Source organism: Gorilla gorilla, chromosome 22 (assembly GCF_029281585.2).
Source record: "Gorilla gorilla gorilla isolate KB3781 chromosome 22, NHGRI_mGorGor1-v2.1_pri, whole genome shotgun sequence".
NCBI classification, from domain to species: Eukaryota; Metazoa; Chordata; class Mammalia; order Primates; family Hominidae; genus Gorilla; species Gorilla gorilla.
Window position 1 is genome coordinate 27,302,273 of NC_073246.2, and position 121,896 is coordinate 27,424,168.

Genomic DNA, 121,896 nt, shown 5'->3' on the forward strand with positions numbered 1-121,896 from the left:
ACTCAATCCTCCCATATTTTTAGTTTTGTTGGCTTGATTTACCTATCTTTATGTTACCTACCTTTTAACAGGTTGCCGTAGCTATTATTGTTTTTGACAGATTTGTCTTTTGGGCTTCATACTAAAGTTATGAGTGAATTGCACACCACAATTACGATATTTGATGATCCTGGGTTTGTCTGTGGACTAGTTTAACCAGTGGGTTTTATACTTTTTGAAAAGTTTTCTTCTGCACATTAGTGTATTTTTCTTTCAGATCGAAGAACACCTTTTACCATTTCTTGTAAGATGGGTATGCTGGTGACACATTCTCTCAGCTTTTGTTTGTCTGGGAAAGACTTTATCTCTCCTTTATATTTGAAGGATAGTTTTGTGGATACAGTATTCTTGGGTGACAGGATGTTTTTCTTTCAGCACTTTGTAAATGTTGTTCTATTAACATTCTTCACAGAACTAGAAAAAAATTACTTTAAAATTCATATGGAACAAAAAAAAATAGCCTGAATAGCCAAGGCAATCCTAAGCAAGAAGAACAAAGCTAGAGGTATCACATTACCCAATTCAAACTATACCACAGGGCTACAGTAACCAAAACAGCATAGTACTGGTACAAAAACAGACACATGGATGAATGAAACATAATAGAGAGCCCAGAAATAGGGATACATACCTATGGCCATCTGATCTTTGACAAAGCTGACAAAAACAAGGCAATGGGGAAAAGACTCCTTATTCAATAAATAATTCTGGGATAACTGGCTAGCCATATACAGAAGATTGAAACCAGACCCCTTCCTTATACCATATACAAAAATCAACGAAAGATAAATTAAAGACTTAAGTTAAAACCCAAAACTATATGAACCCTGGAAGACAACCTAGGCAATACCATTCTGGACATAGGAATGAGCAAAGATTTTATGACAAAGGTGCAAAAAGTAATTGCAACAAAAGCAAAAATTGACAAATGGGACCTAATTAAACTTCAGAGCTTCTGCACAGCAAAAGAAACTATCAACAGAGTAACCTACAGAATGGGAGATAATTTTTGCAAACTATACATTTGACAAAGGTCTAGTATCCAGCATCTATAAGAAACTTAAACACATTTACAAGAGAAAAACAACCCTATTAAAAAGTAGGCAAAGGACAGGAACAGACACTTTTCAATAGAAGACATATATGCAGCCAACAAGCATATGAAGAAAATCTCAATATCCCTGATCATTACAGAAATATAAATCAAAACCACAATGAGATATCACCTCACACCAGTCAGAATGGCTATTATTAAAAAGTCAAAAAACTATAGATGCTGTCAAGGATGTGGACAAAAAGGAACACTTATACACTATTGGTAGGAGTGTAAATTAGTTCAACTATTGTGGAAAGCAGTATGGAGAGTCCTCAAAGAGCTAAAAGCAGAACCACCACTGGACGCAGCAATTCCATTACTGGGTTTATACCCAGAGGCATATACATCATTCTACCATAAAGACACATACATGTGAATGTTCATTGCAGCACTATTCACAATAGCAAAGATGTGGAATCAACCTAAATGCCCAACCACAACAGTTTGGATAAAGAAAATGTGGTACATGTACACCACAGAATACTATGCAGCCGTAAAAAAGAATGAGTTAATGTCTTTTGTGTGAACACTGAAGGAGCTGGAGGCTATTATCCTAGGCAAACTAATGCAGAAACAGGAAACCAAATACTCCATGTTCTCACTTGTAAGTGGGAGCTAAATGATGAGAACTCATGAACACAAAGAAAGGAATAACAGACACCGGGGTCTACTTGAGGATGGAGGGCGGGAGAAGGGAGAGGAGCAGAAAAGAAGACTATTGAGCACTGGGCTTAGCACCTGGGTGATGAAATAATCTGCACAACAAACCCTTGTCACATGAGTTTACCTATGTAACAAACCTTCAGATGTACCCCAAAACCTAAAATAAAAGTTATTTTAAAAATATTGTTCCACTCCCTCACAGCCTGTATGATTTTCACTGACAGGTTTGTTAAGCAAATTGGAGCTCCTTTATACGTTATTTGCTTCTCTGCTTTCAGGATTCTCTCTGTCCTTGACATTTGAAAGTTTGATCATAATATGACTTTTGGTAGTCTTATTTAGGTCACACACCTATTTGGTGTTCTCTGACCTTCCTGTACTTAGATATTTTCCTCTTTATTTAGTTTTGGAAGGTTTTCTGTTATTGTGTATTTAAATAAGCTTTCCACTCTTTGCTCTTGCTCAACTCCCTCTTGAACACCAATAATTCTTAGGTTTAGTCTTTTAAGTTAAATTTCTATTTCTTTTTGGTGATTATTTCTTTATATCCTTTTTCTTTTTTCTCGTCTGTGTATTTTCAAATAGCCTATCTTTGAACTCACTGATTCTTTCCTCTGCTTAAGCCATTCTGCTGCTTCTAATGAATTTTTGATTCAGCAAATGTATTTCCCAGTTCCAAGATTTCTGTCTGTTTGTTTTTATTAGTTCAATCTCATTATTAAATCTCTCTGGTAAATTTCTGAATTGTTTTTCTGTGTTATCCTGGAGATTACTGAGTTTCCCTAAAACTGCTATTTTGAATTCTTGGTCAGAGTGATCACATATCAGCATCTAGTTAGAGTCAGTTGCTGGATCCTGGCTTTGTTCCTTTGGAGAAATGATGGTTCCCTATTTGCTATTGTTTCTTGTGGATATATGTGTATGCCTTTGCATTGAAGGATTTATTATTTATTCTAGTCTTTTTGTCTAAGTTGTTCGGGTTTTTATTGGATATGTTTGCTTAGAGATGCTTTGTAATTTCTCTGTTGATTTTCTTTTTCCTCTGCTTGGTCACTGCTTCTTTTCAGTACTAGATGGTGTCTTACACCCAAGTCTCCCTTGATTCTAGGAAACAATCAGAGTGCTGCCATCTCAAACGAGAGAGGTCACAAAGGAGATACTTAATAGTATTAGAAGGGTGCGTGTGCCTAAAGATTCACGCCCTGTGACCTGTGGAACAAACCTTTTACAGTTTCATGCTGCTGAACAGCCACTCTGATTTGCCATCTCTTTGACCAAGTTGCAGAGCAGAGCTTCCTGGGCTAAGAACAGTAGTCCAGCCTCTCCTCTTTGTCTCTAACTGTCTTCGAGGATATTTCTCCCTTCAGGTACTCCCAATGCTTCCTGTGGGTTGAGGCAGGGACAGTTACCCTGCCAAAGAACCCAGGATTATGGAGAAGCTTGTTATCACGTTGATCTCACTTTTTCCAGTATAGAAACTGTGAGTTGGGAAAATTTTCCACATGCTTGGTGTTGGGCAGATGGGAGGATGGATGTCATGAATATGAAGGTCCAATTCTCTTACTGTTTTCTTAGAGTTTTTTCACTTCTCTGTGGCCCCAGGAACATCTCAGCCTCATATTTGAGTTCTGAGATATGGCTGGTGATAATCTTCGTACTGCATATTGGTTTTTGGTATTCTATGGGGAAAAGTAAGGCCAGTTTGCTTCTATGTTGCCATTTTGGAACCAGAAGTCTCCTCCAAAGATTGTTTTTTTCATCAAAATTAGCTCATATGATGGTTCTGCTGTGTCTTAACCTGTGATCCCTAAAAAAAGATCCTGAGACAAAGTCTTAGGTGGAGCATTCTATTTGGGAAGTGATTATCCTAGAGAGCAGGAATGAAAGAAAGTAGAACAAGGTACGAGACAAATTCAATATGAGAATGATTTTTCAAATTGGTGATTGGTTTTTGATCTCCTGGACTCTTTGAAGGACTCTTATGGAATATATCTCAAAACTATCTGCCTGGGGAAAGAAAGAAGAAGCCATTTATCAACTGGTTTTTATCCTTCACAGGGCATTATCTCCTCCAGTGCTCAGATTGCACACTCATGAGAGGTGAGCAAGCTTCCAAGAACATCCAATGCCGATGCTCCAGAAAAGCCTTTAACAAAAGTCAGAGGTTCATGGTAAGGTACCAGGTGAAAACTCCATCAGATGGTATCTGTACAGAGCTAGTCAAATCCTGCATAGACCTGGTTGTCACAGAAGTATATGGAATAAAAGGTGGTACTGTGTCCAATACAGTCCTCCTCTAGTATTACACAGTCTGTGGCATGCCTTCTCTCTCGCTCTTTTTTTTATATCTTAGCATTTAATATCTGCAAAAAAAGTGAATTATTTGACAAACACGCTAAAACATGTTAATCATATTTAGATTTAAAAATGTGGCATCAGTGTGAAATAGTGCATTCAGCCCTCTGTATGAGGAGACAAACAGTGATGCCTGCCCAAGAATGCAGAGAGCAGAGACACAGCTGCACTCTCTCAGCACACTCCGCAACCTTCAGGAAGAAAGATTCCAATCACAGCATATTATTTAAAAGTATTCTAACATAATATTTAGACATATCACATGCAAGCTTTTTCCCCCTTTAAACTATTCTCTAAATTTGGCCAAACAAAGTATTTGATACAAAAATCCTGGCAAAGTGCAGGGGTCCCTGCAGGACTGTGTGGCAAACCCTCTGACATTCTTTTGCCTTGGCAGATAAGTCAAAACAAGGACAATCTAAAAAGAGGCCATTCCCTCCCCCAATTAGCAATTCAAGGGTTAGAACTGAAATAGAGCAAAGGAAACAGACACATACATACTCAAACATGCCCTACCCCTGCAACTCTCATAGCTGACAATGGCTGGATTTCATAACAAGCAATGATTTAATGATAACTTTGCTATTTTTTAAAAAATCAAGTAGAATACTCAAGCGCGGATATTTCCCTTCAATGTAAGACGAACAGCAGCAGTCTGGCATGGCTTCTCTTAAGTCCCAAGTGTTACAGAGGCCTCTTCAATCCCCAGCCAACCCCGGTGTCTACAAGGGCATAGCATAAAGGATTGATGGACCAGTCCCTGCTGCTGTCATCAACCTGAGGCCATAACTAATATCCACCATCAATCTTCTTCATCATCTATTTTCAGTTTGCCTTGACCAGTATTTTGGCAGCTCGAGGCTTTTCTGGTTGGATAACCCAGACCTTCATCCTTGAGAAACCTTAGTTTTTATTTGTCTCGTCTTGGTTGGGCCAAGGTTGCTCAATTTCTCATTTATAGTTGTCAATGAACATGGAGGCATCCAAAGATAACCCAGTGAATTTCCAAATTCCAGAGCTACTCCTACCAGATACTATGATGCAACATCAGTCCTCATGCAATAATCAGACTCAATTATCCTACCAACATAGAACACCCCCTTTTTGCCTACTGATCCTCTGATTTGGAGATTCAAGAGTGACCAGGGGTAGAGTAGCTTCAATTCACTGGAACTCTTACTGTGTCCTCCCATAGGTGTGTTATACCCGTGAGAAACCAGACATTTTATTCTGGAAGATCCTAAGGCTGTGAAGATGAATATTCTCCCAAAGTGTATCGCTGGAAGTGATAGTGAAAAAGGCCAATCCCACTTCCATCCCTTGGTTCCCAGACCCCAGTTTTCTAGCCATGAGCAAAACAAAAGCAGCATATATTGGCCATTTTTCTCTGAAATCAGAACCTAAGACAAAAGCTCATATTCCATGCCCAAAATGTTTTCATCAACACAAACTGAAACTGTACCCGTTAAACCATAACTCTCATTACCCCTCTCCGAAGCCCTTCGTAGACTATTCTACTTCCTAGCTCTATGAATTTGACTTCTAGGTGCTTCATAGAAGTATAACCATACATTTTTTTTCTGACTTCTATTCAACATAATATTAGAAGTTCTAAAAAAGGAAATAAAATTGGAAATGAAGAATTAAATTTATCTCTGTTCACAGATGATAGGATTATATATTTAGAAAACCCTGAAAAATCCACACAAAAAACTGTTGAGTAGTGATAATTACATAATAATGTGAGTGTACTTAATGCCACTGAATTGTACACTTAAAAATGGTTAGAATAGTAGATTTTACATGATGTCTATTTTACCACTACTTAAAAAGAAAACCAAACTGGTTTTGGTTTTTCTTAAGAATTGAGAAAAATGCCAGCCCAGTAGTCATTAGCCAATGTCAGAGGTTGTATGTAAAGAGCACACGTGGCCTAGCAGCTCTGTTTGAGGATGTAACACCTGATAAACTAATGGCTACGTGAGTGCAGGCAAGGGAAGGAACGTTTTAACTCCAGGAGTCAGGAAATCCATCATGAAGGTATCATATGCTCGAGACCTTGAGGACAGAAGGGATTTCCACAGTGGAAGGAGATTACTCCAGGCTTTCCAACTGCAGATGCAAAGACATTGTCTCTTCCACCTTGAGAATATTGAAATCTTCTTTATCTGATTATCTTTTGGACCTACTCTGAATAGCTGCTAAGGTAATTTTCATTCTTTTTTTTTTTTTTTTTTTTTTTTTTTTTGAGACAGAGTCTCGCTCTGTCGCCCAGGCTGGAGTGCAGTCACTGCAACGTAAGCCTCCCGGATTCACGCCATTCTCCTGCCTCAGCCTCCTGAGTAGCTGGGACTACAGGCACCCGCCACCATGCCCGGCTGATTTTTTGTATTTTTTAGTAGAGACGGGGTTTCACCGTGTTAGCCAGGATGGTCTCGATCTGACCTCGTGATCCCCCCCACCTCGGCCTCCCAAAGGGCTGGGATTACAGGCGTGAGCCATTGCGCCCGGCTGGTAATTTTCATTCTTATAATTGCTGACTAGTTGAGAAGAAGAGGTCCCAAACTACAGAGAAGAAAGGAAGAAAGAGGTGTCCAGTGAAATCCAGGGTCCCCCCGCTCCCATTCAAGGCCATCTGAAAGTATCTCCCCCTGCTTTTCAAGTTCATCGAATATGTTTGAGAAACCTGGAATTTCCAAGTCCATCAGCCTATTGAAACAAAACAGCTATAACTAAAAAATTGAGATCCTTTTAAGATTTTCAATCCTTAGAAGAATTAAAGATATTTATTACAAAATATAGTTGTATTAAATCATATATGTCAAAATATTACAAACGTATATTACATATTAGATAACTGTTAGTCAACAACACAAAATTTCCTATCATTTTTCCTAGTGCTCCATTTTTTCAGACCTTTTCTTAATCTATTTTCTTGTCTGAGACCAAATACAAATGAATCAAAAGCCATTTCAGTGTTACATATTCGGCTTCCACGCATCCCTGTAGCATCTTTATCAGTAGCCTTGCGCAGAGTACACACTTTTGTACCTCCTTCTTATAAGCAACTTCATTTTTTCATAGTACAGAAAAGAATTCATATAACCCCATCAGGTTCCTTACATGGACCCAAGTTAAAACGCATCGTCTCAATGTCAGTCTCTTGGCTGTCTGCAGGGTAATATGGTGAATTGCTGCCTGTGCTGTAATTTTGTCAGCTCTTTAGTAAATTACAGTCAAGGATAAAGAGGACAGAGCTGCCTACTGACAAACAACATTCTTTATTCTCCTTTTTCTACAATGTACTGAATAACACCTTAGAGCGTAAGTCATCATATACCCTATATAACAAATGTATAATTACAACACATGAAGCCCAAAAAATGAGCTTCAAAGAATATCATGTTTTTTTTTTTTAAACAGGAAGTGGAAAGATGTTTCAGAACAGTGAGCACAGGTTTTAGACTCTGAAATCTTTTAGCAGCATGATGCTTTTGAACATCTGATCTAGGTTTTGATTCTGCACGCTACATGTATATTTTAGCCTTTGGTCTTGCATTAAAACACCAGTGGCAAATAATGTTAGAAAAATTGGGAATAGAGGAAGGAATATTTTTATTTACTTTATTTTTAAAATTCTGCATATATAAAGAACGTTGCTTGTGGCATCCCTGACTCTTTGCAACAACCTTATAAAGTCGTCATTATTAGCCTCATGTTACAGCAGAAGCTGTGAGTTGCTGCCAAAGTTGCTTACTATCAACCTCTGAAGAGATGAAACAGAGAGTCATACAAGATCTGTTTAAATCCAACAGCCTTTGACACTTTAAACTTCAGAACACATTGGATTTACACGTGTAAAATTGCCTTAGAGTTTGTAATTTCATGAAAGCAAAAATTCAACTTTTCCTTAAGAACAAATTTAGCATGTATGCCTTGAAACTGGCTTATTAAATAATATGAAAATGTTCGTTGTGGCTATTTGACCTCCTAATGCTTAGTTTTATTTAGCAAACATCAAAACAAAATATGTATTAATCCAAAGCAAATATATTTTATTTAATTGGATTAATTATTAATAGTTCACTAACATCATATTGTAGGTATTTTTCTGTTCTATAAATGTTTTATATTCCAGTCTATTCAAAACCTTACGAACCAAATCCTTTAAAAGACGTAAGTCACACATATCTTCAAACCAACAAAATAGTAAAATTCAGGGAACATTAGATGGAATAGGGAAGATGAAATAAAGAAGCAACTAAGAGATTTACAAGAATGGAGTTCTTCTGCCACCTTGTGGTTGTGCTGTGTTATAACCTAGAGCTACATTAAAATATTCAGGGAATTCTTCAGCCAGAGTCTCCTTAGCCAGGTGTGGCGCGTGGCTGAGCTCTGGCCAATGGAATCTGGCCTTGGTCTTTATTGAATGTGGTTATCGTGTTTCCATTTTTTTCTTCCTGAATATCGTACCTAATTTTGGTATTGGCGACGACCGCTTTCTTAAACTTTCTCTTCTGCTGGGTTTAGATTTTTCTCTCCTCGTTTTTCTCCTATGAAACAAATAAGCATTATTAGATTTCATCAAAGATCATCACTTCATCACATCAAAGATTTCACTTCACTCTAGCCAAACTGGCCTCCCTGATTCTCCTGCAACACCTCACACATGGTCCCCTTAGGGTCTTCTACAACTTAACATCCCTGGCTGCAACACTTTCCTCTGATACCATATGGGACCTACTCCACCTCTTTCAAGTCTTTGTTCAAATATTTGTTTCTCAATGACCACCATATTTAGAAATGCAACTTCTGCTAACAAACTCCTTATTATTTTTATCTTACTTTATTTTTTACAGCAGTTATTCTAACATACTACATAATTTTAATACTTACTGTGTTTATAGTCTTTTTTACCATAGAATATAAAATCCATGAGGGCAAGGGAGTTTGTTTACTTCACTGCTGTGTGCTCTGAAACAAACAAACAAAAAAAACTGCCTGGCACATTGTAGGCGCTCAAAAAATATTTGTCCAATGACCGAATGAAGGAATTATGACTCCTTCTGTTGGCTAAAGCAACCTATGGGACAGTGTTTAGCCTCACAAGTATTCAGACACACAAATTAACACAAAGTATCATTTTTTTCTACAATATTAATTAGTCAATTTATATGACCTTTAAATATAATTTCTAAAGCAAGTGAGAATTCAGTGGATTACATACCCACGTTTTTGTTAAGTTAGTAGTTATTTTTAAGTCAGTTTGCATAGTCATTAAAATTTCATAATCTTTGACCCAGTAATCCCAATTTAGGACATGTATTGCAATGAAAAGAATCCAAAACAAAGAAACACGTAGGTTCCATGTGGCCATTTACTGCAGTATTGTTAATAATGATAATAAGCTGAAAGAAACTACATGTTTAATAATAAAAATAATAAATTAAATTATGTTAACTCTATGCAGTGAACTATTTCGCCACCATTATAATCATAAGGACTGTACTAGAGCCTGAAAAATTGTTTATGGAACATGCTATATTACAGTGAAATTTTAAACTATGTAATTACACAGTTTTCACATGTATATAGGAAAAGATTATAAGGAATGTACAAAACTTAGAATTCTTATACATGGGCAATAAATTAAATCTTATTGTTGCCTTCATTTCCCAAATGTTCCAATTTGTCACCAGAGTTTTTGCAACTCTTTAGTATTTGAAAGGAAAAATAATTGTCTTATTCTCAAGTGCTTAACCTTCACCTGAAGTGAATTTGTTCTAAGTTCCAAAAAAGCGATTATTACTTGCTTTTACTGTATTCATCAAGAACAATTTACATCTCTGTGGAAATAGCTTTAGTTAGAGTCATTAGTTAGATTTAGTTAAAGTCTTTAGTTAGATTTACTTACATGAAATGAGACATTTATCCAATAAATTCAGGCTGAATTTAACATTAATTCAAGAATTAAAGTACTCTTCGTTTTTAAATGTGTCTGTTCTACCTAACTACCTGCATGGGTTTAGCTTATAATTGGTTCTGTGGATATGACTAGGTCCATCATCCTGTCACATCTGAATAAATAGGACTTTCTATAACCGTCTCTGTTTTACACACATCTGTGCCCATCAGTTCATAGCACATTCCCCAAAAATTAATGGGAAACAGCCAGGAGAACAGGGGGTTAGACAAAGGAACTCAAGGCTTGAAGTGACCTCCTCAAAAACTGGCGTCCCCCCGCCCTTGATAGCTGAACTGACCTTCAGCCCTAACTGGATCTTGTTTCCTATCACCTTGCTTCATCTCTCGTTCCCTACCAGCTCTCACTCAGGCCAGCCTTTAGCTTCTGTCTGATGTGGCCTGACTTACCGTTGAGACAGGTTTTTTTCCCAGGTGCCTTGCTTAGCAAAGATTTTGGTTGTGTGGATTTTGCTGTGTTTGGATTTTGGCTATGCCCTAGTCCACTGTTGTAGGATTTTCTCCTTAGTTCACCTAAAAGCCAGGTCCTTTGTCACACAGCCATGAAATATTAGGCTCACAGACACTTTAAAGGGTGAGAAAAATGGAATTTATGGAGCAAAAAGGAAAAAATGGGAAACAGACTCAGCAGAGAGAGAGTCCTGCTATACATGCTTCCCTCCTCACCGATTGAATCCCAGTTTCCACCTGGGAAGAGGAGGGGTCAGCCTCCTCCCCACTGCAAACGGTGCAAACTTCTGTGGCTCCACCTCATTGCTCACTCTTCCCAGTGTGCAGGCTGCCTGAAGTTTCTCTGCGGACCCCTTTCCACTTGGCTGTCTCACTACCCTTACTGATCACTATGAGAGGTAGCGCCCTCCCTTGCATTGTCTCCCGTGTGCGTAACTCTGCCACCTGCCACTCCCAAACTGACAGTGTAGGGATTAACTTTTTGGGTCATACTATTAACTCCTCAGTGTGAAATGAAGTCAGACCAACCATTCATTGATTCTCTTCCTTGTAAAGCTAAAGATTCACACGATAAAAACAAACAAAAACAAAAGACAACCTAAACTCTCTGTATGGGCCCTCTAAAGACCCCCCCAGTGGGAACATTTCACTCCTCACCCCACTGTCAGGCTTGCCGCATGGCTTACTTTGGATTAAAAAAGGTGAGCAAACTTTACATTCTACATCCAACAGAAGCTTTCGGAGCCATCACATCACCCTTCCATTGCTTTGTATTCCCTCTGCCAAAGACTAACAATATCCTAGATAAGGGCTGCTTCTTCCACTGAAGTCCAGAAACGAATCAGAGCAAGTGTCCTGCAATGAAATTTAAAAAGAAAACAAAAAACAAAAAAAACCAGAAAACCAAAACCAAAACCAAACCAAACAAAAAAACTGTGTTATTATAGATTACTAAAATTTTTGGAGTCATGTGTTACCACACATAACTCAGCCAACACTGCCTAATAAATCATATTTCTCCCTAACAACACTTAAGGAGACAGCGTGATATAGTGGGCTCACTGGCTACCTGTGTGACCTTGGACAAGTTACCTAATCTCACTGCACCATCTGTAGCATTGAGATAATACCTACTTCGTCAGGCTGTTGTAATAAATAAATGAGTACATAATAAATGCTTCATAAATGTTAGCTGCTGCATATTACAGTTATTCTTCAACAGCATTGATTTTATCCTAATCCTGTGCATTCAGTATCCAGCAGAGTGTCCAAATCCTATAGTACTCCATCTAGGTAAATTTTCCAAATGCCTTTAATTGACTATTTCCTTTTGGTTTAGTCTCCTCACATGGCCCCTTTCATCGGCTTCCTTTTGCCATCATTTTTTTCTCTTTTCCCTTTAAACTAGCAAAGACTTTATAACATATATTTAAACAGGATCCAAATACCTTTGATATGGTTTGGCTGTGTCCCCATCCAAATCTTATCTTGAATTGTAACTTCCATAATCCCCACATGTCAAGGGAGGGACCCAGTGGGAGGTAATTTAATCATGGGCGTGGGTTTTTCCCGTGCTGTTCTCCTGATAATGAATACATCTCACGAGATCCGATGGTTTTATAAAAGGCAGTTCCGCTGCACACGCTCTGTTGCCTGCCACCACGTAAGATGTGCCTTTGCTCCTCCTTCGCTTTCCGCCATGATCGTGAGGCATTACAGTTCCACAGCCACGTGGAATTGTGAGTCCATTAAACCTCTTTTTTTTAAGAAAATTACCCAGTCTCAGGTATTTCTTCATAGCAGTATGAAAATGGACTAATACAACCTTCAGAATATTCAGCTCATCTTCACTTAATTCTCTGAATTTTGTACTTTCATATATTTCAACCTGTTATTTGCCTTAAACCAAACTCCAAATAAATAATTTTATGTACCAAAATTTCTGCTCAAAGAACATTCTAGGACATAGTATGTTCAATTTGTAAATACTTAGAAATACCTTAAATGGTCACAAGTTATGGTGGCAGAGTCTCAAGGAAAACCCTTTTTAGAAACCATTCTTTTCTACTTTCATGTTCTTAAGGGTGGGGAATAATGTTCTTTTCTGTTTTCTCTACATGAGACAATTATACAAAAAGACAACCTTTGTTTCTTAGAAATCCTATAACTTTTGTGTCTTTAGATTCTTTATAGCCTTCTATTTTTCCCACACAAAACATCTTTAATCATCTGTGACAGTGATTTTTATGGCAACCCATTTCCCTGGATTCTATAAACAGAGACACAGGCTTTAAATTACCAAAATCACACTGTTCAAAAACACCTCATTTTTCAAGGCAAGAAAATAAAATAAAAAGTTCTTTCTCAAAGTCAAAACAATTCTTTTCTGCTCAGCTTTCTAGATGCCTAAGGGCTTTTTGGTTGTTATTATTCCCTGACTTTCTAGCTATCCACCTGAACTTCAGCTTCTCTGTCAATCCAATTGGTTCATTATTTTCTTGCCAAAATCATCTTCTTAAAATTTAAATTTGATCATTTTACTTTCTGGGGAAAAAACCTCCATATGCTCTCCAATAGCAATAGAACAAAGGCCAAATTACTTTGCATAATCCTGATCACTATCCATTTCTTTCCTAATGCCCCTTCTTCACCACATTCCTGTGATGTCACCTACTTCCCCTTCTCTGGCCTTATCCCACAGCTCCTTTCCAGTCTCCTCCTCCGCATTCTAGACCTATGAATGTAGACATGCTCCACAAGTACATTTTCAACCTTCTGCTTTTCTCTCTGTATATCCTCTTCCCAGAGAGCTCAAATGTTCCCAAGTTGTTCCTGATAATACCTCCAAACACCACCTTCAGCAGTGCTACCCAACAGAAATACGTCAGCTGCAAACAAAAACTACACATTTTTAAATTTTCCAGTAGCCACATTTAAAAAGTAAGGAGAAGCTGATGAACTTATTTTAATCATATATTTTATTTAACTGAATATATTCAAAATATTATGATTTCAACATGTAGCTAATATTCTTAAATTGACATATTTTACATTTTTAACTGTCTTGGAAATGGATGTACATTACACTTACAGTATATCCCAGTTAGGATTAACCACATTTTGTTAGCCACAGTCTTCAATGGCCACATGTGCCCAATGGCTACCATATTCAACAGTGCAGATCTAATGCTCTAAACACTTTCTCAAAGTATGCCTTTGGTAACCCACTCAACATCTACCCAAGAATGCCCTCCCAGCACTTCAACCTCCAGGTCTAAAACAAAATACATTTCCCTCCTACATTTCCTAGTGCCTCACAAAAGCACCAGCTCCCCTTCCTGACTTCCTTGTAGCTACCAGTAGGCCCAAAAATATACCGATATTTGGGTTCTATAACTATTGAAATATTGAGGAAGCAGAAGGAATCTTTCAGGTCATCCTATCCAACCTCTAGGATTTTCCTCTACAGAGTGGTTTCTAACATTTGGCTAAAGCTTCTGTGAGCCTCCTGATATTGTAGGCAAAATGTCCCTACCTGGATTTTTCTGGCAAAAATGTATCTTTAGCTTTAAACAAGAGTTTAAACACCATGACCCAGGCTCAGCTCTGCTTCTTCTCTCTTCTGTAATGGCCACACCCAATTTATTACCAAATCCTGATCATTCAACTTTCCAGATCTCTCTAATGCAAACCTACTTCTCCCTTCCCACTGCCACTGACTTAAAATTATGTGCATATTTCTTGGAGTGCTTTAGCTACGAGAGCAAGAGACTCTGCCAGGGATCAACAGGGCCAGTCTGCTATTAGCAAAAGAGCAGCTATAGCTTAATCACACATGAATACCCATAATAGATTCAGCTAGGCCGAAAAGATTAGAAAACAGAATCAAAACCAGGGCAGCGGGAAGATGAACTCTGACTAGTGCTGCAGCCAGACTGTACCAAGGGATGTCTCAGCCATTGAAGAGGTCATGTCTGACACACCACTGGGGTCCTTGGTTTGTAGATCTCAGTGCTCTGAGAAGAGGATGGCTGAGTTGTTTTGTTTTGTTGTTTTCAGGAACCCTCAGTATTTCCCTGTTCAGGTACCTGGGGCAAACTTGGCCTTCCTCTCCTGTGCTTGCACCCATGCCAAACAGATTGTTTCTCATTTGCACAAGATATTTTCTGGTATCCTCAGGTTACCAGAATGGGGGGGTGCATTTTAGGGGAACATTCTCTGTGTCTGAGTAGAGATTGCTTCCCTCCAGAGTCTGGTAATTCCTCCAAGTCTCTACCTTTTCCAGATCTGATAACAGATTTCTGGAAGTTGGACTTTGGACTACAGCCTCAACAAATGATATTATCTCATTTATTTATTTATTTATTTATTTTATTTTTTGAGACGGAGTTTTGGTCTGTCACCCAGGCTGGAGTGCAACGGCATGATCTCGGCTCACTGCAGCCTCCACCTCCCAAGTTCAAGCTATTCTGCTTCAGCCTCCCAAGTAGCTGGGACTACAGGTGCATGCCACCACTCCCAGCTAGTTTTTGTATTTTTAGTAGAGACGGGGTTTCACCACGTTGGCCAGGCTAGTCTAGAACTCCTGACCTCAAATGATCCACCCAACTTGGCCTCCCAAAGGGCTGGGATTACAGGTGTGAGCCACTGTGCACAGCCTGGAATGCACTTATTTTAAAACAATTTATTCAAAAGAAATACACTTATTTGAATCTGGGCTAAATATGATAGAAGAAATGGTAATTTAGAATGTCCAAGCTCTTCTCAATAATGTAAGAAATCTCTCTTATAGCACACATTAATATTATGACTTAAAGGTCCTTTTCAAAAAACTAAACAACAAAATAAAAAAGGAAGAAATTGAGGGGAAAAGGAAGGGAAGGAGAGGAAAAAGGCAGAAGAGAAGATGGGAGGGAGAGAAGGTAGGAGGACAGAAGGGAAATAAGAAGCAAGAAGAGAAAGGAAGGAGACAGGGATAAAGAGAAAATGGGGTTTAAAAAAAGGAGAGAAGAAAAGTAAGAAAGAAGAAACGGAGAAAGGAGAGAAGGAAGGAAAGAAAGAGGTAGAGAGAAAAAGGAGGGAAAAACACATCTCAAATCACGTTAATACAGTAAATGTAATGCTTTATTAATCGTGTAGAAAATTAGATCAATTCATCATTACTTTTCCAAGTGTAATTAAAATACTAAATTATTTTGCTTGCATTAATCATGGTTAGTGAAAAGCTACTAACACCACTTTTTCTGTAAATTTTTGTTAATAAATCTAGGGAAAATGCAGACTTATTTGGAAAAATTAAACAAAAGCTTTTAAGCTGAAGGATTATAATTTGAAATTCTTTGCACCTGTGATTCTTCCAAAACAGCTGGAAGATGGGATCTTTGTTGCCCTCATCTTATTCTGTGTGTGCTGTAGGATGCAATGATGAGGTTCTCTAGATTCTGAAGTCAAATCTGGACTCCAGAGGGGAATCTGGAATTTTCAATGTTTGCTAATAGATAACATAAATACAACTCACTCACTCAGTCTTATTGCTTAGCAACTGCAGAAAATGCATCTGGTATGTGCCTTGCCCTTAGTAGTTCCTCAATACTCATATGTGAAAAATTATTATTTTTTGTGTTTTGGAATATTGCTAATGAACTACAGATAAGGCAGAGAGTGTAATGAAAACAAAAATAAAATAGAAGTATATAAATAAAAAAACGCAAATTACCATTTCTTTCTGTAAATCTTTGTACATTTGGGGGAAATCTATATTTGCAGGAATTTGGAGGAAAAATCAACATGAAACAAAGGTTTTTCAGGTGTTCATTAGAGTGTCACAGGTAGGGCTCTCCGGAAGAAACAGGGACGTGGGGTTTGAGGTCACAGCCTATGAAGGGAAGGGAGGGGAAGCAGGATTATGCAGAAGCCACTCTGGGATGCAGGTTCCTCCAAGATGATCCATGTGCTTTGTTTCCTCAGAAAATAATACACTGGAAACACTTTGGGGCCTTTTTTTTTTTTTTGAGACCGAGTCTTGCTCTGTTACCCAGGCTAGAGTGCAATGGCGCAATCTTGGCTCACTGCAACCTCCACCTCCTGGGTTCAAGCAGTTCTCCTGCCTCAGTCTCCCAAGTAGCAGTGATTACAGGCTCACGCCACTATGCCTGGCTAATTTTTTTTTTTTATTATTTGTTGGCTAGGCTGGTCTCGAACTCCTGATCTCAGATGATCCACCCGCCTCGGCCTCCCAAAGTAGGGGACATTGTTTTTAAAAAGTTAAAGGATACAAAATTAAAAAGCTAGACAGGAGGAATAGGTTCTAGTGCTCTACACTACTGTAGGATGATTATATTGAATAATAATAAACAATAGAGTTTCAAATAACTAAAAGAAGGATATTGAATGTTCCCAATATGAAGCAATGATAAATGCTTGATGACAGATATGCTAATTACCCTGATCTAAGCACCATATATTATATGTATCAAAATATCAATATGTACCCCACAAACATGTACAGTTATTGTGTGTCAATGTTAAAAAGAAAAAAGAAAAATAGTTTGGATGGATTCTCAAAATGTTCTATCTCATTCAGCTTCCATAAGTGACATTTATTAAAAGTTTTTGATGAAAAAGGAAACTTTTTATGAATTATGATTGTGACAAAGATTCTGTGCTTGACCAAACTTTGGTCCAGCTTGTGAATGTTCTCCGAGGCCTATCTGTGCACTTTCTTATAAAACACGGTTTTAGAAGAACCCTGCTAACTTTAGCAAGAACCCTCCATCCTTGATATCTGATCAGGTTCCTAACCCTCCACCATCCCCCAGATGATATCTGATCATCCTGATCTATCCTCAGCAAGAATCTAATTAGTTCAGTTTGGCCAGAATCCTGCTTACTCCTGGTGTTATTTCTTAGTAATTTTTCGTGCATGACTCCCGCCTTGCACCTTGGCTATAAATTCCCTCTTGCCAGTACTGTATTTGGAATTAAGCCCAATCTTTCTCCCCATGGCAAAATCCCACTGCAATGGTCCCCATATTATAATGGTCCTGGATAAACTGCCTGTTTATTCGAAGTATGGTAGTACTTTAAAGTGTCATTGAGTTTTTTTTCTTTAACCATTATTAGGGAAATACACCAAAATGTTAACATTGGTTGTATTTTTTCTGCTTCTATGTACTTGTCTTCATTTACCTGTTATCAAGAGTGAACATGTGTAACTCTTAAGGAAGTTATAATTATACAATAAAACCCAACACCAAAAGGGGTGAGACAAGTGTTTATGGGGCAAAGAGTGTGAAATGAGAAAGTTTGTATCTAAAAAATTAAAAATTAACAATGATTTATTTTGATTGACTGGAATTATAAATAATTTTATTTCCAAATTTCTTTCTTTTCTTTTTTTTTAACAGAGTCTTACTCTGTCTCCCAGCCTGGAGTGCAGTGGTGCAATTTTGGCTCACTGCAGCCTCCACCTCCCGGATTCAAGCGATTCTCCTGCCTCAGTCTCCCGAGTAGCTGGGATTACAGGCAACTGCCACCACGCCCAGCTAATTTTTGTATTTTTAGTAGAGACAGAGTTTCACCATGTTGGCCAGGCTGGTCTCAAACTCCTCACCTCAAGTGATCCGCCCTCCTCAGCCTCCCAAAGTGCTGGGGTTACAGGCATAAGCCACCGCGCCCAGCCTACTTTCCCAAATTTCTTATAGAGAGGAGTTATTACCTTTATCATGGGAAAAAAAGCAAGTCCTTCAAACACTTTTGATTTTAAAATATATTTAAAATATAAAATAATGAACCTGGTGGACACGTTAACCTTGGGTAGCTGACACAGGTACTTCTCCAAGGAGAGAAATAATTACAGTTGACATAGCTTTAAGTCTTCCTAAACTCAGGTTGCAATAGGAGCAGTACAGTTTGCTGAGAGGGACAGTGAACAGCAGTATTCGGAATAGAGGAGCGGCCTCCAGTACAATGACTAGTTAGAGGTTCTTTCGGGGATTCTCAGGGTTTCTGAAAGCGGAAATGCCTCTTCATCTGGAGCACTTTTGAAAGGGACCCCGATCTATCTTTCCTCCATGCAGGGGGCTTTCCAAACACATCATATGAAAATTACAGCAAGTGGCATCTGTCCTGTTAACACCTCTCTCCCCATGAGTCATTCAGGTGTTCATCACACCCACAGACCCTCCACTCACACCACCATCTCCCACCATCAAAATTATTCGTACCAGTGTGACTAGAGGCCTGCTGGATTCTCCCCTCATCCACTCAGAGGATGTCTCTTAGAAACCATACCAAGCAGGGTGCGAACCATCCAACTCCAAGCAAAGCCTGTGCTGCCGCAACTCTGCCTCACGGACTCAAAGACTGTCACTGGTGGTCACAGAATTAGTCAACAGGAACTTGACTGTACTGGGGGAAGTTTTCCAGGCCTCATCTCATCTCTCAGTTCCAAAGAGCTAATCTGAGAAATAAATTAAACCTTTTACAGTATTGCTGCTGTAAAATCAAAAGGAAAATCATAAATGTTGTAGAAAGTGCAATCTTGATGCCATTTAAAATGCCATATCTTTTCAGTCAACGCAATGCCTAGGTTATATTTTTCTCCTTTAAATCAAGTAGTCCACTTAAAGAGATAATCTGAATATGAATACATTCTACATTATAACACAGAAGAGATAGAGATTAAATGGATTTTTAAAACTTTAGAAACTTGGAATGAATTGATTCCATAATATATATATATCTCCTTCAGAGAATTATTTTACTTTAAAATCTCCAGTGAAAGATATTTGAAAGCCATCTTTGTTTTTATGTATATTTGAAATTTCTGATTGATTTTGCAATGCAATCTTTTAATAGTCTTACTTAGAATATATTCCATTTTTTAAAAAATCATTTCTTTTATTTCTGAATTTAAGATGTATAATCATCTTATAATTGTATAAAATATTCTAAAAAGCATTGCAATCTAATATCCGATTTTACGGAATTAATTTTTTATTCTATACAAACAGAGTCTTAACTAATTTCAGGGAGAATGATCTGTTTGTAATTTAACCTTCAAATTAAAATCCAACTAGCTATAAGCTTTTAGATGCCTGCCTCATAGGGAATGAGATATTTATGAGGGAAGTCTAATGGTTAAGTCCTAAAGTCTTTCCCTGCAAGAAGGATACAAGGTTTCTAATCATTGAATTTTTGAAAAATCATTAATGAAGGTATTAACTGGACTAAGGCATAAGGGGTGAAGAGTGGCCTTTAATGAGATTTGAAGACTTGTTCTAGAATATATGTTTTGCCAGAATAAAACATGTATCTTCTGATGGGATTTGGAAAGGTAGCTACCAAACCAGGGAAAAGAGTCCATTGGAGAGGGGAGAATGGAAACACTTCTACCTGGCGCATGTAGGGTACAGGTGGGTATGGAAGGCACGATATGCGAATACAGGGTTTATCCCCAGGCGTCAAGGTACAGGAGAGGTGGGGAACAGTGCTCAGCACAAGTGAGTGCCATATACTGTTTATTGTTAACAGGTCAAAAGACAACAAGAATGTATTAGGCAGCAAAGGGGTATTACATCACTCTGAGTAACACCATGTGTGTTAGAGCTGACTATTCTGGGTATATTTGTAGCCACCCTTGGTGTAAAAGATTTTTTTTAATTTATTTATTTAGGTATGGTTCATTGCCCATTTAAACTTAAAGCAAATGTAATTTTTGGCAATCTATTTCCCTAGTTTAAATTTGTCGCTGTTGATTTGGTGAGAGCCACTCACAACACAGATGAAAAGGCATATGGCCAGGCACAGAAAGACAAACACTGCATGATCTTCCTGAAATGTAGAACTAAAAAAGTCAAACTTATGGAAGCAGAGATTAGAATGATGGTTACCCAGGGTTGAGGGCAGAGGGGAGAATTGGGCAAAGGATACAATATTTCAGTTACACAGAGGGAATACGTTCAAGAGATCTACTGTACAGCACGATGACTAGTTAAAAACAATGTATTGAATACTTGAAAATAGCAAAGAGAGTGGATTTTAAATTTTCTTACCACAAAAAAAGTTTACTATCAGTATGCTAATTAGCTTGATTTAGCCATTCTACAATGCATACATATTTTGAAACATCATATTTTATACCATAAATACATACAAATTTATTTTCAACTAGAAAACTAAAATAGCATATGGGTTAACACAAATTATCATTTAAGGCGCTATTTAATTGAAGCAGTTATTTCATCTAGGCTGGAGGTATCACTGTATTCTAAAAATGAATGGTTTCAAGTTCTAGAGCCACACACTGCTGGCTTAAAGTAAAAGTCTGCATGGGGACCTTGAGTGTAACAGAAGAGCAGCAGATACAGAGGGCCTGAGGGTAAGATACAGATAGTGGGAGAGAATAAGCAGGCTGGGCCAAGGATTAGCTTTTATCCGTGACCTCTAATTACAACTGATTATCTGCGTTGTGACCACAGAAGAATGAAAATTATTTGCAGTTAGAATCAGGACGCATGAAGTTACACTTTATGTTCATATTTCTGAGTATAACATTAAATATATTTATTACTCTTTTCTCCTACAAAAGGGGAAGTGACCCTCTTTTTAAGGACCTGCTTAAAAACATACAAAAATCCAGGGCAACTTTCTTGGTGTAGGAATTGCTTTATAGTAGTCGAACAGAAGTGATTATTCCATTGGTAATTCTGCACCCAGACAAGCTTGATATATCTATTGAGGACATATGTAAAGTAAAAAAAAAAAAAAAGTTCTCATATATTATAGTCCTCAAAAATGCTAATTGAAATAAATCTGTACTTTCCTTGGGCTGGATTTATATTAGAACATTTAATTTCAATTAAACAGACAACCTTTAAGGCATGAGATAGCTGAATAGAACCCTCCAGCAATTATTCCCAAACAGGAGCACCAAATTGAAAAACTACTCAAGCAAAAAAGCACCTTCATAAAAGCCAAAATCAGGTGAACGATCACAGTACCTGATTCTGACATCATATCAAGGAAAGAGGCACCGATGGGGTTAGGAAAGGCAGGCCTGCCCTGTATACAGCACTTCTCCCTTACCCTCCAGCAGCAGCAAGTGGAGGGAGAATCTGTGTGCCTGGGGGAGGGAGAACAGAGTGACTGTGGAACTTTGCATTGGAACTCAGTGCTGCCTTGTCACAATGGAACACAACACAAGCCAGTGCTCACTTAGCTGAATTCTGAAGGAAACACCAACCCCAGCCAGAGAGGAACGCTGTGTCCCAGCGGTAGGAGTTTGAGACCCAGCTAGCTCTGCTACCAGCTGACTACAGGGGCCTGGGGCCCAGGATAAATTTAAAAGGCAATCAGGGCCGGGCGCGGTGGCTCACGCCTGTAATCCCAGCACTTTGGGAGGCCGAGGCGGGCGGATCACGAGGTCAGGAGATCGAGACCATCCTGGCTAACATGGTGAAACCCCGTCTCTACTAAAAATACAAAAAATCAGCCGGGCGTGGTGGCGGGCGCCTGTAGTCCCAGCTACTCCGGAGGCTGAGGCAGGAGAATGGCGTGAATCCGGGAGGCGGAGCTGGCAGTGAGCTGAGATCGCGCCACTGCACTCCAGCCTGGGTAACAGAGAGAGGCTCCATCTCAAAAAAAAAAAAAAAAGGCAATCAGGCCACAAGGGTTTCACAAGGACATTCCTGGTGCTGTGCTGAGCTCGAAGCCACTAGGCTTGATTTACCTACAACCCAGTGAAACACCAGCTGTGGTGGCTAAGGGATGGTTTGTGTCAACCCCTCCCCCAACTCCAGGCAGCGCAGCTTTCAGCTCCAGGAAAAACTTTTTCCACTTGCAGAAAGGAGAGGGAAGAATACAGAGGACTTTGTCTTCCAACTTGGGTGCCAGCTCAGTCACAGTAAAATAAACCACAAAGCAGATTCTTAAAGCCCCTGATTCTAGGGCCCGGCTCCTGGACAGCATTTCTAAACCTGCTTGGGCCAGAAGGGAACCTGCTACTCTGAAGGTAAGGACCCGGTACTGGCAGGATTCCCCACTTGCTGATCAATCGTCCCTTAAGCCTTAAATCAGCATCCGCTGTAGCTCGGCAGTAGATGCCACAAGCTTTGGGTGAGACCCAGTGCTGTGCTGGCCTCAGGTGTGAGCCAGCATAGTCCCCGCTATGATATCCAAGGGACTGCTCACATCACCTCTCCCCCAGCTCCAGTCAGCCCAGCACAGAGGGAGAGACTCTTTCTGTGTGGGGAAAGTGAGGAAAGATAATGACAGACTTTGCCTGGTAATCCAGGGAATTTTTCCAGATCTTATTCAAGCCCACCAAGGCAGCACCTCTAGGAGTCTGTAAGAATTACTAAGATACTGGGCTTGGAGCAACCCCTAGTGTGGATGTGGATGCAGTGACCAAAGACTTAGATCACAACACTCAATTCTCTTTGAATACATGAAAAGCCTTCTCAACAAGGACAAGTCCAAACAAGCCCAGAATGTGATGATTAGAATAAATCCTCAGTTCCCAAATATCAATGAACATGCACAAGTATTTCCATAAAACACATGGAAATTAAATAATATGGTCCTGAATGACCAGTGAGTTAATGAAAAAATTAACAAGATAATTCTTAAAAATCTCCTAAAACAAATGAAAGTATCACATACACCTGTGGAATACAGCAAAAGCAGTCCTAAGAAGAAAGTTTATAGCAAGAAGCACCTACATCAAGAAAGCAGAAAAACTTAATGTGCACCTAATGATGAATCTTAAAGAACTGGAAAAACGAGCAAACTGAACTCAATATTAGTAGAAGAAAAGAAATAAGAAAGATCAGGGCAAATACAACTGAGATTGAAATTTTTAAAAACACAAGAGATTAATAAAACAAAAAGTTGGTTTTTTGAAAAGATAAACAAAATCAACAAACCTTGTGATGTTTAATACTGAATGTCAACTTGATTGGATTGAAGGATGCAAAGTATTGATCCTGGGTGTGTCTGTGAGGGTGTTTCTAAAGGAGATTAACATTTGAGTCAGTGGACTGGGTAAGGCAGACCCCCCCCCCCCCCCCCTTAATCTGGGTGGGCACTATCTAATCAGCTACCAGCATGGCCAGAAAAAAAGCAGGCAGAACATGAAAACACTAAACTGGCTTAGCCTCCCAGCCTACATCTTTCTCCTGTGCTGGATGCTTCTTACCCTCAAACATCAGACTCCAAGTTCTTCAGATTTGGGACTCAGACTGGCTTCCTTGCTCCTCAGCTTGCAGATGGTCCATTGTGGGACCTTGTGATTGTGTGAGTTTCTTAATAAACTCCATAGATATATATATATGTCCTGCTGGTTCTGTTCCTCTAGAGAACCCTGACTAATACAGATATTGGTACCAGTAGACTGGGGCACTGCTGAAAAGATACCCAAAATTGTGGCAGTAAGTTTGGGATTGGGAAATAGGCAAGGGTTGGAACAGTTTGGAGGACTCAGAAGAAGACAGGAAAATGTGGGAATGTTTGGAACTTTCTAGAGACTTGCTGAATGTCTTTGCCCAAAATGCTGATAGCGATATGGACAGTAGGGTCTGGGTTGAGGTGGTCTCAGATGGAGATGAGAAACTTTTGGGGAACTTGAGCAAAGGTAACTCTTGTTATGTTTTAGCAAAGAGAATAACAGCATTTCGCCCCTGCCCTAGAGATTTGTGGAACTTTGAACTTGAGAGAAATTAGTTAGGGTATCTGGCAGAAGAAATTTCTAAGTAGCAAAGCATTCAAAAGGTGACTTGGGTGCTGTTAAAGGTATTCAGTTTTATAAGGGAAGCAGAGCATAAAAGCTGAGAAAATTTGCAGCTTGACAATGCAATAGAAAAGAAAATCCCATTTTCTGAGGAGAAATACAAGCCAACTGCAGAAATTTGCATAAGTAACAAGAAGCTGAATGTTCCCCAAGATAATGTGGAAAATGTCTCCAGGGCATGTCAGAGGTCTTCACAGCAGCCCCTCCCATCACAGACCTGGAGGCCTAGGAAGAAAAAGTGGTTATGTGGACCGAGCCCAGGGTCCCCCTGCTGTGTGTAGCCTAGGGACTTGCTGCCCTGGTTCCCAGCTGCTCCACCTGTGGCTTAACGGGGACAATGTAGAGCTCAGGCTGTGGCTTCAGAGGGTGCAAGCTGCAAGCCTTGGCAGCTTCCACGTGGTGTCGAGCCTGCCAGTGCACAGAAGTCAAGAATTGCGGTTTGGGAACCTCTGCCCAGATTTCAGACAATATATGGAAATGCCTAGATGTCAGGCAGAAGTTTTCTGAAGAAGCAGGACTCTCATGAAGAACCTCTGCTAAGGCAGTGCAGAAGGAAAATGTGGGGTTGGAGTTCCCACACAGTATCCCTACTGGGGCACTGCCTAGCAGAGTTGTGAGACGAGTTGTCCTCCAGACCCCAGAATGGGAGATCCATTGATAGTTTGCACTGTGTGCCTGGAAAAGCCATAGACACTCAACACCAGCCCATGAAAGCAGCCAGGAGGGAGACTACCCACAAAGCCACAGGAGCAGAGCTGCCCAAAACCACAGTAACCCACCTCTTGCATCAGCATGATGCAGATGTGAGACATGGAGTTAAAGGAGATCATTTTGCAGTTTTTAGATTTGACCGTCCTGCTAGATTTCAGACTTGCATGAGGCCTGTAGCCCCTTTGTTTTGGCCAACTTCCCCCAGTTTGGGACAGGTATATTTACCCATTGCCTGTACCCCCATTGTACCTAGGAGGTAACTAACTTACTTTTACAGGCTCATAGGCAGAAGGGACTTGCCTTGTCTCAGATGAGACTTTGGACTGTGGACTTTTGAGTTAATGTTGAAATGAGTTAAGACTTTGGGGGACTGTTGGGAAGGCATGATTGATTTTGAAATGTGAGGACATGAGATTTGGCAGGGGACAAGGGTGGAATGATATGGTTTGGCTTTGTTTCCCCACCCAAATCTCATCTTAAATTGTATTCCCATAATTCCCACATGTTGTGAGAGGGTCCTGGTGGGAGATAATTGAATCATGGAGCCAGTTTCCCCCATACTGTTCTCATGATAGTGAATAAGTCTCACAAGATCTGACAGTTTTATAAGGAGTTTCCACTTTTGCTTCATTCTCATTCTCTCTTTGCCTGCTGCCATCCATGCAAGACTTGACTTGCTCCTCCTTGCCTTCTGCCATGATTGTGAGGCCTCCCCAGCCATGTGGGACTGTGAGTCCATTAGACCTCTTTTTCTTCCCAGTCTCACATATGTCTTTATCAGCAGTGTGAAAATGGACTAATACAAACCTTTAGCCAGACTATGGGGAAAAAAGGGAGAAAAGTCAAATAAATAAAATTGAGATGAAAAAGAAGACATTACAACTAAAACCCCAGACATTCAAAGAATCATTAGAGACTACTATGAGAAAATGTATGCCAAAAAATTTGAAAACCTAGAAAAAAAATGGATATATTCCTAGATACATACAACCTGCAAAGATTGAACCATGAAAAAATCCAAAATCTGAATAGACAAATAACAAGTAATGAGATCAAAGCTGTAATAAAGTCTCCAATCAAAGAAAAGCCCAACACCTGATGGATTCACTGCTGAATTCTACCAAACATTTGAAAAACTAATACCAGTCTTACTCAATCTATTCCAAAAAATTCAAGGAGGTGGGAATACTTCCAAACTCCTTCTATAAGGCCAGTATTATCCTGATACCAAAACCAGAGAAAGGCACATCAAAAAAAGAAAACTGCAAGCCAATATCTCTGATGAATATTGTTGCAAAAATTCTCAACAAAATACTAGCAAACATTTTCAACAACACATTTAAAAGATCATTCATCACAACCAGGTGAAATTTATCCCAGGGATTCAAGGATGGTTCAACAGATACAAATCAACTGATATGATTCATCATATCAGCAGAACAAAGGACAAAAAGTATATGATCATTTCAATCGATGCTGAAAAACCATTTGATAAAATTTGACATCCCTTCATTCATGATAAAAAAAACTTGGTATAGAAGGAACATATCTCAACATAATAAAAGTTATATAAGACAGACCCACAGCTAGTACCATACTGAATGGGGAAAAACTGAACACCTTTCCTGTAAGGTCTGGAAGACAACAAGGATGGCCACTTTCACCGCTGTTATTCAACATAGTACTGGAAGTCCTAGCTAGAGCAATCAGACAAGAGAAAAAAATAAAGGCCATCAAAATTGAAAAGAAATAAGTCAAATTATCCATGTTTGCAGATTATATGATCTTATATAGAGAAAAACCAAAACCCCTAAAGACCACAAGAAAACTGTTAGAACTGATAAACAAGTTCAGTAATGTTTCAAGATACAAAGTTCAACATACAAAAATCAGTAGCATTTCTTTTTTTATATATTTTTTAAGACAGAGTCTCACTCTTGTTGTCCAGGCTGGAGTACAATGGTGCAATCTCGGCTCACTGCAACCTCTGCCTCCCAAGTCGCTGGGATTACAAGCATGTGCCACCACACCTGTCTAATTTTGTATTTTTAGTAGAGACACAGTTTCACCATGTTGGTCAGGCTGGTCTCAAACTCCTGATCTCAGGTGATCACCCTGCTGGCCTCCCAAAGTGCTGAGATTACAGGTGTGAGCCACTGCACCTGGCCAAAAATCAGTAGCATTTCTATATATCAACAATGAGCAATCTGAATAAGAGATAAAGAAAATATCTCATTTATAATAGCTACAAATAAAATAAAATACCTAGGAATTTACCAAAGAAGTAAGAGATCTCCACAATGAAAACTATAAAATATTGATTGAAGAAGTTGTTTATAGTTCTTCATGACTTTTAAAAATAATAATAAATGTAGAAATTGAAGAGGACGCACAAAAAATGGAAAGATGCTCATGCTCATGGATTGGAAAATTTGATATTGTTAAAATGCCCATACTACCCAAAGCTATCTACAGTTTAAATGCAGTCACTACCAAAACACCAATTCTATTCTTCACAAGGAAAAAATAATTCTAAAATTTATATGGAGCCCTAATAGAGCCTGAACAGGTGCTATCCTGAGCAAAAAGAACAAAACTAGAGAAATCATATTATCTAACTTCAAATTATACTGGAGAGCTATGGTAACCAAAACAGCATTGTAATGCCATAAAAACAGATCCATAGGTCAAGGCAACAGAATAAGGACCCTAAAAATAAATCTATCCATTAACAGTGAACTCATTTTTGACGAAAGTTCCACGAACATGCATTGGGAAAGCATAGTCTCTTTAGTCTCTTTAATAAATGGTGCTGAGCAAACTGGACAGCCATATGCAGAAGCATGAAACTAGACCTCTATTTCTCACCATACATAAAAATCAAATCAAAATGGATTGAAGTCTTAAATCCAAGACCTGAAACTTTGAATCTACTAGAAAACTTCGCAGAAAATCTCCAACTCATTGGTCTGAGCAAAGATTTCTTGAGTAAGGCCTCAAAAGCACAGACAACCAAAGCAAAAATAAATAAATAATAAATGATAATAGGTAAAACAAGTTAAAAAGCTTCTGCACAGCAAAGGAAACACCAACGAAATGAAGAGACAACCTGCAGAATGGGAGGAAATATTTGCAAACTACCCACCCGACAAGCAATTAATAACCAGAATATATAAGGAGCTTAAACAACTTGATAGAAAAAAATCAAATAATCTTATTTAAAAATGGGTGAAGAATCTAAATGGACATTTCTCGAAAGAAGACGTACACATGACCAACAGGTATTGAAAAAAAGGCCAAATATCACTAATCATCAGGCAAATGCAAGTCAAACCTTCAATGAGATACCACCTTACCCCAGTTAAAATGGCTTTTATATAGGCAATAACAAATGCTGGTGAGGATGTGGAAATAGGGGAAGCCTCATACACCACTGGTGGAAGTGTAAATTAGTACAGCCACAGTGAAGAATAATCTGGAGGTTCCTTCCAAAACTGAAAAAGGAACTACCATATGATGCAGCAATATCAATGTTATTATAGTCTGTGTTTTTCTGGGTACTTACTATTACCAGTAAGTTTTGTACCTTAAGGTGATTATTTATTGCTCATTAATGTCCTTTTGTTCTCATTGAAGTACTCTTTAGTATTTCTTGTAGGATGAGTCTGATATTAATGAAACCCCTCAGCTTTTGTTTGTCTGGGAAAGTCTTTATTTCTCTTTCATGTTTGAAGGATATTTTTACCAGATATACTACTACAGGATAAAAGTTATTTTCCTTAAGCACTTCAAACATGTCATAACACTCTTCCCTTCAGGGCAGCAAGGTTCCCCAGGCCCTGGATGGGTCCTGAAGTGCAGTCCAAGAGTCAAAGACTAGAGTCAAAAAACATAGAAGTCTACAGGTAGAAGTCTACCTGGTATTCTATTGTGACTGAGCTGACACTCAAACCACAAGATGCAGTCCTTCCCACTTTTCCCTCCCCTTTCCAAAGGCAGAGGAGCCTCACTCTGTAGCAACCACCACCATCACTCCTGGCCATAAGGAGTACTGCCAGACTACCACTGATGTTCCCTTAAGGCCCAAGGTCTCTTAAATCAGCTTGCAGTAAATGCTGCATGGCCTGGGACTCACACTTCAGGGCAGTAGGCTCCGCTCTGGCTCAGGGCAGGTCCAGAAATGCCATTTAAGAGTCAAGTTCTGGAATCAGGGACCCCAAGAACCCACTTGGTGCTCTACCCTGCTGTGGTAGTATAAGTACCTGAAGCCAGCAAGTCTCAGACATTTGCCAAGTCCCTTGATTTAGAATCTGGGTATCACTGCTTGTTATTCAGAGCCCAAGGGCTCTCCAGTTAGCAGGAGATACAAGCTGCCAGGACAGGGTCCTTCCTTTCAAGGCAGCAGCTTCCCTTCTGGCCCAGGGTGTGTCTAGAAATGTCTTCCGGGAGCTAGGGCCTGAAACAGGGAGGGGCCTCTTGATTCTGACCAGTGCCCTATCCTGCTGTAACTGACCTGGTATGCAAAATGAAAGACAAAGTCCTCCCCACTCTTCCCTCTCCTCTCCTCAAGCAGAAGGAAGGCGTGTCTTTCGGAGCTGTGAGTTGTGCCACCTCTGGGCTAGAGGAGGAATAATGCCAGCACTCCCTTGGCTGCCCCAGCTGGTGTCTCAGTATGTCACATGCCCCTCACAATCCACTGTCTCTGGGCTTAGTTTAGCCCTAGGACTTGCCTATGAGTCGCACTCCTTAAGGCCTAGACTCCCTTTCAAGTTTACTTACGGACTAAGAGCACTTTGGCCCTTGATGGGAGGTTTGCAGGCACTCAAGTTTGGGATCAGCACTTTGGAATCAAATTAAAATGGATTAAAGTCTTAAATCTAAGACCTCGAACTATGAAACTAATAAAAGAAAACATTGAGAATCTCTCCAGGACACTGGGCGGGGCAAAGATTTCATGAGCAATACCCCATAACACAGGCACCAAAGCAAACATGAACAAATGGGACTGCATCAAGTTAAAAAGCATCTGTAAAGAAAAGGATACAATCAACAAAGTGAAGAGACAACCCAAAGAATGGGAGAAAATATTTGCAAGCTATTCCTCTGACAAGGGATTAATCACTAGAATATATAAGGAACTCAAACAACTCTGCAGAAAAAAAAATCTAATAATCTGATTTTTAAAATAGGCAAAATATTTAAATAGATGGTTCTCAAAAGAAGACATACAAATGGTAAACACGCACATGAAAAGGTGCTCAGCATCACTGATCACCAGAGGAATGCAAATAAAAACTACAAGGAGAGATTATCTCACCCCAATTCAAATGGCTTATATCCAAAAGACAGGCAATAACAAATGCTGGCTAAGATGTGGAGAAAAGGGAATCAATCCTTGTACACTGTTAGTGGAAATGTAAATTAATACAACCACTATGGTGAACTGTTTGGAGGGTTCCCAAAAAAAACTAAAAATTGAGCTACTATATACTCCAGCAATCCCACTGCTGGGTATATACCTAAAAGAAAGAAAATCAGTATACCAAAGAGATACCTGCACTTCTATATTTCTTGCAGCACTGTTTACAATACCTAAAATTTGGAAGCAACCTGAGTGTCCATCAACAGATGAATAGATAAAGAAAATGTGGTACATATACACAATGGAGTACTTTTCAACCATAAAAAAGAATGAGATCCAGTCATTTGCAACAGAATGGATGGAACTGGAGATCATTATGTTAAGTGAAATAAGCCAGGTACAGAAAGACAAACATCACATGGTGGGATCTAAAAATCAAATCAATTGAACTCATTGACATAGAGAGTTGAAGGATGGTTTATGAGAGGGTGGAAATGGTAGTGAGGGGTTGGGGGGCAGGTTGGGGTGGTTAGTGGGTACCAAAAATTTAGAAAGAATGAATAAGACCTACTATTTGATAGGACAGTAGGGAGACTATAGTCAATGATAACTTAATTGTATATTTTAAATAAACTTAAATAATGTAATTAGATTGTTTGTAACTCAAAGGATAAACGCTTGAGGGGATGGATACCCCAATTCTCCATGATGTGCTTATTTCACATTGAATGCCTGAATCAAAACATCTCGTGAACCTCACAAATACATACGCCTACTATGTACCCACAGAGGGTTGAGGAGGATGTGAAACCCTTATACACTGTTGGTAGTATTGTAAGTTAGCACAGCTATTTTGGAAAAGAATAAGGAGGTTCCTCAAAAAACTAAAAATAAAATTACCATATCATCTAGCAAACCCACCTTATATGTATATGCCTTTTTTAAAAAATAAAATTATGTTATTTGTGACAACACGGATGGACCTAAAGGACATTATGTTACATGAAATAAGCCGGACACAGGGAAGCAAATACCATATGATCTCACTCACGTGGAATCTCAGATAGTTGAACTCATAGAAGCAGGGAGTAGAATGGTGGTTTTACAGGCAGGGGATGAAGGGATGGTGTGGATGCGGAGAGTTAATAGGTACAATCTTTCAGTTATATAGGAGGAATCAGTTCTGGTGTTCTACTGCACAGTACAGTAACTATAGTGAATATTAATAACTTAATATTAATATTAAGATATTTTAGATTTCAAAAAGCTAGAAAAGAGGATTTTCATGACAAGGAAATGATAAATACTTGTGATCAATATGCCAATTATCCTGATTTGATCATTCCACTATGTATGCATGGAACATCACATTGTATCCCTCCCATAAATATACACAATTATTGTCAATTTAAAATAATATAACACTTAAAAAGAAAAAGAAATTTAAAATAAATACAATAACATGGTAAGACCTGTATTTAAAGTTCTGGTCCAAATATATGGCAATGATTTTGATCATTACAGATGTTACTACAAACATTCAAACTGATACCTACTGAGAAGCACTCTAGGCTAAGTGGTTTGGAAATTCTGCATCCCCCAGAGTGCTTCAATGCTTCTGATGAAAGCCCTGATATATGGGATTCCTGTTGTGAGATCCTAGGTGAATAATCCTAACTGCAGGACTAATATTGGACATACTCAGAGACAGACTTCATAAGGCCACCCTCACTTTTCCACATCAGGTGGAAAGAGAAAAATGAAATTATTACCTTTCAAAATATTTGTCTGCTTGAATTATTTCACTCTTACCCCTAATAGTAACACCAACTATAATTTACTTGCTCCAGAGACAAAATCAGGTCTTCACATATCCTTGAGGCAACTCTATGTGTTGCACGCACACATACACACACACACACACACACACACACACACATACATTCTTTGCTCAGCCTGTTCATTATTTTATTGTCTAACCCTTTCATTATTTCATTGCTCTCCAACTTGGGGACACTTTCAAGACTGTCAAGAAGTTACTGACTTCTGAGTCTTTATTATCAAAGCAAATGAAATAAACCACGGTTTCCTGCCCCTGACACTTCACCATATGGTATTGATGCAGTGACTAGCCACAAAATGCCAGATGGCCCCAAGATATCAGTTATTCAAGAATAACATCATACCCACTCAGAATACATGTATAACTCCTCCCAAAGGGTAGTACTACTCTTAATTATAAATTCCTTTATCCAGTACTGAAGATTTATGTCCAAAGCCTAGGACATATTTGTCTAAATATTTGGACATTTAGGAAAGCAATATTAAATTCTCATCATATTGTGTTGTGTCACTGAAAATACTGGTGTTAGAACATATCCTACAGGTGTCTCGGGGGTTGGTAAATTATCTTAAGGCTCATGTGGAGAGGATATCTAGTAGAGAAACTCCCTGGAGAATAAAAGCACTTATAAATAGAAAATCTCCTTCCAAATGGAACTCATCCATGTTGTTCGTTTTACATAGCTAGATCAGGAATGTATTTGTATGAAGGCACTGACTGAAAGTGGAAATCTACCAACCCGTTAATTGATTTTTATATTGAATAAAATTTTTTACCATAACTATTTTTTATTACAATAATTAGGAGCAGTACAGTTCATGACAAAAATATTACAGATCTCAGATCAGTTCACAGCATGAAGTTATTTTAAATGCTTATACTCTTATAAACACTTAAAAGTTAATTTTAATTTAAAAATGGTCATTTTTAATGTTTGATATGACCAACATTCCTAATTTAGCACAACGAAATGATGGAAAACAACTGGGTCACACTGTGTATGTCCCACCAAAAAAAAAAAAAAAAAACAAAGCACAACATACAAAATGTCCATGTTTCTATTGACAGTATATGAAAATAGTTAAAATACATGTTACAGGTAAACATATAATATTAAGAAATAGTACTAGTAAAAAGTTGGCATGCAAAAGAAAATGCAAAAAAAAATTCAACATGGCAACACAAGACAGTAGAATCGGTAACTTTTGGATAAAATATTTATATTGAATAAAATATTAACATAGTATATGCTACACAACTTTGCACAAACCTTCCAAAAGTGATTTTATGTCACTGAGAAGTGACCGAGAACCTTGGACAAGAATCAATATTGATTTTCCAGGAATATTCCAGGAGAAAAAAGTCTGGGTTGAAGTAATTTCCTTTGTACGATGAACGGCAAGACCCATACGACCATATTAAAATGTTGCCACTACAATCTCAGAATTGTGATTGCCAGACACTAACATTTCTGCCAAATAATCTAAAGTTTGGTTAGTTAAGCTAAAGGAATTTGTACAGAAATTTTTTTTCCAAGACATGAAAATGAAGAATGCAAATGAATAAAAATGTACTGAGGTGCATTGCTGGAGGAAAATAGCCAAAGTGAAATGACCGATATAGGGTCTTTATCAATTTACAATTGTATAGCAAGTTGTAAAGTAATGCAAAGTATTGTCATTGTCACCAGTTGTTGAATTATAAATTATTTTTCCCTAAAGTTCCCACTTTCCCTTTCCTATCTATTCAGCCAATTCAGGCAAATAGTCCATTCTGAGTTCTTTCCTGAGGATGCAGGTGTGACAGGGTAGAGTGCAAAAAGGAAACTTCCTCTAAGTCTCTGATTTATATGTTTCCAAAATCTTAAAGCTAAAAGGGGTTTATTTTTAGGGGCAAAAATGAATTTGGGAGGAACCTATCAAGATGTGAACAGGAAGGGATTTCCCCAGAAGGCTAAAAGCATAGGGAATAGCAGAAGAAAAACAAATTAAGGTGGTTTAGAGACAGAACATTGACTCCACTCTCCAAATTAGAATTTCAGTGAAGGAGCAAGATACCAATTTAGTATTAAAGCCAGAGAATAAATTTGGATATTTGCCCCTCTTCTTAGATAATAAACCCCGAGAAGTGATAAAGCCCCACATTCCATATCAAGGCAAATAGGGTCATAGATAAGTCCCAGGATAAATCCTTTGCCAGAGAATAGCATGGAAGAAATGGAATGATGCCCCAGTTTTCAAGCATAGCATGAAAGTACCAGAGTGATCCATTAGACCTGAAGTCCAAGGTAGACAAGAATGAGAATTGTCTTGACAGTTTACTGCATGGATTGGTGAGCAAGGACCAAGTGGCACCATGGAATGGTCAGCAGATATCTGTGTGGACAGATGGCTCAAGGACAAGATGAGTCATGCAATACCTCACACTTACATAAGTCTCCCTTGAACTTAAACACAGCCCAGGGAAAAGAGAAAGAGTTTTAGTGTCTGATATCCTAGGGAAATGGAGGATTCAAAGAAAAATTCCATTGATACATAGAAAAATAATGTTTCTTACACACCTGGTTTAGTTTGGACTGAGATTTGTACCTGTTATGACAGAAAATATAATTACCATTTATATCGTGAATTACAGGGTATGAGTTAGCTTCCACATATCTGATGCCCAGATTTTCCTAATATGAACACAGTTAAACTTTCCTACATGATATGTGGACCCAACATATCTTCCCTCACATATGTTCTGTAGCTTCATATATTTTATTCACAGTGTGCATTTCACTTCTCTTTTATTCCTGATTCTCAGAACAACTGTTCTGTGCAAAGCATGACAGCATAAAACCTCTCTGTCCTTCAAGGCCTGTGTTCTATTAAGTCTTTTATATGAACTATCATTTATTGTACATCAACCATACCAGGAACTTTACAAGGACTACCTCTTCTTTCACAAACATAAAAACATTCAAATTCAGCATCATAATCCCCTTTTTACAGGCAGAAAGCATGGGCTTGGAAAGGCTAAGTAACTCCCTTACTTTGGTAAGGCAGGCAAGCTTCAAAATCTTTTCTATTTCTAAACCTCCAGCCCAAGTTGATTTTTAGATGGTAACCTTTTGAATGTATTGTCCATTCTACCCAAGTGTCTCTATAATACGTACTACTTAATTTTCTTTTTTTACTTTTTTAAAATCATACAACTAGGCTCTTGTCCTAGTCATTACTTGTATATTAAATTTAACTTTTAAGCCAAATTGGAAATCATCAAAATTCACAGATGAGGCATCATTTAGGAAAAACTTTTTCTCTATTTTTAACTTTTTGCAAAATACTATTGCTCTTCCAGAAATATTTAAGCTTGCCATGGTCTCGAGTGGGAGTTGAAAAATGAAAACACATGGACACAGGGAGGGGAACATCACACGTGGGGGCCTGTCAGGGGGTGAGGGGCTAGGGGAGAGATAGCATTAGAAGAAATACTTAATGTAGGTGACGGGTTGATGGGTGCTGCAAACCACCATGGCACGTATATACCTATGTAACAAAACTGCACGTTCCGCACATGTACCCCAGAACTTTAAGTATAATAATAAAAAAGACATTTTTTTTCCTCTTTTCTTCTAGATGCTTACACCATCTCTCTTCTTGCCCCGACAACTAAGATTTTTAAGAGTGGCTGCATTCCCTGTAGTCTCTAGCTCGCCTCCTATTCACTCCCCACCCCGCTGCAATCTGGTTTTCTCTCACTAAGCCACTAAGGGCTCTTTGTGATGTTACCAGTGAGCTACTTGCTGCTAAACCCAATGGACACTGATTGGTCTTTATCTAATTGATTATTGTGACACAAAAATATAACTAACGAGGAAGAAGAGAGATTATCTGCCTTGAGCACTTTTTCCATAAGTGAAACATTTAAAGCTTTATTATTGAAGTAATATGTTCACATAACCAAGATAGTTGTCAACACCATGGTGCAAGGAAATAAAAGGAAACAGTGTAAAAGCTAAATAGCAAGACCCAGAAAGAAGAGAGTGGAGGTATTACTCCTTTTTGAACAGCGAGTTCCCCATTACCTAATAATGGCCACGCAGGACCTGGTGCATTGATAGAGGAACTTGGAATCCTCTTCTTAAACACTGTGTCCCTTGGCTCTCAGGCACCTCTCAGCCCCACATCTTCCCCATGTACCACTTCCATTGCCTGGACCTCTGTTATCCCAGAAAATTTCTATTAGAAATCCTTCTAATTTCTACTCATGTTTCAAGTCTTCACTTCATATCTCCTCATCATAGAGGGCTTCCATGATTCTCCAGGATTAAATTCCCCTTGCTTTAGACAACTTTACAACCTCTTTTGCAATGCTCATCACAGTTGTTACCACTAATGAATTATTCAATAATATTGAATATCTGTCTTGGCTGACTGTGATCTTCAGGAAGACAAATGGAGATCATCTTTCATGTTCACTGATATAGCCCTAGGGCCTAATAGAGTGCCTGGCAAATTATAAATGCTTGATAATTGTTCCCTGCATTGTTGAATTGAATTGTGCTGAATTGAAATTTTCTTAAACCAATATTTCTATCACATTTTAGAAGGTGCATTTGCAACATAGGGAGTGTCTTGATCAGTTTGGGCTACTGTAACAAAATACCATAGACTAGTACTTAAACAACAAACATTCTTGAGGCTGGAAGTCTGAGATCAGGGTCCAATCATTGTGGGATTCTAACAAAGATCCCCTTCTGGGTTGCAGACTTCCAACTCCTCATTGTATCCTCCCATGGTGGAAAGAGAGCAAGAGCTCTCTGTCCTCTTCTTATAAGGGCACTAATCCCATTCGTGAGGGCTCCATCCTCATGACCTAATTACCTCCTGAAGACTCCACCTTCAAATACCATCTGTGTTAGGCCATTCTTGCTTTGCTATAAAGAAATGTCTGAGACTGGATACTTTATAAGGAACAGAGGCTTAATTGGCTTGGAGTTCTACACGCTGTACAGGAAGCATGGCCCTGGCATCTGCTGGGCTTCTGGGGAAGCCTCAGGGAGCTTTTACTCATGGCAGGAGGCAAAGCGGGAGCAGGCTTCTCACATGGCCAGAGCGGGAGCAAGAGTAACAGTGGGGAGTGGGGGAAGGTGCTGCACACTTGTAAACCACCAGATCTCACGTGAACTCAGTGCGAGGGCTCACTTATCATGAAGGGGATGGCCCAAGACATTCCTGACGGATCCACCTCAATGATCCAAACACCTCTACCAGGCCCCACCTGGCCCCATGTAATTGGGAATTATAGTTCAGTATGAGATTTGGGTGGGGACAAATATTCAAACTATATCACCATCACATTCTGGGTTAGATTTTGAAATACAAATGTTAGACACAAACATTCTATCCATAACAGGGAACATTGAAGGAAGGAGATTATTATGATGGTAAATGTCTACAAGTGCTGTCAATAATGAATAGTCTACTGAAGAGATCTTACAGAAGAAAAAAGCATTTAAAGTCTATCATATGTGTTTAGTAAAGGGCAAAAAATTTCTGTTAGATAGGAGGAATAAGCTTTAGTGATCTATTGCACAGAATGGTGATTATAAAAAAACAATTAAAGAGTAGATTTTAAATGTTCCCACCACAAGAAAATAATGAGTATGTGAGGGGATGAATTTGTTAATTAGCTTGATTTAATCATTCCACAATGTAAACAAATATCAAAACATCACATCAAGACCCCATAAATATATAATATATACCAATTATTTATAGTATTTGTTAATTAAAAATAAAGTTAAAAAACATTTTAAAGACTGCATAGAGACAATTGAAGAACTTTTTTAAAAGCCTATATATTAGATAATGGTATTATATCAATTTTAAATGTCTTGAGTGTGATCATTGCATTGTGGGTATGAGGAGAATCTTCTTGTTCTTCTGAGATACTCATTTAAGTATGTAGGAGTGAAGTGTCATGAATAAGGAGTGAAGTGTCAGGCAAAGCTAAAGCAACTAATTCTCAAATAATTGAATTTAAAACATGTGCATGTAAAATAGTAAATAAAGCCCATCATACAGAAGAGATATTGGAAGAGATTTGCTGCATAAGACAAAACTAGAACACAGAGGAAAAGTTCAGCTCAATATAAGCAATGACTTTAACAATCAGAAGCTAACAAAAAAGTGGCATCCATTTTAATAAATAAGCCCCGCCCCACTCTGCTGTAGTGGAGACAAGCATGATCTTGAGAAGGTATTTTCTCACTGAACAGGCAGTTGTAGAGTATGAATCCTATGGTCTTTCCACCAGGTTAGATTTCCTTTATAAGTGAAGGAATAGTAGAAACTCATATTCACCCTTCTTTCCTTTAAGCTATCTCAAGCATAAAAAGTTGCATAGAGAAAAGTTGAACATGAACTCCTTAGAAAAGAACTGTGTTTAACACACACTGTTGTCATGTTTTTTTGTTCTAATAGAGAATAAACTTGTCTTATGTTCATTGTGTTTTCAGTTAAGGTTCGTTTGGTTGATTGATTGGTTTATTTGTTTTTTATTATCTATAGATGTATAATCCATGCAAACAACTTAGCATACTTTGCTCTTTCTTCTGAATTCTCTAACCCAAATTTGTACTTCAACTAGGAACAGTTGCTCAACACACATGAAAATGTGCTTGCTTATTGTTTGGTGGATAACCTTATTATTCAAAAATTCAATAAACATTTCTACGGGTGTCCAAAGTTTCCAGTCAGTTCATATCCATTGAGACATGGCTGGTAGCAAAAACTAGCTTGTCAAACACTTTAGAGAGGGAAAATTAATTTTTAAACAAAATCATGAAGCCATAATATTAGTTTAACTGATATTAGGATTCTGGGGTTAAACACACTTTCTGCATTAGTAATCATTCTATTTCACTTTCTTTCTGTCTGGCCTTTCTTAATTCTCATTACCAGGGGAAAAAACAGTAATTATTGTGAATACTGCGGCATTTGGAATTAAAAATAATTACACAAAGAGTTTTCCAACAGCACAGAGACAGTATTTGTACTGAGACCTTTTTTCTGCATGTATTACTTCCAACATTACTTTGTCTTTCTCTACCATTCAGCAATATAACACACACACACTTTTTTTATGAAGAGAATCAAAACGTTTTCTTTTAAGAAAAGTTATTTTTCTGTTTTTAGAAAAGTTTAAAAAGCCCACTTAAAGGGGGAAATTACTAAATGATAAACTTAAATTTGATATGAACAAACATGCCAAATAATAGCATAATTATAATTATTTTCTCCCTTTTGGTACTCATTCTTTAGACTACAGAGTATTTTTATTCAATTTTTCAATGTAGTACAGAGATAGACCAGACATTGGGAAATACATAGGGAAAGTAAGTGAAAAGACACATATCTAACAATAAAGGGTAGAGAGATGGAAGTATGGGTTGGGATGTGGTAGAAATCAGGGCAGGAGAAGGCACCACCCCTTCTACAGCCAGACACTTTGTGGTTCATGGGTAGCCTAGATCAAGTAACCAGACAGTGAGAGTCTGGTCAGAGCCCAGTGATCTTCTACAGCTCTGAAGACTGGTTAGATGAGTGGCACACTTCAAAGGCTCTAATCCCACTCTATCTTAGAGTTCTCTATCTTAAATACATCAGACATTCTCACTGCTGGAAAAATGAAGTAGATGTATTTTTCCCCATTCCTCCTGCTCTTCTCCCAACTACGAGTTAAAGAAAAAAAAAGACACTAGGACATGATATAAAAAACAGACATAAGAAGACTTTGAAATGTGGAAAGAAGAATGCAGGCTCCCTAGGGACCTCGGGACCCAAGGAAAGACATAGTAGTGAGTTTTCTGGGCTTCTGTTTCTTTGGGTTTTCTATGCCTCATCTATCCCAAGTCAACAATCCAGAAATACCAATATGTATGGGCAAAAAAAAAAAAAAAAGCCCAAAGAAAGCTTGCTCTTATTATCCAAAAAAGAGCATCCCGGAAAGATAGAAAATTTTTAGAAAATAAGCATTCTACTCTAGCCAGGCACTATAGAAAATAACTGTATGCTCCCAAACAAAGGCCAAGTTGGGCACCTTTGCTAACTCTAATGAGGCACCCCAAGCCTCCCACCAGAGTGATATCAAAGAAAGCCCAGATGGAAGCAGAGATTTTTATGATGCCAGGCAATGAGAAGACCTCACCTTCATCCCTGAGGTGTTGGCAGGGAGGCTGGACTTCCAACCTCACTCCTCGAGTCCCCACTAGCTTATCAACAGAGGAGGTCCAGAGGAAACTTAGAACAAGCTCAGTGGTAAAAAAGACATCCTTGTCTCATAGTGACAGTGGAGCCACTCCTGCCTCTCCATGCCAGGGTGATGTCACAGAGAACCAGGGAAAAGCCTGAAGTCTCCTGCCCATTCAGCAGTAATAAGAATTGCCTATCTTCAGGAGTCAACAGAGGCTGACTTGGGAACCAGGACTTCAATACTTGTAGCCCCACCTGGAAATAAGGAGACAGTGCCCCTTTCACCCACCAAAGCATTACCAGAAGAAGACTGTTATACCAGATAAATAAGATCCAGAGTCTGATAATACCCTAAATGTCCAGGTTTCTATCAAAAATCTCTTATACTAGGAACTGGGAAAATCTCAACATAAATGAGAAAAGATAATCAACAAACACCAACACCAAAATGACACAAAGGCCAGAAATATCTAACAATAATTTTAAAACAGCAATTATAAAAAAGCTTCAATAAACACTTATGAATGTGTTTGAGACAAACGAAAAACAGAAAGTCTCAGTGAAGAGATAGAAGATATAAAGAAGACCCAAATGGAAATTTTAGAATTGAAAAATACTATACCTTAAAAAAAATTAATGGATAGTCTCAACAGCAGAATGGAGAGGAAAAAAGGATCAGTGAAGTTGTAGAATAGGACTTTTCCAATTTGAACAACAAAGAGCAAATCGACTGGGAAAAAACTGAACAGAGCCTCAGGGACCTATGGGACAATCACCAAATATCTAATATCTGTGTCACTGATTAGTCTCAGAAAGGAGGGAGAAAGAGATTGGGTCTAGGAAAAGTATTCAGAGAAAGAGTCTGAAGATCTCAGCAATACTAGCTCCCTGCATTTCCCACCCCACACATCCTCAGAAGCTAGAGCCTGGATTGCTGAATTTTAGAAAAGCTCTATTAGCCTCGTGATGCAGCAGTCCAACAGCAGTCAGTGCCACACCTTAAGCCCAACTCAAGAAAAGAGATTTTGGCCGGGCACGATGGCTCATGCCTGTAATCCCAGCACTTTGGGAGGCTGAGGCGGGTGGATCACTTGAGGTCAGGAGTTCCAGATCAGCCTGGCCAACATGGTGAAACCCCATCTCTACTAAAAATACAAAAATTAGCCAGGTGTGGTGGCACATGCCTGTAGTTCCAGCTACTCAGGAGCCTGAGGCAGGAGAATCACTCGAACCCAGGAGGCGGAGCTTGCAGTGAGCCAAGATCGTGCCACTGCACTCCTGCCTGGGCGACAGAGTGAGACTCTGTCTCAAAAAAAAAAGATTTTGATAAAGTGTGTATGAGTTTAAAACTCCTTTTCTGACCCTAAAAATTTCCCAGTTCACTTTCTTTTATTCTGGTCCCTGACCATGATGCAAACCTGAGAAATCCACCAGAGACATAAAGTGGAGCTGTCAGTAGGACTGCACCCCAAATCAGGCAGTCTAGGCTGTGTTTGACTGTGGAGGAGAGGGAGGCAGGTGGGGCCACTCTGACCCGCAGATTTTATGTCCCGAGAAGGAGCAAAGAACTCTGCCACCATCCTGCTTCCTCTAACAAAGCCCCTGACAGAGCAGTCATGAGTAATGCTTCGACCTGGAGACCACCTAAGAATTTTATCTTTAAACAGTTAAAGAAGAGCTGTGATTTTTAAAGTTTCTGCCAATCCTTGTATTGTTAAGTGTGCATTGCCAACTGGCAGTTTGTTTGAGAGAACATTTTATTGGGACTTTTTGTTACAAAAGGCAATGTCTAGGGCAGAGTCTGGAATGAGAAGGTTGACACAAAGGAAGCTAAATAGCTAAATTGTTCCATTTAACAAATGATCAGTAAGTTCCACATGCAGTAATAATGTGTGTTGTAAAAAGGTTTTGTCTGAAATGGGTGGGAGGTGAATTTAAGGACTTGAAGAAAAGGGGAAAAAGACTGTGGCACAAGAGAGCTGACCCACAAAAATAGTCGCAGGCCAGGAGCCAAAAAAAAAAAAAAAAAGCATAAAAAATATGAGTCCCCTAGAGCAGAAATCGCTAATGAACTTAGGAAAGGTGATTCACTTATTCTATTTGAGGTCGTTTCCTTATTTGTGCTATATGACCAAACCTTCAGATAAAGTAAATTCTCTGTAACAGCCCTGAGTTAATGATACAGAAGGTTTTGAAGGAAAGGTACTCCTTTCTGGCTTGGAATGAATTGGTATAGGCAGGAGACAGGTACCAGGAGGATAATAGCTCCAGAGCTAAAGAAAGTGATATAGGAAATGGATACTAGGAAGTTTGTCAAATGGGAGAATATATAAGCCAAGAGCATCTTGTACCCACTTCTTTTCACTCATTGACTCAGGGAAATACGAGAAAGGGTATTAGCCAACTGCATCACTTATTGAATTTGTGGAGGAAGGGCTCATTTATTGAATTTGTATTTGAAAGGACAGCATAACCTCAGAAGGCTGAATGACTTGGAGCTACTTGGCTCACAAATTTCTTCTTCCTGAATATTTTCGAAATCTTGCAACTTACAGTACTTACCATTAAGCATCCCGAAGATTTCCAAGTAGATGTGGGGAACCTTGTCCCTTAGGGTGTGGCATGAGTTTGTGCATGTATTCTGCTCAGGGTTCCCTGTCAACAAATGAGACAAATACAAAAATTACATAAATCTTGCCTAGTAAATAGAGAGAAGATATTCTAAGACAATGACAATTAAAAAAAAAAAATAGTCCGTCAAGTTGTCCTTGGCTGGACCTAACCATCAATGAGAAAATGCATGCACAGGCTGGAAGGAAAATCATATTACATGTTATGTGGAAACAAAACAGAAAAGTACTGGCCTTATTAGGTTACCACTTAAGAACCCTGCCGCTTAGGCTGGTGTCTTGGTTTGAGTCTTCCCGATAGCAGAGCCTAAGACAAGGACTTAGACTTGGGGGCAAGTGGTTTATTTGGAAGGAGATATCAGGAAGCTGAAATAAATGAGCAGAAGAGTGAGAAGAAGGAAAGGAAACATAAGGCTGTGTTATAAATGTGGGTTTTTTTCTGCCAGGCCCTCTGAGAAGCAAACCAAACGCCCTGCAGTCATCCCCTTCCACCTCTCCCACTTCTGGCCAAAGACAAGAGGCTGAAAATTTTCTCCAACAGCTTCCCATTGTCCTTGGTTAATGATTGCCCAAGGACAAAAATCCCTGCCTCTTCCAGTGTCCTCTTTCCTGAGCCAAATCCCAGGAAAACAGGAGATAGCTGCCAGCAAGAGATGAGTCTCTGAACTCTGAGAGATTGTCCACTGACACAGTGGCTGAAATCAGTAAGGGGCCGAGAGGAAGAGATGCAAAGTACCAAAAGCATCTGCCACGGCTCAGCGTTGAAAGTGGCCACACAAGTTCACATGGTGTCCTTGTTTTCAGTTCCTATGTACTTGTAAGTGGCAGCCACAGAGTAGAATTCAGACTTCCTGTCTCCAGAGAAGTGAAGCTTTTCTTCTTCATCATGCCTCCTGCCAAGAATTCAACCTTCAGCAAATCAACTCATCCACTTTTCAATTGCATCATGATGAGTAGGTTTGAAAGATAATATCTGTCACCACCCTCAAGAAGTGTGTAATTCACTGACAGAAACAGACATATAAAGAGATCGATTTTAATAGCATAGTGAGGATAATGAGAGAGGTACATACACAGACACAAGGCACTAGAAAAAGGCAGAGATGGCTCCCTGAGCCCAGCCTAGAAAGTGGAACACGAATGCCTGAAGGGGGCGTTACAGGTGCATAGAAGAACATGAAAAAGACCATAGTAAAAAGCAAACCACCATGCTGTGTGCTTCTGTTTTTCTCGTTTGTTTCTTCCAACTGTTTTTGAATTGACAAATAAAAATTTTATATATTTATGGTCTACAACGTGGTTTAATTTTATGTGTAGATTGTGAAATGGCTAAATCAAACAAATTAACATATGCATTACCTCACACTCAGTAATTTTCAAGTATACAGTATATTGTTATTAATTATAGTCATCATGATATACAATAGATCTCTTGAACTTATTCTTCCTGTCTAACTGAAATGTTCCTCCAACTTTTGGAACTGATGATAGCTTTTTCTTCACAGTTTTTAGGTGTAATAACCTTCACGTTTCATCCCATGAAGACAGGCTATTTCTGTCTTTCTTATTTCTCTACTCCCACTACAAACTTAAGAGACTCTCCATATTTGGTAAATGATTTAAAGAATGAAGGAAGGAGTGATTTTTATAATCTCTTTAAATTCTATAACCTACAAGAATATTAGGATCATTTCTTATTAGAAAAGACAGATTCATCAATTGGTGGCAAACATGAAACCCAGGAGGTTTCACACTGTATCTCTAAGACACTTAATATTTATCTCCCCTGAAACCATAGGGAATTGATGTTCCAGAAAAAAAAATCATTTTACATGTGTTTTTGTCATCTAAAAAGTATGTTTTGAGTAGTTTATTAGAATTATTTGGATATTTATGAATGTTAAGGCTTTATTCATCACAAACAATATGGAAATAAGGGGAAATATGAGAGTCCCTTTGCTTCTAAGTTTTTAGCCTCTTCTTGAATATGTGCCCATGGTGCCTGGTGCCTGCAAGTGTTTTTTGTGAAGGTGGGTGGTTTTGATGCCCTGCTCATGGCATTGGCCGTTAATTGAACCTGACCTTGGCAAGTACTGTCAACAGTAACAGTAGCTTGTCTACATTCCCAATTCAACAACAGCCATGTGCTTTAAGGTTACATTTTTTATTTTTACTTTTAATTTTGTATACTTTGGTAGCATTCAATTTATATGTCTGAATTATTTTTTAATTTAAATATAAACTAGTATATCAGTTACTTATCCAAAGGAATAATTCTTGGTCTATTTTTAAAGCATTTTTGTTGAATTGGTGATAGATTGGTTCAGACACATCTATAGTTAAGAGGCTTTGGTTTAGTTCTGAATTACAGCAGGAAGTTGCAAAATACTATATAAGCTCAGAAAAGTAGTCTATTTTCATGGAGCAAATTTCAGCTAGCCAATTTTTCTAGAACAGTCAACTTGAAGATTTCATCCTTTCCACAAAAACTAATTGATTATCTACTATGGGTCAAACATTGTGCTACATGTTTATTCCAAATATCAATAGGTTCAAAATTAAATTTGCTATTTATATTATATTGGAAAACATTTTGAAGCTTCATAATGTATGCTAGGTCTATAAATATACTAGAATGAAGGACAGCAATCAGTCAGCATGAAACCATTCTTTTTGTATTCTACAGCTAACTGAACAAGGAAGGAAGAAAAGTGATGTCTGAGTTTGCTAATATGTTACATATCTATGAGCACCAGAAATGAGGTCTAATAGTTAACAATTTATAAATCAAAGAAAGATTTATCCTGGGAAATTGATTTCTATTTGAACACAAATGTATTAGTAAAAATTCTGATATAAGTAGAATAGTTTCATATTTACCAGTATCTTGGCATGGTCCCTTTAACCACTCTATTTTTGATTATTTAAATTAAAATGATAAAGAGAAAGGGAAAAGAGATAGAATATTAAGAAAAGTACCATTGGAATAAAGACGATTGAATAGATTTAATTTAAAGGACTTTAAACCATTTTAGAGAATTATTCTGGTCTGATTCATTAATCTAATATTATTATAAATGATTACATTAATTTTACTAAATCCTTTTTATCAACAATGTGATCAACTTGGTAGATAGATGAAGAAAAACACAAAAATCAAATCTAACTAAGTTCAAAGTTGTGACCAGAACCTAGTCATGTCAGTTATTTATAATCATAGAGCTTTGAGCTTAGGAAATAAAAATATAGTTATGACCTTTAAAAATTGTTATGGAAAATATCCTATCTCACCAATTTCTCTCTTCTTAGTATTCCCTTATAGCCATTATTTTCTACTTTGCATTATTTTAAGCTTTTATGTTTTAAGTATAGATGAGCCTTTTTTATTTACCAAAAACTCTCCTTTCTGCCTCAAACACCTTTTTCTCTGTGTCTCTTTCTCTCGTTCACTTTTACATACACACATACCACACATGCAGTCTTCTTATTTTCGGTCCTATAATCAATGAACCGTGAAACATTTGTTCTTTGTCACTTCCCTTTTTCACTTTTTAGAAAAGGAATATTATATCTGTTTCTACATAAGAAAGTCAGTGGAAATCTGAAGTAAACTTCTAGATGACTATCCATAGTATACATTTTTTTAATATCAAGAAAACCAAAGCACATGTCAATTTTATGCCCTTAATTATTCAAAGTTTGCCTTCACTATACTTATTCCAAATGACAATTGTGAAGAAAAAGCAGCATTTGTAGCCTTTCTTCTCAATGATATTGAACATACCTTTTATCGTGGAGCTGCTGGAGAAAAACAGTAGAATTCTCCTGTTTTTGAATCAAAATCAAATTCCATTTTCCAGAGATTGTTTCATATTTGTTCCTAAAATAATAATGACAGCTCCTCACATCCAAATAACATACAGAAAAAAATATACATGCAATTGCCAGGAAGAACTAAAAATTTTTTCAAAACCTTTCTGGGTTCTCTAATTTCTATTTAGAAAGTCACTGAAGTGGCAAGACTTCAAATAAGGAAATTCCCCACTGATTGTAAGTTTTGTAACTTATACTGGATCAGAGAAGCCTGAAGAAGCTGGGATCCCTGGGGACGCACCCTAGGAGGTTATCTCTTCTGCAGTAGTGACTTTCCTCTCTACATAGAGAATGTTCTGTAGGACTGACAAGCCCTTATGAAAATAACTTGGATTTTAGATATCATAAAAAAGTGCCATGCAAATCCTCTTCCCTTCTATTCTGTCTATTCCTAACTTCATGGAATCAACCTATTTCCAATCATTTTTCTCTACAATCTTATAACTTTAACTATAAAAGGAGACACCATCCCATTGTTTATTTTGTGTTTATTTAGAAACTTCTATGATTTCTAATTATTTACAAGGAAAAGGAATCACTCTTTTAAAATATGCAGAGTGTAAACATAAAGGACAATAAGAGAGAGAAAGGAGACACAATATCAAGAAACGCACAGCTGGAATAAAAATATCTTGAAAAGAATGAACCTATCTATAATTATGCCCACTTCTTCTGTAGTTATTTAAAGATTACCCCATGAATTGAAAGAGGAAGCTTAGGTGATTCATTACAGTAAGAAAAAGAATAAAAAAACAGAGTTATGCTAACTTTCTTTTGGGTCTCCCACCTTCTACATCTCAACTACTACCTAAATGTATATCACAGCATCATTAGCCTAGTCTTGTAATTCACAGTGGCCATCTTCCCCCACTCCGGGAGGACTTGATCTATTTAAAATGGGCTTCAGCCTTTCCAAGTTCTACCTCTTTTTACTGAATTCCTTGGTGTTTCCAGTACAGAGACAACAGAGGAAATATGATGGGTTCAAAAGCCAGATACATATTTTCCCAACTGTAACTTCCATGAATCCCACAATCCCCAAAGTATAAAACCCACATTCACATCTTGTGATTCTTGCAAGTGACTCCCATCTGGGAATAAGGTGTTGGTAAAGATGAATGAGAAGAACTTAGCAAGAGTCAGGGCTGTAACTTCACTTGCTTTAGAGGCAATGCCAATCATTGGTATCTGGTCACATATTTGGTATTTAATACACTTATTTTTGTTTTTTGGTTTTGGGGTTTTTTATGATTAATTCATTTTATTTTATTTTTTTAATTTGTCAATTTTTTATTTAAATAGGTTTTTGGGGAACATGGGGTGTTTGGTTACGTGAATAAGTTCTTTAATGGTGATTTCCAAGATTTTGGTGCACCCATCACCCAAGCAGGATACACTGTACCCAACATGTAGCCATTTATCCCTTGCCATCCCCTACCTTCTCCCCTAAGTCCCCAAAGTCCAATGTATCATTCTTATGCCTTTGCATCCTTATAGTTTAGCTCCCACATATGAGTGAAAACAATGATGTTTGGTTTTCCATCCCTGAGTTACTTTACTTAGAATAATAGTCTCCAGTTCCATCCAGGCTGCTTCAAATGCTATTATTTCATTCCTTTTCATTGCTGAGTAGTATTCCATGGTAAATCATTCAGGCTGGTTCCAAATTTTTACAATTGCAAATTGTAATACACATATTTTTGATAGAATAAAGAAGTGAAGAAATGAAAGTACAGTAGCAACATATCAAATAAAACAGATACCTGGAGACAGAAATATGGCATCTTGGAGATATTTTTTTTTGGATAGACTAGGATAAAACATTGATGCTGTTGACTTGTCTCAGCTGTAAGTCAGCCACATCCGGCCCTCATCTCTCTCTTGGCAAAATTTCTGCTAAACTTTATTAGTTTTCAACTTTTCTCTTGTTAATGACTTCAAATTTTTCTCATTATTAAATAATTTAGTATAGTGTCTGATCAAAATCCTTCTTTGAATTGTGATAGAGAAATCAAAGCGAAAAAATAAAAGTCATTTGCAAAAATCACTGTGGTGACTCAGCTGTCGAAAATAATTCAAACTGGACTTTCGATATACTAACATATAGCCCCAAATAGTATCAAAATTATTATTTGACCACCGGAAGAGGCCTACTAAGTATCCCTATCCATAACAGAATTTAAGTCATTTCTTAACCAGAAAATACACAAAACAAGTCTATGTACTGAGATTGACCTGTATACTAAGTAGGAATAAGGGAAATTTAGTCCTTTTGTTCAAATCTATGAAAAATTGCTTCCTTTTTGTGCGGATCTGTTCCAAAAAGTGTTTTGTTTTACTTTACCAAATCTACCATTTGTTTGAGATTTAGTCTGGATCTTTTCAAATGAAAAACATGAAACTTTAAGAAAGCTTTGCTCAATACCACACAAAGCAAAATATTTCTTCAACATAGAATTTACTACTCAAGTATTTTTTTCTAGTTAACTGCACAAATCAGATTTACTGGCTTTTAATGAAAGTAATTATATTGAGAATTAACAACATTCTTCAAATTGTGGCTCATAAAATCTTTGCTAAATACCCTATTTAATACTTCCATTGAAAATTTCCTATTCATTTCTTAACCAGAGTTATGGAGAAACACATTAAATTATATTAAGTTCAAGTGCCAAGTAATCAACAAAAAATAAATAAATAGTTGTTTAGTATGTCTGTTTTATATGACCCTCAATATTTAATCACTTAAATCTCACTTCTAATTATGTCTATTAATATTATTAAACAAACTTTAGCCTGACAATAAATACAAATTCCCAAGTAAGTATTAGACCACTCTAGGGTATAATAGTATTTCTAATCTGATGTTTACCTATGTTTTGTTTTTCATCTACAACACTGACTTTTTTTTTAAGTGGACACAGTAGTTAATTGTGAAGTATTTGAATTTCACACAAGAAATATAAATGTGGGTGCTGACCTCAAAGCACACAGAAGCTAGGGATGATAGGGTTTTCACATAGTTTAAGGCAGATTCTAATCTGAATGGTACAGCCAAAAAATAATTTTTTTAAGTGTAGAAGTCTTTGTTGACTGAAAAATAGTTAAGCTCAAAAAAAGGGTGAAAGTCAAGCTTATCTACTGAAGACAATGAGACAATGACAGGAATTCTAGGGGTCCCATATTTGCAGATACGGAGGTTGGGTACGAGTTAAAAGGTCACAACACAGATGTAGATGCGATGCTTTTCATCATCAAAAGCATGGTAAAAACTCTAAGTAGATAAAACTCTGTGAAGGGATTGGTGTAAAAAGGAGAAGAGAAAGCTAAGGACCAATCCTTGAGACACTCCAATGACTGTGATGTGGGAGGGAAAAGGGGGACCCGTGAAGAAAAGATTGAGGATGCTGTGGTGACACATAATAGAAGAGTAAGAAGTTTTTCAAAGACGAGGTTCTCAAGAAAATCACATGCAGCTGAATGACCCAAGAGGTGGAAGATTTTAAAAGGCCATTTATTTTCACTAGCAATATGTCACCAATGAGCCATTTCAGGAGTCTATGTTCCAGTAGGCTAAGATTCAATTTCAAAGTTTACAAATAAAACGAAATGAAAAAAATGAGAGTAAGTGTAGACTACTCATTATAAGAGTTGATCATGAAAAGAAATAAATTTTAAGTTTATTAAATAGGTATCAATATCCAAAGAAAAACGTTGATTTCTGTAAGGCAAGTGATCCCTGGGCATGACTGGTAACAAGAAAGAATTTAAAAAGGAAAGACTGAGGACCCTAAGAAGAGTGGAGTGTGGCAAGGTGTGGGAGCAATGTCTGAAAAGCCACAATCAAGGATGTGTCCCAAAGCAGAGAAGAAAGGTTGACTTTTAAAATTAGAATAAAAATAATACTGGTTAACATTTATTGAGCAGTGATTATTTGCAAAGAACTGTTTAAATGCTGAATGTACATTATCTCCTTAACTACTTATGAAATCTTACAAGGTAGATATCATCATTCCCACTTCCCCTACAAAGAAAGTGAAACCAAAATAAATTAATTCCCCATGATGTCCTAGAAAGTGTGAGGTGGTGTCCAAACACAGACCTATCTGACTCAAGCTCATGCACTGAAAATTTGTTTCTGATTCATTGCTCAGTGTCACAAGGTGTAAGAACACAATTCTAACTTTGTTTGAGTGGTAGAAGTTATGTTCTTAAAGCTAATATACTAACATATAATTTGAACACTCACAGCTTCTGATACTGAAAATACACATTCTTCATCCAATGTTTGCTGTATAGTGTATGCTCAGAGGGGGCTCTGAAAGTGGAAAGGGATAAATTCTTACTCCTAAGGCAATTCCTTCTAATGAGGAGAAACCCCTTGATTTCCTTGGGTGGGGTACACAAACAGAGAAAGATATTAAATAATGTTTATTTTTATAATTTTATTTCAAGGAGAAAAAAAATCTCTTCTACTATGCCACCTCTTTTGTGAATATTGGAGTGGTGTATAAACCCTGAACTTATGCCTCTCTCCTGAGCCAACTCTAACCACACTAAGCCCTATCACCATGAGGAGGTGATAGGGCTTTTTTAAATAACTTTTTGAGGAACAAAAGTTATTAAACTGAAGAGAAATGTTATCTCAATCATCATTCTGGTGCTAAATCCAAAAGATTCTTTTCAGACTTTTTCACTTCTCTGTAGAATATGAAGCTGCTCCTCATCCCTTCTAGTCGTTCTCACCTCCCTTTGTTTTATTGACTATAGTCATTTAATAAACCTACATGCTTTTCACATACTTTTCACAGGCTCCTCTCCTCCACCCACCCTCTAAATGTTGGAGCTTCTTTGCTCATCTTCTCCTTTCTGTTTCTTCACACTGTCCCTAAAAGGTCTCTTCCTCTCTACTGACTTGAACTACCACCTCTATGCTGATGAGTTCCAGAAGCATATCTTTAGCTTGGACCTCTCTGCAGAGCTCCAGATACATATGTACGATCCTAAACCTCCCTCTCTGGGTGTCCTGTAGAGGTACCCCACCATTTTTACAATAAACTGTTCCTCCTGTATAGCCATTCGTTTGATCAAACACTCAGTCGAGACAGAAAATTAGTTATTACCTTTGAGGGTGTTTTCTTCTTTATTCATCTCCTCTTCACATTCAATTCAACCAGTAAATTCAGTAAATTCTGTTCTAAGTATTCCTCAAATCTTCTCTTCCTCTTCATCCTAATGATCACTGTCTTATTTCAGGAGTCATCTTTTCTTGAATGGACCAGTTTTTAACAGAAAACTCTGGTGTCCCTGCCTCCAGTCTTGGTCACTTCCAAATCTGATCTGCACATGGCCTCCAAAGTGATATTTCTAAAATTCAGATTTAATCATATTACTCGTATTCATAAAATCATCAACATCTTCCCATTGATTTATAGAAAAATCCAATCTGTTAAGGGTGCTATAAATGATGCCATACAAGGCTCCTACCCTTTACTCTCATCCTCAATCACTCCCATATTTTCACTCTAGGTCCCAACTTTACAAAAATGATGTGTTGTTTCCAGAACGTGCACACTCCCTGCCCAATGACTGAAATATGGCTGCCCTCCATCACTGTGGGTTGCCTGTTACTCCCCCACCACAATTACCTTCTCCAGAATGCCTTGTGTTATCCTGTCAACCCAGCTTATGTGCCTTCTCTATAGCCTCTTAGAGTCTATACTTTCTTTCATCGTAACCTGCTCGGTTTATTACTAACAGGTTTACCAGTATCATTAGAATCTCAGTCACTTAAAGGTAAATAATGGTATCTGGAAGCAGTAGAATATATTAATTAAGAGAAGCAGATTTGGAACAAAATAAACTTGGATTTGACTCCCGAAACATCCACTTACTTAATAATTGTTTATGTGCAGAGGGGACCAGGTAGGTTCATGTCTCTGAACTCTAGCCTCTGTATCTATAAAATATACCCGATCATACCTTCTTTTGAGTGTTTTTTTTTTAGGATTAAAATGAAATAGTACATAGTAAGACCTTGACATAGTACTTGAAGCATGTTAAAATGATATTGTCTTATCCCATTTTGCCCAACATGTAGCCACCTAGCTACTACATCGTAAGTATTTAGAAAGTACATACATTTGTTACCAGTGCCCCATGATAGCAGTGCCTGATGAAGTCATAATGCAATGGAGAGCAAATAGAACAAGTGGAGTCTTCTGAATCCTAATGCACTTTACTGATTCTAGAAAGAATAAATGAGAGGCTATGCAAAATCTCAAGCTCAGCTAAGGAATACATTTTGTTGAAGGTTTGTGCTTCCATTTTACGATGATTGGAAAGGGACTGAGCTAGAAAGGAACTGAGCTAGAAAGGAGCTCAGTTCCTCTCCAATCATCACAAAAATTTACATTCCATAGTATGCAACATCTTGTCAGGAAAAAGAAACATAATCCTTCAAATGCAATCTTTGCTCACAATTATGAGATACTGTCTTTATGGGTCTAAATCAGAAATACTGTCTTCTTACAGACTCTTGATGTGATCTGTGCTCATCCTTAATCCTTGGTAAAGTTCCAAAATGGCTCTGGATCCTACTGACATCTGTTACTAAGGATAATGCATGAAGGAGATGAAGATATCTGTTCTCAATAAACAGAGAAAACATTACTAAAGGAAATGTAGATCAATTTCAGATCTCCTTATCCATAGATAAGGAAATGCAAGATATTAGAGACCTATGAAAAATTGCTGTTCGGACATAAAGATGAATCTTTTTATTTCAGATCTTTACCACTTAAGTTTAGCCTAGTATTTTTTAAGGGCAATGAAACAGTTGGTGAAAAAGAATAAATGCATTTGTGATCTCCAGTGTGTTCTCTCCATTCTAGCAAAAAAAAAAAAATTCCAAAAACACTTGTTCATACAGCTACAAGTTTGAGGCTTTTCATAGGAAATAAGATTTGAGGTCTAGACTAATTGATTTTATAGCTTCACAACTGAATTTTGTAATGTAGCCACAGGTCCATACACAGCAGAAGCTTAGATTAATGCTTTCCAAAAATAAAAGGAAAAAATCCATGTGAATCACTTCTAAATGCCTCTGTATTGCAAATGAATGATGTTTGGGTGTGCATTTATACTACTTGTCTAAGATAAGACCTATTTAACAAGATATAGTTTATACCTCATTAAAGCAACATCTACTTCTCTTGCTTGGTTACTGGTCTTTCACAGCCAGTCCAATTGGCCAATATAAAATACATTTCCATTCTGAAATCTAAGTTCCACAAGAGAAAGAACATTTTTCTTTTTAAGTAGATGTATTTCATTATCTTTAAGAGTTTATATTATATACATGACATTACCCCCATTTAATTTTTGTGCTGGTCAGGGATTATTCAGTGATGAAAAAAGTTTTCCCAAATGAGGGCAAATAAAAACATTTTTGCTGGAAGACTATAAAGGACAACTTCATAGACATTCACAAGTGAAAAATAAAATACACCCAGACCTCTTATAAATATATTGGGAACTGGAAAATCAGAAACTGAGATCACCTCTCTTAATTCACATGATTTCTCATCTCCTTCTCACTAGTACACTTTACCTCCTGATTTCTGGTCCTATCCATTGAACCCATTTTTTTCACTCAATGTGAGTAAATGTCATATAAAAGGTTGCAGGAAGATGCTGCTTCAGGCCATTTTCTCTAAAAGAGAGTTGTAAGTACAGAGGTCATTGAAGTTTCATGAACTTCTTTATCCTTTTTGATCAAGTAGCAGATTACCTCTAACTAGTCCACAGCTTCCACATGGAAGATGGACAAACATATAGAAATGGGGAAGAAAGAAGAACCAACACACTTGTCAGCAAATTCAACCTAAGTCAGCCTCTTTTCAATGGGCTCATGGGAAATGAAGCATTTCCTGGGACACAGAGGAGGGAGAGAAAAATCTCCCATTATTGGGGATTGAACCATAAGAAAATGTTGTTTCGTGGCCCCAAATGGCCAAATACCAACATATTATGTGATCCAACTAAATCACAATGGTATAATCAAACAAGTTATTCTGATTATTACCAATAGAGACACTATAATTTTGGCTGTGTATTAAACCCTCTTGCTTTTCACATCTTCTCAATGTATTTATTTTATAGCACGTCTGGAACAATCCTTTTATTTATTAATGAAGATCGTCTCAATTGCCAAAGTCTATATTTTTCTTCCACTTAATGAAAAATATCCAAAGTTGCTGGTTATGGGCCCATCAGAGATTATTTTCTCTTAATCATATTTCATTTAAAAAAAACTAGTCAGTTCATTTTTCTAAAAAAAAATGCATGTTCACAAAAAAATACAATCACTGAAAGCCCAAATTTCCAGTACAATTTAATAACAAAAAAGGAGGGAGTGGAGTAGGATAGTCACATGGTTCCTGTTATCCACCCCCAAGCTTAAGAAACAGGGAGGTCTAAAATGTAGTGTGGAAGAGTAAAAACAGCATGACCTGCTTTCAGTTCCAAGTTCTTCCTTCTACTGATTGTGCAGTCTTGGGCATGCTAATGAATCAAATCAACCTCTCTGGCTGCACATGGAAATTGAGGAATGAAAATACTTCTGAGGTAGGGTTGATGTGAGCATTGGTTGAGACAATGCCTTCATTTGTTGAGCTTCTGTTATGTGCCAGCACTTTACTACAACAGAGATGCAATAGTGAAGGAAAAGAGAAACACAAGCCCTTTAAGACTTCTTGGCATTTCTGATCTGACAGGTGGACACAGACAATAATCAAAGGATTATAAGAATAAATCCCAATTATGGTAAATTCTCTGAAAGAGAATAGTGTCCTGAGAATGAGGGGTGGGAGGGAGAGGGGCAAGTAAACAGAACAGATTGTATGGCCAGAAAGCATATGATTGGACCAAGGAGAAGACAAAAGACCTGTGTAGCTAAATGAGGAGAAGCCAGATGTGAAATGGGGCGTAGAAATTAGGGTCCAGAAATTAAAACTTTATCTTAGATTTTCTGGGACAATAATTTTTGAACTTTACTCAATAAAATGACAAACAATTCAATATTTTTAAAGAGTAATGATACGATGAGGCTTGAAATTCAAAATTCCAGCCTTGCTACAGTGCAGATAAGAAATTAGAAAAGGGTCAAAAGGATGCAGGAAGCTAATCTATTGATCCAGGTGAGGGACATGGCAACCTTGAATCATGTACTGGAAAAATGATGTCTTACTCTCTAGATTCCTCCTCTCTGAGCAGGGCGTCTCTGAAAGAAAGGCAGCAGCCCCAGTCAGTGGCTTACTGATAAAACTTCCATCTCCTTGGGACAGAGCACCTGGGGGAAGGGGCAGCTATGGGGGCAGCCTCAGCAGACTTAAATGTTTCTGCCTGCCAGCTCCAAAGAGAGCAGCGGATCTCCCAGCACAGCACTCAAGCTCTGCTAAGGGACAGACTGCCTCCTCAAGTGGGTCCCTGACCCTCGTGCCTCCTGACTGGGAGACACCTCCCAGCAGGGGTCAACAGACATGTCATACAGCAGAGCTCTGGCTGGCATCCGGTGGGTGCCCCTCTGGGAGGAAGCTTCCAGAGGAAGGAACAGGCAGCAATCTAGGCTGTTCTGCAGCCTCTGCAGGAGATACCCAGGCAAACAGGGTCTGGAATAGACCTCCAGCAAACTCCAGCAGACCTGCAGTAGAGGGGCCTGACTGATAGAAGGAAAACTAACAAACAGAAAGGAAGAGCATCAACATCAACAAAAAAGATGTCCAAACGAAACCCCATCCGAAGGTCACCAACATCAAAGAACAAAGGTAGATGAATCCATGAAGATGAGGAAAAACCAGGCCAAAAAGGCTGAAAATTCCAAAAACCAGAACACCTGTTTTCCTCCAAACGATCACAACTCTTCGCCAGCAAGAGAACAAAACTGGACGGAGAATGAGTTTGATGAATTGACAGAAGTAGGCTTCAGAAGGTAGGTAATAACAAACTCTACTGAGCTAAAGGAGCATGTTCTAACCCAATGCAAGGAAGCTAAGAACCTTGAAAAATGGTTACAGGAATTGCTAACTAGAATAACCAGTTTAGAGAAGAACATAAATGACCTGATGGAGCTGCAAAACACAGCACGAGAACTTCGTGAAGCATACACAAGTATCAATACCTGAATCAATCAAGCAGAAGAAAGGATATCAAAGATTGAAGATCAACTTAATGAAATAAAGCGTGAAGACAAGATTAGAGAAAAAAGAATGAAAAGGAAAGAACAAAGCCTCCAAGAAATATGGAACTATGTGAAAAGACCAAACCTGTGTTTGATTGGTGTACCTGAAAGTGACTGGGAGAATGGAACCAAGTTGGAAAACACTCTTCAGGATATGATCCAGGAGAACTTCCCCAACCTAGCGAGACAGGCTGACATTCAAATTCAGGAAATACAGAGAACACCACAAAGATAAGTCTTGAAAGAGCAACCCCAAGACAAATAATCATCAGATTCACCAAGGTTGAAATGAAGGAAAAAATGTTAAGGGCAGCCAGAGAGAAAGGTCGGGTTACACACAAAAAGAAGCCCATCAGACTAACAGCGAATCTCTTGGCAGAAACCCTACAAGCCAGAAGAGAGTGGGGACCAATAGTCACCATTCTTAAAGAAAAGAATTTTCAACCCAGAATAGCAGATCCAGCCAAACTAAGCTTCATAAGTGAAGGAGAAATAAAATTCTTTACACACAAGCAAATGCTGAGAGATTTTGTCACCACCAGGCCTGCCTTACAATAGCTCCTGAAAAAAGCACTAAATATGGAAAAGAAAAACCAGTACCAGCCCCTGTAAAAAATACCAAATTGTAAAAACCATCGACACTATAAAGAAACTGCATCAACTAATGGGCAAAATAACCAGCTAGCATCATAATGACAGGATCAAATTCACACATAAAAATATTAACCTTAAATGCAAATGGGCAGAATGCTCCAATTAAAAGACACAGTCTGGCAAATCTGATACGGAGTCAAGCCCATCAGTGTGCTGTATTCAGGAGACCCATCTCATGTGCAAAGACATACATAGGCTCAAAATAAAGGGAGGGAGGAATATTTACCAAGCAAATGGAAAGCAAAACAAACAAACAAACAAACAAACAAACAGGGTTTGCAATCCTAGTCTCTAATAAAATAGACTTTAAACCAACAAAGATCAAAAAAGACAAAGAAGGGCATTACATAATAGTAAAGGGATGAATGCAACAAGAAGAGCTATCTATCCTAAATATATAGACGCCCAATACAGGAGCACCCAGATTCATAAAGCAAGTTCTTAGAGACCTATAAAGAGACCTAGACTCCCACACAATAATAGTAGAAGACTTTAACACTCCACTGTCAATATTAGACAGATCAATGAGACAGAAAATTAACAAGGATATCCAAGACTTGAACTCGGCTCTGGACCAAGTGGACCTAATAGACGTCTATAGAACTCTCCACCCCAAAGCAACAAAATATACATTCTTCTCAGCACTACATAGCACTTATTCTAAAAGTGACCACATAATTGGAAGTAAAACACTCTTCAGCTAATGCAAAAGAACAGAAATCATAACAAACAGTCTCTCAGACCACAGTGCAATCAAATTAGAACTCAGGATAAAGAAACTCACTCAAAACCTCACAACTACATGGAAACTAAACAATCTGCTCCTGAATGACTACTGGGTACATAACAAAATTAAGGCAGAAATAAATAAGTTCTTTGAAACCAATGAGAACAAAGATACAATGTACCAGAATCTCTGGAACACAGTTAAAGCAGTGTTTACAGGTAAATTTATAGCACTAAATGCCCACAGGAGAAAGTGGGAAAGATCTAAAATTGACACCCTAACATCACAATTAAAAGAACTAGAGAAGCAAGAGCAAACCAATTTAAAAGCTAGCAGAAGACAAGAAATAACTGAGATCAGAGCAGAACTGAAGGAGATAGAGACACGGAAAACCCTTCAAAAAATCAATGAATCCAGGAGCTAGTTTTTTGAAAACATTAACAAAATAGATAGACCTCTAGCCAGATTAATAAAGAAGAAAAGAGGAACAATCAAATAGACACAACAAAAAATGAAAAAGGGATTACCACTGATCCCAGAGAAATACAAACTAACATCAGAGAATACCATAAACACCTCTATGCAAATAAATTAGAAAATCTAGAAGAAATGGATAAATTCCTGGACATATACACCCTCCCAAGATGAAACCAGGAAGAAGTCAAATCCCTAATACACAAATAACAAGTTCTGAAATTGAGGCAGTGATTAATAGCCTAACAACCAGAAAAAGGCCCAGGACCAGACGGATTCACAGCCAAATTCTACCAGAGGTACAAAGAGGAGCTGGTACCATTCCTTCTAAAACTATTCCAAACAACAGAAAAACAGAGAATCCTCCCTAACTCATTTTATGAGGCCAGCATCATCCTGATTCAAAAACCTGGCAGAGACACAACAAAAAAAGGAAAATTTCAGGCCAATATACCTGATGAACATCGATGCAAAAATCCTCAATAAAATACTACCAAACTGAATCCAGCAGCACACCAAAAAGCTTATCCACCATGGTCAAGTGGGCTTCATCCCTGGGATGCAAGTCTGGTTCAACATCTGCAAATCAATAAACATAATCCATTACATAAACAGAACCAATGACAAAAACCACATGATAATCTCAACAGATGCAGAAAAGGCCTTTGATAAAATTCAATACCTCTTCATGATAAAACTCTCAGTAAACTAGGTATTGATGAAACATATCTCAAAATAATAAGAGTTATTTATGACAAACTCACAGACAATGTCATCCCGAATGGGCAAAAGCTGAAAGCATTCCCTTTGAAAACCAGCACAAGACAAGGATGCCCTCTCACCACTCTTATTCAACGCAGTATTGGAAGTTCTGGCCAGGGCAATCAGGCAAGAGAATGAAATAAAGGGTATTCAAATAGGAAAAGAGGAAGTCAGATTGTCTCTGTTTGCAGATGACATGATTGTATGTTTAGAAAACCCTATCATCTCAGCCCCAAATCTCCTTAAGCTAACAAACAAGCAACTTCAGCAAAGTCTCAGAATACAAAATCAACGTGCAAAAATCACAAGCATTCCTATACACCAATAATAGACAGAGAGCCAAATCATGAGTGAACTCCTATTCACAATTGCTACAAAGAATAAAATACCTAGGAATACAACTTAAAAGGGATGTGAAGGACCTCTTCAAGGAGAACTACAAACCACTGCTCAAGGAAATAAGAGAGTACACAAACAAATAGAAGAACATTCCATGCTCATGGATAGGAAGAATCAATATTGTAAAAATGGCCATACTGCCCAAAGTAATTTATAGATTCAATGCTATCCCCATCAAACTACCATTGACTTTGCTCACAGAATTAGAAAAAAAACTTTAAATATCATATGGAACCAAGAAAGAGCTGGTATAGCCAAGACAATCCTAAGCAAAATGAACAAAGCTGGAGGCATCATGCTACCTGACTTCAAATTACACTACGAGGCTACAGTAACCAAAACAACATGGTACTGTACCAAAACAGATATTTAGACCAACAAAACAGAACAGAGGCCTCAGAAATAATGCCACACGTCTACAACCATCTGATCTTTGAAAAACCTGACAAAAAGAAGCAATGGGGAAATGATTCCCTATTTAATAAATGCTGTTGGGAAAACTGGCTAGCCATATGCAGAAAAGTGAAACTGAACCCCTTACTTACAACTTATACAAAAATTAACTCAAGGTGGATTAAGGACTTAAACGTAAGGCCTAAAACCATAAAAGCCCTAGAAGAAAATCTAGGCAATACCATTCAGGACAAGGGCATGGGCAAAGTCTTCATGACTAAAACACCAAAAGCAATGGCAACAAAAGCCGAAATTGACAAATGGTATCTAATTAAACTAAAGAGCTTCTGCACAGCAAAAGAAACTATCATCAGAGTGAATAGACAACTTGCAGAATGAGAGAGAATTTTTGCAATCTATCCATCTGACAAAAGGCTAATATCCAGAATCTACAAGGAACTTAGGCAAATTTGCCAGAAAAAAAAAAAAACAACCCCATCAAAAAGTGGGCAAAGGATATGAACAGATACTTCTCAAAAGAAGACATTTATGTGGCCAACAAACATAAGAAAAAAAGCTCATCATCACTGGTCATTAGAGAAAGGCAAATCAAAACCACAATGAGATACTATCTCATGCCACTTAGAATGGCGATAATTAAAAAGTCAAGAAACAACAGATGCTGGAAAGGATGTGGAGAAATAGGAGCGCTTTCACACTGTTGGTGGGAATGTAAATTAGTTCAACCATTGTGGAAGACAGTGTGGCGATTCCTCAAGGATCTAGAACTAGAAATACCATTTCACCCAGCAATCCCATTACTAGGTATATACCCAAAGGATTATAAATCATTCTACTATAAAAACACATGCACGTGTATGTTTATTGCAGCACTGTTCACAATAGCAAAGTCTTGGAACCAACCCAAATGCCCATCAATGATAGACTGGATAAAGAAAATGTGGCACATATACACCATGGAATACTAAGCAGCCATAAAAAAGGAACAGTTCATATCCTTTGCAGGGACATGGATGAAGCTGGAAACCACCATTCTCAGGAAACTAACACAAGAACAGAAAACCAAACACCACATGTTCTCACTCATAAGTGGGAGTTGAACAATTAGAACACATGGACATAGGGAGGGGAACATCACACACTGGGGCCTGTCGGGGGTTGGGGGCCTAGGTGAGGGATAGCATTAGGAGAAATACCTAATGTCGATGATGGGTTGATAGGTGCAGCAAACCACCATGGCATGTGTATACCTAGGTAACAAACCTGCACATTCTGCACATGTATCCCAGAACTTAAAGTATAAAAAAAAGGCCCGGCATGGTGGCTCACACCTGTAATCCCAGCACTTTGGGAGGCTGAGGCGGGTGGATCATGAGGTCAGGAGATTGAGACCATCCTGGCCAACATGGTGAAACCTTGTCTGTACTAAAAAAAAGAAAAAAGAAAAAAGAAAAATTAGCCAGGCTTGGTGGCATGCACCTGTAGTCCCAGCTACTCAGGAGGCTGAGGCAGGAGAATCGCTTGAACCCAGGAGGCAGAGGTTGCAGTGAGCTGAGATCATGCCACTGTACTCCAACCTGGGCAACAGAGCGAGACTCTGTCTCAAAAAAAAAAAAAATCCTCAATATATTACTCATCTTTTAACATCTTTTACTCTTCCTTTTTTTAAAAAAAATCTCCATCTCTCTATGTACGCTATAGAGAAAACATTTTTGTATTTCCTTCAAATTCCCTAATTCTCTTTTTAATTATGCCCAGTCAAGTTATTATCCTGTTGAATTTATTAGATCAACTATAAGAAAAAAAAAACTAATGTATTGATGTGTTGGGTTGAATGTGGAGAATAAAGGGAAGGGATAAGAGCTAACTCAAAGGTTTCAGGCTTTGGAACTAGATACAAGTTTGAAACACTGAAAAAGAACAAGATGTGTGATAGGAGGCCTTGGAGATTGTGACATTTTGGGGGACATGTTGAAAATGGGATGTTTCTGAGACATACAAGTGGAAGAATCAAGCAGGCACCTAATTATTCATGTCTGGAGCTCAGTAGGAAAGCCAGCACTACAAAGACAAATTGTGAATTCTATGAAGTCTTTGTATTAACTCAGGCTTTACATGAAAGTGTAAAGAGATTTCCTAGCAGGGAGAGCATAGAGTGTGAAGAGGAGAGACAAAGATTGAGCTCGACCCAGGAAAGGACGGAATGTGCAAAGGAGTCAGAGACAGAGCATCTCGGGCAGTAAGAGCAAACCAAAAAACAATCATGATAAAAATTCATTATTTTAAAAAGGAGACTGTGGCTACAACCACCACTAACATTTCTTCCTCTGCTGTCTCCACATTGTAAAAGGAACATAAACTCAGATTGCCCCAGAGCCGTGGTGGGCAGTCCAGGAGTGCCAAGCTGGGCTCTACAGCCAGCACTCAAGTGGTAGAGGAGCCTACACTCAGAGTATTGAGAGGGGCATGGCTGCAACTGTGATAAAATATAAGGAAGCCACATGACTGAGCAAGAGCCCACCAACTGATCAATACACCTAAGTACCACCTACTCGATCACACCTCAAGGCTTCAACACCAAAACTACCTCATTAACAGACTCCTTTGAGAAACCAAAGACAAAAAGTCAGCTACAAATAAAGACCCTGCACAAAGGCTCAGCTCCATGAAAACACACAGAAAAGAAGTCTATTGACTGTATCAATCTATACTACAGTTAAAGGAACACCCACATGCAGAGATGAGAAAGAACCAATGCAAGAATACTGGTAACTCAAATGGTCAGAGTGTCATATGTCCTCCAGATGATTGCACCTGTTCTCCAGCAAGGGTTCTTAACCCTGTTGAGCTGGCTGGAATGACAGTATTCAGAACATAAATAGAAATGAAGATCATCGAGATTCAGGAGAGTGGCAAAGCCCAATCCAAGGAAACTAAAAACCACAATAAAATGATACAGAAGATGAAAGATGAAATAGCCAGTATATATAAGAACCTGAGAGAGCTGACAGAGCTGAGAAACACACTAAAAGAATTTCACAACACAATTACAAGTATTAATAGCAGAACAGACCAAGCTGAAAAAAGAAAATTAGAACTTGAAGCCTGGTTCTCTGAAATAAGACAGTCAGACAAAAATAAAGAAAAAACAATGAAAAGGAATGCACAAAACCTCCAAGAAATATGGAATCGTGTAAAGAGGCCAAATATATGAATCACTGGCATCCCTAAAAGGGACGAGGGGAAAGCAAACAACTTAAAAAACATATTTTAGGATATCGTCTATGCAAACTACCTCACCTTGCTAGAGAGGCCAACAGTCAAACTCAGGAAATACAGAGAACCCCTGCAAGATTCTCCCCAACACACATAATCATCAGAATTTTCCAAGGTTGAAATGAAAGGCAGAATGATAAAGACAGCTAGAGAGAAAGGGCAGGTCACCTGCAAAAAGAGAACACCATCAGGATAACAGCAAATCTCTCAGCTGTAACCCTACAAGCAAGAAGAGATTGGGAGTCTATATTCAACATTTTTAAGGAAAAAATCTTCAACCAAGAATTTCACATCAAGCCAAACTAAGCTCCCTAAGCAAAGGAGAAGTAAGATCCTTTTCAGATAAGCAAATGATGAGAGAGTTTATTACCACCAGACCTGCCTTACAAGAGATCTTGAAAGCACTAAATATAGAAAGAAAAGACCGCTACCGGCCAATACAAAAACACTTAAATACACAGACCAGTAACACTATAAAGCACAATACAAACAAACCAGCATAGTAACCAGCTAACAACACAATGAAAAGATCAAAACCACACATGTCAATACTAACCCTGAATATAAACAGGCTAAATGGCTCCATTTAAACGGTACAGAATGGCAAGCTGGATAAAAAGGCAAAACTCAATGGTATGCTGCAAGAGACCAATCTCACACATAATGACACCCATAGGCTCAAAATAAAAATAAAAAAATGGAGGCAAATCTGCCAAGCAAGTGGAAATCAGAAAAAATCAGGGGTTGAAATCCTAATCTTAGACAAAACAGACTTTAAATCAATAAGGCTTTAAAAAAAAAAGACAAAGAAGGGCATTACATAATGTAAAGAGTTCAATTCAACAAGAGTTCAATTCAACAATTTAACTATCCTAAATACATGTGCACCCAACATAGGGGCATCCAGATTAATAAAGCAAGTTCTTAGAGTCATACAAAGAGACTTAGACTCCCACACAATAATAGAGACTTCAACACTCCACTGAAAGTATTAGACAAATCATTGAGGCAGAAAATTAACAAAGATATTCATGACCTGAACTCAACATTGGACCAAATGGATCTGCTAGACCTCTACAGAACTTTCCACCCAAAAACAACAGAATATACATTCTTCTCATCGCCACATGGCACATACTCTAAAATTGACCACATAATTGGACATAAAACAATGCTCAGCAAATGCAAAAAAAACTATACCAAACACACTCTTGGACCACAGTGCAATAAATATAGAAGTCAAGACTAAAAAAAAAATTGCCCCAAACCATGTAATTACATGGAAATTAAACAACATGTTCCTGAATGACTTTTGGGTACATAATGAAATTAAGTCAGATGTCAAGAAATTATTTGAAACTAATGAGAACAAAGCTACAACATACCGGAATATCTGGGATACAGCTAAGGCAGTGTAAAGAGGGAAGTTTATAGCACTAAACACCCATGTAAAAAAGTTAGAAAGATTTCAAATTAACAAGCTAACATCACAGATGAAAGAATTAGAGAAGCAAGAGCAAATCAATCCCAAAGTTAGCAGAAGACAAGAAATAACAAAAATCAGACCTAAACTGAAGGAAATCGAAACCAAAAAAACCTTAAAAGATCAATGAATCCAGAAACTGGCATTTTGAAAAAATTACTAACATAGAGCACTAGCTAGACTAATAAAGAAAAAAAGAGAATAAATCCAAATAAACACAATTAGAAATGATGGAAAGGATACACCACTGGCCCCACAGAAATAAAGATAACTATCAGAAACTACTGCAAACACCTCTACACACACACACTAGAAAACCTAGAAGATACGGATAAATCCCTGGAAACATACGCTTTCCCAAGGCTGAGCCAGAAAGAAATCGATTCCCTGCACAAACCAATAATGAGCTCTGAAACTGAATGAGTAATAAATAGCCTACCAAGAAAAATAAAAAGGACAAGATGGATTCACAGTAGAATTCTACCAGATGTACAGAGAGAGCTGGTACCATTCCTACTGAAACTATCACCAAAAATTGAGGAAAGGGGACTCCTCCCCAACTCATTCCATGAGGCTAGCATTATCCTGATACCAAAACCTGGCAGAGACACAACGATAAAAGAAAACTTCAGGCCAATATCCTTGATGAACATTGATGCAAAACCAATATCCTTGATGAACACTGATGCAAAAATCCTCAACAAAATACTTGTAAACAAAACGCAGCAGCACATCAAAAAGCTAGTCTACCACAGTCAAGTAAACTTCATCCTTGGGATGCAAAGTTGGTTCAATGTACACAAACCAATAAGTCTAATTCATCACATAAACAGAACTAAAGGAAACAAACATGATTATCTCCATAGATGCAGTAAAAGTTTTTGATAAAATTCAACATCTCTTCGTGTTAAAAACTCTCAATTCACTAAATATTGAAGGAACATACCTCAAAATAATAAGAGCCACCTACAACAAACCCACAAACAACAGCATACTGAACAGGGAAAAGCTGAAAGCATTCCCCTGGAAAACTGGCACAACACAAGAACGCCCTCCCTCACCACTCCTGTTCAACATAGTATTGGAAGGTCTGGCCAGAACAATCAGGCAAGAGAAAGAAATAAAGCATATTTAAATAGGAAGAGAAGAATTAAAAGTATCCGTTTTTGCAAATGACATGTTTTTATATCTAGAAAACCCCATAGTCTCAGCCTAAAATCTCCTTCAAATGATAAACAACTTCAGCAATGTTGCAGGATACAAAATCAATGTACAAAAATCACTAGCATTTCTATACACCAACAACAGCCTAGCTGAGAGCCAAATCAGGAATTGAATCCGTTCACAATTACCACAAAAAGAATAAAATATCTAGGAATACAGCAAACCATGGAGGTGAAAGATCTCTACAATGGGAATTCCAAAGTGCTGCTCAAAGAAATCAGTGATGACACACACACAAAATATAAAAACATCCCATGGTCATGGACAGGAAGAATCAATATCATTAAAATGGCCATACTGCCCAAAGCAATTTACAGATTCAACGCCATTCCTGTCAAACTACCAGTGACATTCTTCACAGAACTAAGAAAAAAAAACTATTTTAAAATTTATATGGAACCAAAAGAGGGCCCAAATGGCCAAGGCAATCCTAAGTGAAAAGAACAAAACTGGAGGCATCATGTTACCCAACTCCAAACTATACTATGGGGCTACAATAACCAAAACAGTATGGTACTGGTACAAAAACAGACACATAGACCAATGGAACAGAATAGAGGCCCAGAAACAAGCCTACACACCTATGACTGTCTTTGACAAAGCTGACAAAAACAAGCAATGGGGAAAGGACTCCCTATTAAATAAATGGTGCTGGGATAACAGGCTAGTCATAAGCAGAAGATTGAAACTGGACTCCTTTTTTACATCATATACAAAAATCAACTCAAGATAAATTAAAGATTTAAATGTAGAACCCAAAACTATAAAAACCCTAGACAACTTAGGCAATACCATCCTGGACACAGGAATGGGCAAAGATTTTATGACAAAGACAGTAAAAGCAATCATAACAAAAGCAAAAATTAACAAATGGGATCTAATTAAACTTAAGAGCTTCTGTACAGCAAAAGAAACTATCAACAGAGTAAACAGACAACCTACAGAATGGGAGAAAATATTTGCAAACTATGCATCTGGCAAAGGTCTAATATCCAACATCTGTAAGGAACTTAAACAAATTTACAGAAAAAAGCAAACAATCCCATTGAAAAGTGGACAAAAGACATAAACAGGTATTTTTCTAGAAAAGACATAAATGCAGCCAAAAAGCATATTTTAAAAAGCTCAGTATTGCTAATCATTAGAGAAATGCAAATTAAAACCACAATGAGATATTGTCTCACACCAGTCAGAATGGTTATTATAAAAAAGTCAAAAACTTACAGATGCTGGCAAGGATGTGAAGAAAAAGGAACACTTATACACTATTGGTGGTAACGTAAATTAGCGTAACCATTGTGGAAAGCAATATGGTGGTTTCTCAAAGAGCTAAAAGCAGAACCACTGTTGGACACAGCAATTCCATTACTGGGTATATACCCAGAGGAATACAAATCATTCTACCATAAAGACACACGCATGTAAATGTTCATTGCAGCACTATTCACAATAGCAAAGATATGGAATCAACCTAAATGCCCAACAATGACAGATTGGATCAAGAAGATGTAGTAACACATACACCATGGAATACTATGCAGCTATAAAAGAGAATGAGATAATGTCTCTTGCAGAACATAGATGGAGCTGGAGGATATTATCCTAGGCAAACTAATGCAGGAACAGAAAACCAAATACCACATGCTCTCACTTATAAGTGGGAGCTAAATGAGGAGAACTCATGAACATAAAGAAGGGAACAACGGGCATTAGGGCCTACTTCAGGGTAGAGGGTGGGAATAAGGAGAGGAGAAAAAAATAGCTATTGGGTACTAGGCCTAGTACCTAGGTGATAAAATTATCTGTACAATAAACCCCCATGACACGAGAGCTTACCTATAAAACAAACCTGCACATGTACCCTCGAATCTAAATTAAAAGTTTAAATAGTAGAAAATCACAAAATTTAAAAAAAGAAAATAGCCATACTTACCATGCTTATGGATTTGCTGGTGTTCATACTTCTTAAGGGTAGAATATTTTAAACAATTGGGAGAGGAATGGGACCAGGTAGGAGCTTCCCTTTGGCATAGCTTCCATTCCATAGAAAAAGAAGAATCAAACAAGAAGGACAAAACACCCAATGAAGCGATCCATTGATGTGCTTTGTGTAAACGCAATTGAAAGCTTAGAATCCAAATATTTTATGAGCACAAAGTGTAAGATAATCACCAAACATGGACTAAGCCTTTGAACTTTGGATAAATATTTTTTAATCTTTGATAGACTTCCATCTACTGGCAGAAATAAAAACAGAAATCAATTTGGTATTGATCAATTTCTAAGTTTTCACTGCAAATTTCAACTAAAGGTAACTCACTTTTATAAAAATATGAACAAATTAAAACCAAAATTAGTAGAAAGAGTGAAGTAATACAGCTCAGAACAGAAATAAATGAAATAAAGATTTTTAAATAATTTATAAGATCAACAAAACAGTTATTTTTTGAAAAGATGAACAAAATTGACTAACATTTATCTAGAATAACTAAGATAAAATTGAAAAGACTCAAATAAATAAAATCAGAGGTGAAAAAGAAGACATTTTGACCAACACTAAAGAAATACAAAGGATCATAAGAAGGTATTATGAGTGGCTATATGTAAACAAAACTGAAAACATAGAAGAAATGAATAAATTTTGTTACACATACAACCTACTAAGGTTAAATTATCCTTTCTGATTCAAAAAAATTGAATATTAAGAGCAAAAATTTTGTAGAATGTCTGGGACATTTTTCATTTGGATTAATTCACCTTGAATTAAAATAACAGCAACTAAAAGTCATCTGAGGATTCAGTGATAATTCAAATTGCATTTTAGTTCTAAAGCAATTAACTTTCAAAACTGTCAGTTTTAGAAGGAAACACTATCAAATGGACATGCTGCCTAGGATGGTGCCTTTAGAAGAAGGGGCTGAGTAAACATTCGATGAATTAATACATGCATTTTGAAATTGATAGTTGCACAGACTATGTTTTGTAAACTGGAGTGTTATAATATGGGAGCTCAATGTATTCAGTTGAAATTCCTGACTTAGCTACGTACTGTTTGTATAAACTTGAACATTTACTTAATTTTGTTAAGCTGCAGGTCCTACTGTAAAAATATGGGTAAACATTTAAGTACCTCTCAGGATTTTTTGAGAAGTAAGTAGGTGGCCCACAATAAATAATTTGCATTGTTTTTGGTCAGCAGTAGGCTTTAAAAATCAAGTACTATTATTAAATAGTAAAATTATGTAAATCTGTATGCTAAATATTAATTTCATGCTTCAGTTCATTTTATTTTGTAATATTTGGATTTTAATGTCTCAACTAGTCCCCAAAGGAGTGGAATGCAAAATTTGAAGTCTTCTTTGAGTAAATGAACTGTATAAATCTCAATGTCAAGTTTGTTTAAAAAACTGAATTGCTGTGTGACCGACAAATGTCTTGCAAATATCTTTTAGTCTTTCATTTTCCCATTTTCAGTGTTTTCACTCCTTCCTCTCTCCTCTCTGGCTCCATTTACACACATTTTAAGAAATAAAAGCAATATATTAAAAAATGAGGCTGTGTCCTGCAGGGATGGGTGCTGCTGAGATCAGGTAAAATGAGTAAAAGCGATGCCAAGCACTTTGCCAGACACATGTTGGTCATTCACCAACTGACACAAAACTCAATGCCAAGTGGTTGAACGCTTAGCCACAGAACATACTGAGACTCTACTGCTGATCTTCCTGTGGTAAGACAGAAAGGGAAGCCCAAAGAAGAGAGTTACATGTTCCCTCCCTGTGAAATTCATCCCTTTTCAATAATCCCTCGGGGAACTGCCCAGCCCCTCATCTGTCCAGTTTTTGGTCAGGCATGACCTTCTTTAACATTTATAGAGATTTACTGTCTCAGATACTATTCTAAATGCTTAAGTGTATGAAATCATTAAACCTTTACCACAATCCCATGCAGAAGATCTAATTACTACCCCATTTTACAGATGAAGAAAATGAGGCACAGAGAGGTTAAGTTTCTTGCCCTGCATCACAGTGAAGTGGCAGAGCAGAGATTCAAACCTAGGCATTCTGATGCAAGGATTTGTGCTTTCATCATCTTACCATCTCTGCAAAGCCTTCACCAATTGCCTCAAGCATATTTTACTGTAATTCCTCCATACTCACTTGGAATACATTTGTTTTCATAAATGTCTAGAGCATCACTGTCCAATAGAAATAAAATGTGAGTGATGTGAGCCACATACATAATTTTGAATGTTCTGGTAGCCACATTTTAAAAAATTAAATGGAACAGGTGAAAATAATTTTAAAGCTATACTTTATTGAACCCAATTGTGATGTTTAGTTTTATGTGCCAACCTGGCTACCCTATTGTGTCCAGTTGCTTGGTTGAACAAAAGCCTAGATGGCACAATAAAATATTTTTCAGATGTGATTAACAATTAAATCTGTATAGTAGATTACACTCCATATTGTGCGTGGGCCACATCCAATCAGTTGAAGGCCTTAAGAGCTAAGACTGTAACATAGAGGCTGGTGTGGTGGCTCATGCCTGTAATCCCAACACTTTGAGAGGATGAGGCAGGAGGATCACTTAAGCCCAGAAGTTCAAGACCAGTCTGGGCAACACAGTGAGACCCTCCTATCTCTAAAAAAAAATGTTTTAAATTAGCCAGGCATGGTGTCATGTGCCGGTTGTCCCAGCTATTCAAGAGGCTGAGGTGGCAGGATCACTTGAGCCTGGTAGGTTGAGGCTGTAGTGAGACATGATTGTGCCACTGCACTCAGCCTGGGCAAAAGAGTGAGATCATATTTCAAAAAAAAAAAGACTGTAACATAAAAAATTTACCTGTATTATCTTTGCTAGGACTTTGTATTAGTCCATTTTCACACTGCTATAAACAACTGCCTAAGACTGGGTTATTTATAAAGGAAAGAAGTTTAACTGACTCACAGTTCCACCTGGCTGGGGAGGCCTCAGGAAACTTACAATCAGAGCAGAAGGTGAAGGGGAAGCAAGCACCTTCTTCACAAGGTAGCAGGGAACAGGTGTAGGGGACTGCCAAACACTTTTAAACCATCAGATCTAGTGAGAATTCATTCACTATCATGAAAATAGCATGGGGAAACTGCTCTTTGATTCAATCACCTCCCTCAACACAGAGGAATTACAATTTAAGATGAGATTTGGGTGGGGACACAGAGGAAATCCATATTATTCCACCACTGGCCCCTCCAAAATCTCACGTCCTTTTCAATTTCAAAACCAATCATGCCTTCCCAACAGTTTCCCAAAGTCTTAACTCATTCCAGCATTAACCCAAAAGTCCAAGTCCAAAGTCTCATCTGAGACAAGGCAAGTCCCTTCCACACAGGAGCCCGTAAAATCAAAAGCAAGTTAGTTACTTCCAAGATGCAATGGGGGTACAGTCATTCCTGTTCCAAATGCCAAAACAAAGGAGCCATAGGCCCCATGCATGTCCAAAACTCAGCAGGGCATTCATTAAATCTTGAAGCTTCAAAATAATTTCCTTTGACTCCATGTCTCACATCCAGGGCATGCTGATACAAGAAGTGGGCTCCCAGAACCTTGGGTAGCTCCACCCCTGTGGCTCTGCAGGATACAACCCCCACAGCTGCTTTCACGGGCTGGTGTTGTGCCTGTGGCTTTTCCAGGAGCACAGAGCAAGCTGTCAGTGGATCTACCTTTCTGGGGTCCGGAGGATGGTGGCCCTCTTGTTATAGCTCCACTAGGCAGTGCCCCAGTGAGAACTCTGTATGGGGGTTCCAACCCCACATTTCCCCTCTACATTGCCCTAGTATAAGTTCTCTATCAGGGCTCTGCCTCTGCAGCAAACTTCTATCTGGACATCCAGGTGTTTCCACACATCCTCTGAAATCTAGGCAGAGGTTCCCAAAGCTCAACCCTTGTCTTCTGTGCACCTGCAGGCCCAACGCCACACAGAAGCTGCCAAGGCTTGGGGCTTGCACTCTGAAGCCACAGCCTGAGCTGTACCTTGGCCCCTTTTAGGCATGGCTGGAGCTGGAGAAGCTGGAATGCCGGTCACCATGTCCCAAGACTACACAGAGCAGCAGGGCCCTGGGCCTGGCCCATGCAATCATTTTTCCCTCCTCTCCTCTGGGCCTGTAATGGGAGAAGCTGCTGTGAAGATCTCTGACTTGCCCTGGAGACATTTTCCCCATTGTCCTGGCTCTTAACACTTAGCCTCTTGCTACTTATGGAAAATCCTGCAGCTGGATTGAATTTCTCCCCAGAAAGTGGGTTTTTCTTTTCTACCACATGGATAGGCTGCAAATTTGCCAAGCTTTTATGATCTGCTTCCCTTTTAAGCATAAATTCTGATTTCAGATCATCTCTACATGAACACATATGACTGTACGCATTCAGAAAAAGCCAGAATAAGCATCTTCAATGCTTTGCTGCTTAGAAATTTCTTCTGCCAGACACCCTAAATTACCTCTCTCAAGTTCAAAGTCCTACAGAACTCCAGGGCAGGGATAAAATGCTGCCAGTCTCTTTGCTAAAGCATAGCAAGAGTGACCTTTATTCCAGCTTCTAACAACTTCCTCATCTCCATCTGAGACCTCCTCAGCCTGAATTTTATTGTCCATATCACTATAATTTTGGTTAAAATCATTCAACAAGTATCTAGGAAGTTTCAACCTTTCCCACATCTTCCTGTCTTCTTCTGAGCCTTCCAAACTCTTCCAACCTCTGCCCATTACCCAATTCCAAAGTCTCTTCTACATTTTCAAGTATCTTTATAGCAGTGCCTCAACTCCCAGCACCAGTTTCCTATATTAGTCCATTTTCACACTGCTATAAAGAACTACCTGAAACTGGGAAATTTATGAAGGAAAGAGGCTTAACTGACTCACAGTTCTGCATGGTTAGGGAGGTCTCAGGAAACTTACAATCATGGTGGAAGGCAAAAGGGAAGCAAGCACCTTCTTCACAAGGCAACAGGAGAGAGTGGTGGGGGGAGCTGCCAAACACTTTTAAACCATCAGATCTAGTGAGGACTCACTCACTAACATGAGAATTGCATGGGGAAAACTGCCACCATGATCCAATCACCTCCCACCAGGTCCCTCCCTCAACATGTGGGGATTACAATTCAAGATGAGATTTGAATGAAGATACGGAGCCAAACCATGTCAGGCTCCCATAACAAAACAGCACAGACTGAGTGGTTTAAACAAGAGAAATGTATTTTCTCACAGTTTTGGAAACTGGAAGTTCAAGATCAAGGTATTGGCAGGTTTGGTTTCTCCTGTGGCTTTTTTTTTTTTTTTTTTTTTTTTTTTGGCTTGTGGACAAGGCCTTTTCTCTGTTCAAGAACATCCCTGGTGTCCTATCATATTAGCCCCCCATCCTTACAGTCCCATTTAATCTTAATTGCCTCTTTAAAGGCTCTGTCTCCAAATACAATTCCACTGGGGGTTAGAACTTCAACATATGAATGTGGGGAAGAGACACAATTCAGTTCATAACATTGCCTGAGTTACCAGCCTGACTCATCTGCCCTGTGGATTTCTGACTCAAAACTGCAACATCAACTCTTACCTTAATCTCCAGGCTGCTGACACAGTCTACAAATATCAGAGTTGGCAGCCTCCATAATTACATGAGCCAATTCCTTAAAATAAATTCCTTTCTCCTCTCTCTCTCTCATTCTTTGTGTGTGTGTGTGTGTGTGTGTGTGTGTGTAGTATATATGTAACAGGATATTATGTATATACAGATGTATATACACCTACATATATACACACATATATTATGTGTATATACACATATGTATGTCTATGTATACATATGTATATATACATATACATGTGTTTACATATACATAAGTATATGGCACATACATGTGTGTTTACATATACAGAACATGTGTGCATTTACATATACATATATGTATAATACACATGTTTGTGTGTATACATAAATGTATATACATGTTTGTATGTGTATATATCCTATTACATATATAAATTAAATATATAACATTTAATTATAATCTATTAGCTCCACTTCTCTGGAGAGCCCTGATACACCAGTATATCTTAAGTGTTATTATTCCTACATGTAATCAATATAAAAATTATTAATGAGATATTTTATGTTTTATGCATACTATGTTTCTGAAATCTTATTAGTATTTTGTGCTTATAGCACTTATCAGTTTGGACTGGCCACATCTCAAGTGCTGGATAATCACATGTGGCTAGTGGCCATCATATTGGGCAGTGAAGGTCTAGAGCAGACAGGCAAAGTGAAGCGGAAAGAAAAACAAAAATGAAGACAGACCAGGGTTTAAACTCCACCCTGTCACTGAAGCTCAGTGAATGCTAGCTATAATTTCTATGCTCCTAACTGGAGAACCTTCCTGAGCCTTGGTTTTCTCATACATAAATGAGGGATAATAGTACCTCCCTTAAAGAGCTGTTATAAAGATTCATTGGAAAGCCCCTCACAGAGTGCCTGGTAAAGTGTAGATGCTCAATAAATATCAGGCACTTTTCTTTTCCTCTTAGTCTTCATATCTGTTTTCCTACCTTCCCTCTTCAAGGAAAAAGTCTGCTTATTTTACCTTTGTTTCCCCAGCCTGGCCCACTGGTACGTGCTCAGAAAGTCGTTGTAGAATTAATGAGTGGTCTTAAGTTCCTATAGTGGAATATATCCAATTGCTAATTTAGATTTTCCTTTAATAAATCATCCTTTAAAACACTTTGGCAAGACTTGCAAGCTGTGGAGCTGTTGACATTGTAGCTGGTGGTCCAGTGGAGAGATGGTCCAAGGTTTAGTTTGGGGATTGGAGGGAAGAGCCTGTTAAGGGAAAGGAAATGTGGCAGCATCACAAACAAAACAAACCAGATGAGATGAACCACAGGCATCTGTGTCATAAGATTACAACAAAATTTTTTAATTCAGTTACTGAAGATAAATTTGAAAACTGTTAATGAGATGTATCCTTACGAAAGGAAAAAAATAGGAAACACATTCACCCTGGGTCACAAAAATCTAGTTTAGATGAAAAGAATTTGCCCTGCCAGTGAGTACATTAAAGATGTGATTCATTTGCAAAAGTAAAATTTCCTGGTAATATGACATATTAAGAAGGCATCTGATGTATTAGTCTGGGTTCTCTAGAGAAATAGAACCAATAGGAGATATGGAAATATGATATATTATATGGAAATGGCTCACAAGAGTATAAAGCTGACAAATCCCAAGATCTGAAGTCAGCAAGTTGGAAACCTAGGAGAGCTAATGGTTCCAGTGCTCAGGCTGGCAGGCTTGAGACTCAGGGCAAACCAATGTTTCAGTTAGGGTCCAAAAGCAGGAAAAAAAAAAATGTCCCCTCTCAAAGGCACTCAGGCAGAAAGAGCTTCCTTTAACTCATGGGAAGATGAGCCTTTGTCCGCTTCAGGTCTTCAACGAACCAAACCATGTGGGCCCACCCACATCATGGAGGGCAATCTGCTTTATTCAGTCTATCAGTTTAAATATTTATCTCATGCATCCAAAAACACCCTCACTGATATACCCAGAATAATGTTTGATCAAATGCCTGGGCACCCCATGGCCCAGTTAAGTTGATGCCTAAAATTAACCATTACACCTGATATATACTCATGACAGATTTCTTTCAGAGCTTCCCATGTCAGTAAAATGTGCTTGCAACAAATAGGTCTCCTTTTTCTCCCTACTTTGCTTCTTCTCAAGTGCATTATTTTCTTTCCTTCATCCTCATACAAGCTATTGGAGAAACACTTTGGAATGGGAACTAACATCTACAGCACACCACCACCCCATGCCATGCTTATTACCAGGTACTCATCACACTGTGTCCCCGCCAGAAGCTAGAGAACAGGAGAAGTCATCCAAGGGGCAACAACCTTGGGAAGCCATTGCAGCCCTAACTCTCTTGCTCAGCCTTGTCATTTCGAAAACTCAATCTCGTCAGGGTGTCAAATTCGGTCAAACTTGGGAATTATAATTCACAGAAACTCGATTCAAGAGACTTCTGTACAAACAAACAAAAAGCCATCTAATTAATTACAACAAGAAATACAACTGCCAAGGGGGATCTCTAGCTAAAGCATCCCCTCCTTGTAAAATTATATAGGAAGTCAAATTAGAATTGAAATATTAGGTTAGGGCAAAAGTAATTGCAAGTAATTGCATTTTTTGCCTTTAAAAGTAATGGCAAAAACTGCCATTACTTTTGTACCAACCTAATGTTGATTACTTGAATTGAATCTAGAGTAAGTGGAAGGTTGATTTAAACAAGATGCTCAATTACACCAAGCGAAGAATGGCTGATGCTACAATTTCAACAATCATCAGACAGGAAAAAACTTGGAACCCAATTTTGCTAGATTTTTCTGCCATAATGTACCTCATAGATTCTTTGTTTTATTTTTTCATATGCCAGGTGAACCAACTCCCTATCTGTGTAACACGTTATTTGTTTCAAAAATATTTAACAAGTTACAAGTCAAGTCTTACTGGCCCATAAACTATTTTATCTCATTAAGATGACCCATCTTGTTGCACTCAATTTCCATAAGCTTTCAAAGAAAATCTCACTGTTTGACTTTCTTTTCATTCATATCCATTTAATTCTTACAACAATTCTGTTCTGGTAATCAATTGCTGATTAATAAGTGATCGCAAAATGTTATTACTCAAAATAATAAGCATTTTTATTAATATCATTGTTATTCTCAGCATATTCTCAACATCATTTTCAGATCAGGTTACTGGTATAACTGACATTGGAATATTATAACATTTTTAAGTGATGTTTTGAAGCCCTCTTGACTATTCTTGGAAGAAGTAACTTTTCTATTCTCTACTAAACATTCTTCACATTTCATATTGGCTACTGCAGATATGCAGACATTCTTTTTATTCCTCATACACCTCTTCTGTTCTTAGAAATGCAGGGAGTAACTGCCTCATTGGTCTGTTGGACTATTCCATCTTAAAATGTTAATGAATGTTAAAACAGGTGATATCCTCTCTTAGACAAACCATTCTTCAATGCCTTAACCTAAAGGAGTTGGTATATTTGAAATATAATCATCAAAGCAAGATTGGTAGAGAAAAAAGTTGGTTTGGGAAGAGGAGATTTGAAGGTGAAGAATTAATTTATTCATTTAAAAAACACATATTGCCAGGCATGGTGGCTCACCCCTGTAATCTCTGCACTTTGGAGGATGAGGCAGGGTGGAATGCTTGAGATCAGGAGTTCGAGACCAAGTTTGAGCAACATAGCCAGACTCTGTCTCTACAAAAAAAAAAAAAAGAAAGAAAGAAAGAAAAGAAAAACCAGCCCGGCATGGTGGCACATGCCTATACAACTCAGAAGGCTGAGTGGGGAGGATCATCTGAACCCAGGGAGGTTGAGGCAGCAGTGAGCTATGATTGTGTCACTGCACTCCAACCTGAGTAACAGTAGTGACACCCTCAAAACATAAATACATAAAATAAAATTTAAAAACACATATTGACCCACAAGACATAATTATTTGTTAAGAATGGCCATTTGGTGACAAGCAGCCCAAGGAGGCAAATTTACTCTTAATAAGTTTTTTTTAACATTTTTTTGAGACAAGGCCTTGCTATATGCCACCCAGACCATAGTGCAGTGGCGCAATCACAGCTCACTGCAGCCTCCACCTCCCGGGCCCAAACAATCCTCTCACCTCTCAGCCTCCCAAGTACCTGAGACTACAGGCATGCACCATCACACCCAGCTAATTTTTGTATTTTTCGCAGAGATGGGGTTTCGCCATGTTACCCAAGCTTGTCTCAAACTCCTGGGCTCAAGGGATCTGCGTACCTCAGCCTCCCAAAGTGCTGGGATTACAGTGTGAACCACCTTACCTGGCCTAAGCTAACAATTTTTAAAATCACATTAATCTTTATAAAGGTGTTATAATCCCTGGCAAAGTTCCCATGCTACAAGTCCAGCTTAATAAAAAATGAGACGCCATTTAGGCGTCTAGCCTTAGACCTCATACCTCATGATACTAATACTTTAAGCCTCTCATAAGGGGAACTCACACAAGTCTTAATACTTCACAGTTACTAGAATGCTGAGACCTCAGATGAAATTTTTTTCTTGTGGCTTTCTACAGAAAACCATGAAGTACAAAAATTTGCTTTTAAGCTACTGTACTCATTTATTCAACAAATATTTGTCAGGCGTTGCTATGTGCCAGGAACTGAGGTGCAGGGAACACAGCCAGAGCAAGCGTGACCCCTGCCCTAAGAAAATTTGCAGTTTGAATAAATGCTCTCAGACCTGCAGTCATTCTGGGACTTTCCACACCTTCCTTCCTTTCTTTTCTTCTTTCTTTCTTTAGTGTTACCATCAAATTGCTACTACAGTGTAATACTTAAGAGAACAAATTCTAGAATTAAAATGCTAGGGTTCATAACCTAGTTCCACCAAGAAAAACAATTTTTTAAAGAGTCATAAATAATAAATAAATAAATGCCAGAAGAAATCAATACTTAATAATTGAATAATTATAAGTATAATAATTATTACTTCATCAATGCTCTCATGTGAAGCAAAACTCTGACAGTAGACACTCTAAAGTTCCAGAGAAACTCTCAAAGAGCATTTGTTCTGTTTTGATCCCAACTACATTGCTTTTCCTTAAGAAATGGTTTTTACAATATTCTCAGACCACAATCCTTCAATATTTTAAAAATCATTCCATTAAACTCTGCTTTTCTATCTCCCTTGTGAACTCTTGGCCAGTGAGACATAGTTTCATTTTCACTTTTTCAAAATGATAGTATGAAAAAACAGAAGTGAAAGTATGAATCATAATATAATCAGGAGTTCATACTGAGATACCCATTTATAACTCAGAAAACCACGGGGTATTTCCAAACTGATGTCATTCATAGAAAGAATACCATGTGTTGTGGAAGAATAAGAAAAATTACCTAAACCAACTGGGGGATTTAGAATACATGTGGGATATTCCCAGCTAATTATTTTCATTAAAAAAATTTTTTACAAAGATCAACTGTGTTTCAAATACTTACAGTGATAGTCATCTTGGAAATTACAAACTGGATTCTGGGTTATACTTTTTAATTATGATCAGTGAGACAATGGACACTGAGATTTTACTTTAGAGCACATAATGTCATTATAACTGTATATAACTCAAAGTTATTTATATAACTCAAGGTTTTATATATATAACTAAAGTTTTATTTTCCTTAAAGAGTTATATAAATACCAAAATAGCCATGAAATCCCATGTAGTTGTTTTACTTATAAAGAAGAATTTTTATAGGAAAAACTGTGAGCCCTGCTCAAATTATTAAAATTGGGCCAGACACAGTGGCTCATGCTATAATCCCAACACTTTGGGTGGTCGAGGCAGGCAAATCACTTCAGGCCAGGAATTCGATACCAGCCTGGCCAGCATGGTAAAACCCCATCTCTACTAAAAACACAAAAATTACCCAGACATGTTGGCTTGCGCCTGTAATCCCAGCTCTGAGATCACGCCACTGCACTTTAGCCTGGGTGACAGGGTGAGACTATGTCTCAAAAAAAAATTATTAAAATTTATTACTTTTATTGTATTATGTTTTGGGGGGGAAATACATATGAATCTCATTTTTCCAACCAAACAATTAAAAATGATTTTTCCCTCTCTCTACTACATCCCACTACATTAAAATTTTTTAAGAACTTAAAAATGTTACGGTGTACATGGCATAAATTAATGATCTTACAGGGATGAAACCTTTCCCAGGAAATATTCTCCTTTAGGTTGTGTACACTGGCTTGGAAAACACTTTGGCTGTGTTAGTTGTGCCATATTTGCTCCTATGGTGGCAGCTTTGTCAGTTGTTTTGACAGATCCTAATATCCAGTTGTAAGGACAGGCCAGCTATATCTCTTTTCAATCTGAATGCCCCTGTTGCCTAATCAGCCAACATCCCTGACATGGAAAAGTCATGCCACTCACTAATCTTGGTAATACTCTGGCCTGTTCTTTGGTTTCTGAGACCTATCCAAGAGTCCAGTGATAGACCCACAATCTCCTGTCCTAACACCTGTTATGAACTGCTTTGTTATCCTGAATCTTTCAGTGAGGACACAGGTGAATCTGCTAGTAGGATGGTCTGGCCCCATGTAATTTAGAAGTAGATTTTAAAATGTATCAGAAAATCAAGTTTCTCCTCATTCTATATACCAACAGGAAGTCCACATGGATTAAAAAAGCAAACCTTAAAAATTTTAGGAGAAAATGTAGGAGGCTCTCTCATAATACTAAAGTTAAAAAAAGATTTATCAAAATATAAAAAGGTTTATCAGTTGTAACAAATGTACCATTCTGGTGCGGGATATTGAAAATGAAGGAAATTATGCCTATGCAGGGGTGGAAGTAGGTATAAGGGAAATCTATGTATCGTCTACTCTATTTTACTATGAGCCTAAAACTGCTCTTAAAAAATTGAGTCTATTGAAATAAAGAAATAACAGAGCAAACCATTAAGTACAAAATAAAAAAGAATAAATTTAATGACATTACCATTTTAAATTTCTGTATATTCAACACTATAAACCAAGTTAAAAGGCAAGCAAGTGACAGAAGATATTTACAAGACATTTGAAAAATATTTGCAATCTAGAATATTTTAAAAATCCTATAAATGAGGAAACTGCAAAAAGTTCAGTAGATAGAGAAATATAAACCTTCAGTTCACAGAAGAGAAGCTCTATATGGCCAACAAAGATATGTGGAAAAAAGCTGTCACTTGCTGGTAATAGAAACATGCAAATTAAGACAAGATACTCTTTCATGTCCATCAGACTGGAAAATTTTCAAAAGGCTGACAATGACAAGTAATGGTAAGGAAGTAGGGGAGATAGGAAACTTACAAATTCTTAATGACTGGTAATTAATGAACATTGACATTTCACTAAGGCAGTGTAGCATACATTCGAGAAGAAAAATATAAGAGGTTGAAAGAGTACACTGGTATGATTTAGAAAACATTTTTGCACTATCTAGTAAACTTGGAAATTCAGGACTCAGCAAGTCAACTTCTAAAGCATAAAATCCAGAAACACTTTTGCACAGGGACACAAGAATGCTCCCTGCAGCACCTTTTTTTTTTTTTTTTTTTTTGTAATTCCAAAATGTCTGCCATTGGGAGAATGGCTCCTCTTAGTTTCATCTGCCTCAACACTAAGCATCCACTTTCTCTTTAGGCTCTTTCCATCCCTTTCTTCATGTAGTTGGAAGCAGGGCACTGACCCTATCCACTCGCTCCCACTGACATTCCTCTCTCCTCCTCCCTACACTCCCCTATTCCCACAGGGATCTCTTTCTACCTTGGAAAATTCACCTTCCATCCTGCCTCTAGCCAAGACATGTCATCTAGGCCCACAAATCCTCCTTAATGCTTCCTGTTCTGGAAATGTTGCCTGACTTCTTCAGATTTAAGGAACTGAAAATTAACAGCCAGAAACATTACCTGTCTTACAATTCCCAGGTCCAGTTACCTTCCTGAATGAGGAGGAACAGGCAGAGAAAAATATGTATAGAGAGAATAAAAAGCATAGATTAATAACTTCAAATATTATCTTACCATATTCTTCTCCTAGCAAATCTTTGGACAGTGACACCCCCACACGCAAACTGGTGCTTGTTTCTGTGGGGAGAGGAAGAAAGGGAAGCCTGGACATCTGGTGAATTTCTTGGCTCACCTGAAAGTTTCTGCTTATACCTGGAGTATATGCACCCTCTTTCAACAATATCCCTTTACTGCTCTTATCCTCCCCACCTTGGGAACTTGGCACAAGTATGGGCAGAACTTCCCCTGAACAGAATTAGGGAGAGAGGTGTCCTGCCAATATAAAAGACAACTGTACAGGGGAGGGCCCTGTCAATAACTGCAGGTGACTTGGGTTCCAGCCATGTTTTCTTCCTCCTCAGTCACCATCCTCCTCCGAATCTCTGTGCTCAAAAAGTCAGAGACAGCCACTCGTTTCCATTTAGGACAGTGGAGTGAATCTGGCTGTCATATTGGTGTCCAGCCCTTCTCTCACCCACCATCCATCAACAGGATGGTGTTCCTCTTCTTTTCTTCTCTGCACCTTTCCATTTCTGATATAATAAGTGAATATACAAATGAAGGAAAAGTCAAAAATCCTCCCATACCTCCCTTAGTTTACATATGTGAAGAACTGGGTATGTAATTGACCCCATTTTCTCTTTGGCCAGCACATAAGCTGTTTTTAGGTGTTTTTTGTTTGTTTATTTGTTTTTTGTTTTGAGATGGAGTCTCACTCTGTCTCCCAGGCTGGAGTGCAGTGGCACGATCTCTGCTCACTGCAACCTCTGCCTCCCGAGTAGCTGGGACTACAGGCATGCGCCACCACACCCAGTTAATTTTCGTATTTTTAGTAGAGATGAGTTTTCACCATGTTAGCCAGGGTGTTCTCAAACTCCTGACCTCAAGTGATCCGCTCGCTTCGGCCTCCCAAAGTGCTGGGATTACAGGTGTGAGCCACCGTGCCCGGCCCCATGTTTTTAGATTTTGATTTTTTTAATTTATTGGTATTATTCGTTTCACTCTGATTTTGCTTTTCTAAATCTCACTGTATATTGTGAACATCCCTCCCATTTGGGACATTTATATGTCCCAATACAACTAAATATGATTCTCTTTAAGAGCTGCCTCATTTTCCATTGTGTGTGTGTGTGCAAGAACATGCACAAGTGCCATGATTTAATCAGTTACCCATTGATGGACATTCAGACAGCTTATGATTTATTGTTACTACAATGATACAAATAGTATTATGTCTATACATGTTCTATATCAAGTGTGATTTTAATATGTAAGAATTCAATAATTTGAATTCCTGTGTAACGTATAGATGTTTTAATTCAAATAGTTGCTGCTAGATTTATTTTCCAAAACAAATGGAGGAATTCACGTGTCTCTCATAAAAGTGAGGGAATGCTCATATCCTTGACTATTTGCCAGCATTGGTTGTTATTGCTGGTTTGAACATTTGCCAGTCAGACAAGTTAAAAATATATATATATTGTAATTCCAATTCAGTATGAGAATAGAGTAAGGGTAATGATGTCAGTCCCAAACAAAGCAAACAGTGCCCAAGAGCCTGAAATATTTGGTTGTACACTGGTATCTCTTTCTCTGCTTGACCCTGGCTCAAAACCTACATTCCTCCATACAGAGGTCTGAGAAAGTTGGAAATATCCTGTGTTTTCCTTAGTAGTGTTTTCTTTCAGTTCAACAGGATTATGTCAACTGTTATTACAAGGAAAGGCCATCGACACACCAGTGTAAAAAGGAAAAGGTGGGTCCACTGACTAAAATTAATAAAAGGGCAAACACACATAGAAAGAGCTTTAAAACCTAACAGTCACAATAATACCAAGGAAACTGGCAGGACAGGGCTAGCCTCAATGCTTATATACTCAGGGTATCTCCTGAACTTTTACCACCTAAGTTAAGAAATTAACCACAAGACAGCCTTGCAAAGGTCTAACAGGGGTATTGATATCAGAGTGGGTTTTAAAAGTGTATTAACTATAATCTTACTTTTAGCCTATTTGATTCTACTTATTTCAGAACTATTAATGACGTTTGTGGATATATATATATACAATCTAGACTATCGGACTATAAGCTTAAAATCAGGAGACTCTTTTATATATTTTTATAATGCCTCAAACCTAGCATAGTATCAGGTACAGAGTATATGCTCCGAGTCTAGCAAAGTGTCAGTACAGTTCTGTAAATGTTGATTGCAGAAACTGAAAGACCATCAGCATGATAAACCACTGGAAATACTGACACAGATCTGTTGACAAATCAGTGCAATGGACTGTATTGTGTTCCAATTCATACGTTGAATTCATATGTTGAAGCCCAAAGTTCATATGTTGAAGCCCTAACGCCTTATGTGACTATCTGGAGATAGGGTCTTTAGGAGGTAATTAAGGTTAAATAAGGTCATAAGGGTGGGGCCCTAATCTGATAGTACAGTGGCTTATATGAAGAGGAAGAGAGAGAGAGACCTCTCTCCTTCTCTCCAGGCACATGCACCTGAAGAGAGGCGATGTGAGCACACAAAGAGAAGGCAGCCATCTGCAAGTGAGGAAGCAGGCTTTCACCAGGAACCCAACTGGCTGGCACCTTGATCTTGGACTTCTCAGCCTCCAAACTGTGAGAAAGTAAATTTCTCTTGTTCAAGTCAACCGGTCTATGGTACTTTGTTATGACTGCCCAATCAGACTAAAACAATCAGAAACCCCATGACAAGTCTAATGCTTTTGATTGGTTTAATGACAATGAATGAAAAAAAGAATAATTACTTTTTTCAAATCATTCTGTAATATAGTCATCATCCAAGAATGAATTATAGCACAATACATGGCATGTATGAATTTAAGAATAAGGACTAACCCAAAGGCTTGAGAATAGAATGTAACAAAGTAGGGAAGTGAGAAAAAAATATTAAAATGTGCCATAAGTCACATTTTAAAAAAATATTTTGTTCTATGTGGAAACTTTTACTCAGCCTACATATTATTTGACTCTAAGTTTGATTAGCTGTGATAAAGTTCGAGAAACATTTTAGCCCCATTTTCCTAGAGTTCATCAAAGATTGCTAAAAAATCACATAAGTGTTGCTTTTAAGCTATAGCCCCAATATGTTTTTCTAAACTGGAATACGGAAACTCATCCAGCGTTTCTTATGAAGCACAGGATCCCACCAAGAAAAAGAAATGTCATTTATTTCTCATATTTGTCTCATATTACATTTTTTATAGAAAGTTGGTTAGAAATTTGCAACCCAAAATTAGCAAGAAAAGTCTATGATAACCTCACCCTCACTATATATTCCTTGAATAAAGGTTGCCTTTATAGAGGAATTAACTGAAAATTTTGAAACATGCTTTACGTATTTACCATTATGATGCCTAAAATAAACATACCAGTGTAGATTCAGAAATCTAGATCAAAGACACCTTTTCACATTTTATTCATTTTTTAAGTAGCAAATAGAAGGGTGTTCTAAGCAATTAGCCCAGAGATGCTTGACATTTTCACAGCAATCCAATCAACTTAACAGGGACATATTTGCAATGGCTTGGTTCTTCTGAAGGTAACAACTTTTTCTCTTCTTTTCTCTTTTTCTTTTTTTTTTCTGTTCAAAATTCAGAATTACTTCTCTCAGTTGCTAAAGTGATACCCTTAATTTCTAGGGCATTCTGACATATTTGTCAGCACCATCTCTCCAACAACCTTAAAAATTGTCACAGGGATAAATGAATTTTTGAAAGCTAAAACTCAAAACTTTATTCTGTTATCCTTTATATACTTTTTTATTGATAATCATGAGCCTTATTAATTGGATTCATCACCTTTCCCTGTGGCCAAAACTTTGAAAGTAGAATTTTGAGTTTTATTCTTTATTATATCATTTTACTCTAAAATATGTTCAAATAGATTTTTCCACACTGTGTAGTACTGTACTGTGTAAAGAACGTTTGTAACTAGGTCAACATACACTGTTTCTAGGCACCACTAAGGAAATAACTGTGTTATACCCATAATAGAAAATTACCAGAGTAACAGGATTAAAATGACTCATTAGGCCTTTGATTGGGGTGCTCTGTGCTACAGGTAGTGCCAAATCGAGGGCTCTGAAGACTCATGTTGTGAAAGTTTCCTTGAGAGGTCAGAAGTCACTCTTTCAAAATACAAAGACTCTTTCAAAAAACAGATGAGTGAGTGCATTGGATCTTGAGAAAATGGAATATGGCCCCTCTTTCTCTCTGAGAATGAACATGCAGTTTGAGTAGTCTGAATCTTGGAGGAAACAGAGGAAGCTGGTCTTCACAACACCTTTCTCTGCATAATCTAGAAAGGTAAAGAATAACCAACCACTGCCCTGCAGGGTGACAGCCACCAGAGTGAGACTGACAGGAGGATATTTGGAAGAAGCACCTGGATCCGAAAAGGAAGAATCCATACATCTTCCATCCCTGTGCCTGAGAAAAGGGACTTTCAGAAAGATCAAGAATTTGGTAGCCTAGAAAAGAGGGATCTCTGCTTTATATACAAATTCTGATACAGTGTCCTACATGAATGTTTTATTCATTCATTCAGTACTTCTTATTGCTGTCTGTGAACTAGATACTAGAAAAGGATAAAACCCTGAACAAGCATATATGACTCCTGTCCTCATACAGCTCATATCTAACTAGGACATGTAAATTTGGGCACCATTCTGTATGTCTTTCCTTATCTACACAAAATTTGTCAATGCACCCTACTTTCTCTATCTTCAAAATAGATCCAGAATTTGGCTGTTTATCACAAAACATCAACTTGGTGCACAACACAATAATTTTTGCCTGTATTATTGCAACTACCTCCTACCTGACCTACTGTTTCATAATAAGTTTGTCCAGCTTCAGCATATTCTCCAAAGAACAGACATAGAGATTCCATGAAAACATAATCTCACTCCTCTATTCACAACCTTTCAATGGCTTTCCATCTCACTCAGAATAAAAACTAAGAGTCCTTACCATGGTATACCAGGACCTACATGAGCTGGCCCCATTACTTCTCTGACTACATCTCCTCCTCCCTCCTCCCTTATTCATTTCACCTTAACTCAACTGGGCTCATCACTCGTCACTGTTCTTTGAACAGAGCAGGCAAGCTCCTTGCTCAGAGTATTGCACTTCATACACCCTCTGCCTGTAATGTCCTTTCCTCTGCTATCCAAATGATCTCAGGGAGCAATGGAGTGAACATGTAAAAGCTTAAAATTTGCATTTCTTTTTAAATGTTTTTCAACTCAAACTGTTCATTATTTGGTACTGAGCTCATGCCCAATTTGGTTATATTAGCAAAATTCTTTATTATACGAATGCTATACAAGTGCTTTAATCCTGGCTTAAAGTCTTTTTCTCCACCTAAAGGGCATATATTCTGACTCTAATTCTAACTATCAACACTGTATACTTAATAAATATTCACTTTTGTCAGACCTTAATTTTAACATAAATCATAATTAATACAGCCTCACTGGTGGCATCAATTAAATCCACAAATGCCAAAGTTGAACAAATTTTCTTTAAAATTCTATCAATTCTAGATGCAATTTTGCACACATATTTGTCTCCAATACCTCACAAAACCCTACTGATTAAAAAAAGGATACAAGTATAAAATAGAACCGTCATATAAAAAAGATAACGTGGCAGAGAAATGGAGGTGTGTGTGCATATTTTACCAACAAATAAGAAATGTCAACATATTTCTGCAAGATCAAAAATAAATGGAAATGGGTTGATAAAACAAACAGGAAAAGTTACTGCAGTAAACTGCTAAGTATCTGCAAAGCTAAAAGCCAATCATATAGATGAAACATCTTGTATCATGACTTTCTAGGGCAGTCTTTAACTTATTTTCCTAGAATAATTAATAGAAGCCCCCACTTTTCTCAAAATATGCCTGTTTAGAAGACAATTAAATGACCATTATCCCTATGGAAATTCAGTTTTAGTTTCATAAGAAGCAAGAAAAATGTACACTGATTAAAGTACAGGTGTTCTAGAAAGAATACTAACCCACCTGGCAAACTTCATCAGCTTCTTCCACCCCATTCAGAGTCACGTGCTTTTGTCTCCTGGGTAAAAATAAAACAAAAGCCTTTTCTTTATAAACTGAATGTCTAGGTAAGCGAATGTTTTGAAGGTGACTATTGATGCCCACAGTAAATCTCTCCTCATCTGGAATTTTGAGACCCACAGTCTAGCAGCCTACTCCTTTTCATCCTGAAGTGAAGAATGCCACTTCCCACTCAACTCTATCACACACAGAGAGAGCTTGCTATCACATCACCACTGCACCAGGAAGCGGGAGCTGCACTAGCAAGCCAGTCCTCTTCTCTTAAATATGAGTGGCCAACCAATGATCACCAGGCATATAAAGTACACCAGCTGCCTGAGGAGAAAGATCAAAATACCAAACAAAATGACTGGTCGCACAGGAAACTCCACTAATTAGACAGTATTTTTATTATTTTACACAGATAGTTTTTGTTTGGGTTTGCCTACATGTTCTTTCTAAGCTACCCAGTATAGGGTATTTTGTTAGAGCAGCTCAAACAAAGACAGGCAGTAATATGGTTTAGCTATGTCCCCACCTGAAATATCATCTTGAATTGTCATCCAACTTGTAATCCCCATGGGTTGTGAGAGGGACCTCGTGGGAGGTGATTAGATCATGGAGGCGGTTCCCCCGTGCTGTTCTCGTGATAGTGAGTGAGTTCTCATGAGATCTGATGGTTTTATAAGGAGCTTTTCCCCCATTCACTTTGCATGTCTCTCTCCTGCCACCATGTGAAGAAGGATGTGTTTGCTTCCCCTTCTGCCATGATTTTAAGTTTCCTGAGGCCTACCCAGACATGCTAAACTGTGAGTCAACTAAACCTCTTTCCTTTATAAATTACCCAATCTCAGGTATTTCTTCATAGCAGCACGAGAACAAACTAATACAGGCAGCTAATACTGATATTTCAGATTTACTACAGAAAAACACACTTGTCATGTATTGGTAGAACTCAGTGTATTAAGTACTTACTTTGTGTATATTGGATGTTAACTTTTAAGACGATTATATATGAGAATTTAACTTTTCATTGTTATCATTCATTGGTTCATTCAACAATATTCAGTAGTTGTCCATTATATACAAAGCCATGGCATAGGCACACAATGTAACCTTAAAAAATGTATAGATTACCCTGAAATGTTCCAGGAGGAATTTTAAAAGGGTGCAACCAGTTTAAAAAATAGTTTGGCAGTTCTTGAAAAGGTTAATCATATAAGTTACTATAGGACCCAATAATTCTACTCCCAGGAATATGTCAAGAGAAACAAACCCATATGTATATTCAAAAATTTGTATGTTTATGCCAGCATTATTCATAATAGCAAAAAAGTGGAAAAATTTCAAATGTCCATCAACTGATGAATGGATAAATAAAATGTGGTGTATTCACACAATGGATACTTACTTGGTGACAGAAAGAAGTGAAGTACTAATACCTGCTACAACATGGATGAACCTTGAAAATATTTTGCTAAGTTAAACAACATATTGTATGATTCTATTCACATGAAATATCCAGAAAAGGTAAAATATAGACACAGAAAATAGATTAGTATGTGCCAGGGCTGAGTCAAGGAGTCCATTCCCTTACCTTCAACTTTCCCTTGAGATCAGCACAAGAATGAAATTAAGAAATTCTATGTTGTGAGATCATTAATGCAAGATGTCAATGAATCATAATGTTGATTGTGTAAGTCGGGCAAGATTTTAATGCCCCAAAGGTTATTTTCCATCCATTAAATAAAAGGAATTCTTTTTGCTTTGTTAAATTATTATCCTTTTGTTCTTGTATTTGTATTATATGAAACTTCAATAAATTAGTAGAATAAAATACATTACTCAAAAAAAAATAGGTGTGGAATTTTAGGTCAAAAGTCAAGTACATTATCCTGACTTCTGAAATGTATCACCAATTACTCCCCCAAAACTTTGGACCAATTTATATACCCACCAGGGGCTCATGAATGCTTTCATTTTTCTGAAGGCTTACCTACTCTAGATATTATTTTTGCTTATCTAAACCAAGATTTTAAAAACCAGATTCTTTAAACAGAGGTTGTAATGCAGAGAAAGTAAATAACAACAAATTATAATGACAAATCATCTGAGCTACTTTAGAGTATCTATACCTTCATTCAAATCCAACTCTCACTATACGTGGTTAAATCAAGCCACAATCTGATTATATTTACAATTTTGTCAGATTGTAGCATTTAGAAAAATGGTTAGCTTGTTCTTTTGAAATATCATGGTGAATACCATGAAGCAATGAATTTTGCTACCACAACTTCTTTTTATATATTTCCCAATGTGACAGGTAAAATATTAGAGTATAATAATTTCTCATTGTCCTGCCTTCTGAGTTAGGAATAAATGTTTTTAAACATTGTTCAGCCAATTGGGTCTTTTGATGTAAAGTATGACATATTTATGATCTATTGCTACCTTATAATAACTACAAACTTGGCTACTTAAACCAATCAAATTTATTGTCTCACAGTTCTGTAGCTCAGAAGTCTGGTGAGCTCAGCTGTTTTCTCTGGCCTGGGTTTTATAGGCTGAAATCAAGTTGTTGGCAAGCTGGACTAGTATTCAGAGGTTCTGAGGGAGAATCTTCTTCCAAGCTCATTCAGGTTGGCTGTCAGAATCCAGGTATTTGGGCTTCAGAGGTGAAGTCTTTGCTTCCTTGTAGGCTGTGAACCAAGAGCCTCTCTCAGGGACGTAAGGTGGCCTGAATTCCTCCATCTCCAGATAAGCTAGTGTGCTTTGAGCCATTATTACACTTGGAATCTCCTTCACTTCTCCTTCTAGTGCACCTCTTCTGCCTACAGCTAGAGAAAGTTATCTGCTTTTAAGGGATTATGTGATTAGAATGTGTCCATCTTACATCAAGTATTTTTCATCAGATTAAAAATACGGAGATCAATAAGATAGTAATCCTGCCCCCAAGGAACTCACACACAGTTTAATGGAGATATTACTTTTTAAAATTATACTTTAAATTCTGGGATACATGTGCAGGGCGTGCATGTTTGTTACATAGGTATAGCAGTGCCATGGTGGTTTGCCGCACCCATCAACCCATCATCTGCATTAGGTATTTCTTCTAATGCTATCCGTCCCCTAGCATCCCACCCCAAGACGGCCCCAGTGTGTGATGTTCCCCTCCCTGTGTACATGTGTTCTCATTGTTCAACTCCCACTTATGAGTGAGAACATGTGGTGTTTGGTTTTCTGTTCCTGTGTTAGTTTGCTGAGAATGATGGTTTCCAGTTTCATCCATGTCCCTGCAAAGGAGATGAACTCATCCTTTTTTATGACTGCACAGTATTCCATGGTCTACATCTATTTTTTAAGGAAATAATTCTAGTAGTGTTCTTTGACCCAGTAACTCTATGTTAACATACTAAGGAAATGTTAGATGTAGCTTATATAAAAATAAATATTAAAATGTAAAAAATAGGCTATAAAAATTGTCATTATAGCCGAATATACAACAGCAAAATTGCTAACAACCTAAATGTTCAGCAAAAGTGATAAGTTAAGGTACACCCACATAATGAAGTCCTGTAAGGTCAATTGAAAGTATGTTGTAGATAGGTACTGATTAACATGTAAAAGGTTTTTTTTTTTCCACATCGTATGGGTAATGTGCCAACGTTTGAGTGAAGTACATCTCACACATGAATGGGAAGACCCAAGCATCACACTTATGAACTACAAAAGGATCAACATATAAAAGTAAAACAAATCAACAACAAAATAATATTACAGTGAAGCGTCTGAAAGCACATGCTCCAAAATGTAGGTTTTTTTCTGTCAGTCTGCATCCTTTGACATTTCCATTATGATCATAACCTTAGTAATAATAAACTAACAAAAATGTTATTTTTAACAAGGGAAGCTTATATTTCTGTGCTTTTTATATAAATTTCCAGAAAGTTGTTTATCCAATTAGAACAAAAATGATTGTTTATATTTTAGGAAAAATGATAAAATAGCTTTTTATTGGGAGCAAAAAATTAAGACAAAAAATATTCTCCTTGTCCTCAGATGTTTATATCTCTTGTATTAAAAAAATCATTAGTTTTATTACTTACCAAAAACATAACTAATATCCCCTCCCACCATTATATCATAATTTTGTTTAAATTACGCACCAAATTTCATTAGTCAGACTCATTCATTTGAAAATGTTGCACAGTTCCACCTCTTCCTTTACCACTACAGAAACTTTATCTGAAGGTTTTATGTCCAAACATTGGCTAGAGAACCAAACATGATTCTATGGGCTCTGAACATATCAAAGATTACAGAACAATTTGACTTCAAGGGAGAAAGAAAGTGAAAATTTAGCTTTTGGAGATAAGTATCTGAGACAAATCTGAAATGTACATTTTATCAGATTTTTCTCAATTTCAACTTTCAGTGCTTGTATTGACTGGCATAGGATGATGTTTTTCAAGAAAAATCAAAGGAGGTCTTAGTGATCCAAAGGATTGCAGCATTTGAAATATGTTGTGGATTTACTTGTTGCTAAGTCCTTAATTGCTCCTCAAGCATAAGGAGTAAAAAAAAGTTGGGACACCACCTTCATGATCTCATCTAAACCTAATTGCCTCCCAAAGTCTGAACCACCTAATAGCATCCCATTGGGGGTTAGTGCTTCAACATATGAATTGAGGATGCAGTCCATAATACCTAGTTGGTAAGATTGCTTGAGAATTAAATTGAGTTCTGCATATAACCCAGAGCCTGATATAATAAGGGCCCACACTGGATAGCAATGATTACTGGTAGGGGAAGTTAGTGGGTGAGGGTATGTCAAGAAAACAGTATGAGCTGTATGAGCAGAGGTGGGAATGGATCATTTGTGTTCAGGCAATGGCAAGCAGGTAAGACCAGCTGGGATGTAATATTCATGTTAGACAGAGGAAGGAAATATCAGAAGATCTGAAAGTGCATTGGGAAGAACCCTGGATTTCTTTGGACACCTTTTTCTTCCTAATTGTCTAATGTTTCTGGCAAATATTGGCCTCTACTTTCTCTCAAAATGCCCATTACTTCCAGAAGAGCAACAGGAGTATTCAAACAACTAGCCAGCAATCATAAAAGTGGAAATTACTTTAGCTGCTCATTCAGAGCATGTCCTAAATATAATTGAACTAAGGAAAGTTGAATATTCCCAAGGCAGATGTGCAGTGAAAACCCTAGCCCCAAGAACTCTATTACTGTCTCAAGAGGATGTGCACAATGAGGCTATGCAGAGAACAACATTACAGAGAGGAACTTAAGCTTCCTTTTCATTAATTTCGGAATGCGAGCTGCCTATCATTATGCTTTGAAATTGGCCCTCATGGATTTGCGGTTCGTGTTGGAAACATCCTTATTTTAGTAGATAGATCTATTCTTTCAACTCTTTTTGCTTTGTGTTATTATGATTAAATATGATAGAATGATGCAGTAAACAAAGCAGGTAAGCTTCAAGTAGCTGAGGTACAAGAAAATAGGGTACATTTACAATCAGGAAATTGATAACATTCGTTGGTTCAACTGGCAGGATAGTAGTGTTCTAGATCCTTGCTGCTACTCAAAGTGGGTTCAGAAACCAGCAGCAAGAGTATCACATGAGAATTGTTAGAAATGCAGCATCTCAGACATCATTCCACACCTACTGAATCAGAATTTGTATTTTAACAAGGTCCCCTGGTAATTTGTATGTACACTAATGACTGAGAGGTACTATTAGTTAATAATTGAGAGGCACTCACAATTGTGTTATTGCTTTAGAAAGGCCCTCCCAACGCTTCCCTGCCCTCCCAACTCCCGTCAGTTAGAAATCAAATTCAGCTGCTAGTCACACATTTGGGGTTTTATTTTTCTGATGTATGAAAAGTCAGTAGTTAGTGCAGAGCTGAAAGAGAAGCCCCATAATGTCATCAGAAACTCAAGTTCATGCCATCTTTATGATCAGTGATCCTAATATATGTTTGTCACCTAAGGTCACAAGAAGAAAGCTCCAAATCTTGTCTGAGTTCCAAACAAAATGAAAGAAGTGTAAAATCAAAGTGCCTGATACAGTTTGGCTCTGGGTACCCACCCATATCTCATCTTGAATTATGATCCACATTTGTTGACAGAGGAACCTGGTGGGAGGTGATTGGATCATGGGGGAAGTCTCCCCCCATATTGTTCACGTGATAGTGAGGGAATTCTCATGAGAGCTGATGCTTTAAAAGTGTTTGGCATTTCCCTCCTCACCCTCTCTATCTCCTGTCACCTTGTGAAGAAGGTGCTTTCTTCCCCTTCACCTTCTGCCATGACTGTAAGTTTCCTGAAGCCTCCCCAGCCATGTGGAACTATACATCAGTTAAACTTCTTTTGTTTATAAATTACCCAGTCTCAGGTAGTACCTTTATAGCAGTGTAAAAATGAAGTAATACACAGAATTGGGGCACTGCTATAAAGACACTTGAACATGGGGAAGTAACTTTGGAACCAGTAATGGGCAGAGGTTGGAATAGTTTGGAGGGCTCAGAAGAAAACAGAAAAATGTGGGAAAGTTTGGAATTCTCTAGTGGCTTGTTGAACGGTTTTGATCAAAATGCTGATAGTAATATGGACAAGGAAATCCAGGTTGAGGTGGTCTCAAATGGAGATGAGAAATTCATTGGGAACTGGAGCAAAGGTCCCTCTTGCTATGCTTTAGTGAAGAGACTGGCAGCATTTTGCCCCTGCCCTAGAGATCTGTGAAAATTTGAACTTGAGAGAGATGATTTAAAGTATCTGGCAGAAGAACTTTCAAGCAGCAAAGCATTCAAGAGGTCAATTCTGGCTTATTCTGAAAGCACTCAGTTATATATGTCCACAAAGACATGGTTTGAAATTGAAACTTATGTTTAAAAGGGAAGCAGAGCATAAAGGTTTAGAAAATTTGCAGCCTGTTCATGTGGTGAAAAAGAAAACCCCATTTTCTGAGGAGGAATTCAAGCCAACGAGCTGAATATTAACAGCCAAGACAATGGGGAAAATGTCTCCAGGGCATGTCAGAGACCTTCAAGACAGCCCCTCCCATCACAGGCCCAGAGGCCTAGGAGAGCACAATGGCTTCTTGGGCCAGCCCAGGGCCCTACTGCTCTTTGCAGCCTCCAGACATGGTGCCCTGCAAGGCAGCTGCTCCAGCTCCAGCCATGGCTAAAAGAGGCCAAAGTACAGCTTCAGCTGTTGCTTCAGAGGATGCAAGCCCCAAGCCTTGGCAGCTTCCAAGTGGTGTTGGACCTGTGGGTGCATAGAAGACAAGAATCGAGCTTAGGGAACCTCTGCCTAGATTTCAGAGGATGTATGAAAACCCCTAAACGTCCAGGCAGAAGTCTGTTGCAGGGGCAAAGCCCTCATAGAGAATCTCTTCTATGGCAATGCAGAGGGAAAATGTGGGGTTGGAGCCCACACACAGAATCCCCTCTTGGGCACTTCCTAGTGGAGCTGTGAAAAGAGGGCCACCATCCTACAGACCCCAGAAGTGTAGATCTACTGACAGCTTGCACCATGCACCTGGAAAAGCCACAGGCACTCAATGTCATCCTGTGAAAGCAGCCATGATGGCTATACCCTGCAGACCCACAGGGACGGAGCTGCCCAATGCTGTCGGAGCCCACTTTTTACATCAGTGTGACCTACATGTGAGACATGTAGTCAAAGGAGATCATTCCAGAGCTTTAAGATATAATGACTGCCCTGTTGGGTTTTGTACTTACATGGAGCCTATGGCCCCTTTGTTTTGGCCAATTTCTCCCATTTGGAATGGAAACATTTACCCAATGCCTGCAACCCCATTGTATCTAGGAAGTAACTAACTTGCTTTTGATTTTAAAGGCTTATAGGTGGAAGTGACTTGCCTTGTCTCAGATGAGACTTTGGACTGGACTTTTGGGTTAATACTGAAATAAGACTTTGGGAGACTGTTGGGAAGGCATGATTACGTTTTGAAATGTGAAAAGGACATGAGATTTGGGAACGGCCAGAGTAGAATGATATGGTTTGGCTCTGTGTCCCCAACCAAATCTGATCTCAAACTGTAATCCCCATGTGTTGAGGCAGGGACCTGGTATGAGGTGATTGGATTATGGGGGCAGTGCCCCCCATGCTGTTCTCATGATAGTGAGTGAGCATTCATGAGATCTGATAGTTTTATAAGGGGCTCTTCACCCTTTGCTCTTTGTCTCTCTTCTGCTGCCTTGTGAAGAAGGCCCTTGCTTTCCCTTCACCCTCTGCCATAATTGCAAGTTTCCTGAGCCATGTGGAACTGTGAGTCAATTAAGTCTCCTCTGTAAATTACCCATTCTCAGGTAGTATCTTTATAGCAGTGTAAAATGGACTAATGCACCCACAATTACTAGAGATCCTATAATCGACCCCTTATCTCATGATGATCATCATGACCGTTTTCCCCGACTGAGCTCTGACAAATATAATCCCAACATTGAGGTCTTTCCAAGCCCATTGTAAAACTGAATCAACTCAAATACAAGTTAGATAAACATACAAAAATGTTTATGCATTCAAGTATAAAAAAAAGTGGGTACTGAATATTTAGTTCTCATATAATTTCAGTGAGACGAACTATCCCTTGATATTTATATACAGTAATTTTCATTGTTTTGTTGTACACCATATATTTTGATCTTCCACTGGTCTCTCCCCACTCAAATATATCTTCCCCACAATGGCCAGAGTAACTTTATAAAACAGAGATTTAATAATGTCTGTTCATTGGTTAAAATCCACTGGTGACTGTACACTGCCTGCTGGATAGAATTCAACTTATTACACCACAAACAAACGTCTTTCCTGAAAGTCCCAATATTTCTTTAGAACAACAACTCTCATGGCTGTCCCCCCAAGTACTCTAATCTCCTTTAACACCAAGCTCATTCCTCTTTTTCACACATCTTACCTTTTCCCACGACCATGCCTTTGCATATAATATAACACACCATCTGTCTAGTCCTTCCTCCCTTCCCTGACTGGTGAACTCTTACTAATCCTTCAAGGTCCAACCCAAATACTAACTCCTCAGCAAAGTCTTTTCAGCCCTGCTGGGTTAACAGGTGTCTCCAGTGTATGTGCGTGACATTGTTTCAAAATTTATTTTGCATAAGTATCTACGGACTTCACTCTGTTTTGAGAAGTAGTACCACCGGCTAGCACCGTAGCTGACACATCACAGGAATACATTAAAAGCTGACTTAATTAACTAATCTGCTCAGACATTCTTAGAAAATGTTCCTCTTCCTCAGCAGTGTTAGTTTTGCTCTTTTCAGTTCATTCAGATGCATAATGGAAGCTGGGTTCAAATATACATGTGAGGTTTCAAATACTACATGATACAATTTAGATCAGTGTCCCCACCCAAATCTCATGTTGAAATGTAATCCCCAATGCTGGAAGTGGGGCCTGGTGGGAGGTGATTGGATCATGGGGATGGTTTCTCATGGTTTAACACCACACCCACTTGGTGCTGTTGTCATCATAGTGAGTTCTCATGAAATCTGGTTGTTTAAAAGTTTGTAGCACCTCCCACCTCTCTCTCTTCCTCCTACTGTAGCCATGTGAAGTACCAGCTCTCCCTTCACCTTCTGCCATGATTATACATTTCCCAAGGCCTCCCTAGAAACCGAGCAGATGCCAGCATCATGCTGCCTATACAGCCTGTGGGATCAGGGGCAAATTAAACATCTTATCTTTCTTTTATAAATTATCCAGTCTCAGGTATTTCTTCTTTTTTTTTTTTTGATGGAGTCTCACTCTGTCACCCAGGCTGGAGTGCAGTGGCATGATCTCAGCTCACTGTAACCTCCGCCTCTTGGGTTCAAGTGATTCTCGTGCCTCAGCCTCCTGAGCAGCTGGGATTATAGGTGCACGTCACCACACCTGGCTAATTTTTGTTTTTTTAGTAGAGACGGGGTTTCACCATGTTAGCCAGGCTGGTCTCAAACTCCTGACCTCAGGTTATCTGCCTGCCTTGGCCTCCCAAAGTTCCGGGACTATAGGCATCAGCCACCATGCCCAGCCTCAGGCATTTCTTTATAGCAGTGTGAGAATGGACTAAACCAGTGCAGTAAATTTTTTTTTTTAATTTGTGAAACTGAAAATATATGCTGTGTGACCATAAAAGAGAGGTGTTCAAAAAAACTGATCATGTTGACTTTGAGTAGATTTAATCCATCATTTAAAACTTTTCCCCAAAGCTAGCTGGTCACAGTGGCTCATGCCTGTAATCCCGGAACCTTGGGAGGTGGAGGCAGGAGGATCACTTGAGCCCAGGAGTTCAAGAAAAGCCTGGGCAGGATAAGGAAACCCCATCTCTACAAAATTTTAAAAATTAGCCTTGTGTAGTGGCATGTGCATGTAGTCTCAGCTACTTGGCAGGCTGAGGTGGGAGGAATGCTTGAGCATGGGAGGTCAAGGCTGCAATGATCATGCCACTGCACTCCAGCCTGGGTAACAGAGTGAGACCCTGTCTCAACAACAACAATGACAAAAATCTATCCCACAAAGAAAACTCCAGACCCAAGAGAACTCTTATCAACATTAAAGAAAGAAATGACATCAAACCCACACACTCAGAGATTAGGAAAAGAAGGGACACTTCTCAACTCATTTTATGAAGCTAACATAATGATGACACATGCAAGAAAAGCAAAGATCAATATACCTCATGAATGTAGATACAGAAATCCTAAAAAAAAGAATAGCAAGTAGAGTCAAATAATATATAAAAAAGATAATACAGCAAGAGAAAGTGGAATTTATCTCAGCAACACAAGATTGTTTTAACATTTGAACACTGATCAATATAAATTAACATATTGACAGAATAAGGTGGGAGGGAAATGAATATATCAAAGGACGCAGAAAAGGCATTTGACAAAAAGTGACACTTGGTCATGATAAAAACTGACAGCAAAAAAAAAAAAAAAGAAAAGGAATTAAATGAAAAATTCCTAATCAGGTAAATAAAAGTCCCTTAATCTGATAATCTGATAAAACCACATCTACACATTACCTACATTACTATTATATTAACGGTGAAATATTGAATGCTTTCCTAGTGAGATACGATATGGCAGGGAAACATGACAAAGATGTCTACTTATTACCACCTCCATTTAATACTTAAATTCGAATACATGCAATAAAGCATGGGTGGGAAAGTGTATAAAGATTAGAATGAAAGAAGTAAAATGGTCATTATTTGCAGATGACATGGTTGTATACACAGAAAATTTTTTAAACTATTACAAACCATTAGAATTATTAAGTAAACTTAATAAAACATCTAGCTACAAGAATAATATATGAAAATCAATCATGTTTCTCCTATATTAACAACAATTAGAAAATAAAATTTTTTAAAATTCACAATGGCACCATAAATAAAATGCTTAGGAATAGAAATAAACCTAAGAAAAGTTAAACAAAATCTCTAAAATAAAAATTATGAAACATTGCTGACAACATTTAACTTCATGTTCTAAAAAAAAAGCTAAAAAATGTTTTAATTGTATTTGTAATTGACAGATAATGACATACATTAATAGGGTAAAATGGGATGTTATAATAAATATATACATTATGGAATGATTAAATCAGGCTAATTAGCATAGCCATCGCCTCATATATTTATTATTTCTTTGTAATGAGAACATGTAAAATCGACTTTTTAGGCAATTTTGAAATATACAATGCATTATTATTAACTGTGGTCCCCAGACCATGCAATAGATCACTAGAACTTATTAATCCTGTCTGACTGAAACTTTGCACCCTTTGATTAACATCTCCCCTTTCCCCATCCATCCAGCCCTCCAGGCTTTGTAACCACTATTCTACTCTCTATTTCCCAGTTCAACTTTTTTAGATTCCACTTATAAGTGAGATCATGCAGTATTTTTCTTTCTGTGCCTGGCTTATTCAATTAGCATAATGTCCTCCAGGTTCAACCACATCATCACAAGTGATGGAGTTTCCTTCATTTTTAAGACTGAATAATAATCCTTTGTGTATATATACCACATTTTATTTATCCATTTATCCACTGATGGGCACTTAGGTTGTTTTCATATCTTGGCTATTGTGAATAATGCTGCAATTAACATGGGGATGCAAATATTTCCTTGACATATTGTTTTTAATTCCTTTGGATATATATCCAGCAGTGGAATTGCTGAATCATATGGTAATTCTGTTTTTAGTTTTTTGAGGAGCGTCCATACTGTTTTTCATAATGGCTGTACTAATCTGCATTCTCGCTAACAGTGTACACAGGTTCTTTTTTCTCCATATCCTCTCCAGCATTTGTTATCTTTCAACTTTTTGATACTAGCCATTCCAATAGGTGTAAGGTGATATCTCACTGTGGTTTTAAATGGCATTTCCCTGATTAGAAATGTTGAGCTTTTTTTTTTTTTCATTTTTTTTTGGCTACTTTCATGTCTTCTTTTATGAAATGCCTATTCAGGCAGGTATTTTACCCATTTTAAATCAGGTTTTTTGTTTTCATGCTGTTAAGTTTCTTATATATTGTGGCTATTAGCCTATCAGATGTATGATATGCAAATACTTTCTTACAATCTATAGGTTGTCTCTTCCTCTCTGTTGTTTCCTTTGCTGTTCAGAAAGAAACTTTTTAGTTTAGCACAATCCCATTTGTCTATTTTTACCTTCGTTGCCTGTGCTTTTGAAGTCATAGCCAAGAAATGATTGCCCAGACCAATGTCATACAGCTTTTCTTTATGTTTTCTTCTGGAAGTTTTACAATTTTAAGTCATACGTTTAAGTCTTTAATCTACTTTGAGTATATGGGGTGATATAAGAATTCAATTTTATTCTTCTGCATGTAGACATCCAGTTTTCTCTTTACCATTTCTCGAAGACACTGTCCTCTCCCCAGTGTATTCTTGACACCTTTGTCAAACATCAATTGATCATAAATGCCTGGATTTATTTTGGGGCTCTCTATCCTGTTCCATTGGTCAGTGTGTCTGTTTTATGCCATTACCATGCTGTTTTGATTACTATAGCTTTGCAATGCATTTTTCAATAAGGTAATGTCATGCCTTTTGGCTTTTTTCTTTTTGCTCAAAATTGCCTTGGTTATTTGGGGTCTTTTGTGGCTCTATAAAAAAAATGTAGGATTGCTTTTTCTATTTCTGTAAAAAGTGATATTTAAAGTTTGATAGAGATTGCATTGAATCTGTAGATCACCTTAAGTAGTGTGGGCATTTTAACAATATTCATTCTTTCAATTCATGAACACAGTATAGCTCTCCATTTGTTTGTTTTGTCTTCAGTTTATTTCAATGTTTTATAGTTTTCCTTGTAGAGATCTTTTACCTTGTTGGTTAAATTTACTCCTAAGTATTTTTATGCTATTGTAAATGAAATTGCCTTCTTAATTTCTTTTTCAGATAATTTGTTATTAGAGTATGGAAATGCTACTAAATTTTGTATGTTGATTTTTCATTCTGCAACATTACAGGATTTGTTTTTCAGTTCTAACAGTTTTTTTAGTGGAGTCTTTATTGTTTCTATATATAAGATCATGTCATCAGCAAACAGACAATTTCACTGCATTCTCGCCTATTTGGATGCCTTTTATTTCTTTTTCCTTCCTAATTGCTCTGACTAGGACTTCCAGTACTATGTTGAATAGAAGTGGTGAGAGTGGGCATTCTTGTCCTTGACTAGCATGCCCCCAGGCTAACACAGCAGGCTTGTACATACCTCCCAGGCCTGTAGCCCTACCATCTGCCTCTAGCAGACATGCTCCCACGTTAGCCAAGCTGACATGCACCTGTGTCCCAGGCCTGAGAAACATGGCCAGGGGCCACCCAGGATAGTCAAACAGCTATGTAAAGCATCCAGGCCCCAATCCATAGGCCACCCCTGGCAGGTACGCCCCCAGGCCAGCCAAGCCATTACACAACCATGCCCTTCCTGGCCAAAGTAACAGCCCCATGACCCCAACCCAAGTGAGCCAATGCCAAGTTGGCCAACCACTGTGTGCATTAATGCTTCTCTGGCCTGAGAAACAGTTCAGTAAACCCACCCCCAGCAAAGCTGCACCACCACTACCATAAATTCTCTTAGCCTAGGCTACTGGGACACTTGCAAACATCACTAGCCTAGTTTACAACCGAAAAAACTTAATGGAGACTACACTACTGTACCCACCTTAAACTAAAGTCAATTCACCCCCACTGAACTGACACGCCAAGACTCATGTATACAAATACATTTTTCCCTATGAAAACCCTGTAAAATTGGAAGAGGTGACTGACTATTCCACCAGATGCACAGAAATCAACATAGAAACATATCAAACATTAAAAAGAAAAAAATGACACCTCCAAATGAACACAATAATTTTTCAGTAACAGACCCCAATCATAAGAAAATAAACAAAATGTCAGAAAGGGAATTCAACATAGTGATCTTAAGGAAACTCATTGAAATATAAAAGAATACAGACAATTCAACAAAATCAGGAAAACATACTTTGAATGAGAAATTCAACAATGGGATAGATATTTAAAAAAATAGAAATCCTAGAGCTGAAGAATCAATAAATAAAATGCCTAAATACAATCAAGAGTTTCAACAACAGACTAAACCAAGCAAAGGAAAGAATTTCTGAACTTGGGGACAGTCTTTTGAAACAACACAGGCAGCCAAAAAAAAGAAAAAAAGTTAAAAAGGAAAAAAGAAAATGTACAGGATTTATGAGACATCAGTAAGTAAACAAATATTCACATTATGGGTGTTACAGAAAGAGAAAAGTATGAAGAAGGTGTAAAAACTTATTTACTAAATTAGTATAACAGCTGAAGACTTCCTAAGTTGTGGGAGAGAGAAGGACATCTAGATCAAGGAAGCTCGAAGAACCTCAAACAGATTCAGATCAAACAGGGCCCCTCCAAGGCACATTATAGTCAAATTGTCAAAAGACAAACACAAAGAAAGAATTCTAAAAACAGCAAGAAAAAAAGCACCAAGTCACATATAAGAGAATATGCATTAGGCTAACAATAGATTTCTCAGCAGAAATTACAGGCTGGGAGAGAGTGGGATGCTACAGTCCAAGTACTGAAAGAAAAAACAGACAGCTAAAAATTATATACCCAGCAAAGCTATCTTTCAAAAATGAAGGAGGAATCGAATCATTCCCAGATGAGTAAAAATTAAGGGAATTTTTTACCACTAGACTGGCCTTACAATAAATGCTCAAAGGAGTCTTACATCTGGAAGTAAAAAGACAATAACCACCATTATGAAACATGCAAAACTATAAAACTCACCAGGAAGGCCAATACACAAAAGAGAAAGAGAAAGGAATCAAAACTTATCACTACCAAAATACCACCCAACCACAAAAATAAACAATAATAGAGGAAGAAAGAAAGAATATATTAAACAATCAGAAAAAGAAACAGTAAAATGACACAAATAAGTTCTTACCTATCAATAGTAACCTTGAATGTAAATGAATTAAATTTCCCATTTAAAAGATATAGATGAGCTGAACAGATTTCTTTTAAAAATACCCAACTACATGCTGCCTATAAGAAATTCATCTCAGCTGTAAAGACACACATAGATTGAGAGTGAAGGGATGGAAAAAGATATTCCACACAAATAAAAACCAAAAGTGAGCAGGAGTAGCTATACATATATCAGACAAAACAGTTCAAGTCCAAAACTGTGAAAAAGAGGCAAACAGCAGCAATATATGATAATAAAAGGACCAATTCAGCAAGAAAATATAGCAAATGTAAATATATATGCACCCAGCACTGGAGCACTCAGACATATAAAGCAAATATTATTAGATTGAAACAGACAGATAGATCCCAATACAATAATATTAATAGTTAAGGACTTCAATACTCCACTGTCAGCATTGGACAGATCATCTAGACAGATAATCAAAAAAAGAAATATTGGATTTAAAATGCACCATAGAGCAAATGGACCTAATAGTCATTTACAGATCATTTTACCCAATAGCTGCAGAACACATATTCTTCTTATCAGTGCAAGGAACAATCTCCAGGATTGACCACATGTTAGGATATGAAACAAGTCTCAATTTTTTTATTGAAATCATATCAACTATCTTATCTAACCACAACAGAATAAAACTAGAAATCAATAATGAGGACCATTCAAAACTATACAAATACATGGCAATTAAACAACAGGCTCCTGCATGAATAATGGGTGAATGAGGAAATTAAGGATGAAATTCTAAAATTCCTTGAAACAAATGCAAATAGAACCCAAACATACCAACACCTATGGGAGATAGCAAAACTTGCCTTAAGAGGCAAGTTTAGGCTGAGCACGGTGGCTCATGCCTGTAACCCCAGCACTTTGGGGAGCCGAAGCTGGTGGATCACATGAGGTTGGGAGTTCAAGACCAGCCTGGCCAACATGGTGAAACCCCATCTCTACCAAAAAAAAATATAAATATTAGCCCAGCCTAGGTGACAGAGCAAGACTCTGTCTAAAGAAGAAAAAAAAATACCAGAGACTGGGTAATTTATAAAGGAAAGAGGTTTAGTTGACTCACAGTTCCACATGGCTGGGGAGGCCTCACAATCATGGCAGAAGGTGAATGAGGAGCAAAGTCACATCTTACATGGTGGCTTGGCCAATATGTGAAACCTCGTTTCTACTATATGAAAATTAGCTGGACATGGTGGCATGTGCCTGTAATCTCAGCTACTTGGGAGTCTGGTATGAGAATTGCTTGAACCCAAGAGGCAGAGGTTGCAGTGAGCCAAGATCATGCCACTACAATCCAGCCTGGGCAACAGAAAAAAAAAAGAAAAAGAAAAAAAAGAGGCAGTAATAGTGATAAATGTCTACACTAAAAAAACTAGAAAGATTTCAAATAAACAACTTAATGTTACATCTCGAAGAACTACAAAAGCAAGAATAAACGAAACCCACAATTAGTCGAAGGAAAAAAAAATAAAGATCAAAGCAGAAATAAAATTGAGATAAAAATACAAAAGATCAACAAAACAAAAAGTTGGCTTTGTGAAAACATAGACAAAAGTGACAAACCATTAGCTAGACCTAAGAAAAAAGAAAGAATATCTAAATTAAAAAAAAATCAGAAACAGAAAAGATGTCACAACAGATACCACAGAAATACAATGGATTATTAAAACTATTATGAACAACTATACACCTGTAAATTTAAAAATCGAGATAAAATGAATAAATTCCTCAACACATACAACATACCAACATTAAAGCAAGAATAAATGGAAAACCTGAACAGACCAACAACAAGCAATGAGATTGAATCCATAATAAAAAGTCTTCCAGTAAAGAAATATCCAAGACCAGATGACTTCACTGCTAAATTCTACCAAAATTTTAAAGAATTAATATCAATTCTTCTCAAATTGTTTCAAAAAATTTGAAGTGGAAGAAACTCTTCGTAACTCATTTAATGAAGCAGCATAACCCTGATACCAAAACCAGAGAAGGACACAACATAAAAACAAAACTATAGGCCAATATTCCTGATCAACACAGACACAAAAAATACCTCAACAAAATACTAGCAAACCAAATCCAACAATACACCAAGAAAATAATACGTCATTATCACTGGGATTTATCCCAGGAATGCAAGGATGGTTGAACATATGCAAATCAATAAACATGATACATCAATAAACATGATACACCACATTAACAGAATGAAGGATAAAAACCATATGATCATCCCGATAGATGCAGAAAAAGCATTTGATAAAATTCAACATCCCTTCTTTATAAAAACTCCTAATAAATTAGGGATGGAAGGAGAGTACTTCAACACAATAAAGGCAATAGATTACAAACCTACAGCTAACATCATACTACATGGGAAAGGGCTGAAAACGTTTTTCCTAAGAACTAGAATAAGACAAGGATGCCCAGTGTCACCATTCCTATCTAACATTGTACTAGAAGTCCTTGCCAGAACAATTAAACAAGAGAAGGAACTAAAGCACACTAAATTGAAAAGGGGGAAATCAAATAGTCTGTTTTCAGATGACATGATCTTATACATAGAAAAACCTAAAAGCTCTACCTAAAAACTCTTAGAACTAATAAATTCAGTAAAGTTGCAAGATGCAAAATTCACATAGAAAAATCAGTAGCATTTCTATGCACAAACAACAAATTAGCTGAAAAAGCAACCAAGAAGGCAATCTCATTTACAATAGCTACACACAAAAAAATACCTAGGAATAAATTTAACCAAGGATGTGAAAGAACTCTACAAGGAAAACAAAACACTGATGAAAGTAAGTGAACAGTATACAAATAGAAAGACATCCCATGCTCATAGATCAGAAGAATTAATAGTGTTAAGATGACCACACTAAGCAATCTACATATACAATGCAATCCTTATTAAAATATTAATGACAGTCTTCACAGAAATAGGAAAAAAATCTTAAAATCTGTATGGAACCACAAAAGATTCCTAATAGCCAAAGCAATCCTGAGCAAAAAGAACAAAGCTGGAGGCATCACACTAACTGACTTCAAAATATGCTACAAAGCTGTAGTAACCAAAATAGAATGGTATTGGAATAAAAACAGACACCTAGACCAACAGAACAGGATAGAGAACCCAGAAATTCATCCATGTATCTATAGCCAACTGATTTTTTACAAAGGTGCCAAAAACACTCAGTGGGGAAAGGGCAGTCTCTTCAATACATGGTTCTGGGGAAAATGGATATTCATATACAGAAGGATTTAACTAGACCCCAATATCTCACCCTATACAAAAATCAACTCAAAATGGATCAAAGACATAAATGTGCAATCTAGAACTATAAAACTGTTAGAAGAAAACACAGGGAAAATATTTTATGAATAAGACCTCCAAAGCACATGCAACAAAAGCAAAAATAAACAAATGGGATTATATCAAACTAAAAAGCTTCTGCACAGCAAAGGAAACAAGCAGCAGAGTTAAAAGACAACCCAAAGAATGGGAGAAAATATTTGCAAACCATTCAATGGCAAGGAATTCGTATTCAGGATACACAAGAAACTCAAACATCTTAACCATGACAAAAAAAAAATTTAATGGGCAAATGATCTGAAAAGACATTACTCAGAAGAAGACATGCATACAAATGGTCAAAAAAATACATGAAAAAATGCTCTAAACATCAGAGAAATGCAAATCAAAACCATAATGAGTTATCATCTCACCCCAACTAGGATGGCTATTATCAAAAAGACAAAAAATTACAAATAACTAGAATAGCTTTATTTTTTAAAAAATCGATATGATGAAATAGCCAAAAATAAAGAAGAAGAAAATAAGATAAACAAGAGAAAATATCAACCACATGCACTTGGAGAATCTACAATGGTACAGAATTCAGGGACATCCCCTCAATGCCCTCATTTTAATGTCTGTATATGACAGTTTCCCACTAAACTGCAAACTCTATTAAGAGCAGGGAGTCTCTCTTCCTATCACAGTATGACCAATATAACTTAAACACAGTGGGAGCACATAGTAAGTGTTCAAAGCAGAGAGAGAGTAGGGAAGAAAGGAGACAGGAGGGAGGGAGGAAGTGAATGTAGGTAATTATTTTGCCCTCCTTCTATATTGAAAGCAATCTATTCCTTTTGAGTAACAACCCCAATCTGCCCTACAGCAAGAGATGGTCTTAGAGAATCACTTTAGAGGTGCATAAATATCTTTTTCATACCATAAATCTTATATTGATTTTAACCAACTTCAATACAGTTTCCTTCTCATTACATTTCATATTTTCCCTCAGATAATCTTTATTTCCTTGAACATCTCTAAGGAAATTCTTCATATTATTTCTAAGATTGCTTTACTATATTGTAAAGTCTTCTCACTGGAGCATTGTAAGGAAAAGGTTAAAGAATGTTCACAAATTCTTCCAAGATGTGTAGACTCTTATTTGGAGGCTCTTGGACTTAACAGAAAAACTCAGTTTTCATTATCTCTTGAATGTCTGCTATTATGTCTGGGGAATGTGCACTTCAGAATTTGCAACCTAAAAGGCCGCTAAATTTTAAAATTCTTCTTTGAGACAAAAAATTACATCAATCATCTGAAATATAATTAGTACTGCTAAACTTGTTATTACTATCTACTCTCATTAGAGCAAAAAAAAAAAACCCTTTCTGTTTGTAATTTTTTTTTCATGCCATTCTCCTGCCTCAGCCTCCCAAGTAGCTGGGACTACAGCTGCCTGCCACCACGCCCGGCTAATTTTTTGTGTTTTTAGTAGAGACAGGGTTTCACCGTGTTAGACAGGATGGTCTCAATCTCCTGGTCTCGTGATCCGCCGGCCTCAGCCTCCCAAAGTACTGGGATTACAGACATGAGCCACTGCGCCTGGCCTCTGTTTGTAATTTTAAATTTAGTAAATACCAAGAATAAACACCTTTAAATGTATTGACTTAATGCAATGTACAAATAAAGGTTAAAACCACTTGAAGAAAAAGAGGTGTGGAACTCAGCGAGACAATCTAATTGAAACAATCTAAAACTTTAATGTCAGTGTTTCACAGCTTGACTATGTAAATTCATAAATTTGTTTTCGATACAGTCCTGAATCAGCACAGTAAGATTTTGACTAACAACATGGACCAAGACTTATCTTGAAGCACATAAATCATTTTTGACACATATGTTCACAACAACAGCCTTCAGAAGAAAAGGGAACAGTGAAAGTTCTAAGAAACTGGGCAGGAATACTTCCTAACGTTCAGTGGTTTAGATGAGTTGCTAAATCCTAAGTTGCAAAAGTGTATGTAGTTCGCATTAAAAAAAAATTACTTATTCACTATGCAGACAAAAAGTCCCTTTGAACATGCTCTATTTGGGGGTAATTTTGTGACTCAAAGAGTTTGCCACATTTCCCCAGGGATGCTTTAATCATTTCTCCCTTTTACCCTTGAAAGACCTCAAAAAATCCAGTTATGTGTCATGAATACACATATGTGCCAGATACATTCAGAACATAGATTTCCTGCTAAATAATTAAGAGTGGAAGAGCATGTCTTCGTGAGCTGAATGATAGCTTTCTCATATAGTTGACAATTCTCTTAAAATGCAATATTATTTCACAATAATTCCTAAATATTCATTAAGGGATCAGTGTCCCAAACCAAAGTATTACGGTTCTGAGAGATTTTCTCCATTGCACTGGTCAGCCAAAGGGCACTTTTGGGAGCAATGTCTGAGATCTAGAAAAGTTTTAGGGAAAAAAATTAGATAGATAGATAGATAGATAGATGATAGGTAGGTAGGTAGGTAGATAGATAGATAGATAGATAGATAGATAGATAGATAGATAGATAGATAGATACTGAAAAATAACTAAACCCAAATCTTCACAACTAAGCTAAGCCAGAAATGTCTGGATTTAGACACAGTTATTATAATTCAAAAGCGTATTTATTGGAGAGTATAGGTAATTTCTGTGTGTGCTTAAACCAAAATTAGCTTAACAATAGCCTACCTAAATGGAGCAACAACCTTTTTCTTCTACACTTGCCCTTACTTCTTCTGATACTCTCTTCTCTCATTTTTCATACATCAAACACACGAACAAGTCTCTCCACTAGCAAATCATTCCATTATTTTATTAATTCTAATGTATTTTTAGTCTGGACACATAAATTCATATAAAATGAAATTCATCTACCTAGATCTTCATTCCCTGCACTTGCTGCTGCCTGTAACCTTTCCAATCTGAAATTTATTTCACTGAATGGAAAAGCTAGAAATAAAATGATAGAGAATAAGGTTTGCCTTCTTTCTCTCAACTACTATATTATGCTAACTTCTGTTAAGTAAAGGGGTTGCCTCTTCCATGAGGGATTATATTGCTTTTTCCAACTGAGGGTCTGAAAGTCATTTTTAGCTATTACATTTTTCTAAGCCACCATTTCTTCTGGTCTCACATAATCCTTAAGGTCCATCTCCCTTATTCTGCTTCTCCAAAAGCATGGTCTCCTCTGTGTATATTCTGTTTATTTATCTATCTAAAATCTAAATATATCCAACAGCCTCTTAGATCCTCCTACTTTCTTGTTGGTAATTTGTAGTTATTATTAAGGAGGATTCTTCTAATTCCTCTTGAATCATGTCATCTATGAGCTAGGATCCCTGACATGGAATCATACTATGTTTTTTTCTGTTAATTTTTAAATTTGCTTCATGAAAGACCAGAATGACATTTCTGAGTACCTGGAGTCTGCTCTCTCTTCATTGTTTCGATGTCCAAGAATAAGCTATTCATATACTGTTACCTCTACCTAGAATGTCCTTCCACCTCTTCCTTTTCTAGCCAACTCTCCATCATACCCCAAGAAGACCTACTGTGTAATCACTTTTTCTCATAGAATTACTTTCTCATATAAAAAGTGATTACACTGGAGCCTTCCTTCCAGTTCTCCATCTCTATTCTTGCAACACACTTTACATGTGCCTTTACTATAGCACTTAATACATTTCACTAAAGTTAATTAACTAGACTGTGAGTTCTTGAAATAATCTCTATTGGTCTGGAAGTCCCCAGAGCCTTATAAGCTATATTCATTCATCCATTTGTTTACTTATTTAATCATTCTTTTAACAATATTTTTCAAGAGCCCACTATATACCAGCACTCTTTGGGCCTCCAAAGATCATCAGTGAATGACAGAGCAAGATCCCTGCTCTCTCGAAGCTTTTAATTGTAGCAGAATAAGACCTGACAATGAGCAAGAAACAAATAAATGAGCAAGACTGTTTCAGATGTAAATTGCAATCAATACAACATATAAGACAGGCCATGTATTAGTGTGATGGGAAGGGTACTAGAGATAGGGTGGTGAGACAAAGCCTCTATACACGGCAATATTTGAGCTGCAACTGAATGACATAAAAAACCAACATTAAGACCTGGACCCTGAGTCTATAGACCCTATAGCAGTTGGAACAAGCTTGGCATGACCAAGGAACAGAAAGAGGCTATGTGGATGGATCTTAGCAAGTAAGGAACAAAGAGTTGGAACTGATCAGATAAAGTCTTGAATGTCATAGTAAGGAGTTTGGATTGTATTCTACTGCAATTGCAAATCACTAGAGGGCCTTAAAAATAGTGATGCAATCTAGCTGATATTTAAAAACAAACTTGTTCTTCGGTTAATAGGGTTGAAAAAGGAAAAAAAATTGTTCCACATTTATTAAATGAATGAATAAATTATGCTCTCTTTATTTCTATATCATCAGCAAGTTCTTTGTGTTAATTTTAAAATCTGGAATTGCTGTGTCAGCATTGAGACAAGTTGGAGAAGGAAAGCTGATTCCCTAGTCCTGATCTGCTGGCATCCTCCTCCAGGAGTCTGCACTCACTTCATGGTTTTGATATTCAAGTACAGCCTATTCATACACTATTCCCTCTGCAGAGAGGATCCTTTCTCTCCTTTTTCTGCCCAACTTTTGGTCATCCCCCAAAGAGGTCTACTAAGTAATCTACCTCGTAAAGTAGACTACTACATCACCCAGTTGGTGGGTGATAGCTACTAGTGCATATTTATTGACTGAGTAAAGCTAATATTTCACATCTTCTACACAAGAAGGATTTGGGATCTGATATGGTAGACTACATCACCTAGTTGGTGGATGACAGCCATTAGTGCATATTTATCAACTGAGTAGAGCTAACATAGCTCACAACTTCTACACAAGAGGGATCTAGGATCTTTCTGCCCTTTCTTCTCCTCTCTTATACCCCTTCCTCCCTTTACCCCCTAAAGCAAGACAGCATTCTTAGCTGCAGATAAACTTTCCTTTGGTATAGATTGTGGCAAGAGAGTGGGCAGGTGAATTGAGATTCCCAGGGGAATCCTTGCCCCAATCTATACCAATGGAAAGTTTATCTAGCTGTCCTCGATCTAAGTCATAACCTTTAATCCAGCTTTTATGAGTGAAAAACAATATGATATTTTGGTCCCATCTCCCTGACTCGCATGTCTACACCAAAACTGGTTCCGAATTCAGAGCAAAGAAAAGGGGTTTCTAAAATCCCTGTAAGACACAATGTGATACGTTTGGAAGACACTAAATTGGAAGTTTGAGGGCCTGGTAAACTTGAGATCTAGTTGCAACTCTATTGTTAACTAGCTGTAAAACTTTAGGGCAGTCACTCAAAATCAATAACTAACGCGTATTACATATCAGGCACTTGTTCAGCACTATCTACATTATTTCATTTAACCTTCAAAACAATTCTGATTTAGATACAATTATTACCTCAATTTGCAAAAGAAAAACAGGGCAAAGAGAGTCAGTCTGAGCACCAGGATTTAAACCCAGAGAGCCTGACTCAGGAGCCTGACTCATCTTTCACCAGTTTTCTATTTTACTCATCTATAAAACATACAGGTTGGACAGACATCTTCCAACACTGAATTTCCCTGACATTTACTGCCATTACCTTTTCTGTCTTTTCAAAGATGAAATGCTCATCTTCAGTGCTCTGATTTTGACAAAATTATCTCCATTTCTCTGTTATTCCTCTGTGGAAGATGAAGCACCTCCTCTACACTATTTACTTTTGCGAATCATTCATGGATAGCACACTGTTTAGCTTGATGATTATCATTGAGTGTTTGCCACCCTCTTAAAATGAATGTAAAGTTAATTTAATCCACAAGTCTGAGCTACAATATTTTCCTCAATATTCATCACTTCAAATTCGTCTCTTGTCAGAAACTGATGACTCTTAAATCAAATCCTACATTTTTGAAATACTGAAGCTTCAACTATTCTCTCTCCAGCTCCTCTTTCTCTTCCAAGTACAACCTTCAATTAGAAGAATCTATTAACACCCTACATTTAGTTTCCCACCCCAGACTTCAGCGTGACCAGATGCACATTGCACTTTACTTCCTGTTACTGTCCTGTTACTGTTTTCAGGTGAGATACATGCTGACTTTGTCCAACTATAATTATTTGGAACCCTAGTCACATACTCCTAACCAATTGTTTTGTTCAATATTATTCAAGTTCTTCGCTCAACTTTTTATTATATGACGAAGTGGGTTGATGAGTTTTAGCAGACTCTTCATCCCAGTTTAGACATGACCATGAAAAATCAGCACATCTCATGAATGGCCACCTTGAGTTGGCTATGGGCCATCCATTACCCTCACCTTCAGAGCTGCCATCACAATTCTTGACCTCCTGGAAACTGTAGCATACTCCTCTTCCAGTCCAATATCCATTGGTCCTTCTTTTTATTTGTGAGTTAGAAAGTGTACCTTATTTTTTGAAGGTACAGATTCACACACATGAGATGAACCAGGGAACTGATGGATAGCGCTACTGAGTTCTGATTGGTTTTTTAGTCTAATAATAACTTTCTTTAATTGACAAATCATAGTTGTATACATTTATGGGGTATAATGTAATGTTTTGATATGTGTATAGCATGTGGAATAATTAATTCAAGCTAATTACCATATCCATCACTTCACCTACGTATCATTTTTCATGATGAGATATTTGAAACTTATGCTCTCATTTTCTAATATGTAAGACATTCTTATTGACTTATTGACACCTTGGTGTGCCACAAATTTCAAAATCATGTTTTCTTTTGTTTTGCAATATTTTCTCAATCGACATTAATTTTTAATACACTAATAACAGGATCTTCTTGGTCTTTATTTCCTTCTGACTAAACCATCATGCTGAATTTTCTCTAACGTACATAATGGTCAGTAAAAATAGCTAATACATGTTTACCAAAGGCATGTACTATAACATAGCACTACTCATAAGTGCTCCAAACTGGAAACTACTCAAATGCCCGTCAACAGTGCAACGGTATAAGTAGATTGTGGTATATTCACACAATGTAATATAATAAGAATGAACAAGCTTAAGTACATGCAATAATAAGGATGAATCTCACAGACATTGAGACAATAAGGATGACTCTCACAGACTTTGAGACATTGGAGTGAAAGAGGCCTGACACAAAAGAATAAAACTCCCTGCTTCCATTTCTATAAAAGATAAAACAAGAGGCTGGATGCAGTGGCTCACACCTGTAATCCCAGCAGTTTGGGAGGCCAAGGCGGGTGGATCACCTGAGGTCAGGAGTTCAAGACTAGCCTGACCAACATGGAGAAACCCTGTCTCTACTAAAAATACAAAATTAGTCAGGCATGGTGGTGCATGCCTGTAATCCCAGCTACTTGGGAGGCTGAGGCAGGAGAATCACTTGAACCCAGTAGGCGGAGATTGCAGTGAGCCAAGATTGTGCCATTGCACTCCAGCCTGGGCAAAAAGAGTGAAACTCTGTGCCCCAACCTCCCCCCCCCCCACAAAAAAAGTGAAGGCAAATCAATGCTATTGGGAGTCAGGATGGTGGTTACTCCTGAGGTTTTGGGATAGTGCCCAGAAGGAATAAAAGTGGTCTCTAGGTACTGGACATGTTCTGTTCTTCATCTGAATGCCGATTACATGACAGTAATCAGTTTGCAAAAACTCAGTGAATTCTACACTTTAGGAAATGTACATTTTCTGTATACATTTTAGGCTTTAATTTTAAAAGTTTAATAAACTAAATAAAAACAAAATAAGACAAAAGTTCCCATCATCACTAATCATCAGAGAAATGCAAATCAAAACCACAATGAGATACCATCTCACACCAGTCAGAATGGCTATTATTAAAAAGTCAAGGGCCAGGTGCAGTGGCTCAGGCCTGTAATCCCAGCACTTTGGTAGGCCGAGGCGGGCAGATCACCTGAGGTCAGGAGTTCGAGACCAGCCTGACCAACACGGAGAAACCCTGACTCTACTAAAAATACAAAATTAGCCAGGTGTGGTGGTGCATACCTGTAATACCAGCTACTTGGGAGGCTGAGGCAGAAGAACTGCTTGAACCCGGGAGGTGGAGGTTGCGGTGAGCCGAAATCGCATCATTGCACTCCAGCCTGGGCAACAAGAGTGAAACTCCATCTAAAAAAAAAAAAAAAAAAGTCAAAAAACAACAGATGTTGGCGAGGCTGTGGAGAAAAGGGAATGCTTATATACTGTTTGTGGGAATGTAAGTTAGTTCAGCCACTGTGGAAAGCTGTTTGGAGATTTTTCAAATAACTTAAAACAGAACCACCATTCAAGCCAAAAATCCTATTACTGGGTATATATCCGATGGAAAACATCATTCTACCAAAAAGACACATGCATTCATATGTTCATCACAGCACAATTCACAATAACAAAGACATGGAATCAACTTAGGTGCCCACCAACGGTGGCTTGGATGAAGAAAATGTGGTACATATACACCATGGAATACTATGCACCCATAAAAAAGAAAAACAATGTCCTTTGCAGCAACACAGATGCAGCTAGAGGCCATTATCCTAAGCAAATTAATGCAGGAACGAAAAACCAAATACCACATGTTCTCACTTGTAAGTGGGAGCCGAACTTTGGGCACTCATGGACATAAAGATGGTAACAATAGACACCAGGAATTACATGATGTAGGAGGGAGGGAAGAAAAAATTGAAAATCTGTTGAGTACTATTCTCAGTACCTCAGTGATGGGATCATTTATACCCCAAACCTCAGCATCATACAATATACTCAGGTAACAAACTAATAGTTAACCTTTATTAAGTACTTGCTTTTTACCAGGTGGTATTTATCTATGTAATTTTTATGTGCTAACTCATTTAATCTATAGTAATGGAACCCAGAATTCTAGTACAGACAATCTGATGCTGTTCTCTGGAGCAGAGTATTGGTTTAAATGTTGGCTCAGTTCATTTCTAGGTATTTTGTTTTATTTCTTCTGGGTTTTGTTCTTTTGTTTTCACTTTGTTATTTCTCAGTTTACTTTTTATAAAATGAAGGCGACAATAGTAGCTACTTCATAGGTTAGTGGTAAGGATTAAACACAAAAATACTTATAAAGTACTTACCATAATACCTAAAACATAGTAAGTGCTCAATAAATCTTTACTAAATTATAGTTTCTGTCTTATCTTGCCTACAAATAGGCATCTTTTGTAAACAGAAGCATTGCAAAATAGTCCACGAGCTCTTTCACATCCATATATTAGAAACTAAATCAAAGAGAGCAGCATATCATGTTCCACAAAGGAATGAATGAATGAATTTTGCACTAGAGAAGAATATCATCCTAACAAGTGAAGATGGTGATTAGATAATGGTAAGAATGCATACAGACAAATTTAAAACAACCAAAATATACATCTTGGTTATCAGCATAAGGCTTTCTGGAAAAAAAGTCAAGAGAAAGGGATAAGTGCAATGATGCTCCTCTCTGAATCCTGACATTTGTGACAGCCGTGTATTTTCACATGCATCACAGAAGTATGTGTGTAGTGTTGACTGCTGACTTAGAGGCAGAATGCCTAGATGTAAATCATGGCTACTTATAGCACCTGGGAAAATCACTTCCTCCTTCCTCAGTTTTCTCACTGGCATGATAAGGATGATTTTAATAGTACCCACCTTGTAATTGAAGGTTTTAAGCAGTTAATATTTGTAAATGACTTTGAATGCTTAGCATATAGAAAGCATTAATAGCTAGCAATAAAATATAATAAGTTAAATATCCAGCCGGGCATGGTGGCTCATGCCTGTAGTCCCAGCACTTTGGGAGGCTGAGGTGGGTGCATCACCTGAGGTCAGGAGTTCGAGACCAGACTGACCAATATGGTGAAACCCTTTCTCTACTAAAAATACAAAAATTAGCTGGGAGTGGTGGCACGCTCCTGTAGTCCCAGCTACTCAGGAGGCTGAGGCAGAAGAATCGCTTGAACCCGGGAGGCAGAGGTTGCAGTGAGCCGAGATCGTGCCAATGCACTCCAGCCTGAGTGACAGAGCGAGACTCCTTCTCAAAAAAAAAAAAAAAAAATCCAAGGTTTACTCTGGACAAAATTATCAATTCAAAATTCTGTTCAATTTTTCCTCAATTTTCTTGAAAGTACATCCACCTCTTTCTCTCCAGGGCTCAAATGCATACAACCTAGCCCCTGGTAATTCAAAGCCCTCCTTGAAAAATACTCCATCTAGACCAAGCTTCTCCCCATCATAGATCCTCTCCTTTGAATCTTTACAAAATTTACTTGTGCTATGTTTCATTTCACTTAATGTAAAAAAATGTAATCCTTTCTAATAGGTAATAAGGAGTGAATTTTTTCAGACATTTCTGATTTTAACAGAGCCTTCTGAATTCTGCTTTAAGCCTAGTGAAGTGACACAGTGGTATCAACTTCCAGCACTATATTTGCCAACTGAGAGATGTTTTCAATCAGAAAAATATTGTCATTCTCAATCACAGCAATTATATGACTGTCCACTCTACTCTGAATATTTAGGAGCTGTAAATTGCAAAATAGAAAATAATTCTCTTTTCTACTCTTTCATCTCCAAATAAAGGGAAAAAATGGAGAACTAAAAGAAGGAATATGTTTTGATTCTTCTGTTGGATTTTAATTTCCCCTGGGAACGGCCAGGAAGCTGCTATGTGCAAGCCATCCTCCTCTGTTTTGAAAAACTCTGTATTTCCCAATACTCTGTAAGTCAATAAGATAGTTCCTTCCCCAACCCCCACCTTGAATTTCCCTTATTGACTCCAGGGGCAACCACATGGTACACATGCATATATGTACACAAGTGTGCACACTCCAATGAACACATATGCATAGGCTGCATTGCCATCCCTATGCCAGCATATAGCATATTTCCTCAAATTAAAAAAAAAAACTAGTTCTGATGCCCCAAAATGCAGAATCTGAACCTCAGTGGTAGCCTTGGAATTACAAAAAAAGAAATTAATTAAAAACAGAGACCAGTCTCAGTTACAGAATCTCAAGTTTTATCGATAACACAATGTATAGGCATCACAGAAGTAAATAAAGTGGGCCATTTCTGGTGACTCATGCCTATAATTCCAGAATTTTGGGAGGCCAAGGCAAGAGAATTGCTTGAGGCCAGAAGTTCAAGACCAGCTTGGGAAACATAGTGAGATCCTGTCTCTACAAAAAAAAAAAAAAAATTAAAAATTAGCCAGGCTGGTGGCTCGCACCTGTAGTCCCAGCTACTCAGGAGGCTAAGGCAGGAGGATTGCTTGAGCCCAAGAGGTCAAGGCTGCAGTGAACTGTGATTGTACCACTGCACTGCAGCCTAGGTGACAGAGTGAGACCCTGTTTCAAAAAAAAAAAAATGTAAGTAAAGTAATATCCCAAGCTCTGTTTAGAAGACCAGCTACCCCTGTAGTGGTATGCTGTTGCAACCAACTGAATAACTCACTTAATCTGCACTTGTACTTTAGTGCAAAATGGTAGTGGGAGTGTCATCAGTAGACAGAAGTGAGTCTTTGACTGTAGGAAATTATTGAGTGGTGGTTAACCCCAAAGGTCCAAACCCCTGACCTTCTCCCTCCAAAGGCATCTAGCCTGCTGAACATTGACAATGGCATAGACCCATTAGGGTTTAACACCCTCCCACTGGATCAGGGTGTTCCAGGCATTTTCTGGCACTGGATATTTCCCCAAAACAGCAGCATCAATACATCCAGATAGAACCAATGCCAACTTTTCCTAGAACACACATACTAGTCATGGGACGGGGAAGGAATGTAAATTCTTGCCATCATAAAATCACAAAAAGATGACTGGGAAACATTCTAAAGATTGGTTTCAAGCTGTATCTGATGATGCAAACCCGCACTAATCAATGACTCAGAAAGTCTCAGATACAAGTGATTGCTCATGCACAAAAAAGCATTTCCAAGGGAGCTGAATCCATTGAGACTGAAGAATAGATCAGGATATCCAATATAGATCTTTCGGCTGCCTTTGATCTCTGGGCAGAAAGGACTGTTTAACACACTTTTTAACCTTCTTCAACATTTGGGAATTTTTATGGATAACCTATATGTGGGTACCCTCTAGTCACTAGATTCTTCAATTCCCCAGTGTGGCCAGGTGGGCTCATTAGACAAGAGCCAAATGTTATCATTCTCACATAGCACAGTTCAATGCCTCCACACTGACCAGGCGGTCTGTCTTGCTCAGCCTCCTAATTCCTCCTGGCAGAAGTCCACAAGTCCTCCTTGGCCCCACTCACCACATTTACACACAAACCTTGGTGCCTTCCACACAGTTGCTCTTCAATCCAACCGAAAACAGTCTCACTCTTTTGTGGATGTCTGCAACGTGAAGAGAAGTACAGGATAGGACTCTGGCTGCTGAACCTGTGCAGAAAAGAAAAAATTGAGTTGAATTTCTGCACACCCACAGCTCAAGGCAGTACTGCCCATGACCTGGACAAGAGGTCCCCTGTTCTGCACCCTGTGCTCACTCTAGCCCCCTTCCTGCCACACGCCACACCAGAAAGCAAGAAGCTTATGGAGCCAAACTTGTCATGTGGAAGCTGTGCCTCCTTTTGTAGACCCTGCACTGGGAATCTGGACCCTGGATTTTCCTGCCCAGACATCCTTGAACCCGCTTCCAAGGCTGGAATGGAACGTTTCACCAGGTGTGCCTCCTAAAAGTGGATGGCACTGGTCATTTGCTCATCCCAGGCCAGAGGAGTGGCTAAGGAGCTGCTGTATTTAAGGACTATGGACACAGCTCTGGAGTATGACCTGGAGTGTCCATACACATAAAGGGAGATCTCTCTCAGTACAAGAGGAGCCTAGTGGTGGGGAGAAAAGGGGAGCAGGCAGGGTCCAGGCTCAGTTTTCCCAAAGCTGCCACATTTTATCAAAGAACTGTGAGAAGCTTGAGAGTCAAAAATTTGCACATAGCCTCCCAGGTCAATATAAAGGTATATTTGTCAAGATAAGAGAACAGAACAGATTTTATTTAACAGATTACTAGTTTGAGTTATAATTTTAAAATATTTAAATATATGGTTTGTGGGCTTCAACATGTACTCTTGTTCTAAAGACAATATTGGGCCAGAACTGCTGAAATGTATTTTTGCTTAATGTTGTTTTCTTCAGAAACCAACTTCTGCAGGGGATCTATTTCTAAGAAGTCTCAAGTTCACAATAAAACTCTTTAAGCCTAGGGCCAACAACATTTCTCTTCAAAATAGCATGATGGACACTTCTCAAAAGAAGACACATATGTGGTCAACAAACATATGAAGAAAAGCTCAATATCACTGATCATTAGAGAAATGCAAATGAAAACCACAATGACATACCATCTCACACCAATCAGAATGGCTATCATTAAAAGTCAAAAACAACAGATGCTGGCGAGGTTGTGGAGAAAAAATGAATGCTTTTACACTGTTGGTGGGAGTGTAAATTAGTTCAACCATTGTGGAAGACAGTGTGGCAATTCCTCAAAGACCTAGAGAGAGAAATACCATGTGACCCAACAATCCCATTACTGGATATATACCCAAAGGAATATAAATCATTCATATAAAGACTAGTGCACATGTTATGTTCACTGCAGCGCTATTCACAATAGCAAAGACATGGAATCAACCTAAATGTCAGTCAGTGATAGACTAGATAAAGAAAACGTGGTACATATACGCCATGGAATACTATGCAGCCATAAAAAGGAATGACATCATGTCCTTTGCAGGAACATTGATGGAGCTGGAGGCCATTATCCTTAGCAAATTAATGCAGGAATAGAAAACCAAATATTGCATGTTCTCACTTATAAGTGGGAGCTAAATAATGAGAACAAATGGACACGTGGAAGGGAACAACACACACTGGGGCCTGTCAGAAGGTGCAGGGGTGAGAGGAGGGAAGGCATCAAGGAGAATAGCTAATGGGTGCTGGGCTTAATACCTAGGGGATGGAATGATCTGTGCAGCAAACCACCATGGCACACATTTACCTATGTAACAAACCTGCACATCCTGCACATGTACCCCTGAACTTAAATTTTTAAAAAATAAAATAAAAATATAAAAGTAACAGGATTAAAAAAAATAGCATGATGCCCAATAAGCACCATTTCCATCAATCCTGATACGTGATGTGCCTCAGGCAATCTCCAGTACTCAGTCCTGAATCGGCCACATTCTCTGCTAACCCAACCCTTGTGTCACATTCTAAGACTCCACTGATATCTAATGCAATTGAATAAAATAAATTCCCATTGTGCTGTGCATCACACAAACATAGATTGACAGGACTAAAATGAATAATCATGTCCACTTTCCACTCCTGCTTACTCCCATTGAGGAGCATTATGCTATTTAAAATCCTAAGGAAGTCCCAGTTTACTATGAAGCTCAAGGTAACAAGTAAGAAAGAAACACTAAAAAAGGCTAGCTGAGTGGATTTACACTAGAAAGAGCAGA

At 37.9% G+C, this 121,896-nt stretch overlaps 1 protein-coding gene and 1 pseudogene across 7 annotated transcripts; both read right to left on the reverse strand.

The window, feature by feature from the left end:
* Positions 1 to 6,925: 6,925 nt before the first annotated feature.
* LOC101128604 (uncharacterized) lies at positions 6,926 to 121,060 on the reverse strand. 7 transcript variants are annotated; one of them, XR_008674819.2, is made up of 6 exons: positions 120,769 to 121,060; positions 119,700 to 119,809; positions 115,411 to 115,533; positions 43,093 to 43,185; positions 11,272 to 11,440; positions 6,961 to 8,706 (listed from the first exon to the last, which is right to left on the reverse strand). XR_008674819.2 is itself a non-coding variant. In XM_055373950.2 (5 exons), the coding sequence occupies exons 1-5, from the start codon at positions 120,795 to 120,797 to the stop codon at positions 8,657 to 8,659; spliced, it is 405 nt and encodes a 134-aa protein (XP_055229925.1). In that variant the 5' UTR covers positions 120,798 to 121,060; the 3' UTR covers positions 6,926 to 8,656. The 7 variants fall into 7 exon arrangements, 3 of the variants coding, with proteins under 3 accessions (XP_055229925.1, XP_063558846.1, XP_063558847.1); XR_010132446.1 differs by lacking the exon at positions 11,272 to 11,440 and adding an exon at positions 18,811 to 19,046; XR_002003946.4 differs by lacking the exons at positions 115,411 to 115,533; positions 119,700 to 119,809; positions 120,769 to 121,060 and adding exons at positions 9,050 to 9,127; positions 52,157 to 52,400; positions 53,175 to 54,359.
* On the reverse strand, positions 92,070 to 92,162 carry LOC115931896 (uncharacterized; annotated as a pseudogene).
* Positions 121,061 to 121,896: the final 836 nt, after the last annotated feature.

Excerpts from the sequence above, each read along its gene's own strand:
- LOC101128604 (XM_055373950.2), bottom strand. The coding sequence starts at position 120,797 with ATGATAGCCATTCTGATTGGTGTGAGATG. Across the intron at positions 119,810-120,768 it reads ATTCTGATTGGTGTGAGATG|GTTCAGCAGCCAGAGTCCTA; the intron begins GTATGTCATTGT and ends TTTTCTGCACAG. Across the intron at positions 115,534-119,699 it reads ACTGTGTGGAAGGCACCAAG|ATGGAGTTTCACTCTTGTTG; the intron begins GTTTGTGTGTAA and ends TTTTTTTTTTAG.